A 144,179-nucleotide genomic window follows, 5' to 3' on the forward strand; every position below is an offset into this window, starting at 1 on the left:
GACCGCTATCCAGCATGCATCTAGAGTATTTAGTTCATAAGAACATAGTAACGCATTAGGCAAGATGACATGATGTAGAGGGATAAACTCAAGCAATATGATATAAACCCCATCTTTTTATCCTCGATGGCAACAATACAATACCTGTCGTTTCCCCTACTGTCACTGGGATCCAGCAATGCAAGATTGAACCCAAAGCTAAGCACTTCTCCCATTGCAAGAAAGATCAATCTAGTAGGCCAAACCAAACTGGTAATTCGAAGAGACTTGCAAAGATAACCAATCATACATAAAAGAATTCATAGAAGATTCAAATATTGTTCATAGATAAACTTGATCATAAACCCACAATTCATCGAATCTCGACAAACACACCGCAAAAAGAGTTACATCGAATAGATCTCCAAGAAGATCGAGGAGAACTTTGTATTGAGATCCAAAGAGAGAGAAGAAGCCATCTAGCTAATAAACTATGGACCCGAAGGTCTGTGGTAAACTACTCACACATCATTGGAGAGGCTATGGAGTTGATGTAGAAGCCCTCCGTGATCGATTCCCCCTCCGACGGAGCACCGGAAAAGGCCCGAAGATGGGATCTCACGGGTACAGAAGGTTGCGGCGGTGGAAATAGGGTTTCGTGGTGCTCCTCGATGGTTTCGGGGTACATGGGTATATACAGGAGGAAGAAGTAGGTCGATGGAGCCATGAGGGGCCCACGAGGGTGGGGGCGCGCCCAGGGGGCAGGCGCGCCTCCCTGCGTCGTGGCCTCCTCGTTGATTTCTTGACGTCCACTCCAAGTCCTCTGGATCACGTTTGTTCCAAAAATCACGCTCCCGAAGGTTTCATTCCGTTTGGACTCTGTTTGATATTCCTTTTCTGCGAAACACTGAAATAGGCAAAAAAACAGCAATTTGCACTGGGCCTTGGGTTAGTAGGTTAGTCCCAAAAATAATATAAAAGTGTATAATAAAGCCCATTAAACATCCAAAACAGAATATATAATAGCATGGAACAATAAAAAATTATAGATACGTTGGAGATGTATCATCCTACATGACACTTGATACTCGCGTGTGCCGCTTTCTGTGGGCCCGCGAGGTCGTCGTCCATCACTTTGACGAACAACCGGCAGTGAGGTTAATTTGATCAGCAAGGTAGAATCTTTTTTGTTTGTGTTATGGTGGTATATAGTACGCGTCGAAGAGGTGGGAGGGGACTAGCATATATACTATACGTACGCGTCCGTGAACAAGTACACCTCACTCAGTGTCGGGACTTTTTGGTTACCGAGGCACATGCCACATCAAACTTGTGAAATTGGTTATTCAAACATCACACAACACCTTTTGGTCCACATGCATATCCTAGCTAGGACACTCACGTGTGACGCTTCCATCTGTGGGCCCACGAGGCCATCGTCGATGCATGCATGCATCACTTTGACCTACATCGGGAGAGGTTAATTAATTTCACCATCGATGAGGATTCTTTTGGGTTGTACATATATTACGGCAGGAGCATATAGTATGCGGTGAAGAGGGGGGAAGGGGACCATCATATGTAGTACGCTTGATATGAACCTCGTTCTGTGTGGGTGCATGGTTTACGGTTTTTGAGGCATGTGGCACATCAAAGTTGTGCATTTTGGGTATTCAACATATATATGTTTGGCCCACATGCAAAGCGGTGGTGGTTGTCCTCTCGCACCCATTTAAGCAGTTGTCAGCGATATTGATGCTCTCCCTCTGTGGGCCCGCTTGGTCCATCACTACTTTTTGCCTGACAACAAGAGAGATTAATTTGACTTAGGAGGGGATTATTATTTTTGCTCTGGGATGACATGCATGATACAGTTTGAGCACACACACATGCATGTGTACGCATGAATCCCTCCCATCGAGTCGAAGTGGCTAGTACAACGACACATGATGAACCGATCTCGCTCTGTGTGGGGAGCTAGTGTACGATTTTTGACACACGCGCCACATCAATGTTGTGTATTCAAACATGCATGCACGCATCACCTCCATACATATGCATGTAGTGCCTTCGAACGGTACACTCCCTCGCGTGGTTATCGGCGACAAGCCTATATATTCGTGGGCCCGCGTGGACATCCATGATCACCTTGACCAACAACAAGATAGGTTACCATGGCGGATTCTTCATTTGGTTTGTGTTATCGTAGTATAGGTCATGGTGAGATTCAGACCTAATTAAGTTTGAGCGCATATACTATGCACGCATGCATGCATGAATCCCCGTTGTTGGCTTGAAGTGTGGTGTAACATACATATGCATCGTCAACCTAAACCTCACTCAGTGTGGGGATTTCTAGTTCGAAATCATGGTGCCACATCAAAGTTGTTCCATTGTTACTCAAAAACACACCTCTCCATACATATGTTTGGGCCACACGCATGCAGTGGTTGTCTTCGGGGACTAGCTACTTGCGTGATTATTGGTGAGCTAGCCCATCTCCGGGGTCGCATGGACGGCCATCACTTTGACCAACAACAAGAGAGAGGTTGTACGACCAAGGTGGATTATTCTTGGTCCGTTTTACGATCCATCTTGGTGAGATATATGCCTCTCTGGCCCGTCGACTGAAAGTGTGTGGGGGGGTTGCTACTTCGCACTTTGCTAGGTGAACCTCGGTTGGGGGGCATGCATTCATAGCTTAATTAGGATTCCCTTTGTGGCGACACGAGGTGGGTGGGGGCTGCTAGCTACTTCACACTTTGCTAGGTGAACCTCGGTTGGGGGGAGGGGGCATGCATTCATATCTTAGGATTCCCTTCGTGCCGACACGAGGGGGGCTGCTAGCTACTTCGCACTTTGCTAGGTGAACCTCGGTTGGGGGGGCATGCATTCATAGCTTAGGATTCCCTTCATGCCGACACGAGGGAGGGGTGGCTGCTAGATACTTTGCACTTTGCTAGGGTGAACCTCGGTTGGGGGGGAGGCCATGCATTCATAGCTTAGGATTCCCTTCTACCGACACGAGGGAGGGGGGCTGCTAGCTACTTCACACTTTGCTAGGCGAACCTCGGTTGGGGGGCATGCATTCATAGCTTAGGAATCCCTTCGTGCTGACACGAAGGAGGGGGTGCTGCTAGCTACTTCGCACTTTGCTAGGTGAACCTCGGTTAGGGGGCATGCATTCATAGCTTAGGATTCCCTTCGTGCCGACATGAGGGCGGGGGCTGCTAGCTACTTCGCACTTTGCTAGGTGAATGAACCTCGGTTGGGGGGCATGCATTCATAGCTTAGGATTCCCTTCGTGCCGACACGAGGGAGGGGGGCTGCTAGCTACTTCGCACTTTGCTAGGTGAACCTCGGTTGGGGGGAGGGGGCATGCATTCATAGCTTAGGATTCCCTTCGTGCCGACACGAGGGGGGTGGGGGCAAGCAATACCGTGCGCTTTGTGAGAGAGGTGCCACATTGAAGTTGCATTTGGTATTTGAAAATCAAACCACCCTTTTGATACATAAATTTGGTCCACAACAAGTGTGTTTGTGTTCTGACCCTCTCCCGCGTCATTTTTTGCCAAATTTATGAACACTAGACAAGTCGGATGACGCAACAGACACGGTTCACTCAAACTAACCGTGTGCCACGCTGGTGCACCTGTCACACACACATCCGCACAGTACATTGGGCTCCACGAGGCTCCCCCTCTCAAAAATATCTGCCCGCCTCGAGGGTTTTTCTGTTTCATAACACACGGTTGTTGTCTCCAGACCGTGTGCGATGTTTCTTGTTCCCAATCCCGCCTGCATCCCTAGAAAATATCTACCCGCCTTGAGGGTTTTTCTATTTCATAACACACGGTTGTTATCTCCGGACTGTGTGCGATGTTTCTTGTTCCCAATCCCGCCTGCATCCCTAGAAAATATCTGCCCGCCTCGAGGGTTTTTCTGTTTCATAACACACGGTTGTTATCTCCGGACCGTGTGCAATGCACTATCATCAAAATTTTCGATAGCCCGGCATTTCACTCCCGCGTTTGACTCCCGCGTAGTAAAATTTTCAGTACCCGCGTCATTTCCTCAAACACCGCCCCCCCCCTCCACACACACACACACCAAAACCTCCTCGGGCGTGCGCACACACACACACCCTCCCTCGCTCGAAACCCTAGCAAGGTCCCTGCCGCCAGCGCTGCCGCCGCAAGGCCTCCATTGTCAACATCTACCGGTTTGCCCGTGCAGCTTACCCACCGATCTCCATACCCAGGCCGCCCTGAGTTTCTTAGATGACGCCTGCCAAACGCCCCCTTTCCCACAGATCCCCATCCCCCACTCCAGAGCGTCGCAGCCTAAGCCCGGCTACGCTTCCCATGGAGCTCGAGGAGCGACTGGCCCAAAAGAGGTGTATAGCGGTCTCTTCGCCCGACGTCGCCGAGGAAGCTGACGACCATTACTGGCGGCAGGCACTCAAGCAGCGGGCTAGAGTATGCGGGCATGTCTCGGCCGCCGGCTATGACATCGAGGTCATCGACAGCGACGGCCTGAGGCGGGCTGTGTCACAGGTTAAGTGGCCCACCCCCAACCCCTCGGATTCAACCGCCGTCAATATCATCCATGGCCCCGCCGCTGATCGCCTCTGGCTCACTGTCAACAATTTGCCATTCTACATCGCCATCGAGCCCCTTTTGTCATTTCTAAAGGACACATTCTGCGACGCTGGCTTGGGATCCACAGCTTCCAAGTCAGACCTCATCGACGGCGACCACGATGAGGGCACCCTCTACGGCTCTTCCAACGGGAAAGATCCCATCTGCTCTTCCAAGGGGAAAGCGCCCGTCTGCGACATCAGGGAGGGCACCCTACAGTCGTGCTCTTCCAAGGGGAAGGAGCCCATCTGCGACAACATGGAGCGCATCCAGGGTCCGTGCTCTTCCCACGGGAATGAGCCCATCTGTGACAAGTGAGGAAACCCATGATTTGTTTTGTCGTGCCTCTTCACAGGGGGAAACCCATGACTTGTTTTGTCGAGTCCTTTTTGTAGTGTAGTGAGAATATGTCCAGTTTTAATTGCTATATCTGGTTGTTTGCAGTATGCCTTGTTTATTTCAGTTGTTCACAATGTGATGCTCTATATATGCAATTATTTACTGTGTAGTACATTTCATCAATCCAGTTTTAAACATACCGATAGGAATGCATATATTTGCTTGCTGTTAAGCCTGTTATAGCTAGCATATGCCTCTTTTAAAGTTTTTTTGATTGTTCGGTTGTTTGTAGTTAGCATATGTTCAGTTTCAAATGCTATCTTTGGTTGTTCGTAGTATGCCTTGTTTATTCCAGTTATTCACAACGTGATGTTCTATATGTGCAAGTATGAACTGTGCAGTTCAATTTCATCAGTACCAGTTTCAACAATACCACTATGAATGACTACATTTGGTTGCTGCATCTTGTAGTTAACACGCCTTTCCATTTTTATTTAACCATAACCAGTGTACTTAGACCGGCACAATACCAGTTTGAATGACTATGTTTGCTTGTTGTTAAATGTTAGGCCTGTTGCAGTTAGCACACCTTTCCACTTGTTTTGCTTTACTAGCGTGCTTAAACCTGCACACTGAAGCTATCTTTTGGAGATTATTTTGTCTGCCATGTATAATTTTGGTTGATGTTTAGCCTGTTGTGCTTAACATGCTTCTCGATGTACCTACACAGGACAATTTTGGGAACGACTGTTGTTTTCCATCGAGGTTAGTTTCATCCCATGGCTTATATCTGCTCACTGTTCAGGATATCGGTAGCTGGTACCATATAGGCCGGCGGCTGATAAGGGACTAATCGGTGAATCGGACTTTTAACTGAATATATCTGCAACCCATTTTTCGTTAGGTTAACTAGGGCCATATGTAATATATCTGAGGCTACATAGCAACATGCACTGTACTTAATGTCTAAATATGCAATCCTAGGCTACATAGCAACAAGGAAGAGTGTTACATTAATGTTCTAATGATGTCTAGATATACGTAGAAGAGCAGCAGCAACAACAACAACAACACAGCCCTGTTTGGATACTCAACTTAGCTAGAGGTTAGAGTTAGTTTCTAGCTCATTACTAACCCTGAACTAACTCCATCCAAAGAGTTGTTTGGATGGCAGGGTTAGATTGACAATAAATGCACTAGGAGAACTAGCTCCAATTAGCACCTCTTGGGTTGGATAGTTTTTTTGGGTGGGTTATAGATGCAACTAGCTCAAACTAGCCCTCATGTTTAGATATACTTTAGGGCTATTTGAGCCCGAACTAGCTCAAACTAACTGTAACCCATGGATACAACAGCAGTTAATTAGCCGATAATTTGTAAGAATGAACTAAACTCCTTCCGGCCCATAATATAAGATGTTAATTCATCTAATATGTGAGTATATTGGATGTTATAAGATACTCCCTCCGTTCCTAAATATTTGTCTTTTTAGAGATTTCAAATGGACTACCACATACGGATGTATATAGACATATTATAAAAGAGTGTTGTACTACATCATTGTGCAATTGTTGTTTAGCTTCTAATATTAACTTGGTGCTTTTAGGTACATATGTCATTGGTAAAGATCCGCGTTTCGACCCTTTCTGCGTATGGGGCAATGAGATATCGATGAACCAGCATCAAGTGAGGAAGCTGATAAAGATTGTTAGTAAAATGGGTCCAAAGATGGCAATTAAACTATTTGTTTACACTTTATCCAAGACAACAGCGAACTGCGGGATGGTAAGTAAGAACTCTTCAGCCTTCTTTTTACTGCCCATAATGAGTTGTGTTAGATGACAATGTCTGAATCTTTTTCCTTTGCAGTGGTTGCCAAAGCAGTTTACTCAAGATTACCTCTCAAACTACATGATTGGTGGGCATGCAAAGGTTAAAGTATTTCTACCAGAACACGATGATTATCTAGATGTTTTCATGAAGACCGTGAAGGATGGGCGGTCGGCCATCACAAAGGGTTGGACTAGAGTCGTGCGTGCCTTCTACATGGAGGAGGCCACAATATGGGCATTCCGCTTCACCTTGTTCAGCAACCAGAATATATTTTGCCTCTTTCTTTACCGTCTTTAATAGTACAAGTATACAACTGTGGTTCATCATTCTTTATTTGGTTCTTATGTAATTCTTGAACATATGTACCTATGAATCGAATAATGCATTGGTTGTTTGAACCTGATGGATATGAATAAAGTTGTAGCATACATTCAAACTCAAATTCAAATCCAAATCCGGTACAATTTGGAAAAGCAGCAATTAAATTACGGTGAAATTACGCTCTCTAGGTTGTTACGGCACACACGGTTAGTAAAACACAAAGGTTTGTGATATGCACCATAATCGTAGACGGTTCACACAGAGGAAACATGTGCAAGCATGCACAAATTGCCGTTTGCAAAGCGTGTGCGATGTCAGACAATATCACAAATGGTGCGGGCAAACTAAACGTCCGTGTTAGTTGCCTTATCGTACACAGTTCGCAACCATGAACTGTTTCTGATGAAGTATGCATCATAAATGTTGCACCACAGAATAGCGTGTGCGATAGTTGTCGTGTACGGCGATGTTACGACGGTCCGACGTTTCGTAATCCTGTCCGACACTCGTACGACGATTAGCTAATCTTCTCAACGGTGAATCGTTTGTGATGGGCCGCGCATCATACACGTTCTATAATAGTGAACCGTTTGTGATGGGTCGCACATCGTAAACGTAGCACCACAGAATACCGACTGCGATGGCAATGCGAGCAGAAACGAGTAGGAGTACTGTAGAGGCCCTATCCCCGACGGTGTCTGGGTCGTGTGGGAAGGACCCCCCTATCGCCCACACTCACTTGGCGGCGGTTCCAAATGCCGTCGCGGAAAGGGGTTAAAAACTGTTTCTTTAGGACCGACGCGTACCAGTGACCACAAAACATAAATGGTGACCGTAATGAGTGGATTCTGAAGTCCAATGTACGTATCGTGCTTTCGCTTCAAATACAATGATCGTCACTGTATATATCGCGAGAAAAAGATGAAACATGCGTGAATGTGTTGGGGCTTACTTTTAGAGGACCTGGAGATAGTTTGTGTGCGTACGTGAAAGGGGCGTAGAGGGGGTGTATGCGATGGAGAAAGGGATGCTCTTCGTTTCTCTTTATTATGACTAACTTTATACATAGTATAAAAATATAAAAATTCACAGTGCGGAATAAATATCATTGTGGGCACCATGCAATGCAAATTAACGTTCATACTCCTCCATATAACTTTGTAATGTGGTATATATTTAGAAATTCTAAAAAAATGGCCACACTTTATTCAAAAGGAATGTTGTATGCGAAATAAACATGAAGAGAGGGCTTTTTAGATCAATGGGGTACGTGATGTAACATGTGTGAATGTGTAGTTGATGTATTTGGCAGGGCCTAGAGAGGTATGTGTGTGTATTACGTATTCGAGAGATGCATGGATAGAGGGGCCGGTGGGGGGAGGGGGTGTGGGAGAGACAACACGAGAAATGAGAGAGGTCTAGAGAGAGAGAAAGACAAATATGATGTCACGGCGAAAGATTCCCTTGAGTGTGTATATGCAAGGAGGGAGGGGATAGAGGCACGAGGAGAATTTTTTTTGTGTGGTGTTTGTGTTGGTATGTGTGGGTGTGAGAAGATAACGAGACCTGGGGGCAGAGGGTGTGTCACCGCGTGAGGTCAGGTGGGTCGAGGTGAGGCTCTTGGTTCGGTTCCGCCCTGCGCCACATTGGTCGCCCCGTGACGCATTTAGGGAGACCCATGGACGACTAGTCGTACAAGACAAAGATAGCAGAATTGTGAAGGACTCTGTGTCCACTGACAAAGCCGGCTAGGATTTGTTACCCTAGGTTCTCGGACTAAGGTGCCCCTTATCTCTGATATTACTATTCATCCAACCTAACTTTAAGGGGCATCCTACAGAATGCTCTGCTAGAATCATACTCGTCGATTAGGAAGAGAGGTGTGAGACAATGCGTGAGAGACAGGCCTAAAGATAATGTGCGTACATGAGACACGTAGGCAGGTATATGTATATAGAAAGGGTCGATGGGGATTGTGCGTGTGTATGCTTGTGAGAGGAAGAGTGCTTGTGATAAAGGTTAGTGAAAATAGTTGTAAATGGTTACGAGAGGGAGGGAGGGTTATATCAAGAGCATGCCTGTGAGAAAGACACCTCGGGAGAGAGTGTGTGAGCATGTGTGAGAGACCACCGATGGAGACTGAAACTACACGTAAAAGACTGATGTACACATTGATTAAAGATATAAATTGTATCCAAATATTAGGATGGAATCATGATATTTGCAATTCGCGTAAGGAACGGTCATTGATCCATCAGACATCTAGATTCTATCGAATTTGAGCATGTCTATGTTATTAATCGACATAATTGATCCACATAGTTAGTATTTTGAACTCCAGACAATGCATCGCTTTAGCAATCGAATATAAACGTGAGTATAGTTCATGTTGTGTGTGTAAAGCACATTATACATACGAAAGTTACACAATGAACATTATAAATAGCTAGCTATGAACTAGCATACATTTGAATTCAACTTAAGGTGATTAAAAAATCGAATTCAACATGAAGTCCATTCAATTATTTGAATTCGATATCATGGCATTTGTAAATCATACCTAAATTATGGGGGCACCAATCGATTTTGTACATACTAGCATATATAGTCGTGTACAAAATAGATTCAAATTTAGCTCCTCCATTCCAAAATAATTGTAGTTATAGGATTTTCAAGTGTCAAAATTTCAAAAAGAAGCGGATAATTTAATGAGGTTGTCAAACATACAAGGTCAAATTTAACGTTGTCTATTTAGGTCAATCCTCAAAGTTCAAGAGTACTCTAAACGTGAATGCTTCTGTTTCAAAATTTCGAACGAAGCGCCAAAAGAGCCTCTACTCGCCCGAAACCGCATGAGACCAATGTTTGGTAGTAGAAGGAAATTACTTTTCTAACTCCGACCCGTGAAACCTACCGGCCCGACGTCCAAAGATCCAAACCGGGGTAGGTTTGTAGCTTCATCTAGACGCCACGCAACCGCCTCCGAAAAACATTCATACACAATGGCCGCCTAAGCACACATGCGCGCGGCCGAAATCGCTCCCGCCCACTATTTGGGACGTCTGGGATTACCATCCTACCCCCGACCCGCAGTAGGTCCGAAATTTAAGAGGGGGCAAAGTTTGTACTTTCCCCAAATTTCAAACAAGCGCGTCCCATCTGTTCAAAAAATCCAAAAACAAGCGTGTCCCAGACCGAAACAGGGTTCTCCCTTAGCTCCCCCCCCCCTCGTACGATTCCCCATTCATACTCCATGGGCACCAAAACTACCTCTCCACTAGCCGCAAAACCCTGGCGTCCTCCGTCCGCCACCCCATCCCACCCATCAACCGCCGCCCTCCTCCATCACGCCGGAGCCGATACCCCGACGTCGTCCTCCACCGCAACCTCAACCGCAACGCCCTCCATGGCTAGTAGTTGAAGCCGAGCCCGAGCCGTCCGTACCCGAGCTAGTTCAACCACGCCGTCCTGCGCCTCACTGCTGTCGGTCCAACTTCGCCACCGTCCACCGCACCAAAGTTGTTCCTGCTACGCCGTCCTTCGCCGCCTCGGATATGCTTCCCCTCCGCTGACATACGGCCACGGCAACACAGACAACAATTTGGTCATGGGTTCGCCCAAGCCTGCACCCTTCTCCAAAACATCGGTTTCCCCGGCAAAAAGAAGAACATCGGCGCGACATATGGAGGCGACCTCACTGGCAAACGGAAATGGTACTCCTCTTCCCTTATTCGTGCAAATCTTACGTGTCTGCTTGCACGGTATTCATCCCACAGAAGACACTAGTTGACCGCTTCTTCTTGATACTAGATGTTCCTAGTAACTCGCGATGCACAAGGTTTCCCCTCATATACTATTTCACCTTAGCTAGAGGTCTGTCGCCCCCTGGATTTCAATTCCTGGTCAGTTAATTCCCAATTAACGGAAGCATTCCCCGGTGTAACAGGCGCTAGTCTGCCTCTTACACCAGGGAAGCAACGCCTCGGTGTTTATCTTAGGGGCGTGTGGGGCCTAGAGTTGCTGGCGCCCGATCTGGAGGTCGTCCGGGATTAAAGGGATGGCCTGGGGGCGCTGCCAAGCACGGCGGTGGTTGATACGTCTCCAACGTATCAATAATTTATGAAGTATTCATGCCATGTTTACAATAGTTTTATATGATTTTGGTATGATTTGATTAGAACTAACCTAGACTGACGCTGTTTTCAGCAGAACTACCGTGGTGTTGTTTTTGTGCAGAAATAAAAGTTCTCGGAATGCGATGAAAATCAATGGAGAATTTTTCTAGAAAATATGAAAAATACTGGAGCAAAAATCTACCGGAGGGGAGTCCCGGGGGGCCCACGAGGGTGGGGGCGCGTCCACCCCCCTGGGCGCGCCCCTGTTCCTCGTGGACTCCTCGAAGGCCCCCCTGACGTGAAATCAACGCCAACTTCTCCTATAAATATAGAAACCTTCGGGAATTAACCTAGATCGGAAGTTCCACCGCTGCAAGCCTCTGTAGCCACGAGAAATCAATCTAGGCCCTCTCTGGCACCCTGCCGGAGGGGGCCATCATCACCAGAGGGCATGGAGGAGGATCCCGGAGGGGCCATCATCGTCATGAAGGCCAAGGACCAGAGGGAGAACCTCTCCCCATCCAGGGGGGGAGGCCATGGAGGAGGAAGCACAAGGGGGAGAACCTCTCCTCCTCTCTCTCGGTGGCACCGGAGAGCCATCGGGAGGGGAATCATCACCGCGGTGATCGTCTTCATCAACATCACCATCATCATCACCATCCTCATCTCTTTTACGCGGTCCACTCTCCCGCACCCCGCTGTAATCCCTACTTGAACATGGTGCTTTATGCCACATATTATGATCCAATGGTGTGTTGCCATCCTATGATGTTTTGAGTAGATATCCTTTGTCTTTGGGTTGATTGATGATCTAGATTGGTACGAGTTGTATGTTTTATTTTGGTGCTGTCCTATGGTGCCCTCTGTGTCGCGCAAGCGTGAGGGACTCCCGCTGTAGGGTGTTGCAATACGTTCATGATTCGCTTATAGTGGGTTGGTGAGTGACTGAAACACAAACCCGAGTAAGGGGGTTGTTGCGTATGGGAATAAAGAGGACTTGATGCTTTAATGCTATGGTTGGGTTTTACCTTAATGATCTTTAGTAGTTGCGGATGCTTGCTAGAGTTCCAATCATAAGTGCATATGATCCAAGAAGAGAAAGTATGTTAGCTTATGCCTCTCCCTCATATGAAATTGCAATGACGACTATCGGTCTTGTTAACAATTGCCTAGGACAATTCCGCACACCGACCCATCATTATTCCACACTCGCTATTTATAATATTTAGTAATATATTCTAACTTCACGATAACAACACCTACTTTTATATTTTAGCTCTCCGATACCATGCAAAGTTATCCTCTTCATATGCACAACGTAGTTTTATTTCTCGTTTCTAGTTGGAAGCAAACGTTCGATGCACATAGAGTCGTATCAGTGGCAGATAGGGCTTGAGAGAATATTGATCTTACCATTAGCTCCTTGTGGGTTCGACACTCCATACTTATCACTTCCACCTTTGGAAATTGCTACGATGATTCCCTGCACTTGGGGATTATCAAGCTCTTTTCTGGCGCCGTTGCCGGGGAGCAATAGCATGGGGTTGATATTCTCGTGTGTGCTTGTTTGCTTTCTCCACTAAGTAGATTTTGTTTTTCCTTTTTGTTTCTGTTTAGTTGTGGGTGAAACATGCAAAAAAAATAAAAGAATGAAAATACAAAAAAAATTACTTGCCTCTCATGCCTAAAAAGTTTTTCAAAAAAGAGAAGTGATTGGAAAGTTATGCATTGAAGAAGTGAGGGTCGACCTTGAGCACTTGTGTTCAAGCTCACGAAAAAATTTCATGGAAGTTTCTCTGTAAATAATTATCCCCTTGTGTATATCCATTGTATTATAAAAATAATGTGCCAAGCTTCTGTTTTAGGATGATTAGATTGCTTGTTTACTATGTGCAGAACAAAAACAGAAACTTTGGCTGTAGCGCGTGATTTTACATTTTTTACTGGAAAGTCAAATGGGTCTGAAACTTTTTGTACTTTACTTCTGTACAAATTGTTCAAATTTTTCAAATTTATTTCATAATTTTTGGAGTTACAGAAGTTTACTAAACTTCCAGATTACTACAGACCGTCCTGTTTTTGACAGATTCTGTTTTCTATGTGTTGATCGCTTATTTTGATGAATCTATGGGTAGTATCGGGGGGTATGAACCATGGTGAAGTTGGAATATAGTAGATAAAGTGTTAATATGAAATTGGAATGAGTTTGCAACAGTACCTAAAGGTAGTGATTTGCTTTAGTATACTAACGGATCTCGCAAAGTTTTTGTTAAGTTTTTATGGATGAAGTGTTCGAAGAACGAGGAGTTACTGATGTGAGAAGAATAAAGAGAGGCAAGAGTTCAAGCTTGGGGATGCCCAAGGCACCCCAAGTAAATATTCCAAGGATACTCCAGCATCTAAGCTTGGGGATGCCCCGGTTGGCATCCCATCTTTCTTCTTCAACAATTATCAGTATACCTCGGTTTTTGTTTTGTCCACATGATTTGTGTCCTTTGTGTTTTTCTTTTTCTTTAAGAACCACGCTAGTATGAGATAGCCTTCATTGATTTATAGAATGCTTCATGTGCTTCACTTATATCTTTTAAGTATGATCTTGTAGAATTGATCTTTGTGCTTCACTTAAATCTTTTGAGTATGGTTTTATAGAATGCTTCGTGTGCTTCACTTATATATTTTGAGCTTGGATGTTGGTTAGTCTATATTAATCCTAGAATACTCCATGAACTTCACTTATATATTTTGGAGTATGAATAATACTATCATCTAAAGTGGATTTAAAAGAAGTTTGCTCCCACTATTCTGAATGAGGAGAATTTTGCTTATGTGGAGAGTAGTAAAATTTCTATGCTTGTAGATCATGAAAAGAATGCTTTATGTGATGGTTATATTGTTGAACTAATTCATGATGCTACTGAAAATTATTATGAGGGAGGAATACATGCTTGTAGGAGTTGCAATATTATCAAGTTTCCTCTCTATGTGCTTCAAGTTTTGAAGTTATACTTGTTTTGCCTTCCTATGCTAGTTGATTCTTGTTCCTATAAATTGGGTGCTCACAAAATCCCTAGGCATATGAAGTGGGTTAGATTTAAATGTGCTAGTCATATTCTTCATGATGCTCTCTTTATGTTTCTTTCTTATCTTTTATGAGAGCATCATTGAAATCATCATGCCTAGCTAAAAGGCGTTAAAGAAAAGCGCTTGTTGGGAGACAACCCAATATTTACCCTTACTGTTTTTGTGTGATTACATGATTAAGCTACTTTAGTAATCATGTTTTATAGCTTTTGTTTCAATAAAGTGCCAAGTAAGACCTTTGGGAAGACTTGGGTGAAAGTTAATGTGATCTTGCTGTAAAAACAGAAACTTTGTGCTCACGAGATTAGCTGTCATGTTTTAAAGAAGAGTTATTTTGAGTTGATTCTTTTTGAAGAAGATTAATAGACAAATTCCTCACGTCCACCAATTTATTTCATAATTTTTGGAGTAGCAGAAGTATGGTTGCTGTTCAGATCATTACAGACTGTTCTGTTTCTGACAGATTCTGTTTTCATTGCATAGTTTGCATGTTTTTTAGTTTCTATGGCTTATATTTCTCAACATAAATTGTAGAAATGATATAGTACAGTAGGAATTGTGTGAGAACAATTATGAACTTTATCTTTTACAGTACCAAAGTGAATGGTTTACTCTTTATCATACTAACCTATCTCACGAAGTTCTGTTAAGTTTTGTGTGATTGAAGTTTTCAAGCTTTGGGTGAGATATTGCTATGAGGAGAATAAGGAGTGGAAAGACCCTAAGATTGGGGATACCCAAGGCACCCCAAGGTAATATTCAAGGAAGACTCAAGTGCCTAAGCTTGGGGATGCCCCGGAAGGCATCCCCTCTTTCGTCTTCAAAACTATCGGTATACCTTACTCGAAGCTATATTTTTATTCGTCACATGATATGTGTTTTGCTTGGAGCATGTTTTAAATTTTACTTTCTGTTTGGATAAAATCATTGGATCTGAAATATTGAATGAAAAATAATCCTCCCATGGCTAGTTAATTATTTGACTACTCAGTGTTCTTCACTTATATCTTTTGGAGTAGTTTGTCATTTACTCATGTGCTTCACATATATCCTATGAGTAAATGGTTGAATGAATTGAATGTCATAAATCTGAATTTATATATGTTTGATATGCTTATAACATGGGGAGTAATGACTTCACACATAATAAGTATAGGTAGTAAACTTATTGAAAGTTAGCAAACGTAGAATTGTCACTTGAACAATTCATGAAAGAATATTGAAGGAAGAGAGATTTCACATATGAATATACTATCCTGGACATCTTTTGCAATTGTGAGCACTCATTAAAATATGACATGCTAAAAGTTTGATGTTGGCCAAGGAAGACAACGTAATGGGTTATGTTTTCTTATATCTGAAATAAAATATATTGTCATGGATTATCCAACATGCTGAGCTTGCCTTTCCCCCTCATGCTAGACAAATTCTTTGCACCAAGTAGAGATACTACTTGTGCTTCCGAATATCCCTTAAAATGAGTTTTTCCATGAGAGTCCATTATACCTACCTATGGATTGAGTAAGATCCTTCAAGTAAGTTGTCATCGGTACTTGCAATAAAAATTGCTCTCTAAATACGTATGATCTATTAGTGTGGAGAAAATAAGCTTTATACGATCTTGTGATATGGGAGCAATAAAAGCGATAGACTGCATAATAAAGGTCCCTATCACATGTGGTAATATAAAGTGATGTTCTTTTGCATTAAGATTTTGTGCATCCAACCTTAAAATCGCATGACAACCTCTGCTTCCCTCTGCGAAGGGCCTATATTTTACTTTTATCTTCTACCTTATGCAAGAGTCACGGTGGTCTTCACCTTTCCTTTTTACATTTTATCCTTTGGCAAGCACATTGTGTTGGAAAGATCCTGATATATATATATCCAATTGGATGTAAGTTATCATGAACTATTATTGTTGACATTACCCTTGAGGTAAAAGGTTGGGAGGCGAATCTATAAGCCCCTATCTTTCTCTGTGTCCGATTAAAACTTTGAACCCATAAATATCACATGAGTGTTAGCAATTTTGAAAGATTAAATGATAGTTGAGTATGTGGAGTTTGCTAAATCAAAGCTCTGACATAGACCCTTCCTGAAAATAAGATGAACTGTAATTGTTTGGTGACTAAAAATATAGTTTGTTAGTTTCAGGAAAGTTTATGATCTATACTTTAACATCTGAATAGTTTGTTACTTGATCATGAAAAGTTTTATGAGATGAGATACTGTTATGACATATAATGATGCTAGAAAAGGTGATTGAAATTATCATTGGTCAAACTTGTGCACTTGCTAGCATTCACACTTCAAAAATTATTTCTTTTATCATTTACCTACTCGAGGACGAGCAGGAATTAAGCTTGGGGATGCTGATACGTCTCAAACGTATCTATAATTTATGAAGTATTCATGCCATGTTTACAATAGTTTTATATGATTTTGGTATGATTTGATTAGAACTAACCCGGACTGACGTTGTTTTCAGCAGAACTACCATGGTGTTGTTTTTGTGCAGAAATAAAAGTTCTAGGAATGCGATGAAAATCAATGGAGAATTTTTCTGGAAAATATGAAAAATACTGGAGCAAAAATCTACCGGAGGGGAGTCCCGGGAGGCCCACGAGGGTGGGGGCGCGCCCACCCCCCTGGGCGCGCCCCTGTGCCTCATGGACTCCTCGAAGGCCCCCCTGACGTGAAATCAACGCCAACTTCTCCTATAAATATAGAAACCTTCGGGAATTAACCTAGATCGGAAGTTCCACCGCCGCAAGCCTCTGTAGCCACGAGAAATCAATCTAGGCCCTCTCTGGCACCCTGCCGGAGGGGGCCATCGTCACCAGAGGGCATGGAGGAGGATCCCGGAGGGGCCATCATCGTCATGAAGGCCAAGGACCAGAGGGAGAACCTCTCCCCATCCAGGGGGGAGGCCATGGAGGAGGAAGCACAAGGGGGAGAACCTCTCCTCCTCTCTCTCGGTGGCACCGGAGAGCCATCGGGAGGGGAATCATCACCGCGGTGATCGTCTTCATCAACATCACCATCATCATCACCATCCTCATCTCTTTTACGCTGTCCACTCTCCCGCACCCCGCTGTAATCCCTACTTGAACATGGTGCTTTATGCCACATATTATGATCCAATGGTGTGTTGCCATCCTATGATGTTTTGAGTAGATATCCTTTGTCTTTGGGTTGATTGATGATCTAGATTGGTACGAGTTGTATGTTTTATTTTGGTGCTGTCCTATGGTGCCCTCTGTGTCGCGCAAGCGTGAGGGACTCCCGCTGTAGGGTGTTGCAATACGTTCATGATTCGCTTATAGTGGGTTGGTGAGTGACTGAAACACAAACCCGAGTAAGGGGGTTGTTGCGTATGGGAATAAAGAGGACTTGATGCTTTAATGCTATGGTTGGGTTTTACCTTAATGATCTTTAGTAGTTGCGGATGCTTGCTAGAGTTCCAATCATAAGTGCATATGATCCAAGAAGAGAAAGTATGTTAGCTTATGCCTCTCCCTCATATGAAATTGCAATGACGACTATCGGTCTTGTTAACAATTGCCTAGGACAATTCCGCACACCGATCCATCATTATTCCACACTCGCTATTTATAATATTTAGTAATATATTCTAACTTCACGATAACAACACCTACTTTTATATTTTAGCTCTCCGATACCATGCAAAGTTATCCTCTTCATACGCACAACGTAGTTTTATTTCTCGTTTCTAGTTGGAAGCAAACGTTCGGTGCACGTAGAGTCGTATCAGTGGCAGATAGGGCTTGAGAGAATATTGATCTTACCATTAGCTCCTTGTGGGTTCGACACTCCATACTTATCACTTCCACCTTTGGAAATTGCTACGATGATTCCCTGCACTTGGGGATTATCAATGGTGTGAGGTCGAGGGGAGGGCGGGGCGGCGGAGGCAGGGGTCTGGGCCGGTGGTCGCTGGCGGTTCGAGAAAGATCGTCAATAGTGACTGGCGGGAGGTAGACGAAGGCCATCTGCCCATTCCTTATAGATCGGACGGTTCATAAAAAAATCGGCTGACCTATTTATTTTCAGTCGACTGTTATCTTGATAGGACCACATGTGGTGGTGTGCTGGAGGAGTACCTGCATTTCCTGTGCTCATATATTACAAAATCATATGGAGTAGAATCTAATTTTGTTTGCCATGCAATGTTGTAGAGCTATCATGTCTCCTGTCATTTATTTTCAGCCACCTGCTATCTGCTACTTTTACAGTGCACTAGTTCTGCACACACTTCACCCATACTCTCACTATTGTGTTTTTATGCAAGGGTATTTCAGACTCTGCTGCTATGAGAGAAGTAGAAAAGAAAAGAGAGAAGTCACTCCAGCGTCGTACGCGGATAGGCCAGACACGTCTCAGCCTTATAAAGGATGCAGTGTCAGCAGATCAAGACGGTAAACGTAGCTCTGGAGTTGATGACCTCGCTCGCAATGAACGACCATCCCAGGTGCTTGCTTTAACTTCGCGGTGCCATATGTGGTTGCATGTTGCATATGGTGTCTAGCTTGTATTCGAAAGGCCGAAGTCGGTCTTTATTAAGATAAGGAAAGATATTTTTTGCATGAACCACCATCCCGTGAGCACTAGAAGACACATAGCTAGTCAGGGCACTGGCCGAGCCAGTGACAAGCACAGCACAGACAGGCATCACCTGGAAGCCAACTAAAAAGCCACGATGGTGGCGAAGCAGCCCGCCTCCCACCAGGCTCTTGAAGGAAATATGCCCTAGAGGCAATAATAAGTTATTATTTATTTCCTTATTTCATGATAAATGTTTATTATTCATGCTAGAATTGTATTAACCGAAAACTTAGTACATGTGTGAATACATAGACAAAACAGAGTGTCACTAGTATGCCTCTACTTGACTAGCTCATTGATAAAAGATGGTTAAGTTTCCTAACCATAGACATGAGTTGTCATTTGATAAACGGGATCACATCATTAGGAGAATGATGTGATTGACTTGACCCATTCCGTTAGCTTAGCACTTGATCGTTTAGTATGTTGCTATTGCTTTCTTCATGACTTATACATGTTCCTATGACTATGAGATTATGCAACTCCCGTTTACCGGAGGAACACTTTGTGTACTACCAAACGTCACAACGTAACTGGGTGATTATAAAGGTGCTCTACAGGTGTCTCCAAAGGTACTTGTTGGGTTGGCGTATTTCGAGATTATGATTTGTCACTCCGATTGTCGGAGAGGTACCTCTGGGCCCACTCGGTAATGCACATCACTATAAGCCTTGCAAGCATTGTAACTAATGAGTTAGTTGCGGGATGATGCATTACGGAACGAGTAAAGAGACTTGCGGTAACGAGATTGAACTAGGTATTGAGATACCGACGATCGAATCTCGGGCAAGTAACATACCGATGACAAAGGGAACAACGTATGTTGTTATGCGGTTTGACCGATAAAGATCTTTGTAGAATATGTAGGAGCCAATATGAGCATCCAGGTTCCGCTATTGGTTATTGACCGAAGACGTGTCTCGGTCATGTCTACATAGTTCTCGAGCCCGTAGGGTCCGCACGCTTAACGTTCGGTGACGATTTGTATTATGAGTTTATGTGTTTGATGTACCGAAGGTAGTTTGGAGTCCGGGATGAGATCGGGGACATGACGAGGAGTCTCGAAATGGTCGAGACGTAAAGATCGATATATTGGACGACTATATTCGGACATCGGAAAGGTTCCGAGTGATTCGGGTATTTTTCGGAGTATCGGCGAGTTACGGGAATTCGCCGGGGAGTATATGGGCCTTATTGGGCTTTAGGGGAAAGAGAGAGGGGAGGCTGCCCCCCCCCCCAATGCTTAGTCCGAATTGGACTAGGGGGAGGGGCAGCGCCCCCTCCTTCCTTCTCTTCTCTTTTCCCTTTCCTTCTCTCCTACTCCTACTACTTGGAAGGGCTCCTAGTACTACTAGGAAAGGGGGAATCCTACTCCCGGTGGGAGTAGGACTCCCCTAGGGCGCGCCATAGAGAGGGTCGGCCCTCCCCCTCCTCCACTCCTTTATATACGGGGAGGGGGCACCCCTTGCAGACACAACAATTGATCATTGATCTTTTAGCCGTCTGCGGTGCCCCCCTCCACCATAATCCACCTCGGTCATATCGTAGCGGTGCTTAGGCGAAGCCCTGCGTCGGTAGCATCATCATCACCGTCATCACGCCGTCGTGCTGACGTAACTCTCCTGCAAAGCTCTGCTGGATCGGAGTTCGTGGGACGTCGCCGAGCTGAACGTGTGCTGAACTCGGAGGTGTCGTGCGTTCGGTACTTGGATCGGTCGGATCGTGAAGATGTACGACTACATCAACCGCGTTGTCATAACGCTTCCGCTTTCGGTCTACGAGGGTACGTGGACACACTCTCCCCTTTCGTTGCTATGCATCACCATGATCCTGCGTGTGCGTAGGAATTTTTTTGAAATTACTACGTTCCCCAACAGTGGCATCCGAGTCAGGTTTTATGCGTAGATGTTATATGCACGAGTAGAACACAAGTGAGTTGTGGGCGATACAAGTCATACTGCTTACCAGCATGTCATACTTTGGTTCGGTGGTATTGTTGGATGAAGCGGCCCGGACCGACATTACGCGTACGCTTACGCGAGACTGGTTCTACCGACGTGCTTTGCACACAGGTGGCTGGCGGGTGTTAGTTTCTCCAACTTTAGTTCAACCGAGTGTGGCTACGCCCGGTCCTTGAGAAGGTTAAAACAGCACTAACTTGACGAACTATCATTGTGGTTTTGATGCGTAGGTAAGAACGGTTCTTGCTCAGCCCGTAGCAGCCACGTAAAACTTGCAACAACAAAGTAGAGGACGTCTAACTTGTTTTTGCAGGGCATGTTGTGATATGATATGGTCAAGGCATGATGCTATATTTTATTGTATGAGATGATCATGTTTTGTAACCGAGTTATCGGCAACTGGCAGGAGCCATATGGTTGTCGCTTTATTGTATGCAATGCAATCGCCCTGTAATTGCTTTACTTTATCACTAAGCGGTAGCGATAGTCGTAGAAGCAATAGTTGGCGAGATGACAACGATGCTACGATGAAGATCAAGGTGTCGCGCCGGTGACGATGGTTATCATGACGGTGCTTCGGAGATGGAGATCACAAGCACAAGATGATGATGGCCATATCATATCACTTATATTGATTGCATGTGATGTTTATCTTTTATGCATCTTATTTTGCTTAGATCGACGGTAGCATTCTAAGATAATCTCTCACTAAATTTCAAGGTATAAGTGTTCTCCCTGAGTATGCACCGTTGCGGAAGTTCTTTGTGCTGAGACACCACGTGATGATCGGGTATGATAGGCTCTACGTTCAAATACAACGGGTGCAAAATAGTTGCACACGCGGAATACTCAGGTTAAACTTGACGAGCCTAGCATATGCAGATATGGCCTCGGAACACTGAGACCGAAAGGTCGAGCGTGAATCATATAGTAGATATGATCAACATAGTGATGTTCACCATTGAAAACTACTCCATCTCACGTGATGATTGGACATGGTTTAGTTGATTTGGATCACGTGATCACTTAGATGATTAGAGAGATGTCTATCTAAGTAGGAGTTCTTAAGTAATATGATTAAATTGAACTTAAATTTATCATGAACTTAGTCCTGGTAGTTTTAGCATATCTATGTTGTAGATCAATAGCTCGCGTTTAGCTCCCCTGTTTTATTTTTGATATGTTCCTAGAGAAAACTAAGTTGAAAGATGTTAGTAGCAATGATGTGGATTGGATCCGTGATCTGAGGATTATCCTCATTGCTGCACAGAAGAATTATGTCCTTGATGCACCGCTAGGTGACAGACCTATTGCAGGAGTAGATGCAGATGTTATGAACGTTTTGACAAAAGCTCGGTATGATGACTACTTGATAGTTAAGTGCACCATGCTTTACGGCTTAGAACCGGGACTTCAAAAATGTTTTGAACGCCACGGAGCATATCAGATGTTCCAAGAGTTGAAATTGGTATTTCATACTCATGCCCGTGTCGAGAGGTATGAGACCTCTGACAGTACTTTCCCTAAAAGATGGAGGAGAATAGCTCAACCAGTGAGCATGTGCTCAGATTGTCTGGGTACTACAATTGCTTGAATCAAGTGAGAGTTAATCTTCCAGATAAGATAGTAATTGACAAAGTTCTCTAGTCACTATCACCAAGTTATTAGAACTTCGTGATGAACTATAATATGCAAGGGATGACGAAAACAATTCCCAAGCTCTTCGCGATGCTAAAATCGGCGAAGGTAGAAATCAAGAAAAACATCAAGTGTTGATGGTTTACAAGACCGCTAGTTTCAAGAAAAAGGGCAAAGGGAAGAAGGGGAACTTCAAGAAGAACAGCAAGCAAGTTGCTGCTCAAGTGAAGAAACCCAAGTCTGGACCTAAGCCTGAGACTAATTGCTTCTACTGCAAAGGGACTGGTCACTAGAAGCGGAACTACCCCAAGTATTTGGTGGATAAGAAGGATGGCAAAGTGAACAAAGCTATATTTGATATACATGTTATTGATATGTACTTTACTAGTGTTTATAGAAACCCCTCAGTATTTGATACTGGTTCAGTTGCTAAGAGTAGTAACTCGAAACGGGAGTTGCAGAATGAACAGAAACTAATTAAGGGCGAGGTGACGATGTGTGTTGGAAATAGTTCCAAGATTGATATGATCATCATCGCACACTCCCTATACTTTCGGGATTAGTGTTGAACCTAAATAAATGTTATTTGGTGTTAGCGTTGAGCATGAATATGATTTGATCATGTTTATTGCAATATGGTTATTCATTTAAGTTAGAGAATAATTGTTGTTATGTTTACATGAATAAAACCTTCTATGGTCATACACCCAATGAAAATGGTTTGTTGGATCTCGATCGTAGTGATACACATATTTAAGCCAAAAGATGCAAAGTTAATAATGATAGTGCAACTTATTTGTGGCACTGCCGTTTAGGTCATATTGGTGTAAAGCGCATGAAGAAACTCCATGCTGATGGACTTTTGGAATCACTTGATGCTTGCGAACCATGCCTCATGGGCAAGATGACTAAGACTCCGTTCTCCGAAACAATGGAGCGAGCAACTGACTTACTAGAAATAATACATACTGATGTATACGGTCCGATGAGTCTTGAGGCTCGCAGCAGGTATCGTTATTTTCTGACCTTCACAGATGATTTGAGCAGATATGGGTATATCTACTTGAGGAAACATAAGTCTGAAACATTTGAAAAGTTTAAAGAATTTCAGAGTGAAGTGAAGAATCATCGTAACAAGAAAATAAAAGTTTCTACGATATGATCACAGAGGTAAAATATTTGAGTTACGAGTTTGGCCTTCAGTTAAAACAATGTGAAATAGTTTCACTACTCACGCCACCTGGAACACCACAGTGTAATGGTGTGTCCGAACGTCATAGTTGTACTTTATTAGATATGGTGCGATCTATGATGTCTCTTACCGATTTACCACTATCATTTTGGGATTATGCATTAGAGACAGTTGCATTCACGTTAAATAGGGCACCATCTAAATCCGTTGAGACGACACCGTATGAACTGTGGTTTAGCAATAAACCTAAGCTGTCGTTTTTTGAAGTTTGGAGTTGCGATGCTTATGTGAAAAAGTTTCAACCTGATAAGCTCGAACCCAAATTGGAGAAATGCGTCTTCATAGGATACCCAAAGGAGACTGTTGGGTACACCTTCTAATCACAGATCCGAAGGCAAAATATTCGTTGCTAAGAATGGATCCTTTCTAGAGAAGGAGTTTCTCTCGAAAGAAGTGAGTGGGAGGAAAGTAGAACTTGGTGAGGTAATTGCACCTTCTCTCGAATTGGAAAGTAGCTCATCATTGAAATCAGTTCCAGTGATGCCTACACGAATTAGTGAGGAAGTTAATGATGATGATCATGAAACTTCAGATCAAGTTACTACCGAACCTCGTAGGTCAACCAGAGTAAGATCCGCACCAGAGTGGTACGGTAATCCTGTTCCTGAGGTCATGTTACTTGACCATCACGAACCTACGAACTATGAGGAAGCGATGATGAGCCCAGATTCCGCAAAATGGTTTAAGGCCATGAAATCTGAGATGGGATCCATGTATGAAAACAAAGTATGGACTTTGGTTGACTTGCCCGATGATCGGCAAGCCATTAAGAATAATTGGATCTTCAAGAGGAAGATGGACGCTGATAGTAGTGTTACTATCTACAAAGCTCGGATTGACGCAAAAAGGTTTTCAACAAGTTCAAGGTGTTGACTACGATGAGATTTTCTCACTCGTAGCGATGCTTAAGTCTGTCCGAATCATGTTAGCAATTGCCACATTTGATGAAATCCGGCAAATGGATGTCAAAATTGCATTCCTTAATGGAGTTCTTAAAGAAGAGTTGTATATGATACAACAAAAAGGCTTTGTCAATCCTAAAGGTGCTAACAAAGTGTGCAAGCTCCAGCGATCCATCTATGGACTAGTGCAAGCATCTCGGAGTTGGAATATACGCTTTGATGAGTTGATCAAAGCATATAGTTTTATACAAAATTGTGGTGAAGCCTATATTTACAAGAAAGTGAGTGGGAGCACTACAGCCTTTCTAATAAGTATATGTGAATGACATATTGTTGATCGGAAATAATGTAGAATTTTCTGGATAGCATAAAGGAGTATTTGAAAGGAGTTTTTCAAAGAAAGACCTCGGTGAAGCTGCTTACATATTGAGCATCAAGATCTATAGAGATAGATCAAGACGCTTGATAAGTTTTTCAATGAGTACATACCTTGACAAGATTTTGAAATAGTTCAAAATGGAACAGTCAAAGAAAAGTTCTTGCCTGTGTTACAAGGTGTGAAATTGAGTAAGACTCAAAGCCCGACCACGGCAGAAGATAGAAAGAGAATGAAAGTCATTCCATATGCCTCAGCCATAGGTTCTATAAAGTATGCCATGCTGTGTACCACATCTATTGTATACCCTACACTGAGTTTGGCAAGGGAGTACAATAGTGATCTAGGAGTAGATCACTGGACATTGGTCAAAATTATCCTTAGAGGACTAAGGAAATATTTCTCGGTTATGGAGGTGATAAAGAGTTCGTTGTAAAGAGTTACGTCGATGCAAACTTTGACACCGATCTGGATGACTCTGAGTCTCGATCTGGATACATATTGAAAGTGAGAGCATTTAGCTAGAGTAGCTCCGTGCAGAGCATTGTAGACATAGAATATTTGCAAAATACATACGGCTCTGAATGTGGCAGACCCGTTGACTAAACTTCTCTCACAAGCAAAACATGATCACACCTTAGTACTCTATGGGTGTCAATCACATAGCAATGTGAACTAGATTATTGACTCTAGTAAACCCTTTGGGTATTGGTCGCATGACGATGTGAACTATGGGTGTTAATCACATGGTGATGTGAACTATTGGTGTTAAATCACATGGCGATGTGAACTAGATTATTGACTCTATTGCAAGTGGGAGACTAAAGGAAATATGCCCTAGAGGCAATAATAAAGTTATTATTTATATCTTTATTTCATGATAAATGTTTATTATTCATGCTAGAATTGTATTAACCGGAAACTTAGTACATGTGTGAATACATAGACAAAACAGAGTGTCACTAGTATGCCTCTACTTGACTAGCTCATTGATAAAAGATGGTTAAGTTTCCTAACCATAGACATGAGTTGTCATTTGATAAACGGGATCACATCATTAGGAGAATGATGTGATTGACTTGACCCATTCCGTTAGCTTAGCACTTGATCGTTTAGTATGTTGCTATTGCTTTCTTCATGACTTATACATGTTCCTATGACTATGAGATTATGCAACTCCCGTTTACCGGAGGAACACTTTGTGTACTACCAAACGTCACAACGTAACTGGGTGATTATAAAGGTGCTCTATAGGTGTCTCCAAAGGTACTTGTTGGGTTGGCGTATTTCGAGATTATGATTTGTCACTCCGATTGTCGGAGAGGTACCTCTGGGCCCACTCGGTAATGCACATCACTATAAGCCTTGCAAGCATTGTAACTAATGAGTTAGTTGCGGGATGATGAATTACGGAACGAGTAAAGAGACTTGCTGGTAATGAGATTGAACTAGGTATTGAGATACCGACGATCGAATCTCGGGCAAGTAACATACCGATGACAAAGGGAACAACGTATGTTGTTATGCGGTTTGACCGATAAAGATCTTCGTAGAATATGTAGGAGCCAATATGAGCATCCAGGTTCCGCTATTGGTTATTGACCGAAGACGTGTCTCGGTCATGTCTACATAGTTCTCGAGCCCGTAGGGTCCGCACGCTTAACGTTCGGTGACGATTTGTATTATGAGTTTATGTGTTTGATGTACCGAAGGTAGTTCAGAGTCCCGGATGAGATCGGGGACATGACGAGGAGTCTCGCAATGGTCGAGATGTAAAGATCGATATATTGGACGACTATATTCGGACATCGGAAAGGTTCCGAGTGATTCGGGTATTTTTCGGAGTACTGGAGAGTTACGGGAATTCGCCGGGGAGTATATGGGCCTTATTGGGCTTTAGGGGAAAGAGAGAGGGGAGGCTGCGCGCCCCCCTGATACGTCCATTTTGCATCATGCTTTTATATCGATATTTATTGCATTATGGGTTATTATTACACATTATGTCACAATACTTATGCCTACTCTCTCTTATTTTACAAGGTTTACATAAGGAGGGAGAATGCCGGCAGCTGGAATTCTGGGCTGGAAAAGGAGCAAATATTAGAGACCTATTCTGCACAATTCCAAAAGTCCTGAAACTCCACGAAAGTTATTTTTGGAAATAATAAAAAATACTGGAAGAAGAATCCACGTCAGGGGGGCCTCCACCTGTCCACGAGGGTGGGGGGCGCCCTACCCCCTGGGCGCGCCCCCCTGCCTCATGGGCCCCCTGTTGGTCCTCCGGTGCCCATCTTCTGCTATATGAAGTCTTTCGTTCGAAGAAAAATCATAAGCAAGCTTTCGGGACGAGACTCCGCCGCCACGAGGCGGAACCTTGGCGGAACCAATCTAGGGCTCCGGCAGAGCTGTTCTGCCGAGGACACTTCCCTCCGGGAGGGGGAAATCATCGCCATCGTCATCACCAACGCTCCTCTCATCGGGAGAGGGAAATCTCCATCAACATCTTCACCAGCACCATCTCCTCTCAAACCCTAGTTCATCTCTTGTATCCAATTCTTGTCTCATAGTCTGGGATTGGTACCTGTAGGTTGCTAGTAGTGTTGATTACTCCTTGTAGTTGATGCTAGTTGGTTTATTTGGTGGAAGATCATATGTTCAGATCCTATATGCATATTAATACTCCTCTGATTATGAACATGAATATGCTTTGTGAGTAGTTACGTTTGTTCCTGAGGACATGGGAGAAGTCTTGCTATTAGTAGTCATGTGAATTTGGTATTCGTTCGATATTTTGATGAGATGTATGTTGTCTATCCTCTAGTGGTGTTATGTGAACGTCGACTACATAACACTTCACCATTATTTGGGCCTAGAGGAAGGCATTGGGAAGTAATAAGTAGATGATGGGTTGCTAGAGTGACAGAAGCTTAAACCCTAGTTTATGCGTTGCTTCGTAAGGGGCTGATTTGGATCCATATGTTTCATGCTATGGTTAGGTTTACCTTAATACTTTTGTTGTAGTTGCGGATGCTTGCAATAGAGGTTAATCATAAGTGGGATGCTTGTCCAAGTAAGGACAGCACCCAAGCACCGGTCCACCCACATATCAAATTATCAAAGTACCGAACGCGAATCATATGAACGTGATGAAAACTAGCTTGACGATAATTCCCATGTGTCCTCGGGAGCGCTTTTCTCTATATAAGAGTTTGTCCAGGCTTGTCCTTTGCTACAAAAAGGATTGGGCCACCTTGCTGCACTTTATTTACTTTTGTTACTTGTTGCTCGTTACCAATTATCTTATCACAAAACTATCTGTTACCTATTATTTCAGTGCTTGCAGAGAATACCTTGCTGAAAACCGCTTATCATTTCCTTCTGCTCCTCGTTGGGTTCGACACTCTTACTTATCGAAAGGACTACGATAGATCCCCTATACTTGTGGGTCATCAAGACTCTTTTCTGGCGCCGTTGCCGGGGAGGTGAAGCGCCTTTGGTAGGTGGAATTTGGTAAGGAAAAATTTATATAGTGTGCTGAAATTTACTGTCACTTGTTACTATGGAAAGTAATCCTCTGAGGGGCTTGTTCGGGGTATCTTCACCCCGACCAGTAGAGCAAAGAGTTGCTCCTCAACCTACTGAACCTACTGAAAATGAAAATGTCTACTTTGAAATTCCTTCGGGTATGTTAGAAAAACTGCTAGCTAATCCTTTTGCAGGAGACGGAACAAAGCATCCTGATGAGCACCTAATCTATGTGGATGAAGTTTGTGGATTATTTAAGCTTGCAGGTGTGCCCGGTGATGTTATTAAGAAGAAGGTCTTCCCTTTATCTTTGAAGGGAGATGCATTGACATGGTATAGGCTATGTGATGATACGGGTCATGGAACTACAAACGATTGAAATTGGAATTTCATCAGAAATTTTATCCTATGCATCTTGTTCATCGTGATCGCAATTATATATATAATTTTTGGCCTCGCGAAGGAGAAAGCATCGCTCAAGCTTGGGGGAGGCTTAAATCAATGTTATATTCATGCCCCAATCATGAGCTCCCAAGAGAAATAATTATTCAAAGTTTTATGCTCGGCTTTCTGATAACAATCGCACCATGCTCGATACTTCTTGTGCTGGCTCTTTTATGATGAAGACTATTGAATTCAAATGGGATTTATTGGAAAGAATTAAACGCAACTCTGAAGATTGGGATCTCGACGAAGGTAAGGAGTCAGGTATGACACCTAAGTTTGATTGTGTTAAATCTTTTATGGGTACCGATGTTTTCCGTAAATTTAGCACTAAATATGGACTTGACTCTGAGATAGTAGCTTCTTTCTGTGAATCTTTTGCTGCTTATGTTGATCTCCCTAAGGAGAAGTGGTTTAAATATCATCCTCCCATAGAAGTAAAAGTAGCTGCACCTATTAAAGTTGAAGAAAAGACTATCACTTATAATGATCCTATTGTTCCTACTTCTTATGTTGAGAAACCACCTTTCCCTGTTAGGATAAAGGATCATGCTAAAGCTTCAACTGTGGTCTGTAAAAGCAATATTAGAAGTTATACACCTCCTGAGCAAATTAAAGTTGAACCTAATATTGCTATTGTTAAAGATCTCTTGTCTGATAATATTGATGGGCATGTTATTTATTTCTGTGATGAAACTGCTAGAATTGCCAAACCTTGTGCTAAAGATAAACATAGACCTGTGGTAGGCATGCCTGTTATTTCTGTTAAAATAGGAGATCATTGTTATCATGGCTTATGTGATATGGGTGCTAGTGCTAGTGCAATACCTATTGACTTATACAAAGAAATTAAGCATGATATTGCACCTATTGAGTTAGAAGATATTGATGTCACAATTAAACTTGCCAATAGAGATACTATTTCACCAATGGGAATTGTTAGAGATGTTGAAGTCTTGTGTGGGAAAACTAAATATCCTGCTGATTTTCTTGTTCTTGGTTCCCCACAAGATAGCTTTTGTCCCATTATATTTGGTAGACCCTTCTTGAACACTGTTAATGCTAGGATAGACTGCGAAAAGGATGTCGTTACTATTGGCTTGGGTGATATGTCTCATGAGTTTAATTTCTCTAAATTTTGTAGACAACACCGTGAAGAAGAATTGCCTAGTAAGGATGAAATTATTGGTCTTGCTTCTATTGTCGTACCTCCTAGTGATCCTTTAGAACAATATTTGCTAGACCATGAAAATGATATGTTTATGAATGAAAGAAGGGAAATAGATGAAGTATTCTTTAAACAGGAACCTAACCTGAAACACAATTTGCCTGTTGAAATCCTAGGGGATCCTCCTCCACCCAAGGGTGATCCCGTGTTTGAGCTTAAACCGTTACATGATACTCTTAAATATGCTTATCTTTATGAGAAAAAGATATATCCTGTTATTATTAGTGTTACCCTTTCAGAGCATGAAGAAGAGAGATTATTGAAAACTCTGAAGAAGCACCGCGCTGCTATTGGATATACTCTTGATGATCTTAAGGGCATTAGTCCCACTCTATGTCAACATAAAATAAATTTGGAGAAAGATGCCAAACCAGTTCGTGATCATCAACGACGGCTGAATCCTAAGATGAAAGAAGTGGTAAGAAAGGAAATACTAAAGCTCCTTGAGGCAGGTATAATTTATCCCGTTGCTGATAGTCAGTGGGTAAGTCCTGTCCATTGTGTCCCTAAGAAGGGAGGTATTACTGTCGTTCCTAATGATAAAGATGAATTGATCCCGCAAAGAATTATTACAGGTTATAGGATGGTAATTGATTTCCGCAAATTAAATAAAGCTACTAAAAAGGATCATTACCCCTTACCTTTTATCGATCAAATGCTAGAAAGATTATCCAAACATACACATTTTTGCTTTCTAGATGGTTATTCTGGTTTCTCTCAAATACCTGTGTCAGCCGATGATCAATCAAAGACCACTTTTACTTGCCCTTTCGGTACTTTTGCTTATAGACGTATGCCTTTTGGTTTATGTAATGCACCTGCTACCTTTCAAAGATGCATGATGGCTATATTCTCTGACTTTTGTGAAAAGATTTGTGAGGTTTTCATGGACGATTTCTCCGTCTATGGATCCTCTTTTGATGATTGCTTGAGCAACCTTGATCGAGTTTTGCAGAGATGTGAAGAAACTAACCTTGTCTTGAATTGGGAAAAGTGCCACTTTATGGTTAATGAAGGTATTGTCTTGGGGCATAAAGTTTCTGAAAGAGGTATTGAAGTTGATAAAGCCAAGGTTGATGCTATTGAAAAGATGCCATGTCCCAAGGACATCAAAGGTATAAGAAGTTTCCTTGGTCACGCCGGTTTTTATAGGAGGTTCATTAAGGACTTCTCAAAAATTTCTCGGCCTCTGACTAATTTATTACAAAAAGATATACCATTTGTCTTTGATGATGATTGTGTAGAAGCATTTGAAATACTTAAGAAAGCATTGATCTCTGCACCTATTGTTCAGCCACCTGATTGGAATTTACCCTTTGAAATTATGTGTGATGCTAGTGATTATGCTGTAGGTGCTGTTCTAGGGCAAAGAGTTGATAAGAAATTAAATGTTATTCAATATGCTAGTAAAACTCTAGACAATGCTCAGAGAAATTATGCTACTACTGAAAAAGAATTCTTAGCAGTTGTATTTGCTTGTGATAAGTTCAGACCTTATATTGTTGATTCTAAAGTAACTATTCACACTGATCATGCTGCTATTAAATATCTTATGGAAAAGAAAGATGCTAAACCTAGACTTATTAGATGGGTTCTCTTGCTACAAGAATTTGATTTGCATATTATTGATAGAAAGGGAGCTGAGAACCCCGTTGCAGACAACTTGTCTAGGTTAGAAAATGTTCTTGATGACCCACTACCTATTGATGATAGCTTTCCTGATGAGCAATTAAATGTCATAAATGCTTCTCGTACTACTCCATGGTATGCTGATTATGCTAATTACATCATTGCTAAATTCATACCACCTAGTTTCACATACCAGCAAAAGAAAAAGTTTTTCTATGATTTGAGACATTACTTTTGGGATGACCCACATCTTTATAAAGAAGGAGTAGATGGTGTTATTAGACGTTGTGTACCTGAGCATGAACAGGAACAGATCCTACGCAAGTGTCACTCCGAGGCTTATGGAGGACACCACGCTGGAGACAGAACTGCACATAAGGTATTGCAATCCGGTTTTATTGGCCTACTCTCTTCAAGGATGCCCGTAAGTTTGTCTTGTCTTGTGATGAATGTCAAAGAATTGGTAATATTAGTAGACGTCAAGAAATGCCTATGAATTATTCACTCATTATTGAACCATTTGATGTTTGGGGCTTTGATTATATGGGACCTTTTCCTGCCTCTAATGGATACACACATATTCTAGTTGCTGTTGATTACGTTACTAAGTGGGTAGAAGCTATTCCAACTAGTAGTGCTGATCATAACACTTCTATTAAAATGCTTAAAGAAGTTATTTTTCCGAGGTTTGGAGTCCCTAGATATTTAATGACTGATGGTGGTTCACATTTTATTCATGGTGCTTTTCGTAAAATGCTTGCTAAATATGATGTTAATCATAGAATTGCATCTCCTTATCACCCACAGTCTAGTGGTCAAGTAGAATTGAGCAACAGAGAACTCAAGTTAATTTTGCAAAAGACTGTTAATAGATCTAGAAAGAATTGGTCCAAGAAACTTGATGATGCATTGTGGGCCTATAGAACTACATATAAAATTCCTATGGGTATGTCTCCGTATAAAATGGTTTATGGAAAAGCATGTCACTACCCCTCGAACTAGAACATAAGGCATATTGGGCTATTAAAGAACTCAATTATGATTTCAAACTTGCCGGTGAGAAGAGGTTATTTGACATTAGCTCACTTGATGAATGGAGAACCCAAGCTTATGAGAATGCCAAATTGTTTAAAGAAAAAGTTAAAAGATGGCATGACAAAAGGATACAAAAGCGTGAGTTTAATGTAGGTGATTATGTATTGCTATACAACTCTCGTTTAAGATTTTTCGCAGGAAAACTTCTCTCTAAATGGGAAGGCCCTTACGTTATCGAGGAGGTCTATCGTTCCTGTGCCATAAAAATCAACAACTTCGAAGGCACAAACCTGAAGGTGGTGAACGGTCAAAGAATCAAACATTATATCTCAGGTAATCCCATAAATGTGGAAACCAATGTTATTGAAACCGTAACCCCGGAGGAATACATAAGGGACACTTTCCGGAATGTTTCAGACTCCGAAAAGGAATAGGTATGTGGTACGGTAAGTAAACCGACTCCAAAACAGTTTTTAGGGCAATATTTCTCCGTTTTGGAATATTTAGAAAAATAGAAAAATAAGAAGCGGTCCGGAAAGGACATGAGGGCTCCACGAGGGTGGAGGGCGCGCCCTACCCCCCTAGGCGCGCCCCCTACCTCGTGGGCACCTCGTGTGCTCTCCGGACTCCGTTTTCTTGCACGATACGTATTTTGGTCGGTAAAAATTCATTATATAATCTCCCGAAGGTTTTGACTCCTGTATCACGCAATTGTCCTCTGTTCTTGTTTCGAGTTGTTTTCTGTCAGGGTTGTCAAGGCCAGGCATCATGTCGTCCCCCTCCTCCAACAATGGTGACAATGATGCTTGGCTAATGAAGATAGAGCTCAAGAGGGAAGAACCCGTGGAGATCAACAAGGATGAAGGGATCAAGAAGGCCACGGAGGACCAAGTTCCGGCAGCAGGAGACACCCTTCAACTTGATCACAATCTTCTTACCCCAACTGAGATCGAAGCTTTCAAGATGATTGAGTTAGCTCGTATACAAAACAAGTATCTCACACGTGAAAATATTTTATTGAAGGAGCATATCGTCGCACTCAAGGGCATTATCCGCAAGTTGGAGGATCTCTTATGCTCGATGTGCGATTACCCATCATCAACAACTCCACCTTCTTCACCAGCAAAGGAGACATAATCACATGGGTATGGGCACTCCCCTTGGCAACTGCCAAGCTTGGGGGAGGTGCCCCGATATCGTATCACAACCACACTCCTATCTTTACCATTTTTCTTAGTTCGATCCTATTAGTAGTATCTTGATCTAGTAGAATAAAAGTTTTGGTATGATCTAGTTTTGAGTTTTGCTTTATGATCCCTCTATGTAATCGAGTCCGTGAGCTATATATAATAAAGATTAGTGTTGAGTCAAGGGCTTGATTATCTTGCTATGATCTTGAGGGAAAGAAAGAAAAAGAAAAGAATAAAAAGAAATAAAGAGATCATATTGATCTTATTGAGAGTAATGACTTCACATAGAAAGAGTATGATGATTAAAAATTGTTGAGAGTTGACAAACATAGCTTTGGTCATCGTTGCAATTAATAGGAGGTAATAAAGAAAGAGAAGTTTCACATATAAATATGCTATCTTGGATATCTTTTATGATTGGGAGCACTCATTAAAATATGACATGCTAAAGAGTTGATGTTGGACAAGGAAGACAACGTAATGGGCTATGTTTTCTTATATCTGAGATAAAGTATATTGTCATGGATCATCCAACATGTTGAGCTTGCCTTTCCCCCTCATGCTAGCCAAATTCTTGCACCAAGTAGAGATACTAGTGCTTCCAAAAACCCTTAAACCGGTTTTGCCATGAGAGTCCACCATATCTACCTATGGATTGAGTAAGATCCTTCAAGTAAGTTGTCATCGGTGCAAGCAATAAAAATTGCTCTCTAAATATGTGTGATTGATTGGTGTGGAGGAAATAAGATTTATACGATCTTGTGATGTGGAAGAAATAAAAGCAACGGACTGCATAATAAAGGTTCATATCACAAGTGGCAATATAAAGTGATGTTCTTTCGCATTAAGATTTTGTGCATCCAACCCTGAAAGCGCATGGCAAACTCTGCTTCCCTCTGCGAAGGGCCTATCCTTTATCATTATCTTCTACCTTATGCAAGAGTCATGGTGATCTTCACCTTTCCTTTTTACATTTTATCCTTTGGCAAGCACAGTGTGTTGGAAAGATCCTGATAGATATATCTAATTGGGTGTAAGTCGGCATGAACTATTATTGTTGACATTACCCTTGAGGTAAAAGGTTGGGAGGCGAAACTATAAGCCCCTATCTTTCTCTGTGTCCGATTAAAACTCCGTAACCACAAGTATTGCATGAGTGTTAGCAATTATGAAAGACTAAATGATAGTTGAGTATGTGGACTTGCTAGAAAGCTCTGACATAGACTCTTTCTGATGTTATGATAAATTGCAATTGCTTCAATGACTGAGATTATAGTTTATTGGTTCTCAATAAAGTTTTTGATTCATACTTTGCATTGTGAATAGATTATTACTTGAGCATAAGAAATCATATGAAAATATCTATATATGTTGTTGTTATGAGAATAATCATGATGCCCTCATGTCCGTATTTTATTTTATCGACACCTCTACCTCTAAACATGTGGACATATTTATCGTTATCGGCTTTCGCTTGAGGACAAGCGAGGTCTAAGCTTGGGGGAGTTGATACGTCCATTTTGCATCATGCTTTTATATCGATATTTATTGCATTATGGGCCGTTATTACACATTATGTCACAATACTTATGCCTATTCTCTCTTATTTTACAAGGTTTACATAAGGAGGGAGAATGCCGGCAGCTGGAATTCTGGGCTAGAAAAGGAGCAAATATTAGAGACCTATTCTGCACAACTCGAAAAGTCCTGAAACTCCACGAAAGTTATTTTTGGAAATAATAAAAAATACTGGAAGAAGAATCCACGTCAGGGGGGCCTCCACCTGTCCACGAGGGTGGGGGCGCGCCCTACCCCCTGGGCGCGCCACCCTGCCTCGTGGGCCCCCTGTTGGCCCTCCGGTGCCCATCTTATGCTATATGAAGTCTTTCGTCCGAAGAAAAATCATAAGCAAGCTTTCGGGACGAGACTCCGCCGCCACGAGGCGGAACCAATCTAGGGCTCCGGCAGAGCTGTTCTGCTGGGGACACTTCCCTCCGGGAGGGGGAAATCATCGCCATCGTCATCACCAACGCTCCTCTCATCGGGAGAGGGCAATCTCCATCAACATCTTCACCAGCACCATCTCCTCTCAAAACCTAGTTCATCTCTTGTATCCAATTCTTGTCTCATAGTCTGGGATTGGTACCTGTAGGTTGCTAGTAGTGTTGATTACTCCTTGTAGTTGATGCTAGTTGGTTTATTTGGTGGAAGATCATATGTTCAGATCCTATATGCATATTAATACTCCTCTGATTATGAACATGAATATGCTTTGTGAGTAGTTACGTTTGTTCCTGAGGACATGGGAGAAGTCTTGCTATTAGTAGTCATGTGAATTTGGTATTCGTTCGATATTTTGATGAGATGTATGTTGTCTATCCTCTAGTGGTGTTATGTGAACGTCGACTACATAACACTTCACCATTATTTGGGCCTAGAGGAAGGCATTGGGAAGTAATAAGTAGATGATGGGTTGCTAGAGTGACAGAAGCTTAAACCCTAGTTTATGCGTTGCTTCGTAAGGGGCTGATTTGGATCCATATGTTTCATGCTATGGTTAGGTTTACCTTAATACTTTTGTTGTAGTTGTGGATGCTTGCAATAGAGGTTAATCATAAGTGGGATGCTTGTTCAAGTAAGGACAGCACCCAAGCACCGGTCCACCCACATATCAAATTATCAAAGTAGCGAACGTGAATCATATGAATGTGATGAAAACTAGCTTGACGATAATTCCCATGTGTCCTTGGGAGCGCTTTTCTCTATATAAGAGTTTGTCCAGGCTTGTCCTTTGCTACAAAAAGGATTGGGCCACCTTGCTGCACTTTATTTACTTTTGTTATTTGTTGCTTGTTACCAATTATCTTATCACAAAACTATCTATTACCTATTATTTCAGTGCTTGCAGAGAATACCTTGCTGAAAACCGCTTATCATTTCCTTCTGCTCCTCGTTAGGTTCGACACTCTTACTTATCAAAAGGACTACAATAGATCCCCTATACTTGTGGGTCATCACCCCCCAATGCTTAGTCTGAATTGGACTAGGGGGAGGGGCAGCGGCCCCTCCTTCCTTCTCTTCTCTTTTCCCTTTCCTTCTCTCCTACTCCTACTACTTGGAAGGGCTCCTAGTTCTACTAGGAAAGGGGGAATCCTACTCAAGGTGGGAGTAGGACTCCCCTAGGGCGCGTCATAGAGAGGGCCGGCCCTCCCCCTCCTCCACTCCTTTATATACGGGGAGGGGGCACCCCTTGGAGACACAACAATTGATCATTGATCTTTTAGCCGTGTGCGGTGCCCCCTCCACCATAATCCACCTCGGTCATATCGTAGCGGTGCTTAGGCGAAGCCCTGCGTCGGTAGCATCATCATCCCGTCATCACGTCGTCGTGCTGACGTAACTCTCCTGCAAAGCTCTGCTGGATCGGAGTTCGTGGGACGTCACTGAGCAGAACGTGTGCTGAACTCGGAGGTGCCGTGCGTTCGGTACTTGGATCGGTCGGATCGTGAAGACGTATGACTACATCAACCGCGTTGTCATAACGCTTCCGCTTTCGGTCTACGAGGGTACGTGGACACACTCTCCCCTTTCGTTGCTATGCATCACCATGATCCTGCGTGTGCGTAGGAATTTTTTTGAAATTACTACGTTCCCCAATAGCTCTCAGGTCCTAGATGATCATGCTCACCACTCCAGCCGGATGTCTAGCTTGTATTGCTTCCAATTTGGTTAAATTGCATCTGCTTAGCTTACACACTATACCTTTGAATATGACACGCCTTCCTGTTTTTGGTGCATACTAGTACATCTGTCTATTAACCATGTTCTTACATCAAACTAATGTTCTTGTGTATCCCTCATCAATCACTTATGATGAGGCAGTCAGGCCAGTGGACTACTATGAGAAAAGATCCTCATTTAAAGAATGCAGCGTCAGCCTCCCCACATGATTCTCAAGAAAGAACAAGGCTAGATGAAGATAGTGAACGTAGCTCTATAGTTGATTACCGCATTTCCCCTACACTAGCATCGCATGTGCTTGCTCTAACTTGGCACTGTGATATGTGGTTGCATGTTGCATATGGTGTCTAGATTGTAATTCTTCCTATCTGGTTAAATTGCATGTGCTATTCTGCTTACTTTATACATTATACCCGTTAATGTGACATGCCTTCCTGTTTTTAGTACATAGTACATCTGTCTATTAAGCATGTCCTTACATAAAACTATTGTTTTTTGTATCCCGCATCAATCAATATGACGAGACACCTTTAGTATATGCGGTGTGATATTAGTTGCATCTTTCATATGATTTATAGCATGCGCTGCTTAAAATTTGTTGAAATGCCATTTATGATGGGACGCTTTTAACTTGGCAGAGTCATATTGGTTGCATCTTTCATGTGGTGTCTAGCTTGCATTGCTTCTTATTTGTTGAAATGGTTTTTGCTTAGTTTACACAAACAGTTGAAGTCCTATTTACGCATGTGCCACACAAATCTATCTTCTTGTAGGTGAACTGTTCAAAGAACCAGGCCAACCGTACGAAAGTGAAATTCCAACAGACGACAGAATCTCGTAGCTATATTGCACACAGCGAGGCTCTTGTAATTAGCTGATGTTTCACTCTTTTTGTTGTACCATATTATCAGAACTATATTGACTTGTTCCAAATACAGAGGAAAGCCCGAGAGGACCAAAAAGTACCGGGACCAAATGTTGTGGAAATCTTCAAGGACTGTCACACCAGCAAGACGAAGGGCATGACTACACCAGTCAAAGCTGTTGTTGTAAGTCCTTAATCCTCATGCCTTTTAACTACTACTTACTCTGACTCGTGCCTTGAACTGCATGGTTTGCAGCCAATGTCTATTACTCTTTTCAATTTTATACACAGTTGTCTTAGCGTATCATTGCACCTTATAAGGTTTAAAAGAGAGGAGTGATGTTCCTTTGATCTTGACCTGTAATCTAGTTCCGTGCTGGACTTGCCCACACAATGTTACAATTGCATGTTTGTCTATTCTCAGTTGTTTTGTGATATGAATGATGTCATACTATGCTTACCGTATTATAAACTTTGTCTCTTTATCCTTAGCTGTCAATACAATGTGAAGAAATAGACAATACATTAGCCATGGTACATGGTCATATGTTTGGAACCTGGTTTTATTATGTACTTTGCAGTAAAATACAACTAATATTTTACATGGGTTTACCAGAATAAGTTCTGTATATAGACCAAAGCTATTTTGTTTGGTTTTGCTTCCTCCTTAATATCTTCAGTTCTGGTACTACTAATGTAAAAACTCAACTTTTCAGCAAGCTATGAAAAAAATGGTGGAACCGCCAACTTCTGAAGGTGGCGAGGCAACTATAAGCGCAATGTCAGCTCTTGCTGGAGTGGGTCAGTACCTGTCCACTAACAGTGCCAAAAGCACATTCCTGCGTAATACTGGGTTGGTTGTTAAGGAAATCTCGTCCAAACTGCCTCATGATCAAGATATGCAAGCTCAAAACAATGTTATATCTACGCTCCAGACACAAGTCCATTCCCTAACAGAGACCCTTTGTGAAACAAGGACAGGCATTGTTCGATGTCATCAAGATATGCATGGTTTTGAAACCATACTATCAGACATTTGCTATGTTGTTCAGGAGCCTAGGAGAAATGAAGGCGAAGGTTATGGTGCTCCATCGGACAATACATCATGAAAACGTAACAGCCAGGTCAAATGAACTGAGCTTCTAAACTTCTGGTGGTGCATTTATCTGCCAGACTGTTAACTTTTATGCCAACCTTCCTTTTGTTTTATAGTTGTAATTTGTTTTGTTGCGATACAAAATTTGTTCTTAACGTGCAGCCGCCGGCTGAAGAAAACAGCAAGCCATTTTTGTATAGTGTAGGGTGTTCCCTATATTTGCACTGGTGGCAATCTTTGATGCCCAGTGGATGTAATCTATGCAATCGCCTTAATAGCCTAGCATTAGTTTCGAGCTTATTTATTTCCTAGTCTTCTTTTTCCCTGGTTTTCTAGTGGCCGCAACAACCATGGGCCATATATGGACCGTGGTAACCTTGACCCTGCTACGGGCCGTAGGATCCATGGGCCTCCTACGGGCCGTCGATAAATGGGCCTCCAACAGGGACTTAGAATCGGTGGGCCTCGGGCCGTCGGATAAATGGGTCTACATGGGTCGTAAACGGGCATAATTGGTATCGGCCTAGCACGGCAACGGGCCGTTAACAGGCTGGAGGATAGCAAAGGCTTAATTTTGTCACAGGCATAACGGGTCGTTAATGGGCCAGAATATAGGATGGGCTGGAAACGGCGCAACGGTTAACAGGCCAGAAACGGGCCGACTCTTGCCACGGGCCGAATTTGGCCCATTAGGGGAACAAGCCAGTAACAGGCCGGAAGTAATCGAGGGCCGGAAAGGAGCCCAAGAACATATGGGCCGTCAGTAGGCCGAAAGCTAACACGGGCTGGAAACGGCCCATGTGAATCATGGGCCGTTAACGGGTACAAAGAAATTTACTGTTCATTATGGGCTAGAGTCACCGTGGGCCTCTAAAGGGCCTAAAGATACGAAGGCCTCATATGGCCTGAAAGACGTCGTGGGCCATACATGGGCCGAAAGTGAAACGGGCTGGTGTTATATTCGACGGCCCACATGACATTGTTGGGTCGATTTCGGGTAGGCCCTAACGGGCCGTGAGTTACCGGGCCGTAAAATGGGCTATTTGCGAAGAGACCGTTAATAGGCTTTTCATGGGCCAGCCCACTAACTTTTGACCAAGTCAAACGGGCCGGCCTTTGTAAGATAAATGGGCCAGTGGTGGGCCATCGCACGTGTCGACATAGCATAGGCGCCTATCTGACCCACTAACGAGCTGACACGTGTTTCCTCCGGCCAATCAGAATTTTACATGTGGAATTTCCCATTGGTCCGGGCTGTTAACGGGTTATTGGATCCAAAACCGGACCCGATAGCTTAACGGCGACCCGTTACGGTGGATGCCACGTGTTGTCACCCTTGACGAAAGCACTTTTATGATACGCGATTTATCATCATGGAAGTGGACACTTCCATGATGATAATTTTGGTAATGTCATGGAACACTTCTACGACAGCACAGGTATGACTATCTTGATTCTGTCATAAAATCGTCATGGATGTACATGCATGACAGAAAACATGACCTACTGTGACAAACACGTATCATCACGGAAGTGTATTTTTTTGTAGTGGGAGGGGGCGCGCGCGACCCCTTGCGGGCTCCCCTCTCTCTCCACTAAGGCCCATTCCGAAACCATTCCGATGTCCGAATATCATCGTTCAATACATCAATCTTTACCTCTCGACCATTTCGAGACTCCTCGTCATGTCCGTGATCTCATCCGGGACTCCGAACAATCTTCGGTCACCAAAACACATAACTCATAATACAAATCATCATCGAACGTTAAGCGTGCTGACCTTACGGGTTTGAGAACTATGTAGACATGACCGAGACATATCTCCCATCAATAACCAACAACGTAATTTGGATGCTCATATTGGTTCCTACATATTCTACGAAGATCTTTATCGGTCAAACCGCAATAACAACATACGTTATTCCCATTGTCATCGGTATGTTACTTGCCCGAGATTCGATCATCGGTATCATCATACCTAGTTCAATCTCGTTACCGGCAAGTCTCTTTACTCGTTCCGTAATGCATCATCCCATAACTAACTCATTAGTCACATTGCTTGCAAGGCTTATAGTGATGTGCATTACCGAGAGGGCCCAGAGATACCTCTCCGATACTCGGAGTGACAAATCCTAATCTCGATCTATGCCAACCCAACAAACACCTTCGGAGACACCTGTAGAGCATCTTTATAATCACCCAATTACGTTGTGACATTTGATAGCACACAAGGTGTTCCTCTGGTATTTGGGAGTTGCATAATCTCATAGTGAGAGGAATATGTATAAGTCATGAAGAAAGCAATACCAATAAAACTAAACGATCATTATGTTAAGCTAACGGATGGGTCTTGTCCATCACATCATTCTCTAATGATGTGATCTCGTTCATCAAATGACAACACATGTCTATGGTTAGGAAACTTAACCATCTTTGATTAACGAGCTAGTCAAGTAGAGGCATACCAGGGACACTCTGTTTTGTCTATGTATTCACACATGTACTAAGTTTCCGGTTAATACAATTCTAGCATGAATAATAAACATTTATCATGATATAAGGAAATATAAATAACAACTTTATTATTGCCTCTAGGGCATATTTCCTTTAGCTAGAACACACATAAACAGTTGTTAGCCGTGTGCGGCGCCCCCTCCACAGTTTACGCCTCTGGTCATATTCACGTAGTGCTTAGGCGAAGCCCTACGCAGATCACTTCACCATCACCGTCACCACGCTGCCGTGCTGACGAAATTCTCCCTCGATACTTTGCTGGATCAAGAGTTTGAGGGACGTCATCAAGATGAACGTGTGCAGAACTCGGAGGTGTCGTACGTTCGGTGCTTGATCGGTCGGAACGAGAAGAAGTTCGACTACATCAACCGCATTGTCAAACGCTTCCTTTTTCGGTCTACGAGGGTACGTGGACACACTCTCCCCCTCTCGTTGCTATGCATCTCCTAGATAGATCTTGCGTGAGAGTAGGATTTTTTTTTGAAATTGCATGCTACGTTTCCCAACAAAAAGAACGTACAAATATTTGCATGTAGTGACTTAGACACCATAAGAGTAAATGCACATCAGCTTAGTAGCTCAATGATCCTCACTTATGAATCCCACTATAAACAATCGAGATTTATAATTCTTTGCAAGCCACATTATGAGAAGAAGGTGGACCAAGATGGTAAGAGCCTTCAGACTTTAGAATATTATACCTCTTGAAGCTAACTAAACATGCTTAGAATTTCAAAACCAACCAAGTAGAGAAAATCCTTATAAACTTCTCAACGGTTAACCATCCACGCTGGAAATCTGGAAGGGAAATATAGAAGCATATTCAGGATACACATGATTCGCCAATTTCTAAAGTGCTACAGGGAAGTTCAGATGTGCTATAAATCATCTGTCATGGATTTCAGCAAATGATGGTAAGATAGCTAAGGCAATATAAAATATGCTTATTTATTCTAATGGGAAGAAGGAAACGGAAAAGAAATATTGTATTCAAATGTCAGATACCAACTGTCCTGACACAATTTATAGACAAATACACTATGTGGTACATGAACACTGTAATGATCCCATAAAAACTGGAAGGAAAATTTACAAACACGCACAGCATGAACCTTGTTGATCAAAATCTGTAGTAAATCACTATATGTCATCATGAAAGTAAATATTTTTACTAAAATGTAACTATGCACATCATGAATCAAACTACGATGGCATGATGTGTAGATTAATTAATATGTATTAGTGCTTTCGCCATAACAGTATCAGGAATAGAACATTACCTGATACTGTACCAAATCCTTGCTTATAAGGAAAAAAATCATCGTTGTTGTTTACTTTCAACATCCTATAAAAACAACAATGACAAAGGGATAAGACAATACAACCATGCTAATCCAATGATCAATTGTGTTGATCATGGGCATGATGAACCAAGAATTAAGCAAACACAATTACTTGCTTGTTTCTAACTATGTTGCAACAATGGGACGGTATCCAAAATCCCTTGACTAAAATTCTGAAGACAATCTCTTAACAAAAAATAATTACGGGATCTGTTACATGATCAAGATTCCACAACACTCACAAAATTTTGGATCAAATCTTCCATGGACTTAACAGAAAATAAAAATATCATATGTTTTCTCACCTTTCCTTTGGGCTGCACCTGCATCTAGGCAAAATTTTGAAGAAGACCGGGAAGGGGGCAAGGCCAACGACAGTTGCAAAAGGGGTTGGCTTAGCTCCTCACTTTCGAATCTAATGCTGGCAAGGGTCGTTGCAGCTCCTTTCCGTCAATTCCAGAGATCAAAAGCACCAGCGAGGTCAGATGCACAGTCATGGCCATCGGGGGTACCGAAGATTTGAAGGCATCCGCTCCACCGATCTGTATAAGAGGGGAGAGGTGAACTGCAGACCAAGAACATCGATTATGCAAGCAGAAGGGATCACAGACTCCTCAACAGATGTGGGAGTCAGCTCAGATGAGGTAGACGATGTGGGCTACGTTGTGAGGAGGCGCTGATCTTGTGGGAGTAGGGTGGTGAGACCAACCTTCATGTGGGGTTGGTTGCAGCCTCGATGCTCAAAGGCGGCGGCCTTTGTCGAAGGAGATCAAATATGACGGGGAGAATAGGAAGGGAGTTTGGTTTTTCAGGGAGTAGAAAGGATGGGGATACAGAAGACGTGGAGGTAGCTTACGTTTCAGGAAGTGGAAAGGATTCGAGAGATGGCTCGTTTATCTTCTAGAACGCTCATATGTGTGGCAACAACAAAAATGTTGATATGTCCAGTCTGTACGCCCCTGTAGTGGGTCCTGCTTGTAAGCCGGTCACGAAACGCTGATGTGGCTGGATGCTGATGTGGATAGCCTGCATGTTAATATAAAATAGGTTATAGTGGGGATGAATCTCTTAGGTATATATGATAAGTTAGTCCCAAAAAATGATATAAAATAGCATAATAATGCATATAAAACATCCAAGTTTGATAATATAATAGCATGGAATAATAAAAAAATTATAGATACGTTGGAGACGTATCAGGACTATATATTGTATGATGACTGTCCTAAAAGGTCCCTGGTCGAAAGGGCTATGTGGACGCGCTGCCGACTAGACTAGCATATAACACTATGGATGGGTTGGTCTCACTAGCCATGGAGCATTGGATTCTAACCAGATAATATGGACTCGGAAGGATCTGGTCGGATCTGACATAGTCGAATCTGAGTCGAGATAAGGTCCAAGTCGGACAGGCCCAACTATGAGACGCAACGATGTGTCATCTGTGAGTCTCTAGTACAACATAGTTCTATGTCCTAAGACCTGAGCTGGCGCATGTACTCGGGATGGTGACAGACTTGCTTTGGGCCAACCAAACGCTACTCCGTGACTGGGTAGTTACAAAGGTAGGTTTTGGGCTTGTCCGGACCCATGCTGCGACACATGGTCGAGCAAGATGGGATTTGCCCCTCCAATCAGGAGAGATATACTCTGCCCCCCCCCCCCTCGTGTGATCCGACCAATATAAGCATGGCCATGCAACAAGGATTATGCGATAATTCGGTTTGTGGTCGGCATCACTAGAACAAGAAAGAGGTCGGGCTAGCACAAGGATGACAGACTCGCCTTGAGCCCGACAACATATATCGTGTGGCAAAGGGAATAGAAGTGTGACATGTTGTACAGGTTCGCCAACTGGCTTCATTGTCTACTTGGTGGTCGGCACACCTTGCTAGAGGCCGTTACCAGCCGAGCAGGTCGGAGGTGATCCGACCTGCGACCAAGCCGACTTGAACCTAAGGGGTCGCGCACTTAAGGGAAGGAACCTATGAGGCCTGATCCGACTCCACGAGTTAGATGTGATCCTACTCGGACTCGGATCCCGGCCGAACAGTTTTTGGGCTTTAGGGTCCATGCGAGGACCAAGTGTTGAGCCCACGACGGACGCCTATATATAGTGGAGGTGCGGCACACTCATTTGGTTGATCGCTTCCGCGTTGTCACTAGGTTTTGCATGTGTTGTGAATGGCCACCTCCACTCACCGCCGACTATGTGATCGGACCTAGCTGGCACTCCGCCGCACGATGTTCCTCCTGCACTCGCGAATGCCGTTAGAGGCGGTGCACTTACACCGCTTCGGTGAACCAGTACGCGGGATCCGACGACTGGCTGTTCGAGGGAGATCGGGCGAGGAGGAGATGAACCACGCGGACGCGCTGCCCCAACTCTTCTTCTGCTGCACGGCGCTGCACGTCTAGTGGTAACGATCTGTGATCTATCTCCCGTAGCATGTTCTTGGTTGATATGCGCGTAGGAAAATTTTAATTTGCAGTCGACGCACCCTATCGTAAATCCCAACACCACCGTCGTTCCATTACTGCTGCTGCCACCGGTGATCCCATCCCGACCGTCGCGTACACGGTCGACGCGAGAGCAGGCCTCCGAAACCCCGCCTCTCCGGATCCTGTATAGGAGAGGGGCAATTAGGTTTTTGGGAAACGTCTCTACGCGACTGCTCACCGACGTTCGTCACCTTCCTCTACTTCGTCCACGTCCGCTGCATCATCACCACGTCTTCCTCCGCCGAGAAGGTTGTCGCTGACCAGAAGGCGGGCGAGGAGGCCGCCGCCACTGCTGCTGCTACGGCCAACTGGCCAACCGGAGGCTATAACTCGTTTATCCCTCACATGTTCATTACTTTTTTAGCCGTACTAGTGATCTGCGTAGATGTTTCTACTATCTGTCTAGTACGCGTTAATATGGTCAAATATCAGTATGTGTTTAGTACTGTTTATGTCATGCTTGTGATTTATTCTTGGATTAATTTAGTCAAAAAATTGCCTATTTACTCAGCACTCGGCAGCGGCTTTCCTCTCCGCCTGAATGAACATCCGGGCCCTCATCTTGGCTAATTCTCGGTCAAGTCGCTCGAGCTCTACCGTCGTGAGCTCTGACCTCGGCTTCTTCTTCTTCTTCGTCGCGGGACGGGCGGAGGTGGCGGCTGGGACGACAGCTGCGGGTTGCTTCGGGGCACCGGCCATGGAGCGGGCACTAGCGGAGGAGATGGGGGGTTTTGGGAAAGAAGGGGGAAATGTGAGCGTTGTGTGTGCTGCCCGCCCGCGCGCTGTCCGTTTTGACGCAAACATGACTCAGAATTGAGCCGAAAATAGGGACAAAAAAGGACACCGGTCTGTTTGCGACTGCATGTAGGCTGAGATTTTTGTCTGTTTCAATCAAATTTGATGCGGCCGGGCAAAATGGGGTCGCGAGTTGGAGTTGGCCTAACTAAGGTTAGTTTGCAGTTTGAACATGGTAGTTACTGGCTTCCCTCTCATAAATGATCTACCCAGTGGCGGACCCAGAAGTAAAATAGAGGGTGTGCACACTTCAAAAAACTTGAGGTCTATTTCCCTTGGTTTGAATGGGCCTTAAAAATCAGTTAATTATTACATGGTAAAAAAACATTTTTCAAAATTCTGGGTGTGCCATGGCACACCTGGCACACCCCTAGTTACGCCACTGGATCTACCCCGGTTGGGTCAAGCTCAGATGTTTCAGACAAAAACGCCACTAGTAGTTACAATAAAAACATCTCTCAGTTTCCAAGTGAAAAAGCGTCGTCACGCACAGCCCAAGGTTTAGCACATGCTATGGATCTTATGAAAACGCGTCATCACGTGGAGCCTGAAATCACATGCCATGGATCCACATGTCATATTGTATTAATTTGGCCCATAATCACTACAAAGTGCCACATCTGTCTGTTTTTGTTTGTAAAAAGACGTGAGCTGGTTTTTAGGCCTCAACTTTGTACAGTAGTAACCTGTAAAAAAACTTTGTATACTGGTAAAAGGTTTTGTCTAGAACACATCTAGATGTGACATAATTATGTCACATCTAACCTTGTGTCCACTATGTTTGTGGTCTATTTTTTTTTGTCTCAGTTTTTTTTGTTTCTTGTTGTCATGTTATTTGGAGGAACTTAGATGTGACATTCTTAAAAAACATCTAGATATGAATTAGACAAGCTGCTGGTAAAATACATGTTGTATCTGTGATGATTACTTTTCCAGTAAAGATATTAGTAAACTTTCGGCAAATTAGCATAGGGAGGGTGCACACCACGGGAGGGAAAATCCCCTAAAAATTCAGTGGAAAATGGGAAACCTTTTTTCCTCTCGTCCCTGGCGGCTGGAACCCTAGCCGCAGTCGGGAGAGGCCAATCTTTCAGCGTCGTCCTCCGCGGACGATCTCGGATTATCGGTGGTGAGGGGGTCACTGGATCCACGGTGTGGATCGTTAGTCCCTCGTAGTCTAGGTTTTTTTTGTTGTTCATCGTTTTGGTTTTGGCGGCAATGATGGCGGCGCGGAATAAAGATTCTTCGGATCCTTCCCTGATGAGGCCATCGGTTCTATGGTTGGGATGCATTTGAAAACCAGTCTGTTCAAGTAAGGATGACGTGGCGGCGACGGCATCCTCATGCTGGACTTGTGTCCTCATGCTCCGCTGTTGAGACGATGTTTGCTCCAGCGTCGGCGCGGAGCTTGGGAGGTAGCCCAGGAGCAGATATGAAAGATGGTGGATCGTGTAAGGTTCGTGGCTCATGGATGACACGTATGGTTTTCTCCTCCGACGTCTTAGTCGTATGGGGGTGTCAAATATGGAGTTCGATGACATGTCAGAGTGTTGCCCTGGTCTGATTCGGTCGACGATAATGGTTTCACCTTTGGGAGCCACATTAGAGTTTCACAAAGCTGCATATCAGTGATGGAGCCACGTCGAGTTCGGGTGAGGAGGTGATCCGTCATTTTTTTAATTTGATGGCTGCTATGATGGCACCAGAGCCAGGTGACGAGCATTGGTGTCAAATTCAGAAGATTCTTCGGTCTTGATTGTATTTTTTTTGCTGGTGTTCCTTTGTGCAAAGGTTAGAGTTTTACAGGGCCGGTCCTAAGAATTCAGGGGCCCGGGGCGAAACAATAATCCGGGGCCCTTAGTATAAATGTTTAAGTAGTAATTAATATATGCAGATATAAAGTTGTATCGAAGAAAAACAGTCAAGTCCATAAAAAATCAGTGTGCATATCGAATAAAATATTACATAATACCTTGAAAAATCGTTTTATCGTTCCGAGATACAAAATCGCTAATGGTAGTATCAATATCAATTTCATCAAGCAATTCTTTCTGGATACTTTCTGCCGAAGTCTGACATGATGTGCTGAAATTAAAAGGAACCATTAGCTTTTAAAATTAGTGCAAAGCTATGTTAGATAGAAGATCAATTACAGAAAATCTAGGGCATAGTATAGTACCTTCTCTCTAATTTAGTGTGGCTATAATTTTATTCTTTGCGATGTGCGCAATAATTCAAGGGCGAGCGCCGGCTATGCGAGTATGCGACAATTCCTTTCCAGTTCGATCAATCGAGATTTGATAATTTAGGATTAGAAAAGTAAATGGAAAAATAACAACAGTACAGGCGAAGGCATAGGGAATTGGGTGCTACTGCGCAAGGAGACGTGCTCGTACTTGTCGCAGCCGCGTAGCGCCGCGCGCCGTCGTCGCCGCCGTTCGTCAGGACGAGAAGACCAGGAGAGTCGAACCAGGGGGTCGAGCCGTGGAAGACGACAAACGCTCTAGGTAAACGAAAAGACGGAAGGGACAGAAGTCAAGGAATCAGAATCAAGGTCTGGGTCTGATCGATCGCCTTTTTTTTTTGAGGTGAACAAACAGGGAAACGAGCGATTTGGTTTACACGTTCGTCTCTGCCTACATGTGAACATGGGCCAGGCCTTTTTCCATTTTGCTTCTATGTATGGGAGGGGGGCCTAATACTACGTATGCATATCTGGGAGGGGCCCCCTGGCTTTTGGGGGCCCGGGGCGGCCGCCCTGTTTGCCCTGCCCCAGGGCCGACCCTGGAGTTTTACTGTCTTTTCAGTCTTGTCAGATCGTCGTGTACGTGACTTGTACTATAATTCTTATGATATAAATGAGACACATATTACCATGAAAAAACATTACGAGGCATCAAATTGGCAGTCTGCGCAACGATTTTCAGTTAAAAATTTAATCGATATACTGACCGATCGTACCACCTCAAATTTTAATGGCGAGTACTCTGCGCCGGCGCACTGGCCCAAAACTTTCAGCCGGTCGCACCAGCAGCGTAGGATCTGTTCGTTTGCAGCCGCACGATTTCCTTCCTCCTCTCCAGCGTCTTCTTCTATGAGAAAATAGCCCCATTGCGTCGCCATGGATGCGAGGCCTTGAAGCACTGCCCAACACTGCTTCCTCCTCTCCTGCGTCTTCTCCTCCTCTACTGCTGCCCCCGCTGCCGGTCGTCGCCCTCGCCGCCGGTCGCCGCAGTTCGCCGCCGCCGTCTACTGTATTTCTCACCGGCTCCACGCATGCCGTAGCCTGTCCCCATGGTTGCAGCTCCACCTGACGGCGGTCGCAGCTCCACATGACGGTGGGCGCAGCTCCAGTCGTGGCGGCCACGGCTCCGACGGCCATGGCCAGCGGCCGCAGCACCTCTGACAACGAGCTCGCAAAAAAACTGTACTCCCCCTCTGGTTGCTGGTTGCAGGAAAAAAGTCAGCCGATTGTAGCAAAAAAACATTACAGTTCGAGCAAAGTCACCGGTGCCGCCACTCGGTCGCCATCGTAGCAAAAACTTTGAGCGATTGTAGCTTTCTGGTTGCCGGTTGCAGCAAAACAGAATGACGCAGTTGTAGCAAAAAATAAAAAAATGGTGCTAATCACATCTGCGTATGGTGGTAACAAAAATTGTTGCCGGTGGTAGCAAAAAGTTGTGTCGTTTGTAGCATAAATAAACATTGTCGCTCGCCGTCGGGTTGCATAATCTTTCATGAATGATTTAGCGAAGAAAAAAGCCGTCGCCGGTAGTAGCAAATGAAGTCGTAGGTAGTAGCAAAATCAAGCGACGGTTCCAGCAAAAACAAAAAACAACAACGAAGTTTCAATAGTTGGTTCCAGCAAAAAATTTGGTTGGTTGTAGCAAAATGCGACACCGGTTGTAGCAAAAATACGGTGCCGGTCCCAGCAAAAGGGCAGTACTTCTTCGGCTCACGGTTGCAACTCTGCGGGTGTGCGGTTCCAGCTCCGCTGCGTATCGGTTGCAGCATCTCGCCATGCGGTAGAGACCGCCGTTTAGTAGCAATGGTCGTCTCCCATGCTTGTCTGTAGGAAAGAGAAGAAGGAAGGAGCGAGAGGAAGAAGATAACCAGAGAAAAAAAGAAATAGGAAGGGCTGTGGCAGGCCTAGGCACACGTAGGCTGAGGAGGTTGAGTGGGTGATTGATCAAACTTGCATGTGATTGACGCGGGCTGCTGGATTGCATGTGATGGACGAGCGCGATGCGACCGGCCGAAGTTTGGACCGGCGCGCTGGCTTAAAATGTTTCCCAATTTTAATGCCTTTCCCTGCCCCCCTCGCTCGCAATCTCGGTTTAAATAAATAAATAAATAATCCCCGCCCGGCCCCCTTGATACCCGCGGCCAACCGCCCCGTACCTATCCGGCTCACTCAAGCGAAGGTGTGCGTGGCGGGGCACGACCACGACCCCTCGGCCGACCCCATCCACCAGTCTAACGGGGTAAACCAGCAGTCCAAAATAAGTATCGGCCGTCGCCGCAACCCTCTTCCATCCACCCCCTCCCCTCCCCTCCCCTCCCCACCCGCCGCCGCGCCTAGAGCATGACATGCGGGACCCGCGGATGACGTGCCCCACATGCAAATGGGCGTAGTATATTCCGCCGCGCCTCCGTCCACCGCGTGACTCGACTCGCCGGCTCCCCGCCCCGCCTTCTTCCTCCTCCTCCCCTCGCTCTCTCCCTCTCTGCCAGGCGGAAACGATCAGGAAAAAGTCAAAACCCCCTCGAAAAAACACCCCGAAGGAGGAGGAAAATAGGGGAGGGGAAAAGGCGGCCACCGCCCGAAATGAAGCCCAGCACCAAGAAGAAATCCAAGAAGAAGAAGCGGCCCTCGCCGGCGGCCGCCGAGGTGCCGGCGCCGCCGACCCCTCCGGCGCCGGGGTCCTCCCCGCGCTCGCCGCTCGCCGAAACCCTAACCCTAGCCGCCGCGGCCTCGGAGACGGAGTCGAGCGGCAGCGGCAGCGGGAGCGGCGGGGACGCCTCGGGGTACACCCGCGCCTTCACCTCCAGCTCGTCGGGGCCCGCGTCCACCTCCTCGTTCTACGCCCCCTCCTCGACCGACTCCGCCGCGTCCTCCTCGGCCACGGGCGACGAGCGGCGCGACCTCGCCTGGCTGCTCGAGGCCTTCGGCAGCGCCACCATCGACCAGGTCGACTCGGCCTACCGCGAGGCCGGCGGCGACCCCTTCCTCGCGGCCGGCATCCTCGGCTCCACGCAGGACATGCAGCCGCCGCCGCCGCCGCCGCCAGATCTCTCCCCGCGCGCCGGATCTGCTGGGAGGAGGCCGGCTCGCAGGCCCAGGAAGCTTCCCGTTGCCGTGTCTGGCATCGTTGCGGACGTGATCGGCAAGGGCTACTCGCGGCCTGCCACTCCGCCTGTCAGCGCGACCGAGAGAAGTGGGTGGAAGGGGAAGGGGAAGGACATGGATGGAGAAAGCGTCAGCAATGGCTGGAATGATGAGAGAAATGGGGAGAGAGAAAGCGGAGGTGGCGATCCCACGCTTAATGTTGAGGAGGCCGAGCAGTTTCTCTGCTCCATGCTCGGAGATCATTCTCAGCTCAGCATGGGTGTGGTCAAAGACGTGCTGGGTGAGTCGTTTAGCACTAGCTGCTCTGCTTTTCGTATCCAAGTGCTTTACCTGGGATCGTTTGTTTCTGCTGACAGAAGTCATAACCAAGCCGAATTGCAAATTTGCTAGTATATATAGGATAAATGCGTGTTTAGATAAAAGGTTATTTTTGGGAAGTGTTGGTATTTAGGGAGTTAAACGGCATTTCTTTGGAAAGCTTTAATTTTTTGAACTATATACTAAACCTTCCCAACGAATTAAATGTCATCCAACCAGGACCTGAAGGTTTGAAGCACTGTCCTCAGTTCACAATACACCATTTAGTGAGCGGGGGCATGTTTTGGCACTTTGACTTCTCTTAGAAATTTGATGTGCCAAAATGTGGAAGAGAACACATGAGGCATGCATAAGCCAATCTATTAAAAAGAGTGACCTCTTGTTTGATTGTCCTCGTATGTTTTTAGTCCTAGTTTCCTTCCTGTAGCCGCAGATGTCGAAGTAGTTCTGTGTGCTATTTCCTTGCTACTCCAGTTTCCTATCTGTACCTGCAGATATCGAAGTAATTTTGCGGTGCTATTTCCACGCTGGCATCTGATCTGTTGATATTATCGGCATTGCATTCTCTTTAAGCAACTGGCAGGAAATAAAACAGTGTTACTGTTAGGATGTCAAATTGCGACCTTCAAAATGCTGTGTGATTGATTTGGAGTGCTTCGGGAGTGGATGGTTGTAATTAGCAAGGCAGTGTTGATTGATTGGGCTAAAATCTCTGAAAAGTCGACTCAATTCAGAGAATTGATTATTGAGTTTATCACGTGCAAGGTTATAGATGCCCGGAGCAAAGCAAGATTCATGCGATCAGTCAAGTGGATGTCTGTTAAGGCATTTCACAATGCTCCCTTGTTCTCCCTGCGTAAATATTAAGTGTTAAGGAGATTGCTGCCTACAGTTTTTGTTTTGTGATATGAGCTACCTTCCACAACTACAAATTGCACAATATCACATTCAAGCGGTAGATTCACTTTGCTTGTTTTGGTGCAAAGAACACGTGGGTGGGAAGTTGGCTTACAGATTGCACAATTCTTCTAGTGTTGTACAGTTGAAGCCAATCCATGGTTTTAGTTGCACACTAGTACCTGGTGTTTGTATGCAGAACTGCTGCATGGTTGACCATACAATTGGCGAAAAATACATGTTATGCAACACGTCTAATTATTAAATGCAATTTGCTGTTTCAACAACTGGATAAAAATTCATTCATGTTTATTCTAATTCTGTAAGAAGTTGCTTAATGTAAAATTAGATTTCTGTGCTTGCTCGAATATGAGTGTGTTTAGTAACAATTGTATTTCATTTGGCCAACCAGTTGGACATCTTTGAAAGTGTTCCTTATGCTATATTTATTTCTTGCAGGTCAGTCTGGATATGATGTTGAGCAGGTAAACAAGTAGCTTATTCGGTGCATTTCTTAGTGTCTCGAGGCCCTCGACCAGTGTTTAAGTTCATGGATTTTACAAAATACTGTTGATTGGCTGGGGCTATAATCTTGCCTGTTGTGGGCAATATCAACGGTCTTTTGTCTTGCTTTATTTATACCTTTAAACTTTGACAAACAAAAAAAAGCGCATGTGTATGTTTGCCAGTTCACACATGGTTCAGGGAGTTTCCTCTAGTTCCTTGAGCCCATCATAAAAAAATCCGGTTAATGGTGTTGCCTACCTCCTCTTCTGTTCTGTCGTGGTTATCAGATCTGTCAAGGCACCGAAAATCATCCAGGTGCTTGTGAGGTTAAAATTGTTAGATGTTCCTATCAACCAACTATTCCAAAAGACCGATCTGATAGGAAGAGGAGATATAATATACTTAAACACCCCCCTTCACGTCTGATGCGGATATGGAATGATAAACACCTCCCCCCACGCCAGACGTGGGCGTGGATAAATCATTGGGGAAAACGCGGGGACTGAGACTTGAACCCAAGACCTCAGGTCTGATACCATATTAGATATTCCTATCAAGGAACTATCCCAAAAGACCGATCTGATAGGAAGAGGAAATATAATATGCTCCTCCGTCCCATAATTTATGATCTTATTACATCCAATTTGCTCATAAATTGGATGTAATAAGATCTTATATTATGGGACGGAGGGAGTTCTTAACAAAAATCACCAGCATTTACAATTTGCAACTAAATAGTTGAGGGGTGAGGGTGTGGGACGACATCGGCACTCGCCTGTAAGATATTAGGACATCAAAAAGGGGGGAATGGAAACTTAAAGTAGTAGAGAAGAAAAAACAAGGAAAATGAGAGGACGGTAAGAAAATTTAGAGTGACCCATGTACTAGGGAGGGTATGACAGGTAGGTTTGGCTCTTTACATGTGATTTCTGTTGGTCGATGCCATGATGGAACAGAATATGCTTAGGACTTGTTACTGTACAATTTATACTACAGATATATTTTGTATCGCCTAATTGTCACCTTGTCATGTGCCTTGGCGGCTGTGCATCCAGGCGGCCCTAAGACTAGGAAATTAATTTAATTGTTCAAAACCAAGTAACAAACTAAGCTTTCTGGTGTGAAACCTAAAAAGCTTGTTCTCTTTTTCATCGAATGGCATACTTTTAAGTCAGTGACAATTTGTTGAGAGATATTACTAATCAGGTGTTTTCAGGCTCTGGATGCATTGCTTGATATCTCTGGTATGGGATGGTGCATTCCTAATGAAGAAACAAATGGCTCATCCTCTCCAAATCTCTTCCCAGGAAATGGATTGTTTGAAGAAGAATGTACTGCAAGTATTCAACAGAGTCCACGCCAGGTATTAACTTTGCACAGTCATATATGCTCCTATTTTTCAGTGCAAATCACCCGTTTCTTGCAGAAATTTCAGTTAATCTTAGATTCATTAAAGCTACTAAGTTTAGTACTAAATATTTTGTTCTACAAATAGCTTGGGATCATAGAAATTTCAGTTAATCTTAGTTCACTACTGCATACATTAAAGCTACTAAGTTCAGTAATAAATATTTTGTTCTACAAATAGCCTGGGATCATAGTTCTTTATTATTTATAATTAGTGCAGTTAGTATAACCCCTTCTTACTGGAGAACATGTTATATCCGTACGACAGGGGATAGTTTAGATTGCATCTTTCAAAGCACCAACTATTGCCAGTTTACCATTGCTGTGTTTTACGACCTGTTTTATAGTCGCAGAAGTTGCCAAAAAAGTCTTATCAGGAAGTAAAATAGAACCTGTAGCTTTGTTGTTCATTTTGACGTCCTAGTGCAACGTAAGATAGCAGGCAATGTTGAATGTCATTGCTATTTACTTCTGGTTGTCATGTCTGTGCTAGTCCACTAATCACATCTCCAGTTTCCTATTATTTCTTTGACACAATAGAATGCATGTAGCACTTTGTAAGCGCTTCCTTGTGAAATTATCATATTCTAACATTTTGTTCTACTCAGTTCCCAGAAGAAATACCTGGTATGTCATACAATCACTCTGAAAGGCAACATGAATTCTTCTGGGGGGAACAACAGAGCAGGTGAATCTTATCTGAGCACATATGCTTTCCTTAGATTCTTAGTAACATTATATAGCTGTCTAATGTGTTGCTTGGTGAACTTGATACTTCATGTTATGTGTTTGACATGCACATACTTAATGCACAAAGATGCCATGTATGCATGTCATGTTTTTGTTTGTAGCTGAGTATGGACAGACATAGTGGGTAATTGTTGAATGGAGAGTATTCAGTGCTTTCTTGTGCCCCTTTCGCACATTTGGCAGCTCAGAAGTTGCATAGCACATGAGATTAGATAAGTACTACCTCTGTACACTAATATAAGACGTTTTTGCAGTTCAATTTGAACTGCAAAAATGTCTTACATTAGTGTACAGAGGGAGTACATGTTAACAATTTCATATCCTTGACTGCCTTGACAAATGAAGCATCCTTGATCGTCTAGACAAACACAGTTTAATGAAAGCTGATTTTATGCGCACATGGCGTGTGTCACACGCTAGCAAAGTATTCCTCTAAGATAGCTTATAGTATTTTTCTTAGCTAACCTAAGTGAGTTTTGGGTTATAAAATGAGTGACTCAGTTTAAATGCCTTAGTCATCCGTCGACTTCAGTAGTACTGGCTGTACAGGTTGTTATCTCCTAGGCATAATGGTATCAGTAGTCAAGCAGACCTTGACAGTACAGCCAGTACAGCTATACCAATAATCACATAGACTTTGACAGTATGTGGCTGTGCAGCTAGTTATCTCTTAGGCATCAATGGTATTAGTATTCGCATAGACTTTGACGGTGCTGGCTGTACAGCTAGTTATCTCCTAGGCATCATTGATATTAGTTATCTCGCCATGTGCTTGCACTTTCATGCCGGTGGTTGTTGGTTTATGATATGCCTGGTCTTTTGGTTCAGTAGCTACATGAAGGCTGTTTGTGAGGTGCAACACTCGGCAACACCGTCTCCAAGATCAGCGGTGGTGGATTCCAAGATGCCACAACAAGTCTTGGAGTCGCTGTTCAAAATACCTGAAAGACGCACATACGAGCCAAGTAAAATGGACTGGAAGAAGGTAGTGAAGAAGCTGCAGTCATACAATCATCCCATCACACCAAGCAATCAAGAAAGACCAAAAAATGGTATATCCTGTTTTTGACTGCTCTGCTTGTTGACATGTTCCTTGTGCTCAAAGAATTCACTTCTTTTCCATCATGGCAATTTACATACTTTCTGTTTCCTAACTCTATATGTTTCTGTTGTTAGTGTATTTCTTACCATGAGGTCGATAACTCCCTTGTCTAAGCAATATATATTTATCCTATAAGTAAAACTGCTACTTCTCATTTCTTGATTTAATTAGTCTTCATTTGACACGCAGACATTCACATTAGATATGTTCTTACAATGGAACTTCTTTTGATGGATTTGCTTAAACTTACACATATAACTGTCTTTGTTTCACTTATGGTGCTTTGTAATTGTTGTATTTGGCACTGCTGCAAATGACACAACTGTAATTTCTCAATGTTAAGGGGATGGGTATCGAGAGTTCCGTGGTGTTTCTGCTAGGCATTATGATACGATGAAAGGGTACTATCAGAAAGTAAGACGCTATTTTTGTTGCAGTTTTTCTTAAGCCAGTTCTTCTTTTGTATTTCATATATTTATCTCTATATTTATTTATTCCATACAGGCTGCTGTGGCATATTCCAAAGGAGATAAATCTTATGCCTCGTACCTTGCAGAGGAGGTCAGACTTCTAATTTTAAGATGTTAAGGCTGACAAAAGTACGACAAAAAAGAGGGCAGGATCTCTTTATCTTTCACCCTTAAAGGTTGAATGATGGAGAGCTCCAAGTGATGTGCTGATGTTGTTTCTTATCTTACAATACATAAAATTAGTAAATGATATTAGCCCTGTTATAAGATGCTAAGATGTATTCGTTTTTCAGAATATTTTCTGGAATGCTTATAGCTACTTTGTGTAGCCTTAGTATCTCAAATAGCCCAATATTTATTTGCTTTAGGGAAAACATTATCGGGAATTGGGTCACAAGGAAGATGAGAAGGCCAGCAGGGAGATATTTGAAGCCAGGTAAACCACTGTATAACTTCTGATAGTCAGGGAGATATTTTCCGATCTCAGACTCTGGTATCTTTGGTTGGCAGAAACAAGCATATAACAAACACGGTGACTATTGACTTGCATGGTCAACATGTCAAGCAAGCTATGAAGCTCCTCAAAGTTCACATGCTGGTTTGTGTATGCATGCCATGTGAGTGTTCACATACAGTTTGATGCTGTAATTATTTAGGTCCATTGGTCTTGACTAATGCGTTATTGTCATGTCTTCCTTTCTCTTCCTTAAACAGCTACCCTTCTTAGAGTAATTACTGGTTGTGGTGTTGAAGGTACAGGGAAAGGAAAGATAAAACGATCGGTAAGAATGTTCTTGTTTGATTAGTCATTCTTGTCACTTCTATATGCTGCTTATAAGTATAGTGATTGTAGTAGTTTTAAAGCATCGTCTTCATACCCTAAATGAACTCTCCTCAATTGCATTTGGTTGGATGTTGCATCCTTTCATACTCTATCCACATTTAGTCTTGTGGCCATATGATCCATTATAGTAGAATATTGTTGTGCAGCTCTGGGTGGGGTTTGTAATGCTGATATTTTATTTCCCTAAAAAATGCCTTAGCCCTTTATCCAGTTAATCGTAATATGTTAATCCCCTGATTTCACATGCCACGCTTTTGAATGCAATTATATATAAATAAATGCCTGTGATAGGTTATCGAGCTTGTGGAGAAGGAAGGCATCGAGTGGTATGAGGGGAACTCCGGAACCATAGTTCTTCGACTAGGTGGGCCAAGAGAATACCGCTTCCTGGAGCATGACAGCGATTCTGACTAAGTTAAAGCCTCGCCTCGTCTGTTTTTGGTGGAGCCTGACATAGATTTAACAGCCGTTCTAATCTATTTATCTCTCCTGTATCTATCTGTACTTACATGTCCTGTATGTAATTATGGATAGGTGACCTAGGTTCCGGTGTAGTACGAGGTAGTTTCTGACACAGTTTGGGAATAGCAAAGAGAAGATGGGCGCCGTCTGATGTCACCATCATTCTAGGCTGCTAACATTGTATCGTACTCTTGAAGCTATGTGCCTGTCTAATTGTTTTATGTTAGGGTGGAAGGAACAGCAGACAGTGTAACTTTACCCATGTATCTAGTTTATGCAGTGTAAAATTATCTTCAGTACCCTGATTCTTTTTGGCATGATACTCCTGGGACTGGCGACCTGTTGGTTGTTATAGTTGATTGAAATGATCTGTAGCCATGTTATTCAGGATGCAAGTGGACACTGGACAGCTCGCTGGACGTCCTGGGACTTGTCCGCACCGACCACCACTTTTTTATGTGGGATCTTCATATACAAACACCACTGATACACAGATCAGAGAAGGTGGGAGGGGGAGGACAACAACTGTTGTAGATGGAGTCGAGTTTGGTAGCGCATGGAGATGAACGGCGGTCTGGGGTGTGTTGGCGCTCCGCAGCGCGTTTAGTTTTTTTTTTTGAAACTCACAACTTAACTGTATTTAAGGCTCCCAGCTAGGGATTTCGTCTGATACAACCTGCAAAATGCGGTCTGGTGGTTCATGTAACCAAACCTTACATAAATTATTTGTCACTCCATGCCTAGCTAACCGATGTGCAGCAACGTTAGCAGATCGGCTAACCCATGTGATCTTCCATCGTTCTCTCAAAGTCAGGAGCTCCTTAACCTCCTCAATGATCGGTCCCAGCTCAGAGAGATCCTTCTCCTTGCTCCTCAGCTTGCAAACGATCTCTCTGCAAACCATCTCAATATGAAGGTTTTGTGCATTGAGCTCTGCTGCAAGTTGTGCTGCTCTTCTACATGCGTATAGTTCTGCTCTTGCCGAATCCTTGCACCTAGGAAAAGCATGGCATGATCCTCCCAAAAACGCCCCTTCCTGGTTCCTGAACACAACTCCAGCGCCTCCCAACTCCCCCACTTTGGACAGAGCACCGTCCACGTTTGCCTTAATCCACCCATCATCCGGTGGTTGCCACTTCTCCCGTTGGCCCTGATTTACTTGCCTGCTTTTTTGTCCGTGGATGGACTGCCATTCTTCCATTAAGTGACTAACCCTTCTCGCAATTGCTTCCGCTTCTTCAATTCTCTGACCTTCTCTTGCATTATTCCGAGCTAACCACACAAGCATACACTCCTTGGACCTGGACAGCTTTTGCATCGTCGGATGCCTCAGCAAACCACGTCAAGAGCCACTTCAATAATGCAGTCTGGGGACTAACTGACTCCGGCGGGATCGCCACCGGCACCCCCATCTCCGATTGCATCATCTTCCAAAACTTCGCTGAGTGGAAACAGCCCCAAAATCTGTGGTAGTTGGTCTCATCCCTCCCACATGCTACACAGCGCGTTGAGTTGGTCGGTGCCTGTGGTGGGATGGCAGCGCTTTGAGCCCTTGTGGAGGGCGAGAACAAGAAGACGATGAGAAGCTGACGCTTAATAGAGAGGAAGGGCAGAGCTGGATTTCGTGGAGAGGAGCAGGCGCTCGATGGAGACCGTGATGCTTTAATAATCGCCTCAAGAAACATTGAAGGGGTTCATAACCCAAAAGTAGGTGTCAAGTGAGAAAAGGGAAAAGAGAAAACGCAAGAGAAAGAGGAGGCAATTAAGAATTACTTTGAAATACAAAAGAAGAAGTTCGAGACCAATGAGGCCAATACTCAATCAAGAGCCAAGGAAATGGAGGGTCAAGCAAAGAAAGGTAGAGCTCTCTGAGGAGGCCTGTATCATGGAGGCAAAAGTTCATGATGGATCGAGATGCATGATCATCTTATATTTGTTTGTTTTGCATGAACTATGAGGCCGGAGCACATGCGGGGCTTGTGCGATTTATTTGGTGCAATGTTACTTGTCATGATGGCATAAAATATTCTCTTGGTACTATGGAGAAAATGCTACATTTATTTGCTAAGTATATGTTGCTATCCTAGCCAAACGAAAAAAAAGAGTAAAATTTTCTGTCTGGTTTTTTTAGGGGAACTTTTTTGTCTGGTTGGGTCGGTCAGTTGGAGTTGCCCTACAAACTCAGAAACATCTTTTACGGCTCATTCGGTTTGGAGGCAAAACGTAGGAATTAGTAGTAGTATAGGAATTTGATAGGATGGCACTTGTCATCCTAAGAAATTGACTTGCCTTGTTCCTACGCACAAAATGAGTTTTGAGTGGATGTGTAGTTTTCTCAAAAACACAGGAAATGAGTAGTATTTTTATGAAATTTATGTACGCATTTCCTACAAACCGAATGCGTTTATGTGAAATTTTCCTCTGAAATCCTTTTATTTTTATTTTTAGAACTCCTCTAAAATCCTTGTTTCCACGATGTATGAAAATCCTCCAAACCGAACGAGGCCTCAGAGTTAGCAGGCCAAATTGGCATGGAGCCCCGCTGCGAATAACCTCGTCGCCTACCTGTTTCACACTTCCTTCGAAAAATGGGCGCCGCCGCCGTCCTCCTTTGCGCAGCCCTCCGCCGGAGCCGCCCCGCCGCGGCAGCTCTCCTCCTCCCCCGCACCCTTCCTTCCGCGCCAGTTCCTCTACCTCCCCCTCCTCTCGGTAAGATTCCTCTCCCATCCCAAACCAAACCCTTCAACCCTCCTCGTCTCACCGTCCAGCTCCCTGATGCAGCCCGTGCTTTACCTCTCCTCCCGCGCCTTCCATTCTCCGCCGGCTGCTCGTACTCCACCGTTGCAGAGATATCGGAGCCCCCCGCGAAGCCCAAGGGCAAGCCAAAGAGGAGCCCAATGAAGCAGTCCCGCATCGACTTCACCAAGGTGGACGCGGCGCTTCTCCCCACCATCATCCTCGTCGGCCGCCCCAACGTCGGCAAGTCCGCGCTCTTCAACAGGTGAGAGGCGACACACGAGCTTGGTTCCCGCGTAGCTCCATGCTCCATGGAGTAGCCATTTCCACAAGCACCTTTAAGGCACCACGTCTTCTTACAGATTCCATTCAACACGCACTCTCCGGAGTAATTGCGAAGTGCTCGTTCTGGCTTGCTGTATGACATTTGCACAAAATGGTTGCTGTCATCTTGGTTGTTGTAGCTGCATATGGCATATTTCCTCAGGCAGCTCTCTTTAAGCTTGCACATGCACCTATATGTCTCCAACATAGTGTTATTTCTTCTTTGATACTCTATTATAAGTAGCTTTTAGTTCTTCCGTGCTACATACACCTTGACACCATTTGGTTTCCCTAGTCAGCACTATGACATAGTACTCCTTTTGACAAATTTGAGATGTTATTAACATCCTACTCCCTCCGTCCCAAAATAAGTGTCTCAACTTTGTACTAAAGTTAGTACAAACTTGTATTAAGCTTGAGACACTTACTTTGAGACAGAGGGAGTATTATTTAATGGTTTTACGCGGAGGAATTGCAGCCTACATAGTTTGCCACTCTTATTCCATTTCAGTTTTTTTTTTACTTGTACTGATTTTTTTATGAATGTTTTTAGATTAATACGGAGGAGGGAGGCATTGGTGTATAATACACCTGGAGACCATGTCACCCGCGACATCCGAGAAGGAGTTGCCAAGCTTGGAGATCTTCGTTTTCGCGTGCTTGACTCAGCTGGACTTGAGACTGCAGCAACATCTGGGAGCATTCTTGCTCGGACGGTTGACATGACAGGGAATGTGTTAGTCAGATCTCAATTTGCCATTTTCTTGATTGATGTGAGGTGAGTGTGCTTTGGTTTGCTATCAACCTATTATCATTGGAGTCAGGTTGATAAGTTGGTACTTGTTGCATATTAAAAGTGTAATGGCTTTCTCAGGGATGGCCTACAACCGTTGGATCTTGAGGTCGGGCAATGGCTGCGAAAACATGCATCTGGCATACATACCATTGTCGCAATGAATAAGTCTGAGTCACTTGATGAGCATGGAGTTTTGACCTCGGCTGCTGGAGAAGCCCACAGGTTGGGTTTTGGTGACCCAGTTGCAATATCTGCAGAGACAGGCCTCGGGATGGCAGAGCTTTATGAGACACTCAGGCCATTGTTTGAGGAATACATGTTTCAACTTCCAAATAGTAAGTTTGTAGCTGTATCTTGAATGACTTTGGTTCTGTTAGTATAAGATATTTGTTTTGATATGTAGTGACTTACTTGTAGTTCCTCTTATCTTTGCTTTCTTCCAGTACTGTACTGATTGATAAAACTGATACACTATTCATAAGTGTGACGAATTTGCATAAATAGAAGATTTTCAGCTAGGTATCAGAATTGCTTAAAAAATTGCCATATCTCCATCCACTAATCCTCTCCCCATAATGATTCTGTTCAAGTAGAAATGGAGGGGTTTGGGCATTATAGTTTATAAATCAGTGGCAACAAACCACCACCTATTGAACTTCGAAAACAGTATATTCCGTTTTCTCAAGCAATAAGAGAAATTTGTGATCCTGTACCGTTAATTTCTGGAGGGAAAACCATGATCATTGTATGTAAATATCATTCTTGGTTTTCTGTCACATGATAGATGGACTAAATCAAGATGACCCTACCTCCGAGGCTGAGGCCAGTGAAGGTGATGAAAGCAAGTTACCTCTGCAGTTAGCAATTGTGGGACGTCCTAATGTTGGGAAGTCGACCCTACTTAATGCCTTATTGCAAGAACAAAGAGTTCTGGTTGGTCCAGAGTCAGGCTTAACAAGGGACTCCATCCGGGCTAAGTTTCAATTTGACAACAGAACTGTATATTTGGTAAGTGAACTTGCTATATGAGAGTTTAATAGTATCTTTTGGATGCCTTTTCCTATATGGCTATAGCTGCTGTGTTAGAGCTTATGACATAATGTTCATTCAGGCTGTCTCCATTTTCATGAATTGACCTTTTCTTTCTTGTTGGCGATGCAGGTGGATACTGCTGGTTGGATGGAAAGAGCGGGAAAGGAGAAGGGGCCATCATCACTAAGTGTAGTACAATCAAGAAAGAACCTGATGAGAGCTCATATTGTAGCTCTTGTGCTCGATGCAGAGAAGGTACTTGCACTCATTCAGATGTACACTAGTCTGTGACCTAAAGTTCTGGCTAGTATGCTTCCTTTTATCTGGTTAAGGGGAAACATTTTCAGTGCTATTCTTTTTGGTTCTTCGGAGGTCTTGTCAATTACAACGAGTTGATTCTACTGATTATGCCTGCATTATTGCCAGTAACTAAGTATTCTGTAGGGGGGGGGGGGGGGGGGGGGTTCAACCACCGTTGATCTTCTGAATTTTCTATAATACAGAAGTCCTAACCATGATGCTGTACTACGGGGTTTCTTGAAGTGGCACTTACATGATTGGAAGTAGCTTGTCGAACTCTTCCTCTTTATCATATGCTTTTAGCTCGACTTCACATAATTTGTCTGCTCTCTGAACTTGGTTTAGACAATTGCACTGATTTTTCTTGCAATTTTGTTTGCATTAATTTTACTCTTAAGTCTAAAGAGTACAAAGCACATTGCACTGCATTTGCCATTAAGCATTTTACACTTATGCTCTACTATGGATTTCACAAATCTTGAGTCAGCACTGATATTAGCAGAGTAATGGTTGCTTTAAATCAGATAATCTGTGTGCTTTACAGTTTGGTTTTTCCACTTTTAGCGAGATTACAGAATTATCTCTTGATTTAACTATGTGTAAATTTGATCATCTAGTACTAGTCCCCATATTATATACTCCCTCTGACCATAACAAGTGTCGCAGTTTTGAACTAAGGTTGAACTGACCTTAGTTCAAAACTGCGACACTTATTTTGGATCAGAGGGAGTATACTCCCTCTGTCCTAAAATAAGTGACTCAACTTTGTACTAACTTTGTAAAGTTCAAAGTTAGTACAAAGTTGAGTCACTTATACAAAGTTAGTACAAAGTCGAGTCACTTATTTTGGGATTGACTATTCGTCACCCTGGGTGAGGAATAGTTATTCTTATGACCTATATTTTTATTTTCTTATGCCAAATTTTACGTAGTGAATCAATATGAATGTGATTATTTGTATTCCAAATGTAATTTATTTATGAAGCGACCGTAAGATTACCTCAGATGAAGAATATGTTGATATAATATATATAGGGGACGATGGCTCGCTCTCGCTCTCGCTCCGCTCCACCCTCTCCGCCTAGCACCGCGTAGCCTCGCTGCAACCCTGCCGCCGTCGAATCCCCGCCGGTAGGCCACCTCCTCCACTCTCCTCCTGCCCTACAGCCCCTCCGCCGTCGCTTCCCGCCGATGGCCCTCCCTCCCCGCTCCCCCTCCACCCTCCTCTGTCTCCGGACTCGCCATGGCGTCTTCCAGTGCCGACCCCGCCGACTGTGGAGTGACCCTCTCCGACGAGCGCGTGTCCTCAGGTGACCGCTGGCTCGACTCGGGGAGCGAGTCCTCCGCGCGCTCCTACTGCGAGGTCGCGCGCCGCCCCGCGGCCCCTCCCGCATCTCCGACGCCGGCGCCCCCTGCCCCTGCCTCTGCAGCGGCGCCTTCCAGGCTGCCTGCGAGACACCGCCTCGGCCCCCGCTCTGAGTTGCACCGCGTCTCCAACGCCAGGGCGGTCGACGCGGACGGGTTCTAGCAGCCACGACGCCGGTTTCGCCGCCGCCGCCCGCGCCAGGTCGCCGCGCCCAGTTCTCCTCCGCGCCGCCCGCGCAGTCCCTCACCTGAAGAGGTGGCTGGGCTCTGCTTCCGGTGCTTGGACCCTGGCCACCGCGTGCGAGACTGCACCAACGACATCAGATGTCGCCGCTGTCTGACCTCCGGCCACGACTCCCGCTCCTGCGACGCCCACATCCAAGAGGAGGAACGCCGCCCCCGGCCCCCGCGCCCCACCGAGCCAACCCAGGCCGGCGGCCGTGGCTCCTCCCCGTCCTCAAGGCCCTCTCCTGCCCTCGCCTTCCCAAGCCGCGCCGGCCGCGCTGCCGCCTGCGGCCCGCCCGCTCGAGCCGGAGCGCGTTATCGTCTCGCACACCGTGGAGATGGAGGAAGCGGAGCGGGTCCTAGCCCGCGCGCTGGTGGCCTCATCACCGGCAACCGACCGCTCGTCTCCGCCGACGAGGTCGCCGCGACGCTCTACGACTCCTTCGGGCTTGTCGACGGGGACTTCACCGTGCATGCGCATCATCCGGAGGATTTCCTGATCCTCTTCGGCTCACAGGCCGCCATGGATCGCCTCACCGGAGAGCACTTCATCCGCTCCCCCCGTTTCTCCCTCTCGATGCGCCCGTGGAGCAAGCTTGCTCATGCCGGCTCGGGCGAGTTCGAATACCGCGTCGAGCTAGAACTCCGCGGCATTCCTGCCCAAGCCTGGCACCTCTCCACCGCCGACACATTCTACGGAGGAGTTGTTGGATCGAGCGCCTCCACCCCCACACTCGTTCCCGCGACGACCTCGCCACGTTCCGCCTCTCCGACCGCACACATGACCCCGCGGGCATCCGCCGCGATGCCGTTCTGGAGATTGTCGAGCAGATTCCCGCCCGCTCTAGCTCTGATGCGCCTTCCATCAGAACGCTCACCTTCCCTATCTCCATCGCCATCGTCCGCGCCGAGATGCTCCGTGCTGCCCCCCTAGCGCGCCGGCGGGACCGGGCCCGGACCGCGACCGGGGCAACGACAACGACCACGACAACGGGCCTGGTCATGGCCCTGGACGCGCGCGCCGCCGAGGCCGCAAGCGCAGACGCTCGGAGCCGCAACCCTCCGGCCGCGCTGATGGCATGGCGGTTGACTGCCTCGGCTGGCGCACCGGCGGCCTTTCCTCCCGCGCAGACGGCGTGGCCATGGCGGCGTGCTGGCCTGCCCCGCCAGGCGCGGCGACGCGTACGGCCCCCCAGCCTCGGAAAGGCATGCTTCCGTGGCCCGGTCAGCATGGAGCCCACTGCCGCCGTCATCGTGACAGAAAAGGAAAGGGTAAAAGGAGAGATAAGCCTGCTTTGCCTGTGGGCCAGGCTCCCAGGGCTGATGGTGCCCCTGCGGACGGGCAGTTTGGCCAGTCTAGGACAGCTGGCAACACGCCAGTGGCCCTGGCCGAATCAGACACGACCGGAATTTTGAATCCGGCGGCCTCCCCAGCACCCGAGGACGATCTCGCGGGGCCACCAACTGCCTCGCCGCGCCTTCAGCCTGTCGGGATCTGGCCGTGCTTAGCGAAGTCCCTGATTCGCAGCAGGCAGCGCAGCCAATGACGCCGATCATGTCGGGCCAAAGTGGCGCTTCTCCCACACCGGATCCCGAGGTGGTGCCTCCCCAGGACGCTGACCTGGTCGTGTCCCCGGCCCCGCGCGTTGGGATGGACCGTGCTGTGCCTGAGCCCCACGCCGCTGCCCCCGCCCGTGAATCGGAGGGCACACACATAGACAGATCCCTGTCGCCCTCCCCAGAACCGAGGGACCTGCGGGACCCGCAGACGCCCATGCAACACCACGCGGCCCCTGTCTCCCCCGGGCCCGCAGTGAACCCCATTGCCAACTCTGGGCCGCCACGTCCGGCCATGCATGGATCTGGACCCGGCCGCTTCGCCTCCCCGCCAATCATCATGCGCCGATCGCGTGGAGCGGCTCCCACAGCCCGGCCCTGGACGCTGGGGGATTTCCTCGCCGCGGCCACCAAGGAGCTTAACGCCACCCTGCCGGCGCCTGGGAAGAGACCCCGCCGCCCTCTCGACTTCACCCCCCGACGTGGTCGCTCTGCTTCCACCACGTCCACGACCGCCGCCCCTCCCACAGCCGCAAGACGCGTGCAAGTTCAGGTCCTCCGCACACTCGGCATCGTTGGGACAAACCAGAAGATCTCGGCCGCGGAGATGAAGGCATACGACGATCTATTTGCTGCTCCCATCCCGCTGTCCGTGCTATCTGCCATCGCCGCGCTGGTAGATCGCGAAATCCCAGCTTGCTTGACGAGGCAGTCGCCTGTTCCAGCGCACGTCGACCCGGTGTGTGCGACTTAGTTCCTCCTAGATGCTGCCCTCCCCGTCGATCCACTCTTTATGTATCACGGCCTCAAGATCGTTGTTTGGAATGTGCGCGGTCTCAACGCACGAGCGCGGCGCCATGCCATTCGCACGCTGCTCGACACCACCGGCGCCTCCATTGTATGCTTGCAAGAAACGAAGATAGAGTTGCTCTGCTCGTCCATTGTCCTTGACACGCTTGGCTCAGAGTTCGACGACTACACCTACCTCCCGGCGCAGGGCACGCGTGGCGGCATCCTTCTCGCTTGGAAGAGCAGGGTTGTTTCCATCTCGGACCCCCTGTTCACCAACAACGCGATCTCGGCCCGCGTTGCTATGGCCGGCGGTACGCCGTGGTGGATCGCGGTCGTCTACGGGCCACAGGATGACGTGGCCAAGGTTGCCTTCTTGGAGGAGCTCCGCGAGATTAGAGCGGACTGCCATGGACCGTGGATGCTATGCGGTGACTTCAACCTCATCCTCCGTCCCGAGGACAAGAACACGGACAACCTCAATAGGCGCATGATGGTAAATTCCGCCGCCTCGTCAACAACCTCGCTCTCAAGGAGGTTTATCTCAACGGGCGGCGCTATACGTGGTCGAATGAGCAGTCACCCCCGACCCTGGTACATCTTGATCGCGTGCTCTGCACGTCAGACTGGGAGGACGGACACGGCGAGTGCCACCTGACGCGCCTGGCGTCCGTCGTGTCAGACCACTCCCCCTTGCTGCTGGACTGCGCCCCTGCACCAGTGCTGCACCACATGTTCCACTTCGAGGAACATTGGCTGCGCCTGGACGGATTCCATGAGACAGTAGCCGCGGCGTGGGGTTCTGTTCACGAGCCTGATCCCTTCCGTCGCCTGATGTTGTGCCTCCAGGCCACGGCACGATGCTTGACGAGCTGGAGCGCCAAAGCTGTCGGCAACGTCAAGACCAAGCTGGCCATTGCTAGAGAACTCATTGCGCGCTTTGACAAGGCCCAGGAAGACCGTATCCTCACGCCTCCGGAGGACTGGCTACACAAACAGCTGAAGGTCTCGTACCTAGGACTCGCATCCTTGGAACGGACGATCGCAAGACAGCGAGCCCGCATCACCACTCTCAAAGATGGAGACGCCAGCACGGCCTTCTTCCACCGGCAATGCTCGTTTCGACGTCAGAAGAACCGCATCTTCCGCCTCTCCGCGAACGGCACGCTGCTCACCAACCATGACGAGATGGCCGAGGCTGCCTTCCGGCACTTTGACGCCCTGCTTGGTACGGCGGTCGAGCGCGACCACTCGCTGGATCTGTCGCAGCTCATCGAGGGGAGCGACCTCTCCGACCTTGACGCGGCCTTCTGTCCGGAGGAGATTTGGGAGGCAGTGAAACGCCTGCCCGCGCACAAGGCGCCAGGCCCGATGGCTTCAACGCTGAATTTCTCCGTGCATGCTGGAGCATTGTGAAGCAGGATTTTATGGATGTGTTCCAGCAGCTCTTTCAGATGCGTGGCCGCGGCTTCTGCAAGCTCAACCAAGCTCTTCTCACGCTGTTGCCGAAGCGCGCCGATGCCCAGGAGTTGCGCGACTACCGCCCGATATGCCTCATTCACATCGTGGCCAAGGTTTTCGCCAAGGCCCTCTCGCTCAGGCTGGCCCCAAAACTTGACCGCCTTGACAGCCGCAATCAAAATGCATTCATCCTCGGACGGAGCCTACACGACAACTTCGTGCTAGTCCGGCAATCGCTCAAGCTATTGAGCCAGCTTGGGGCCCCAAGGGTGATGCTCAAGCTCGACCTCACGCGCGCCTTCGACTCCATCTCCTGGCCGTTCCTCTTTGAGGTCCTACGCCAATTTGGGTTCGGCCATCGCTTCCTCGAATGGATTGCCATCCTCCTGTCCTCTGCGAGCACTCGGGTCGTGCTGAACGGCATGCCAGGCCCACCGATATGGCACAAGGAAGGGCTGCGGCAGGGCGACTCTCTGTCCCCGCAACTATTCGTGCTCGCGGTCGACACACTCGGCCGGCTGATTCGACGCGCGCACGACACGGGCATCCTCCAGCCGCTGCATCCGCGGAGACCGATACCGGCTATATCCTTGTATGCCGACGACGTCATGCTCTTCTGCCATGCCACGACGAGCGACATTGCGGCTGTCAAGGAAATCCTCGACCTGTTTGGCAGAGCGTCCGGCCTCAAAGTGAACTACGCCAAGAGCTCGGCCATGATCCTGCATGGGGAACAGGGCACCCCCGAGATGATCACCAGCTTGGGATGTTCGACTGCCGCGCTCCCAGTCACATACCTCGGCATCCCCCTGACGACGTGTCGCCCTTCCGCTGGCCAGCTGCAGCCCCTCGTCGACAAAGTCGCCGGTCGCTTACCCACCTGGAAAACCTGGCTCATGAAGAGAGCCGGCAGGCTTAATCTCGTCAAGTCTGCTCTCAACGCTATTCCGGTGCACCAGCTGCTCGCTTTTGCTCCTCCGAAGAAAACCTTGCGGCAGCTCGAGAAGATTCAACGAGGATTCCTATGGGCCGGGCGTGCCATCGCCAACGGCAGGCACTGCCATGTCAATTGGCGCCTTGTCTCCCGCCCCCTCGCGCTTGGTGGCCTCGGGGTTCGCGACCTCGAACGAACCGGGCTTGCACTGAGACTACGGTGGCTCTGGCTCTCACGCACAGAAGACGGTTGCGCCTGGCAGGGGCTGGATCTTCAATTCTCCTGCCACGAGTGCACCCTGTTCTTTGCCTCCACCTACATGGTCATTGGGAACGGCATGAAAGCCCTATTCTGGGAGGATCGATGGCTCAACGGCCGCTCGGCTGGCGAGCTCATGCCCATGCTCTACAACTGCATCCCCAAACGGCGGCGCAAGACTAGAACGGTGGCCGACGGACTCAACGGCAATGCCTGGGCCTGAGATATACAGGGTATTCTCGGCCTACACGAGATTGGCCAGTATCTGCAACTTTGGCAACTCGCGCAGCAGGCCACGCTCACCGATGCCCCTGACCAGCTGATTTGGAAGTGGACAACGAGCGGCATCTATTCGGCGCAGTCTTGCTACTTGGCTACCTTCCAAGGCTCATCCCAATCCTACTCCTGGAAGCTGATTTGGAAGGCTTGGGCTCCACCTCGGGTCAAGTTTTTCCATTGGCTTGCTAACCTGGATCGCTGCTGGACGGCCGACCGTCTGGCTCGCCACGGTCTGCAGCATCATCCACGCTGCCTCATGTGCGATCAGGCGCCGGAAACGATCAGGCACCTCATGCTTGACTGCCCCTTCTCCAGGCAGGCATGGCACGAGACCCTGGCCTGGCTACGCATACCAGCGCCGATCCCCAACCAGGAGCCCACCCTCATGGACTGGTGGCGACACGCCAAGGACGACACGCCGCAAGCACAACGCAAGGCCCTGCAATCTGTAGCGCTTCTAGTTCCATGGCTACTATGGAAACATAGAAACAGCTGCGTCTTCGACAACGCGACGCCCTCCCTCGACACGCTTGTCAACCGTATCAAGGAGGAAGCCGGCTCCTGGGCTAAGGCCGGAGCTCCAGGCCTTAGAGTAGTCCTCCCCCCTTCATGGGATGTGCACTGAGCTTTGTAACTGTTCCCCGTTTATTCGTCCTAGGACGACTGTAACTGACACCCTACCTTTTCAATGAAAAGAAACGCAAGGTCCCTTTGCGTTTTCCCGAAAATAATAATATATATAGGTAAAATGCATCCTACTACCGAGTGTAGTTACACCCATTTTTCATATACTACCATGTGGCAGTATATACTCTACTTTATTATTTTTAGTATGCTCATATACTATATCTAAGATACTCCCAAGTGAGTTATATGAAAAAATTGCAAGTGAACTCATAGTTTTATTGTATTTGTCAAATACGTACATATTTGTACGTGAAATGGAGTATGCACAAAATATGGTCATATTACCAAAAAAGTAGTATATATACTACCTAAACATTCTTATATACTACATACTACTCGTACATACTCTCTGATATGATAGATACTACATAGAACATACGAAACAAAAGTGGGAGTAACTACACCCGGTAGTAGGAAAAATTTGTTTATCATTCGGTGGTAGTTACCCCATATGTCTCACATACTATCATGTGGTAGTATATATACTAGTTTATCATTCTAAATATGTTGATATAATATAAAGTTAGTTACATGAAAAACTTGCATGTTGGCCCATGGTTTTTATTATATTTGTGAAATATATATATATTTGTACGTAAAAAGTAGCATACTCAAAATACGATACATACTACCTAAAAAGTAGTATATATACTACCTAAACATTCTTATATACTACATACCACGTGTACATACTCTCCGATTTGATATATACTACATACAACATACAAAACTCAAGTGGTGGTAACTACCACTGGTGGTAGCGAACATTTGTCATATACTCCCTCTGTCCCATAATATAAGAGCGTTTTTGACGGAGGGATTAGTACTTAACCAATTCCTTGCTATGGTTAACAAGGTCAGTGCTCTATTGTCAGTCCCATGCACAAATTAGTTTGCACTAGAGGCAACATTCTCTGTGTCCACCTCAAATCTCGTATGTCGTCATGCATGTTAAATGCAATTTTAATTGTAATGTGTGTACAACACCATGATAAAGCTGTATGGATATGTAGATTGCAAAGTCAAAGAATAGCGTGGATCATCAGGAAGTTATGATAGCACGGCAAGCAATCGAAGAAGGCCGTGGACTTGTTGTGGTTGTCAACAAAATGGATCTCCTTAGAGAAAACCAACGATTATTAGAAAAAGTGATGGATGCTGTTCCTAAAGAAATCCAGACAGTTATTCCTCAGGTTTGTTTCTAATCGTTTTGTTATTAGTTTGTAATATACTTATCTTCGACATTAAAGAAATACTTATGATCATCCATCACTATGGCTATACTATTATTTCTATATAACAGAATATGATACTCGTAACATGAATACCGGTAGTAAATGGTAACTAGTCTATAGGAGGTGTTCCTTGATAAAAAGAAGTCTACAGAAGATTCCCTTCAAAGATTTAGTAATTGGTAACTATAGTCTATAGGCGGCGCTCCTCGTTGATCCAGAAAAAAAACAAATTATTTGGAGCCTTCCATTTCTGATTAACTTAACCTTCCTTTTCTCAATTCTTGTTATTTGAACACATCACAGTTGTTCTGGATAGCTTTCTAACTCTTTATTCATTAACTCAGTCACAAAATTTATGATGAGCTGCTTTCTTTCTGATGAAATTGATATTTGGTTGGTTATCACACATGTAGATACCTTACTTTGTTTGTTAATGGGAGTGTAGAGACTGAGGTCATAGTCACAAAACTGCTTATCTTTTGACAGTGCTCCACTACTGCAAATGCAGAGTTTAAATTCCACCCCTTACCTTTTGTGTTTCAATAATGTGTGGAATATCAGTAATATCTGCTGTCAAGGCTTATTGGGGCCAGCAGTTGGTACCCAAGTCCAGTTGGACTTGTATGCGGAGACTCAAGAGCCTGTTCCGGCAGGAATTCACGCTGGCAAGTCCTAGTAGGGTTACAGCAGTCTGAGTCTAGAGTTGGTGGCAGAGACCAGGAGGGATTCAGAGTATGTCGAAAAACCGAGCCCTAGTCAGACTGTTTTACGTCCATGTTCAGTAGCACTAAGAGTTTTGTATGTAATCTTTTAGTTCAAGCAGTAATAAAATTCTTATCTGCATATGCTTTCCCGACCTAATCTACCCGTACAAGTGTACAACCTCTGAATCAAAGGACACATCAATAGCAAGAATGTTTACTTTTCTAACGCCTCTGTATAAGTTGAAAATTTAAAACCCTCTCACCAAAAAGAGGGATCAACCACATTGTGGAACTTTTAATTTGCTTCACATTTTCTGACGGCAACAGCACATCTGAAAATCTTTTAATCTTCTTTGTGTTGACAGGTTACAGGAATACCAGTTGTGTTCGTGTCAGCAATGGAGGGCAGGGGGCGGGTTGCTGTTATGCACCATGTTATAGAAACTTATGAGAAATGGTGTTTTAGATTGTCAACTTCGCGCCTGAACCGTTGGTTGCGTAAGGTAAATATCCTGCTTACATTACTGTTACTTAATTTGCATGTTAGGGTGTGTGCCAAGTGAACTATCATTAACGTAGAACAGTAAGAACATAAATCCTGAACATTGTATTCAATCTAGAATGACACAGGGTCACAGATCACTAGGTGCAATTGCACGAGTGCAGAGTAGAGTGATTTGGGGGTGTTTTGGCAAATATCAGGGACTTTTAGTGGTTGATCTAAGCCGTCTATAATGGGCCATCTATGATCACTACGTCTCAGTTTAGTGTTTTAGGAATAGTTTTTGTTTTAAATGTTTGGTTATCTATCATTCATCTGCTTTGAGCCTGTAACTATATCATGTTTATATTTGTGACTGCTGAGTTCATTCATTTCACACACTTACATTACTTCGACTGTTACCTCCAATTCCCTCTGACAGGTTATGAGTAGACATTCATGGAAAGATTCAGCCACACAGCCAAAAGTGAAGTATTTCACTCAGGTGAAAGCGCGGCCACCAACATTTGTCACCTTTATGAGTGGGAAGACTGAGCTATCTGATACAGATATCAGGTTCTTGACAAGATCTCTCAAGGAAGATTTCGACATCGGGGGAATACCAATCCGGATCCTACAGCGTTCTATTCCAAGAAAAGTGTCGTCTTTCAAGAGCAATATCAAGAAAAGAGGATCTAGTATAAAAAGGATGAAAACAGACAAAAGAACAGAAGTGTCTGATCCTACCCAGTCATGATTTTACAATGTCACCAAAGCACCTCCCGATTCTCACAGAGGACCTGGTATGTGTGTACCACTCACAAGGGAAGTCATTAGTCATGACCTACATACTTCCGTTGGAGTTAAAGATGCAGAGGAAATCCCTGTCATTATACAGACTAGCAGAGGAAACAGAAAACCGCCGCCTTTCAAGCACAGCATATGGACAGAAGAAAGGGGTGCTGAAGTGATCAGCATTTAGAAGTGAGGATGACTGTAAGAAGCAAGCTCAGTGTTTTCAGTTTGCAAAGGGGCATTTTCTCGGAGCATTGGGAAGAACTGAGCTCCAGACACGAGTGGTTAATGGTTGAAAGCAAAACTTTTCGATATTATGCTAGAGAAACAGGTGGTTGGTATCTTGGAGCGTCCAAGTTCTTGTAGATTTATCGGACAGAAACATATTTCCCTTCTTGTATTCTCCTATGTAAATAAGAGAATGCTCCGACAAGTATGTCGATCATGGCCAAACTATGAGTTGGATGTGTTTAATAACGGTTGATGTACTCTTGCCGTAGAAGTTCCCAACGTGACCCGACAAGGTTGTTTTTGAGATGGACAAATCTTTGTAAAGCTTGTCTGTTAGTATTTCCTTTGTGTTTCTGGAACTCGATTCTGTGAAGTAACGGCATTTCTTTTTCTTTTTGGAATTAACTCAAGTATCAGTTCCAAAATTCAGGTGTTTCGAGTGGAGCTTTCACAGCACGGTTTTACGGCTATTTTTATTCACCTGCATTCTGTTTCTCTGTGATCAATGGTTATTGTGGTTTGATATTTGTGATGCTATCAATCTGTCATCAATGCTATGGAATTCCACTGCCGAGTTCTTTACGAGATTGCTTTGCTGCAAGACGGTTGGCCGAGGAGAATAACGTGACACCACGAGGTTAGGGCATCTCCAATGGGAGATGCTAGAAGAGGGCGCTAGGAATTTAATCCCGATAGATCGGCAGTTATCACGTTAATTCCCAGCGTCGGGTCCAGCATCGATGTCAACCTGGGCACCGAGCGCTCCGCTCTTTTCTCCCTGTACGAGATGGCCGGGCCTTTGTTTCTAATATGTGGAAAGCCCGTTATTAGCGCTCGTTATTAGCGCCTGCCATTGAAAGGGTTAGCGCTAGAGCCTTTTTAACTTCTTTTATATTTATTTTTTTCATTGTAAGCACGCGGTGCCGAACGCAACCCGGCACGCCGCACGCCGTGCGCGCGGAGGCGAAGGCGAGACGCAACGCATATCCATCCCATCCCTGCCGGATTCCAAGCCCAAGTTGAACGACACGCTGCACCTCCCCCACCCAGCCCCCCTCGAAAAAAAACTAACCGCGCCACCACCATCAGTCCATCTCCATCATATGCCAAGCTCCTCCTCCTCCTCCAACCCCTTCCACTGCTCCCTCACCTCCAACCCCCTTCCCACCTCCTCTCCATCTTCCTCGTCTCCGGCTCCGCACCTCCTCCCCGTATCCTCGGCCTTCACCGCCCCCTCCTCTTCCCCTTCCTCGTCGGCGCCCAATCTCAGGCGGCAGCCGCAGCGGCTGATGGCCGGCCCGGCCGCGGCTGGCGGCGGGAAGGGGGCAGCAGGAGGAGGGATTAAGGTTGGCGGGAGCGGGGGGCCCGCGTTCGTGGGGCAGGTGTTCACCATGCTCGACCCCTCCGGGAACGGCCTCATGGCCGTCACCAAACGCTTCGACCTCCCGCACTTCATCGCCGACAGGTACCCTTCCCTTCTCACCTGCTGCTTCCCATGTACTTAGCTCTGGCCCTCAAAGTTAGCCATGCGGCTGGGACTTCCGGTAGCAAAGACGAGATTTCGCTTTTGCTGAGTGGGGATTGAGGGGGAATGTGTCAGGCTTTAGCTTCCTTTTCGGTTGTGTGCTGGACATTACACGTTTAGGCTTAGTTTGGCCACACAGTTTTCAAAGAACCGTGGTAATTGAAAACCACAGTATTTTGATCTGTGGGCATGGAATACTGCAGTTTCTTAAAACCGTGTTTTTTCTCAGTTTTACCAAAACTGCCCATGTGTTTGGCGGATGTATTTTTTTACTATAGTTTTGACGACAGTTACGCTGGATTAAAGCTGAAACTAACTCACCTACACGGCACACGGCACGACTAATTAGCGTCTATCAATCCTCACCTAAATGCTATGATTTGTAGCAGACTGACTTATCATTTGCCTGTCTATCCTGCCTCCTGGACTTCTGGGAAGTATATGAACGTCACCTAAACCATCAACAGAGCGATCAGCCGGCCATAGGCTCGATTAATTTAACCAGAAGGCACACATTGATCAAGATCGTGTCACAACTTATGTTCATTAAATCAACCACATGCATCTAATCCTAGCTGACGTAGACAGCAACATCGACTGCGTCTCTTGGATGCTCTCTCTCTGTTCTGTTTAGAAAAAAGAGGTCCAGACCTCTTTTTCAGAAACAGTGAAAAAACCATAGTTTTTGGAATACTGCAGTTTACAAAACCTCTATTTTTTCTTCATCCAAACATCTCAAAGTTTTTAATACCAAAGTTCTTTCAGAAACCATGGTATTTCCAAAAAACCGCAAAAATACTTTGCAAACAAACACACCCTTAGTGTAGCTTTACTTCAGGTTTCAGCATATTTGTCACATAGGATGTCATGCTGCTCCCCACCAGTGGAGCTTTGTACAACAAGCCAGAGCCAGTGCCCCTCCGGTGCTCTGCTCTAGACTCAGAAACCTATATAATCTGTGTGAAAAAGGCGATACAATATGCCCTATCTGTTTCTGCAATCCTTCTTAATACAGCCTCCTCTGCAAATTGCTAATCGCATGAAACTCGTCATTAATATAGGGCACTGAAAAATCATGGTGTCTTTGAAACACATGGCAAGTCAACATTCTACTAGACCATCTAGTGTTCCCTGTCAGGCCACAAGATTGAACCATAGGTGCTACCCTACATCATAACCCGATACTGTTCCCTAATATTGTAACCATAAATGTCTATGTGAATCTTTTGATTCCCCTCTACGATGTTTTTTATCTTGCGTCGGTAATCATTGATCAAAGAGGTTTGCTTCAGTACTCCCCCTTAGAAAAGTACACATTTCGATGCAAATCGATGGTGGGGATTAAAACTAGTCACTTAAATTATAAGTGTAATATGGTCAATGTGGTGTGATGTGGAGCAGTAGGGCCCATGGAATCCACAGCTTCTTCTTCCTCCTCTAGCGTGAGGCCAGGCCATCCATATATCGCGAGTTAAATAGCGATGAACATGAGAAACCGACTTCACCGAGGATGATGTCCGAAGAAAGTGTGCTGCCATGCAAGTAAGGAGAGGAGGCTGTGTGCCAGTTGGGACAATCACTGGCCCTCGACCAAGTGGCCCATGCACACCCACTCTAGTGATCACGCATGCACGACCGGATTGACACAAGCTTGTCGTACTGTACTTCACCGCTGCTGGCAATGGCTCCTGACTGATAGCACACGTGATCTGTGATCACCCTCCGTTCTAATTGAACCAATCATGCAGCTTCATTTTATTGCTGACCAATAAATCAAACCCACTGTCATGCATGGACTGATTTGTATGTGTGGTAGCAATGTTCCAGTAGTTATATGGATTAATTTGGTCCATCTCCCATTCAAATAATTGTGCGCCCACTGCTTGGATCATTCCGGCATTATCGCTGGAGCAGTCACCAGATTGGAAGATGCCGGTGGCTCAGATTGAAGCCTTGGACGGTGGTTCTTCAATCGCCGGCCGCTGCCAGAGAGGAGAAAGCCCTTTCTCCGCGAGCGTTTGGTGTGGACTGGTCTGCTTCTCTTTCTCCCCCCTCCTTCGCAACTTGTGCGCGCGATTTCACCTTTGTTTCCTCCCCCCCCCCCCCCCCCCCCCCCCCTAGTTTCCCACGCGAGCTCCATGTTCCCGCTGCCTACTCTGACTATGGCATCTAATTTCGCCCAAGGTGGCACCTTGCGCGCCTAAGCGACGTTCCAGACGCCTGAAGCTCCAAATCGGACGCCTTTCGTGGCTGTCAAAGGCAAGCTCGACACCTTGAGGTTGGAGGGCGCCCTGACGCCTAAGCGTCGCCTTAGGGACGCCTTGAAAAACAATGGCCCAAACCATCTCAGACGATGTTGGACAAGCTTCTCTTCAATCGGTGCCACCCCAACACTATCACGTATATCATCATTCCGGACCCGCCCTTTCTTGTGTGGCCATATATCCATCTCACCATGCGCATCTCTGCTACACCTAGTTGTTGGACATGTCGCCTTTTATTTGGCCAACATTCAGCACCATACAACATCTCAGGTCGAATCGCCGTCCTATAGAACCTGCCTTTTAGCTTTTGTGGAACTCTTTTATCACAGAGAATGCTAGAAGCTTGGCATCACTTCATCCATACAACTTTGGTTCGATGGATCACATCTTCATTGATATCACCATCCTTCTGCAGCATTGACCCCAAATATTGACAGGTGGCCTGAGGTAGCACCCGCCCATCAAGGCTAACTTCCTCCTCGTGCCTAGTAGTACTGAAACTGCACTTCATATACTCGGTCTTAGTTCTACTAAGCCTAAAACCTTTCGATTCTAAAGGCTGTCTCCACAGCTCTAGCTTTTTATTAATCCCCATCCGACTATCGTCGACTAGCACCACATCATCCGGAAAGAGCATACACCAATCCTCGCCCTTGTATATCCCTTGTGACCTCATCCATCACCAAAGCAAAAAGATAAGGGCTCAAAGCTGACCCTTGGTGCAGTCATATTTTAATTGGAAAGTCATCGGTGTTGCCATCACTTGTTCGAACACTTTTCACAACATTATCATACATGTCCTTGATGAGGGTAATGCACTTTATTGGGACTTTGTATTTCTCCAAAGCCCACAACATTATCATACGTGTTCCCACATAGAAGTACTAAATTGCCATAGTAAAGAAAGTACTAAATTGCCCTTTTTAAATTGAGGAGAGAGGGTGTAGCAAAGCACACCTCTTGATCAAATCTATCAAAGCTGTCACCCGATCTCGTGTAGTCTTTCTCTAGGGATCATATCCACGGCTCTTTTGCTTTACAAGTTGGTTGATGTACATGACATATTCTGTTGTGCATTCATATAAAACAAAATGATTCGTGCAGTGTAGTAATTGTTCTAAGTACATAAAGCACCACTGTTGGCTGCACATAACTTCTTAATGCGTGCTTGAGGAAGTATATCCATTTTTGTGTAAGTGGTGTCTATTAATCATAATAGATTTTAAAGGAGTTCGTCTGTACTCAGGGGACTAAAGAAGTGTACTGTATTTGAAGCTTTTGTAATTTAAATACTTTGATGAGTTAGATTGCTCATTTGCTACTTCAAAGGGCATAATTTGCACTGTTGTCTGCAGCATATACTTATGTAATACTCCCTCCGTCCCATAATATAAGAGCGTTAGGATGGAGGGAGTTTTAACGCTCTTATATTATGGGACGGAGGGAGTAGTTGTGATAATATTTTGGTTGCTCATTTTCTATTCTTTTTGCTTGAAATAATATGTTTCAGGACTCCTACATGGTTTAAAAGGATATTGTCACCATTGAAGAAGAGTGACAATGATCCAGTGTTTAGGTTTTTTATGGATCTGAATGATTCAGGTATTCTCTTTATGAAATGTTTTGTTTTCTTTATCTGCTGATGCATTGCGAATTTAATAATTATTTAAGTGGTGCACCAAGTTCTTTTTGTTTTCTTTGTATATTATTAATTCTTTTTGGCTACATTACAGCCACAGAGCATTTTTCTGTACAAAACCTCAGGATATTTTGGCAACCTGCCATTTAGATGAGAGTGACAATGTCACAAGGAGTCACAGTCCTCCCCGTCTTGCCAGCTTCCTTAAGTCAGGCCCAAGAAAACTAGGAAAAGTACGCTGAGCTGATGAGCAGCCCTGTGTTTCTAGTATTTCCTGATGCATTTCTAGTTTTTCCTGAACCCAAACCTGAGCATCACCCCCCAGCCCTACTCACCCCCACATAGAGACACCGGAACTCGTACACCGGATGCTGAAGTGGACAATTGCTGGCTCACAAAATAGAAGGTGTAGGATTGCCTGTTGGGCAGGGTAAAAGCATTTCTCGGAGTCTTAATATCATGCATTTCTTTGAGTCTTATTATCAATATCATGTATTGAGTTCTATGCTCATTGCAAGTTTACATTTCTTATGTCTGCAAAATACAAATAACACTGTTGCTAAGCAAATATTTCCTTGCATTAATGATACATATTATGCCTGATTAGTGAATTCTGGGTTTTACACAATTTTGTTCTTCAAATATTCAGTTACTTGAGAGAAATATGTTAAGCTAACCCGCTTCAACCTCTTCAGTGTCGTATGTTAAGCGGCTAAATGTCCCAAGTGGTATGGTGGGGGCTTGTCGCCTTGATGTAGCTTATGAACATTTCAAGGTATATATGGCAACAAGAAAATTTTCTTGTGATATTTTTGCAATTAGATGTCACACTGATATTTTATTATGCATGAATTTGTTTTCTTTGTATGATTTTGTTTTGTTGCTGAGCACTTCAAATACAGTTTTTCTTCATAGTAGTATGCTAACACACAACACTTGAACGCTTCTCTATCTGGATAGCATAACCCAGTAGGGTTAAATTTTCATTTGCTAAATGATATTAAGATGTGTTTGATCAGTAATAAAATATCCAGTTATTACCTCGTGTCTTGGAAAAACACTTCAAAATTAGCTTCCATGGATCTTTGAAGTGATTCTTAGTTAGCTGCTTATGTGCATATAAATTTGAACTCCGAACTCCTAAGTTTTGACACCAGATTCTTTCCTTCTCAACATGGACGCATACACTACGGCGTATATTTTTTAAGAGTATTGACACCAGCTGGCTGTGGTTTGAAATATACCACATTGACACTATCCAGACTGCAGATCACCATTTGAAAAAGTGTTTTTGTATTTCCAGATGCTATTTGGCTATTTAATTCCAGTTTGCTCTTTGAGAATGTCTATTCATTTGTTGTGCAACATAACAATATTTGTACTCTACAGTTAAATGTTTCAATAGTTCATGTCAAACTTAACTTTTTTCTTTATTGAACATTAAGTTTATAGCCTGCTTTTATAGGACTGGCATTGAAAACCCCCATTATCTGCATGCGTCTTGGTTGCAGTGGCCGTGCGGCAAGCTGGTAGCAGTAATAGGCTTGTACGTGCATATTCGGAAAGGTGTAGGGTAGAGTAGAAAGAGCTTAAATGCCCATGTTGGATATGAATTCTCCTCTAAAAGTTAAAACTAAGCAGAGTCTAATTAAATTAGGATTTAGGAATCCTATCCTACATACCTAAGAGAGTCATTCCCACTAACTTATTCATCTCAACATGCAAGCATGCCACCTCACCATAAATATGAATGGGATAAGGCCCACCTCAGCATGCAATCATGCATGAGAAAAGATCCACCACAACATTCAACCATGTATGGCAAAATGTTTTCCATTTAATTATGCTACCTATATTCAATAAATATTTGTTACAACTATACAATCAAATATAATAAGTCATTCATTTTAAATTTGTATTCTCATGTTATCAACCCAAATTTTCATCCACCAATTCCCGCAGCAACGCGCGAGTTTCTGTTGTGATCCGAGTTGTGGAGCAAGTTAGCTGTTCTATATAAAGGACAAGCGCGCACTCGTCTTTAGGGTCAGTGAATTAACAAAGATCCAATAAGCCTCAGAGCCTCTCTTCTTTACTGGGTGCGAGGCCAGGCACCAGACAGTAGTGGGCAAGTGCCCTATCCCCGATCTTCGGACCATCATCCTATCCAAACTACTCGTTAGACCAAGATCCATAACAGTTGCGCTCTTCTATTTTTCTGCATCATATTCATAAATGTGATGCACTATGCTTGGTGTATTGTTATGGCCCAATATATATACACACAATACAAGGTGTGAAGGTTAAAGAGAACCTCCCTTCGATATATCTTCTTTTTTACTTTTAAGCATTACACATATGGCATGTTGCGTTCAATGTATTCAGGAAAATTGTTGTTTTGCAGGAAAAGCCTCACATGTTCCAGTTTGTTCCAAACGAGAAGCAGGTTTGTGCTTACATATTTTAGTTTTTGCAGATAACTTAACATGTGAACAGAAACTAATTTTCTTCTCCTTTTAGGTCAAAGCTGCTAATAAGCTCTTAAAGTCAATCCCACAAAGGGGAAAAAGGAAAAAACTTGCCGGTGTTCCTGTTTTTAGTGCTCAAAATTTGAATATTGCAGTGGCAACGAATGATGGAATTAGATGGTATGGATTAAATTCTTGATTCTTTATTGATCATTTCCCCACTATTATGCCAGGTTATACTCTGCCAGCATGCTACCACTGTGTTCAGTTTGTGTTATGTTTGACATGCATCTTTTCATGTGAGCAGACATTATTGACAACCCAACAATGTTGCCCTTTTAATTTATTTCTCTCCAGAAATGTCACTCTGGAGATCCACCTTTAAGATTTACATTTGTTTCCCTTTTCTAGCTAATTCGTTTTTTTGTCAAGTATGCTTCTGTTTAACAATTTCCCTTTTCTTCATGATATCCTTGGTTCCTGTCAAATGTCAATTAGATTAGGTTATCTGCATATGGTCCATTTACGTGTGCTTATAGACTGCCATGATTTTTCATGTGCTATTTATGTTGATTCTTGTGCATACTAGACACTTCTGCCTATGCCAGGAGAAAATAGAAAATTGTTATGTCTTAAATATTTCATGGAAGCATAACATGAATTTCGCTGCTCATGATTTCAGGTATTCACCATACTTTTTTGATAAAAACTTGCTGGACAATATTCTCGAAGGTTCAATGGATCAGCATTTTCATTCAATGATTCAAAACCGCCATATACAACGTAGAAGAGATATTGTTGATGATAGTTTAACATCAGAAATACTTGAAGAAAGTGCAGACGGCTTGCTTGAGCCCCCAGAGGTGCTATGATCATTCAATGCATAGAAAATGTTTAAATTCCTATTTGCAGACTGTTGGCCTCATACTTTGAGTAACTGTTATGCAGATGCAAGAATTGATGAATGAGATTGGTCCAGCTGGAATACCATTAAGTGTTGTAACAAAAGCTGCTGAGATCCAGTGTCTTGATGTTGTTGATAAATTACTTTTAGGAAATAAGTGGCTCAGAAGAGCTACTGGCATACAACCACATTTTCCTTATGTTGTTGACTCATTTGAAGAAAGGTACAGATGCAGCGCCACACTTATATTAGCCTATTTCTTCTATTTTTGTAGAACTGTTCCTTCTGTAGTGACTTATGGAGGGAGACTGACTACCCAAGTTGTTAAAATGTAGTATTGTATCATAACTTGATAGCTTGATGGCCATACATAGTATATAAATTTTTAAAATGCCAAGCCTCTAGGTTCATTTGGAGGCGGTTATTGTATTATAGATATTCAATTATCTGGACTCAAGGGAGGAAGCCGAACTTATCTTTAGGAGAGCTACAAATAGGAACTTTTGAAACTATTGAACAAGCAAAACCCATCTCCTTGTTGTATCAGTAATAGAATAATCTAGTACTCCCTCCATCCCAAAATAAGTCTCAACTTTGTATTAGCTTTAGTACAAAGTTGTACTAAGGTTAAGACACTTAGTTTGGGACGGAGGGAGTATTTGATTAGTGTCTCTTCATTATAGCCTTTGCATCGCCTTCATTTTGAACTACTAACATCTATATTTTGTTCAAACCTTCCAGGACTGCAGTTTCAGTTGACAGGATTGCTACCTCCAGTAATACTTCGACTGCCTCTAAGGATGCTGACTGCTGTCCAGTTGATCAGCAATCTCAAACTTTGGAGCCAAACATTGATAGCGGCAACCATAGAAAACAAAATAGCCGAGATCATGGCCAGTCTCATTTCCCATTTAGCAATCTACTTTCTAATATTTGGCCAGGGCATGATAGAATGTTCAAAAGGCAAGAAAATGACTCCAGATCCAGAAGGTTTGTTCTTCAATGGCACCCTCTTTCCCCTTTCTCGTTCATTGTCATTCACAAAAGCATGCGTTGTGTGGCGCACACATTTCTGGTGAAATAATGATCTCACATGAAGTCACTTAATACTGGACCACACATGGCTTAAACTATTAGAGCAAAAAATGTTTTATAACCATATTTATCCTACTATTGTTTGGTTACGATTTATTTGGAGTGTCTGTCAACCTGTTTTTGAGTCCTCTTGGTTTGATACACAGATATGATTCAAGCATGAACAATGATTTCCAAGAAAACCCTCTTCTCCCCCAAATCACCATGGTTGGCATCTCAATGAGCGAAGGGGGACAAATGAGCAAAGCCAACCTAAAGAAAACAATGGATGACTTGACAAAAGAATTGGAGCAAGCAGGCGAAAAAACGGTCTTTGGCGGTGAGAAAGATCCGCTGTTTGTTGCCAATGTTGGTGATTACTCCAGGATTACAAAGTTTAGCTCGACATGAGGTTCATTTTTGGTACAAGAGATTCATTCTCACAAAGCACAAGTATGAGCACTGTCGCGCGTTCCTCATGGAGAGTTTCTTATTCATCTACTCATCCAGTTGACTCGGCGCATTGTGCATACTTGATGTCTTAAAAAAATCAGCTGAACATGCCAATATTCTAACTAAAGAATGTCATACAGCGCTGCAAACGGCGAGAGGTCTCGCATGTATGTTTGTAAAAAAAATAGGTAATGCGCACATTCGATTCGATTGCCCATGGTTTGACAGTGCATGAGGATTTAGGAGGCACACGGGCATGCGGGGGTTCTGCAAGATGTTCCTGTTTCCTTTCTCAGAATTTGACTTTAGACAGTGCCCCGAAGAATGCTTGTCGGCGTACATGTATACTGAGCATTTGCTGCCAATGTATGTACAACAAACTACTGTAAGAAAGTTTGTTGGTCTGAGTTGATCATGAATTAGACGGTGTACTTGTATTTTATTTGAAAATGGTCAATGAATCGGATAACTGGAAGAACATATATAGATTGAAACAGCTCGTATCTATTTTTTTGGTTCTTATTACTTGACCAGACAATTGCCCACAGCCAATTTATTTTGTTGACAGAGTTCACTCTTTGTGTAGGGCCAGAGCTCACAACATCAGTCCCTTTCACCATCAAATTAAAGCTCAAGTCTCATTTTTAAGTAGCAGCTGCCAAATTGAAAAACATTGAGTTTTCTCTACGTACAACAGCAGCTGTTTATATATTTATTCAAAGGCAGACGATACGTGCAATCACCTGACATCAGCCAACATTGCCAAAGGCTTTCAGTTTGATAGATTTAACTGAAATCAACTGTTTTCGCTCGGTTTTCCATCATTTTCCGAGTTCTCAGCAGCGGCAGCCGCAGCGTCCGCAGCCTCACCCAAACCCATCTTCTGTAGCGCATTGGCAAAGCCATCAACATCTGTTGCGGTGATTTTATACGGGGTGTGACTCGGGCCAGGGAAAGACCGTGTCTCCACCTCTTGCTTGTAGTCTGAGAGCGCCTTGTTAATGACACTGCCGACGTTGCCGAATTGCTTGCAGAATTTCGGTGTCACCTGCAGGCAGAGCAAATTGTAGACTTGAGCTCGGCACAAATGGCATAACATGGTAAAATTTCTGGGCAACGCTGAAATGGACGGCCTCGTTTACCTTGGCATGGTGTGGATGCTGCATCATCCCTAACAAGTCATGGTACACCAAGACCTGCATGACAAATGTGTTGACACGAGAGTTTCTGAATAAACATAGACGCCAATTTTCTGGTTTTGGAATACATGGAAACACGTATCTTTTTCTTTTTGCATGGTGATAACAAAATATGTAAGACCAAGACGATGCGTAGCACTCAAGTGGCAGATTTGACTAGGCTTCTTTTGGCACAATTGTTTTAAGTTGTCAGGGAAAAGGTGCTTACTGTGCTAAAGTCAAGCATACACTGCTACTTTATCGCAAAGGAAAAAATGAAGCATAGATTGCGCATGCGGTGAGGAAATGCTTACATAAATAGAAAAAATACAACTAACAAAATTATGATTCCTTGAAAATCAAGATCAGATTCAATGTATGGATAGAGCAGGACGAATAATCGTACCTGCCCACTGCAGAATGGCCCAGCACCGATGCCGATGGTTGGGATTTTCAATGCTGATGTTGCAGCTGCTGCCACCGGAGCTGGCACACACTCCAACACAACCGAGAAGCAACCAGCCTCTTGCAACGCGAGTGCTGTCTCTACAACCTGTACACAGAAGCAGAATAACATGGAGCAAAATGTATGTCAAGACACAGGTCATGATACATGCTAACAGCCAAATTGCCAGCAAAAACAAACTAGGCACCTTTATAGCACTATCAACTGTCTTTCCCTGTGGTCGAAACCCACCAAGTACACTAATAGCCTGCGGCGTAAGCCCAACGTGCCCCATGACAGCAATTCCAGCCTCCACAATAGCCTTAGCTGCACTGATCCTAGATGGAGCTCCTCCTTCCAGTTTGATTGCATCCATTCCACCTTCTTTTAACACCCTCACCGCAGAGTCAACAGCCTGTAAGAAAAGGTATATTACATGAAAGCTCAAGCCCAAAATGCCTAGCTCTTATACACTGAAGTTGTAGATACCATTTGACACATCTAGATACCGTATTACCAATACACTATGATATGCCTCATATGTTCATGTCTATCGTATTCAGCATGCTCATGAGTTGGGTTATCATTTTATATATTTTGAGATGTAGTGATGTAGCTGCATTTGCAACTAAGAAATAAAACCGAGTCTGAACCTCCTTTTTAGCTTAAAAACTACAATTACAGATAGATCATTGTGACAACAATATCAACGATCAATTGAACTTTATTAGCACATCAAGGTTGCACCATCAGTTTTCTGAACTCAAGGGTAAAGGCTTTGTGAGTTGTGACAAACCAGAAGGGAATCAATCAAGGAAAATGGTAATCTCCTTAGAGCAGGGAACAGCTAACGCTATTCTACGGGACTTGGCAAAATTAGTGCCGTCACACGAGCAAGCATAGCAATTCCTTACTGACGATAGCAAATGGCAACTGGAGAGGTAAATAGGGGGAGTGCAAACCATGGCACACCTACCACACCAGCAGTGGCAAAGAAGCAATTGCTAACGGGCGGCATTACGGCAATTTAATTTCAATCTCCATCGGATCGAATCGGAGAGGACGAGAATGGGAGGGACGCCAGCGGGGAACTACTACCTGCGTGGAAGAGGACTCGTAGCAACCGAAGGAGAGGTCGCCGACGAGGAGCGGCCGCGACGCGCCTCGCGCCACGGCGCGGCAGTGCTCGAGCATGACGTCGAGGGAGATGGGGAGGGTGGTATCGTGGCCGTGGACGACCATGGCGGCGGAGTCGCCGACGAGGCAGACGTCGATCCCCGCGGAGTCGACGTGGACAGCGGAGGGGTAGTCGTAGGCGGTGACGACGGTGATGGGCTCCCCCCGGCGGTGCTTCCCGCGGAGGGTCGTCACCGTCACGCGCCGCGCCGCCGCCGCCTCCTGCGGCCGCGGGCCCCCATAGACGGTCGACTCCGGCACGTTGCTCAGCATCCGCCGCGCCAGGCGCCGGAAGGCGTGCCCCGTCGCCATCGTGCGAAGCGGCGGCGTTCGAGTGTGGTTGGTTGGTGCGACACGAGAGCGACGGGAGTCTTTGGATACTGAGAATGAGAATTTTGGGGGGCGGGGTTGGTAGGTTGTGAGTGCGTGTGCAAGGGTTTGCGTTCTACCACGTGAATAAGTCATTCGCGTAGTTTTAGAACGACAATTTAACTATCTAAATATACGTGACAAAAAATATATATTTAGAAACTATATTCATATAGTACTGTGTTTTGCCAGGGGAAATTACTACTGTAAAAATAAAAGGGCAGTGATACGCGCCGGAAGTTTGGCCCGGTCAGCCTGCAGCCGTGCGATCTAGCAGGCAGGAGCCGAGCCGTCCGATCCCCCCTCCTCCCACGTCATATCATCTTCTTCCTCCCTCTCCACGCTTCAGATTCATTCGGCGCGATGTGTCCCTGCCCCAGCCACCGCGTGCGTGTGCTCCGGCGAGAATAGGAAGCATCCACGCCCTTTCCCTCGCCGTCGCAGCACCCCCGTCCTCTCCCTCTCCGTCGCCGCTCGTCGCTGTCGCCGCTCGTGCGCCCACGGACTCGTCCCCGGTTGAAGCTTTTTTAACCTCTGGTTGAAGCATTTCCTATGCCGGTTGAATCATTTCCTACGCCGGTTGAAGCATTCTTCCACGGGTGAAGCTTTTTCATGGGGGTTGAAGCTTTTTCCACTATGCCTGTTGAAGCTTTTTCGGCCACCGGTTGTAACTTCTCCTAGGTGAGTTGAAGCTTTTCTCCATATCAGGTTGAAGCATCCGTGCCCGTCGTCTGCCACGCATGTAGCAAAAAAGTCGCCGGTGGTAGCAAAAACAGGATGTGGTTGTAGCAAAAAAGGATGTGGTTGTAACATTCCCCGTGGTCACCATGGTCACCATTGAGGGAGGAAAGCCGGTTCCAGCAAATCACCAAGCTGGTCGTAGCATTTCATCGATTTTGTGATGGGGGTGCTTCCAGCAACCGCGGTCTCTGGTTCCAGCAAAATACGACGCCGGTTCTAGCAAATCGTGATGATGGTTGCAATATTGTCATGGTGTCCCCACCGCGCTCCACCACTGCACCATTAATCGGGCTCATCGTCCGTCGTTCAGCTCCACTGACGCGCCGCTCGTCTCGCCACCATAACACGGCCATGCACGAAGCTCTCGGTGGTTGCGGCTTGGCCAGATGTTTGCATCTGTGCGGGGAGCATCTCGCCGGCGCGGATTCCGTCTCTTACTCCGGCCATGTGTGGTAGCAGCTCGCCGGCGTGCACTCTGGCTCATCCTCCGCCCACGTGTGGTAGCAGCTTGCCGGCGGCCAGCGCGCGCCGGGGGGGGGGGGGGGGGTAGCAGCGGGGGAAGAGGAAGTCAACGTAGAAAGAAGCAAAGGCATAAGATGGGCACGCGCTAGCTTCTGGCCACATAATGCAGCCGATTGAACGTCCTGTGCGTGTTCGGCGGAAAGTTCGGCCGACGCGCCGGGTGTAAACGTTTAGCAAAATAAAGGGGCCAATGAACTGATTTCAGTTGGAAGTGGGTTATTTCTAACCTTTTTTTGCAGGATTTTTTTGGGCGCTGCTACGCGCGGCCGGTGGAGATCCTCCACCTCGTGAGACATCAGATCTGGCAGACCGAGCGACCAAGTGTCATCCTCTACCATTGCAATAAAGGTCGGTAATTTTCTGCAACATGGATCATGTCGCAGAATTGTTATAAAATATAGATCAAGTTACAGATTTCTTTTACAATAGTGGTCTTGTTATATATTTTTTGCAACGGATGTCTTTTTCTTGCAATAGAGGGCTTGTTACCTTTTTTTGCAACAGAGCCCTTGTTGCAATCTACTCCCTCCATCGAATAATATAAAAGCGTTTTTGTCCACCACGTCTACTAGTGTAAAAATTGCTCTTATATTGTAAGAGAAAGGGATTAATTATTTTTGTAACAGAGGTCTTCTTGCTGCTTCTTTTTGCAATAGAAGTCTCATTGCAGAAAGGAGAGATCGTGGGAGCCAGGTCTACCACGTCACGTGGGACGCGTGGTGTGCAACCAAGGCGGCAGATGCGAGCGTGATAATCCGCCGACTATTGTATATGTCGCGATCAATACATCCCAAAGAGAGGAGAGAACAACGTGTTGTTCTTTTTCGAAAATACATAATATATTGTAGAATGTTTTTATTATGCAAAAAATAAAAGTAAACATGCAAATAAAAATAAAAATACATATTAATGCAAGGATAAAAGGGTGACTGGGTCTACTCCTCAAACTTAGACTTTTGGCCTAGCTGGGTCTACTCCTCGTCGTTACCACCGTGATGTGGCTGCTGAAGGAAATATGTCCTAGAGGCAATAATAAAGTTGTTATTTATATTTCTTTATATCATGATAAATGTTTATTATTCATGCTAGAATTGTATTAACTGGAAACTTGATACATGTGTGGATACATAGACAAAACACAGTGTCCCTAGTAAGCCTCTACTAGACTAGCTCGTTAATTAAAGATGGTCAAATTTCCTAGCCATAGACATGTGTCGTCATTTGATGAACGGGATCACATTATTGGGAGAATGATGTGATGGACAAGACCCATCCGTTAGCTTAGCATAATGATCGTTAAGTTTTATTGCTATTGCTTTCTTCATGACTTATACATATTCCTTTGACTATGAGATTATGCAACTCCCAAATACCGGAGGAATACCTTGTGTGCTATCAAACGTCACAACGTAACTGGGTGGTTATTGTTGAGGAACGTAGTATTTCAAAAAAAAAATCCTACGATCACGCAAGATCTATCTAGGAGAAGCATAGCAACGAGCGGGGAAAGTGTGTCCACGTACCCTCGTAGACCGAAGCGAAAGCGTTTAGTAACACGGTTGATGTAGTCGAACGTCTTCACGATCCAACCGATCCAAGTACCGAACGTACGGCACCTCCGTGTTCAGCACACGTTCAGCACGATGACGTCCCTCGAGCTCTTGATCCAGTTGAGGATGAGGGAGAGTTCCGTCAGCACGACGGCGTGGCGACGGTGATGATGAAGTTACCGGCGCAGGGCTTTGCCTAAGCACTACGACGATATGACCGAGGTGTTAACTATGGAGGGGGGCGCCGCACACGGCTAGGAACAATTGATGTGTGTTCTAGGGGTGCCCTCCCCACGTATATAAAGGAGGGAGAGGGAGGGAGGCAGCCTAGGGCGCGCCCAAGTAGGAGGAATCTGACTTGGGCCCCTAGTCCAATTCGGCCCCCCTACCATAGTTGGACAAGGGGGATAGGAAGGAGGGGGAGGGGAAGGAAGTAGGAGTCCTACTTCATACTTTCCGTTTCCTCCTCTCCTTTTCCTTTCTCCCCATGTGGCTGGCCCTATAGGGGGCGCACCAGCCCCTTGTGGGCTGGTGTGTTCCCTTACTTGGCCCATTAAGCCCATATCTTTGCCGGGGGTGCCCGGAACCCCTTCCGGTGACCCGGTATCACCCGGAACACTTCCGGTGTCCAAATACCATCGTCCTATATATGAATCTTTACCTCTCGACCATTTTAAGACTCCTCGTCATGTCCGTGATCTCATCCGGGACTCCGAACAAACTTCGGTCATCAAATCACATAACTCATAATAAACATCGTCATCGAACGTTAAGCGTGCGGACCCTACGGGTTCGAGAACTATGTAGACATGACCGAGACACATCTCCGGTCAATAACCAATAGCGGAACCTGGATGCTCATATTGGCTCCTACATATTCTAAGAAGATCTTTATCAGTCAAACCGCATAACAACATACGTCATTCCCTTTGTCATCGGTATGTTACTTACCCGACATTCGATCGTCGGTATCATCATACCTAGTTCAATCTCGTTACCGGCAAGTCTCTTTACTCGTTCCGTAATACATCATCCCGCAACTAACTCATTAGTCACATTGCTTGCAAGGCTTATAGTGATGTGCATTACCGAGAGGGCCCAGAGATACCTCTTCGATACACGGAGTGACAAATCCTAATCTCGATCTATGCCAACTCAATAAACACCATCGGAGACACCTGTAGAGCATCTTTATAATCACCCAGTTACGTTGTGACGTTTGATAGCACACAAAGTGTTCCTCCGGTATTCGGGAGTTGCATAATCTCATAGTCAGAGGAACATGTATAAGTCATGAAGAAAGCAATAGCAATAAAAGTAAAAAATCATTAATGCTAAGCTAACGGATGGGTCTTGTCCATCACATCATTCTCTAATGATGTGATCCCGTTCATCAAATGACAACACATGTCTATGGTTAGGAAACTTAACCATCTTTGATTAACGAGCTAGTCAAGTAGAGGCATACTAGGGACACTCCGTTTTGTCTATGTATTCACACATGTACTAAGTTTCCAGTTAATACAATTCTAGCATGAATAATAAACATTTATCATGATATAAGGAAATATAAATAACAACTTTATTATTGCCTCTAGGGCATATTTCCTTTAGTCTCCCACTTGCACTAGAGTCAATAATCTAGTTCACATCGCCATGTGATTTAACACCAATAGTTCACATCTTTACCCATAGTTCACATCGCCATGTGACCAATACTCAAAAGGGTTCTACTAGAGTCAATAATCTTGTTCACATCGCTATGTGATTAACACCCAAGAGTAATAAGGTGTGATCATGTTTTGCTTGTGAGAGAAGTTTTAGTCTACGGGTCTGCCACATTCAGATCCGTATGTATTTTGCAAATTTCTATGTCTACAATGCTCTGCACGGAGCTAATCTAGCTAATTGCTCCTATTTTCAATATGTATCCAGATCGAGACTCAGAGTCATCCAGATTGGTGTCAAAGCTTGCATCGACGTAACTCTTTACGACGAACTCTTTTATCACCTCCATAACTGAGAAATATTTCCTCAGTCTTCTAAGGATAACTTTGACCGCTGTCCAGTGATCCACTCCTGGATCAATATTGTACCCCCTTGCCAAACTCATGGCAAGGTACACAGTAGGTATGGTACACAGCATAGCATACTTTATAGAACCTATGACTGAGGCATAGGGAATGACTTTTCATTCTCTTTCTATTTTCTGCCGTGGTCGGGTTTTGAGTCTTTACTCAACTTCACACCTTGCATGTAACACCCCGCATGTAACTTGCCATATTTGTAACTCCGACTCTTGCCATTTTCGGCTATGTGTTATGATATTCCCTCCGTGGTCGGGTTTTGTCTTTCGTTTTGCTTTTGTTCATGTCATGCATATCATATCATGTCATCATGTGCATTGCATTTGCATACGTGTTCGTCTCATGCATCCGAGCATTTTCCCCGTTGTCCGTTTTCCAATCCGGCGCTCCCATCTCCTCCGGCGCACCCCTCTTGTTTTCTTTCGTGAGCGGGTGTCAAACATTCTCGGAATGGACCGAGACTTGTCAAGTGGCCTTAGTATACCACCGGTAGACCACCGGTCAAGTTTCGTTCCATTTGAAGGTCGTTTGGTACTCCAACGGTTAACCGGGCATCCGCAAAGTCCATTTGAGTGTCCAGCAAAACCCCCCTCAAAAACCAGCCCAAAACCCACCAAACTCTTTTCCATGCTCTAGGTCGTTCGATCATGATCGTGTGGGCGAAAACCGCACCTCATTTGAAGCCTCCTAGCTCCCTCTACCTATTTATATGCATCCCTCCCGTAAACAAATCGGAGACGAACCCTAGACCCGCTCCCTCTCCGCCGCCGGACACGTCCGGGCGAAGCCGGACGCGTCCACCGCCGCCCACTGTCCAGTCCGGAGACGCCACGTGTCGCCGCCGCCATCTCCACCGCGCCGGCCCGCGAGCCCGCCGGGGGCCCGCCGGCCCGTTCACCGCCCCCCGCGCCCCGCCGGCTCGGCCGCCGCCGCCTCGCCCGCGCGCTGCCGCCGGTTCCCGTCGCCGCCGCCGCCCGCCGGTGCTGCCGCCTCCTTCCTCCCTCCGGCCTCCTCTCCTTCCCCCCCTCCCCGTCGCCGGCCGCCATCGCTGGCCACGGGAGCTCGAGCTCTCGAGCAGGCCTCGATCCAGATCTGTGGTGAGCGTTGACTTCTCGAACCCCTAAAAATTCCGAAGTCCTCAAGATTTTACAGCATTTGCCCATGTTCATAGTTGCATAACTCCTTGCATGTAGCTCTGATTCACGCGTGTAATATGTCAAATTGTTCGTCTCGTGATACTCTACATTTTGTTCAATTGCACCATGTTAATTAGAGGCCATCTTGATGCCCAAATCTCTGTTGGAAGAGGGCTAGTTGCTGTTATCTGCTGGTTCTTATCAGAACTTGGAGATTTGTCATTTTTGTATCTTTAAATCTGTGCATCTTATGAGCATGAGCTCTACATGTGTTTTGTTGTATGCCATGCCATCTTTCCAAGGGTGTATGCCATGTATTTTTGTGAGCTTTGTGGTGACTAGCACAAGCATGCAAAGTAGGCTCCATAATGTTTCTGATTTCAGGGACTTAGTGATTTCTCTAAGTCCTTGTCTGCTGTTATTTTGTTGCCATGTAAACTTGATGCTACAGAGAGATCCATGCATATTTTGGAGATGTTCAGTAAGGATGTTTTGTTGCTATAGTTGTAATTGATCCATTCCTGCCACTGTTTGCAATTATGGAGTGCCATAGTATGACTCAATCTTGCTCTATTTTTGCTATAAAATATTTCTGGCAGATTTTTCACATGATATTCATTTTTGCCAAGCTTATTGTAGTTGATCCATACATGCTATGCTTGTATTATTGCCAGGGTTAGCTTCATAAACATGCCATCTTTCTGTATATATGCTTGGTTTGTCATGCATTGCTCTGTAGTGAGTGCATCAAGCTCACAAACATGCCTACATATTATAATTTCTGCCATGCTCTGTTTTCTGCTAAGTCTGAAACCTGATAACGAAACTTGCTATGTTTATATGCTTGCCATCATATCTTCTAGTCCTTTTTGGCTTATGGTCAGTAAGGGACTTTTGTCATATGCTTTTAGTGGAATACTTCCATGCCTTTTTTTGCCATGTTAAGTTCCTATAGCATGTTGATTTCATGCTCTGAACATTGCTACCTGATGCTGTTTTCTGCCACGTCCAGTTTTTCACCAAGTCTGTGAACCTGTTATCTTTTGCACTTTTGCCATGCTTGTTTGAGCTTGATATGTTGTGAACTAGCCATAGCTCAGTGTTCATCTTTTGTCAAGCGTCTCCTGTAGATTACTTTCATATGCTTTGTTGCTATGTTGGAGTGCTGTAGCATTGTTGTTTGTTGCATTTTAAGTGCTATCATGCTGTTAATCGCAGATTCGTGTCATTCTTGTTTTGCTTGCCATTTGCAAATCGTGCATCCGTTTCCGGTGATCTTTATATCGATTTCGACTGAAATCATCTCATCTTTCCAGTGGCATGCTTGGTTTGCCAAGTTACTTCCTTGTTCATCATTTTCCTTCCGGAGCACGCATATGCATCGCATATCATATCTTGCATATCATACATGTTTTGCATCATGTTGCTTGTGCATTTCTCGTGGTTGATTGTGGTTCTGTTTGTTTGTGTTCTTGTCTTGGGTAGAGCCGGGAGACGAGTTCGTGAACGAGGAACCTGTTGAGTACGCTTACGAGGATCAAGCTTTCGACAACTCTGAGAACCTTGCAGGCAAGATGACCACCCCTCGAAATCACTTCTATCTTTGCTATGCTAGTTGTTCGCTCTATTGCCATGCTGCGCTACCTATCACTTGCTATATCATGTCTCCCATTTTGCCATGTCAGCCTCTAACCATCCTTTCCTAGCAAACCGTTGTTTGGCTATGTTACCGCTTTTGCTCAGCCCCTCTTATAGCGTTGCTAGTTGCAGGTGAAGTTGAAGTTTGTTCCATGTCGGAACATGGATATGTTGGGATATCACAATATCTCTTATTTAATTAATGCATCTATATATTTGGTAAAGGGTGGAAGGCTCGGCCTTATGCCTGGTGTTTTGTTCCACTCTTGCCGCCCTAGTATCTGTTATACCGGTATTATGTTCCTTGAGTTTGCGTTCCTTACGCGGTCGGGTGATTTATGGGACCCCCTTGACAGTTCGCCTTGAATAAAACTCCTCCAGCAAGGCCCAACTTTGGTTTTACCATTTGCCGCCTAAGCCTTTTTCCCCCGGGTTTTCGCGAGCCCGAGGGTCATCTTTATTTAAACCCCCGGGCCAGTGTTCCTCTGAGTGCTGGTCCAAACTAGAGCCACTTGCAGCGCCACCTTGGGGAAACTCGAGGATTGGTTTTAGCTGTACGTAGTGTTCATCCGGTGTGCCCTGAGAACGAGATATGTGCAGCTCCTATCGGGATTTGTCGGCACATTCGGGCGGCTTTGCTGGTCTTGTTTTACCATTGTCGAGATGTCTTGTAAACCGGGATTCCGAGACTGATCGGGTCTTTCCGGGAGAAGGTTTATCCTTCGTTGACCGTGAGAGCTTATGATGGGCTAAGTTGGGACACCCCTGCAGGGTATTATCTTTCGAAAGCCGTGCCCGCGGTTATGAGGCAGATGGGAATTTGTTATTGTCCGGTTGTAGAGAACTTGTCACTTGACCCAATTAAAATACATCAACTGCGTGTGTAGCCGTGATGGTCTCTTCTCAGCGGAGTCCGGGAAGTGAACACGGTCTGTGTTATGTATGTCGTAAGTAGGAGTTCAGGATCACTTCTTGGTCATTGCTAGATGACGACCGTTCCGTTGCTTCTCTTCTCGCTCTCATTTGCGCAAGTTAGCCACCATATATGCTTTTGCCGCAGCAGCTCCACCCCACTACACCTTCCTTTCCTATAAGCTTAAATAGTCTTGATCTCGCGGGTGTGAGATTGCTGAGTCCTCGTGACTAACAGATTCTACCAAAACAGTTGCAGGTGCCGACGATGCCAGTGCAGATGATGGGGTAGATCTCAAGTGGGAGTTCGACGAGGAACGTGGTCGTTACTATGTGTCTTTTCCGGATGATCGGTAGTGGAGCCCAATTGGGACGATCGGGGATCTAGCATTTGGGGCTGTCTTATTTTCATCTGGATCTTGACCGTAGTCGGTCTATATGTTTGTATTTTGGATGATGTATGAATTATATTTATGTATTGTGTGAAGTGGCGATTGTAAGCCAACTCTTTATCCCATTCTTGTTCATTACATGGGATTGTGTGAAGCTGACCCTTCTTGCGACAAAACCACTATGCGGTTATGCCTCTAAGTCATGCCTCGACACGTGGGAGATATAGCCGCATCGTGGGCGTTACATTGCAATACAGGCAAGAACTCTTTCTTGACTGTTCCATTTTGAACTACTTCATAATCTGTACTCATTAAAAAAACTTATCAAGCGTCTTGATCTATCTGTATAGATCTTGATGCTCAATATGTAAGCAGCTTCACCGAGGTCTTTCTTCAAAAAACTCCTTTCAAACACTCCTGTATGCTTTCCAAAAAATTCTACATCATTTCCGATCAATAATATGTCATTCACATATACTTATCAGAAAGGCTGTAGTGCTCCCACTCACTTTCTTGTAAATACAGGCTTCTCCAAAAGTCTGTATAAAACTATATGCTTTGATCACCTTATCAAAGCGTATATTCTAACTCCGAGATGCTTGCACCAGTCCATAGATGGATTGCTGGAGCTTGCACACTTTGTTAGCACCTTTAGGATTGACAAAACCTTGTTGCATCATATACAACTCTTCTTTAAGAAATCCATTAAGGAATGTAGTTTTGACATCCATTTGCCAGATTTCATAAAATGTGGCAATTGCTAACATGATTCGGACAGACTTAAGCATCGCTACGAGTGAGAAAATCTTATCGCAGTCAACACCTTGAACTTGTCGAAAACTTTTTGCGACAATTCGAGCTTTGTAGAGAGTAACACTACTATCAGCATCTGTCTTCCTCTTGAAGATCCATCTATTCTCAATGGCTCGCCGATCATCGGGCAAGTCAATCAAAGTCCATACTTTGTTCTCATACATGGATCCCACCTCAGATTTCATGGCCTCAAGCCATTTTCGCGGAATCTGGGCTCATCATCGCTTCCTCATAGTTTGTACGTTCGTCATGGTCAAGTAACATGACTTCCAGAACAGGATTACCGTACCACTCTGGTGCGGAGCTTACTCTGGTTGACCTACGAGGTCCGGTAGTAACTTGATCTGAAGTTTCATGATCATCATCATTAGCTTCTTCACTAATTGGTGTAGGAATCATTGGAACTATTTTCCGTGATGAACTACTTTCCAGTTTGGGAGAAGGTACAATTACCTCATCAAGTTCTACATTCCTCCCACTCACTTCTTTCGGGAGAAACTTCTTCTCTAGAAAGGATCCATTCTTAGCAACGAATATCTTGCCTTCGGATCTGTGATAGAAGGTGTACCCAACAGTTTCCTTTGGGTATCCTATGAAGACACATTTCTCCGATTTGGGTTCGAGCTTATCAGGTTGAAGCTTTTTCACATAAGCATCGCAGCCCCAAACTTTAAGAACGACAAATTAGGTTTCTTGCCAAACCACAGTTCATACGGTGTCGTCTCAACGGATTTAGATGGTGCCCTATTTAATGTGAATGCAGCTGTCTTTAATGCATAACCCCAAAACGAAATCGGTAAGAGACATCATAGATCGCACCATATCTAATAAAGTACGGTTACGACGTTCGGACACACCATTATGCTGTGGTGTTCCAGGTGGCGTGAGTTGTGAAACTATTCCACATTGTTTTAAATGAAGGCCAAACTCGTAACTCAAATATTCGCCTCTGCGATCAGATCATAGAAACTTTATTTTCTTGTTACGATGATTCTCCACTTCATTATGAAATTCTTCGAACTTTTCAAATGTTTCAGACTTGTGTTTCATTAAGTAGATATACTCATATCTGCTCAAATCATCTGTGAAGGTCAGAAAATAACGATACCCGCCACGAGCCTCACCACTCATCGGACCGCATACACCAGTATGTATTATTTCCAATAAGTCAGTTGCTCGCTCCATTGTTCCGGAGAACGGAGTCTTAGCCATCTTGCCCATGAGGCATGGTTCGCAAGCATCAATTGATTCATAATCAAGTGATTCCAAAAGCCCATCAGCATGGAGTTTCTTCACGCGGTTTACACCAATATGACCTAAACGACAGTGCCTCAAATAAGTTGCACTATCATTTTAACTTTGCATCTTTTGGCTTCAATATTATGAATATGTGTAAGACTACGATCGAGATCCCGTAAACCATTTACATTGGATGTAAGACCATAGAAGGTTTTATTCATGTAAACAGAACAACAATTATTCTCTGACTTAAATGAACAACCGTATCGCAATAAACATGATCCAATCATTTTCATGCTCAACGCAAACACCAAACAACATTTATTTTAGGTTCAACACTAATCCCGAAGGTAAAGGGATTGTGCGATGTGATCTTATCAACCTCGGAATCACTTCCAACACACATCGTCACCTCGCCCTCAACTAGTCTCTGTTCATTTTGTAACTCCTGTTTCAAGTTACTAATCATAGCAACTGAACCAGTATCAAATACCCAGGGGCTACTATGAACACAAGTAAAGTACACATCAATAACATGTATATCATATATACTTTTGTTCACTTTGCCATCCTTCTTATCCGCCAAGTATTTGGGGAAGTTCCGCTTCCAGTGACCATTTCCTTTGCAGTAGAAGCACTCAGTTTCAGGCTTGGGTCTAGCTTTGGGCTTCTTCACTTGAGTGGCAACTTGCTTGCCATTCTCCTTGGAGTTCCCTTTCTTTCCCTTGCCCTTTTACTTGAAACTAGTGGTCTTGTCAACCATCAAAACTTGATGCTTTTTCTTGAGTTCTACCTTCATTGATTTCAGCATCGCGAAGAGCTCGGGGAATCGTTTTCGTCATCCCTTGCATATTATAGTTCATCACGAAGTTCTAGTAACTTGGTGATAGTGACTAGAGAACTTTGTCAATCACTATCCTATCTGGAAGACTAACCCCCACTTGATTCAAGCGATTGTAGTACTCAGACATTCTGAGCACATGCTCACTGGTTGAGCTATTCTCCTCCATCTTGTAGGCAAAGTACTTGTCAGAGGTCTCATACCTCTCGACTCAGGCATGAGTCTGAAATACCAATTCTAGATCTTGGAACATCTCATATGCTCCGTGACATTTCAAAACAGTTTTTAAGTCCCGGTTCTAAGCCGTAAAGCATGGTGCACGAAACTATCAAGTAGTCATCATACCAAGCTTGTCAAACATTCATAACGTCTGCATCTGCTCCTGCAATAGTTCTGTGACCTAGCGGTGCATCAAGGACATAATTCTTCTGTACAACAATGAGGGTAATCCTCAGATCACGGACCTAGTCCGCATCATTGCTACTATCAACTTTCAACTTAGTTTTCTCTAGGAACATACAATAAATAAAACGGGAAGCTATACACGAGCAATTGATCTACAACATAGATATGCAAATTGAAGGAAATATGCCCTAGAGGCAATAATAAAGTTGTTATTTATATTTCCTTATATCATGATAAATGTTTATTATTCATGCTAGAATTGTATTAACCAGAAACTTAGTACATGTGTGAATACATAGACAAAACAGAGTGTCATTAGTATGCCTCTACTTGACTAGCTCGTTAATCAAAGATGGTTAAGTTTCCTAACCATAGACATGAGTTGTCATTTGATGAACGAGATCACATCATTAGAGAATGATGTGATTGACTTGACCCACCCGTTAGCTTAGCACTATGATCGTTTAGTTTATTGCTATTGCTTTCTTCATAACTTATACATGTTCCTATGACTATGAGATTATGCAACTCCCGAATACCGGAGGAACACTTAGTGTGCTATCCAATGTCACAACGTAACTGGGTGATTATAAAGATGCTTTACAGGTGTCTCTGATGGTGTTTGTTGAGTTGGCATAGATCGAGATTAGGATTTGTCACTCCGATTGTCGGAGAGGTATCTCTGGGCCCTCTCGGTAATGCACATCATTATAAGCCTTGCAAGCAATGTGACTAATGAGTTAGTTACGAGATGATGCATTACGGAACGAGTAAAGGGACTTGCCAGTAACGAGATTGAACTAGGTATTGAGATACCGACGATCGAATCTCGGGCAAGTAACATACCGATGACAAAGGGAACAACGTATGTTGTTATGCGGTTTGATCGATAAAGATCTTCGTAGAATATGTAGGAACCAATATGAGCATCCAGGTTCCGCTATTGGTTATTGACCGGAGATGAGTCTCGGTCATGTCTACATAGTTCTCGAACCCATAGGGTTCGCACGCTTAATGTTCGATGACGATCGGTATTATGAGTTTATGTGTTTTGATGTACCGAAGGTTGTTCGGAGTCCCGGATATGATCACGGACATGACGAGGAGTCTCGAAATGGTCGAGATATAAAGATCGATATATTGGAAGGCTATGTTTGGACACCGGAATGGTTCCGGATGAGTTCGGGCATTTTCCGGAGTACCGGGAGGTTACCGGAACCCCCGGGGAGTCAATGGGCCATATTGGGGCTTAGTGCAAGAGAGGAGGAGGCGGCCAAGGTGGGGCGCGCCCCCCAAGCCCAATCCGAATTGGGAGGGGGCCGGCCCCCCTTTCCTTCTCTCCCTCTCCCTCTTCCTTCTTCTCCTACTCCAACTAGGGAAGGGGGGAAACCTACTCCTACTGGGAGTAGGACTCCCCCCCTTGGGCGTGCCATAGAGGGATGGCCCTCCCCTCCTCCACTCCTTTATATACGGGGGAGGGGCCACCCCATAGACACACAAGTTGATTGTTTAGCCGTGTGCGGTGCCCCCTCCACAGATTTCCACCTCGGTCATATCGTTGTAGTGCTTAGGCGAAGCCCTGCGTCGGTAACTTCATCAAAACCGTCATCACGCTGTCGTGCTGACGAAACTCTCCCTCGACCTCAGCTGGATCTAGAGTTCATGGGACATTGACGGTGTCCTGGACTAGGGGGTACTCACCACGTCGTCTCCCGATCAGTTGGATTGGGCCGAGGACCCCCATGGCCGTTTGCTCATGGGCCAGTTCGGACAACCGATGTATACGCGAGGAAGATTCCACAAGACTTGGTGATCAAGATAAGGACTCCTCTCCACCGGCGTATTCGACTAGGACTCTTGTTATCCTAGGCCTTTGGTACATTATATAAGCCGGGGCCAGGCTAGTCAATAGATGATCATGACATTACTCATCATACCTCTAGGGTTTAGACCATAACATATGATCTCGAGGTAGATCAACTCTGTAATCATACACATTGAATACAATCAAAAGTAGCATGTAGGGTATTATCTCTTCAAGAGAGCCCGAAGCTGGGTAAAATCCCGTGTCCATGTTACCATCGATCCTAAGACATGCAGCTTGGGACCCCCTACCCGAGATCTGCCCGTTTTGACACCGATAATGGTGCTTTCATTGAGAGTTCCGCTGTGTGGTCGGCAAAAGGGTCAATGGCTCGCCTGCAGATCAACTGCGACGTCGGCGTCTTCGTCGCCGCCTCGACTGGTCAGCTTGACTTGACCGAGGACTGTGCCCTACCTCCAATTATCATGTTCGAACGAGGGCCTTCATCACCATCAACTCCGATCTCTATCAAGATCATGGAGGAATCATCCATGGAGCTCGAGGGCTCAACGTCAACATTGCGCTCGGGCGACCTTGCTGTTTTTCCGAACAGCGAACTTGTATCCGCTACCACCACCTCTTCGAGCATCGCTTTGACAATTCCTTCGGTGGAATTGTGCGGAATTGAGTCTACAATAACATTGTAAAATTTCATCACGTTCCGATGGAGCAATCTCCGTCGGCCTCCGATATACTGGAGCCCCATCGAATCTGGACGGGAATCTGGACGAGTTTGGAGTGTGGTGTCTAGCATCTAGCTCGGATGTCCTTTGGAAGATCCAACCGTTGATCGGCCGCGGAATTCCTATATCTACCACCCCTCAAAATTTCAGCTCGATTCGACCGTCCAAACTCCGGGAACCTTCCGATTAGTGCATCACTTTTCAGATCTGTATTCTGCGCGAGAACGAATCCGACCCGAGTTCATCCTTTTTATGAACGGGATTTTGGTCATCCTTTTTGAAGGAAGTTTTGTATGGGTTATTGTGTTTTGTTCCCAAACACATCCCACTAATTTTAAAGTCTTTTCCAATATGATCTTCACCATCGCGCCGGTGTCAAACCAGCCCGACAACGTTGCTCCACGGCTGCCGACCTACGCTAGACACGTCGTTGCTTTGTTGAGCTGAGCTCAGCTTCTTCGGATCATTGTCTCGGCAAGCCGAACAAGAGTTCGGCATCGCGAAGGATAAATCATCACCAATATCGCTGCCCCACGGATTACACGGAGCGGGTACACCGGCATTGCCGCACGGTCACTTCATCAAGCCGGCATTGACCACGTCACGAGTTACGGCCTGCATCGGAATGGCTGCACCATTGCTTCTTCAAGCCGATGTCCATCACGCCGAACTACTTCAACACCTCGGCTGACATGGCAGCTGCAACATCTCCTTACCGACCTACTCCGTCACCTCGTCTGGACTGGGGGCTTCGCCATCCCTTCATCAACCTACTCCGGAGGCTTCGGCATCATCTGTCGACCAGCTTCGTCACGTTAGCTGGACCGGGGGCTTTGCCTCAGCGAGCCAACCTTTACCAGGATTGCCATGCCGTCACTTCACCACCCATCAGGCAATGGGTGTGCGGATAGAGTCCCAATTTTGGGAGTCACTTTTCTTCGGACTGCTACAACAAATAAACCAGGTGCTATTAATCCTAGATGTTTGCTTGTTTGGGTTTATTTTTCCCAAGGAATTATTACTCTGGTTTGTTCCATCATTTGTACACAGGTCCATCAAATGGTGGCCGCATTAACAACGGTCGCGTGGTGGTTCGGTCAGTTTCCGTACATAGTTCGGCGAATGCTGCATCTGAAACTCGGACCGACCTGTAAATTCAGGTTTTGCCACGCCTTTACCGCATCACGCCGACGCCCTGCATCAACATTGACTTCGGCGCCAGGCCACATATGTTTAAATAAATTATTTTGTGTAAATTAATTACGCGAGGATTTTTATATATTTATATTATTATTGTTGGCGTGAACTATTTTACATGTGCAGGTAATGGACTTCAACTGCGTCACGTGGTCTCTTCGGCAAGCCAACGCCGTCGTCCTAATTGGCGTAAATCGGCTCGCATGATCACCTTGTTGGTCGAGTTGCCATACCGACGTGTTCGGTTGCCTCGGGGACTTCGGCATCGCCGAGGGAGCTCTACCTCATCGAGTGGTCGGCGCACAGGCCATATTTATTTTATTACTCACTTTGCATAAATTATTTATTATGCAACATTTTTTTAATTTATTATTATTACTATTATCTCCGGTTTGCACTATTTTTTGTGCACACGAAAATGATTCGGGTCGGGCAGTGTTGTCACCTCGGCGTACTGACATACCACGTCACCTCGGCTGGACGGGGGGCTTCGTCAACACTTCATTAACCCACGCCAGGGACTTCGACGTCACTCTGCCGGCCTGCATTGGCCGTGCTATGTCACCACTTCGGAGTGCCGAGCTCTTCGCTCCGCCACCTTGGGACCGGCTTGGGGGATGGAACCTTGTCCCGCATCAAGCTCGGACTGCGTCATCAATACTGAACACATTAACCAGCTAAGTCGCTTTCATGCTCAAAGTTTTAAAATTTTAACTTGTATTCAGTTCGACCATGCTCACATACCTTGTTCGTTAAAAGAAACTCCCCTTACCCATGTTAACTGGGGGCTCTTAAAATTTACATGAGCCGTTCTATAATAATGTGTTTTCTTCTTGGTCGTTGCAAAGTCTTTTTTCTACCGCTCCTTTTTCGACTCGAGTGTATGGTCAATAGCTAGATAGCCTAGCTTCTCTCTAAAGCCGCTCGAGTTTAGTTCACTATACTGGCCTCGGAGAAGCACTCCGCCTTCGGGATAAGGAGCTTGAAGCCGTAGGCTGACCCGCTTGAAGTCTTGAGATCGGATGTGTCATGTTAAAGCTCGACAGAAGCACAATTCTTTTAAAAAAGACCAATTTCCGGATTGGCACCAAAATCTCGGTTTAGTCCGGACGTCAAGCTTTTACATAAGTTTTTGGCTTTTCGAGCCTATGGCACTTTTAAACTATTTGTGTGTTTCTAGCATAAGTCTCGTAGTGCAACGCCAGACACCTTTAGAGATTGTGCAAAAACATTCTCGGATATTGCTATATATGCATCGATTTCGAATTGTGTCTTTGGTCAATAGTTGGGTTGCCCGGCTCCTGTGCTTGCCTCCTACGTTCCGCTTTGTTCGGCTAGGTGTGCAAAGGGAGAACCACTGCGATTGTGCTTCCAGCTCGCATGGTTAAGCACCTCAGTGGAGAAAGCTGAAAACTGACTGTCACAATAAGCGTAAACTGGTCAGCGATCCGATGACTGTGTTAAATGACGGGCTGTTCATAACATTGGCCGAAGTGTTTACGGCTTGACCTCGGCTGTCGCCAAACACTAACCAGGGGCTAGTAGCTGGCCTCCCAACTTTAAGCTCCTATGACTAAGTGAAAGTTATAAAGCCCGCATATCTGATTGCCTCGTTTCCGCTAACACAACCGCCTCAAGGCACCAAGACGTCGGCTAAGGGTTGTCTTGTTATTGCGGAAACACCCTGCATAGTATCTACAAAGGGGTATAAGCTGACGATGGGCCACTTTCAACTGATAAACGATCGCAACGGAGTCAAAATAAACATATCATCAGCATTTGTATTTAATATACGAGGGCTGCCTTCCATAATCATCGTTATAAAGCCATAAATATGCATCAATTTGACTTAAGATTTTGGCCAAGCTGGGTTGCTTGGCTCCTGTGCTTACCCCTACGTTCCCGATTGTTCGGCTAGGCGGTAAAGGAGCACCTCTGTGATTGTTACTACGGGGTCATCCGAGTTAGCACCTCAGACTGGGTGAAGCCTAAAGCTAGCGATCTTAAAGGATATAATTGGTCGGCAACGACGGAAGTGAAAATTTAGGTTCGCTATAGACCACATAGTTCGGGAACTTTCCCCAAACTAAATCCTCAATATTTTCCTCCCACATTGATCGGAGGTGAGATTTCATGATCATGATCAGCATGACAACCCAAAGAAAGGAACCGATAGCGGGACTATTTTCTTTGGAAGATGTTTTTTTTACATTTAATAGCAATATAGCATATCTCTCTGCACACCTTTGTTTATAAAACCATATGGCCGGATTGCCTTGTTTGTCGTAAAACTTTGCCCTTGTAAAGGCTTTATAAAGTAGAACAAACACTCCCCAGCTACTGGCCGAGGAGGTTGAAGCCGATGATCGGTCAACAAAGTTTTGTACAATGCGGATCCGAGCATTAATGATCTAAATTACTTGGATACATAGAATCATTACACATAAAAATTGCGAGTAAAGTCCATTTACTGCAAACCCATCTTTTAAACCCCTTGGGGCCTACCTTGGCAAGCTCGAATTTCGACCAGCTCTAAGCTCCTTTAAGAGATCTTATTCTCTTTTTGAGAAGTTTGTGCTAAACACAACAAATTTTTTCTATCAAACGGATATCGATCCTTAATTCGGCCACCCGTGCCCACATTAAGACTCGGGAGCTACTGGGCTTCGCGCTCATTATTTATAAATATTAAAGGGGCACATCGATCCCCTGATCTGGTGTTGCCACCCGACCAGTGGCTCGGGGGCTACTACATGGCCTATTCAGTGCAGAGAATTCAAAGTGCTCAGTGTTCGGCATGACCGAACTATGGGCAAGCGTGTCTTCGGACAACAATAATTACCGTCTGGGACTTATCCGGCATCAAGCTAGTATATCACGGCGACTTCGCATAACCCTCTCTCAGGGGCCTATCCGCCGATCATTATTTCTAATATATTACACTGCGTTTCTATTCCTACGTATGCTGCCGAGCTAGGAGTTGATCCTCAGGCCGATTTTGCAAATCGACCTGAGTCTCAGGGGCTACTAGGATCAGCAGTTTTATGTTTTCCTTCAGGTGCATCTCGGGTTTTAGACCGACACACACCTTGAGGGCTACTAGATATACATATACTGGCTATATATCTCGGTAGAGAATAAATTGCACCAATCAAAAATATTCACAAAAGTCAGCCCGCGGTCGGGGTGGTGCACCACCTCGGAAGCAGTCCGGCATAAAGCTCGGGCACCAGTGGCTGGCCCCATAGAGGGCATTTCCGGCATTAAGCTCAAATGAATTCGTTCAATCTTTTAAAAGACCGAGGTAGTTTACGATACCTCGGACGCTGACCATCGTTGGAGCTCGGAAGTGGTCCGGCATAAAGCTCGGATTCGAATGGCTCGTTCCATAGAGAACTTTTCAGCGTTAAACTCGGATAACCTCCTTCAAACTTTTTCAAGCCAAGGTGATCTATGACACCTCAGATATAGTCTGGCGTTGGAGCTCGGATATAGTCCGGCGTTGGTGCTCGGCTGGAAAAGATATCTCGAATGCAGTCCGGCGTCGGAGCTCGGATGCAAGAGAACACTGCCACACGGGAACAACTTCAAACCTGAGGTGTGGCGTAAAAAATAACAAGGCATTGATAAAGGCCGAGAACTTAAAGGGGCTCCTCGAATACCCGACGTGTAAACTCTTCGGATTCACTTCGCGATCCTCAGATCGAATATGAGATGATTTGTTGAACCAGTTTTCAAGACCGATGACTGAAGATGAAGAACAGTTCGAAAGAATCGAGGGGCGTCTCCAACTTGAAGACCGGTTCAGGGGGCTACTGACGGTGTCCTGGACTAGGGGGTACTCACCATGTCGTCTCCCGATCAGTTGGATTGGGCCGAGGACCCCCATGGCCGTTTCCTGGACTAGGGGGTACTCACCACGTCTTCTCCCGATCAGTTGGATTGGGCCGAGGACCCCCATGGCCGTTTGCTCATGGGCCAGTTCGGACAACCGATGTATATGCGAGGAAGATTCCACAAGACTTGGTGATCAAGACAAGGACTCCTCTCCACCAGCATATTCGACTAGGACTCTTGTTATCCTAGGCCTCTGGTACATTATATAAGCCGGGGCCAGGCTAGTCAATAGATGATCATGACATTACTCATCATACCTCTAGGGTCTAGACCACAACATATGATCTCGAGGTATATCAACTCTGTAATCATACACATTGAATACAATCAAAAGCAGCATGTAGGGTATTATCTCTTCGAGAGAGCCCGAAGCTAGGTAAAATCCCATGTCCATGTTACCATCGATCCTAAGACACGCAGCTTGGGACCCCCTACCCGAGATCTACCGGTTTTGACACCGACAGACGTCACCGAGCTGAACTTGTGCAGATCGCGGAGGTGCCGTACCTTCGGTGCTAGGATCGGTCGGATCGTGAAGACGTATGGCTACATTAACCACGTTGTCATAACGATTCCGCTTTCGGTCTACGAGGGTACGTGGACAAGACTCTCCCCTCTCGTTGCTATGCATCACCTAGATAGATCTTGCGTGATCGTAGGATTTTTTTTGAAATTACTGCGTTCCCCAACAGTGGCATCCAAGCCAGGTTTATGCGTAGATGTTATATGCACGAGTAGAACACAAAGAGTTGTGGGCGATAATAGTTATACTACTTACCAGCATGTCATACTTTGATTCGGCGGTATTGTTGGATGAAGCGGCTCAGACCGACATTACGCGTACGCTTACGCGAGACTGGTTCTACCGACGTGCTTCGCACATAGGTGGCTAGTGGGTGTCTGTTTCTCCAACTTTAGTTGAATCGAGTGTGACTACGCCCGGTCCTTGTTGAAGGTTAAAACAACAAACTTGATGAAAAATCGTTGTGGTTTTGATGCGTACGTAAGAACGGCTCTTGCTAAGCCCGTAGCAGCCACGTAAAACTTGCAACAACAAAGTAGAGGACGTCTAACTTGTTTTTGCAGGGCATGTTGTGATGTGATATGGTCAAGACGTGATTATATAAATTGTTGTATGAGATGATCATGTTTTGTAACACAGTTATCGGCAACTGGCAAGAGCCATATGGTTGTCGCTTTATTGTATGAAACCCAATCGCCATGTAATTGCTTTACTTTATGACTAAGCGGTAGCGATAGTCGTAGAAGCAATAGTTGGCGAGACGACAACGATACTTCGATGGAGATCAAGGTGTCAAGCCGGTGACGATGGTGATCATGACGGTGCTTTGGAGATGGAGATCAAAGGCACAAGATGATGATGGCCATATCATATCACTTATATTGATTGCATGTGACATTTATCCTTTATGCATCTTATTTTTCTTAGTTCGGCGGTAGCATTATAAGATGATCTCTCACTAAATTTCAAGGTATAAGTGTTCTCCCTGAGTATGCAGCGTTGCGACAGTTTGTCATGCCGAGACACCACGTGATGATCGGGTGTGATAAGCTCTATGTTCACATACAATGGGCGCAAGCCATTTTTGCACATGCAGAATACTCGGGTTAAACTTGACAAGCCTAGCATATGCAGATATGGCCTCGGAACACTGAGACCGAAAGGTCGAGTGTGAATCATATAGTAGATATGATCAACATAGTGATGCTCACCATTGAAAACTACTCCATCTCACGTGATGATCGGACATGGTTTAGTTGATATGGATCACGTGACCACTTAGATGATTAGAGGGATGTCTATCTAAGTGGGAGTTCTTAAGTAATATGATTAATTGAACTTTAATTTATCATGAACTTAGTACCTCATAGTATTTCGCATGTCTATGTTGTTGTAGATAAATGGCCCGTGTTGTTGTTCCGTTGAATTTTAATGCGTTCCTAGAGAAAGCTAAGTTGAAAGATGATAGTAGCAATTACACGGACTGGGTCCGTAACTTGAGGATTATCTTCATTGCTGCACAGAAGAATTACGTCCTGGAAGCACTGCTAAGTGCCAAACCCGCTGCAGGAGCAATGCCAGATGTTATGAACGTCTGGCAGGGCAAAGCTGATGACTACTCGATAGTTCAGTGTGCCATGCTTTACGGCTTAGAACCGGGACTTCAACAACGTTTTGAACGTCATGGAGCATATGAGATGTTCCAGGAGTTGAAGTTAATATTTCAAGCAAATGCCCGGATTGAGAGATATGAAGTCTCCAATAAGTTCTATAGCTACAAAATGGAGGAGAATAGTTCTGTTAGTGAACATATACTCAGAATGTCTGGGTACCACAACCACTTGACTCAACTGGGAGTTAATCTCCTGATGATAGTGTCATTGACAGAGTTCTTCAATCACTACCACCAAGCTACAAAAGCTTCATGATGAACTATAATATGCAAGGGATGGATAAGACAACTCCTGAGCTCTTCGCAATGCTAAAGGTTGCGGAGGTAGAAATCAAGAAGGAGCATCAAGTGTTGATGGTTAACAAGACCACCAGTTTCAAGGAAAAGGGCAAAGGGAAGAAGGGGAACTTCAAGAAGAATGGCAAACAAGTTGCTGCTCAAGTGAAGAAGCCCAAGTCTGGACCTAAGCCTGAGACTGAGTGCTTCTACTGCAAAGGGACTGGTCACTGGAAGCGGAACTGCCCCAAGTATTTGGCGGAGAAGAAGGATGGCAAAGTGAAAGGTATATTTGATATACATGTTATTGATGTGTACTTAACTAATGCTCGCAGTAGCGCCTGGGTATTTGATACCGGTTCTGTTGCTAATATTTGCAACTCGAAACAGGGGCTACGGATTAAGCAAAGATTGGCTAAGGATGAGGTGATGATGCGCGTGGGAAATGGTTCCAAAGTTGATGTGATCGCCATCGGCACGCTACCTCTACATCTACCTTCGGGATTAGTTTTAGACCTAAATAATTGTTATTTGGTGCCAGCGTTGAGCATGAACATTATATCTGGATCTTGTTTGATGCAAGACGATTATTCATTTAAATCAGAGAATAATGGTTGTTCTATTTATATGAGTAATATCTTTTATGGTCATGCACCCTTGATGAGTGGTCTATTTTTACTAAATCTTGATAGTAGTGATACACATGTTCATAGTATCGAAGCCAAAAGATACAAGTTTAACAATGATAGTGCAACTTATTTGTGGCACTGCCGTTTAGGTCATATTGGTGTAAAGCGCATGAAGAAACTCCATGCTGATGGGCTTTTGGAATCACTTGATGCTTGCGAACCATGCCTCATGGGCAAGATGACTAAGACTCCGTTCTCTGGAACAATGGAGCAAGCAATAGACTTGTTGGAAATAATACATACTGATGTATGCGGTCCGATGAGTGTTGATTCTCACGGCAGGTATTGTTATTTTCTGACCTTCACAGATGATTTGAGCAGATATGGGTATATCTACTTGATGAAACATAAGTCTAAAACATTTGAAACGTTCAAAGAATTTCAGAGTGAAGTGGAAAATCATCGTAACAAGAGAATAAAGTTTCTACGATATGATCGTGGAGGAGAATATTTGAGTTACGAGTTTGGTCTTCATTTGAAACAATGCGAAATAGTTTCGCAACTCATGCCACCCGGAACACCACAGCGTAATGGTGTGTCCGAACGTCGTAATCGTACTTTATTAGATATGGTGCGATCTATGATGTCTCTTACTAATTTACCGCTATCATTTTGGGGTTATGCTTTAGAGACGACTGCATTCACGTTAAATAGGGCACCATCTAAATCCGTTGAGACGACACCTTATGAACTGTGGTTTGGCAAGAAACCCAAGTTGTCGTTTCTTAAAGTTTGGGGCAGCGATGCTTATGTGAAAAAGCTTCAACCTGATAAGCTTGAACCCAAATCGGAGAAATGTGTCTTCATAGGATACCCAAAGGAGACTGTTGGGTACACCTTCTATCACAGATCCGAAGGCAAGATATTCGTTACTAAGAATGGATCCTTTCTAGAGGAGTTTCTCTCGAAAGAAGTGAGTGGGAGGAAAGTAGAACTTGATGAGGTAATTGTACCTTCTCCCCAGCTGGAAAGTAGTACGTCACAGAAGTCAGTTCCAGTGATTCCTACACCAACTAGTGAGGAAGCTAATGATGATGATCATGAAACTTCTGATCAAGTTACTACCGAACCTCGTAGGTCAACTAGAGTAAGATCCGCACCAGAGTGGTACAGTAATCCTGTTCTGGAGGTCATGTTACTTGACCATGACGAACCTATGAACTATGAGGAAGCGATGATGAGCCCAGATTCCGCAAAATGGCTTGAGGCCATTGAGGGAGTCCTGGACTAAGGGGTCCTCGGGCGTCCGGCCTGTTATCCATTGGGCCGGACTGATGGGCTGTGAAGACATGAAGGCCGAAGACTATACCCGTGTCCGGATTGGACTCTACTTGGCGTGGAAGGCAAGCTTGGCAACCGACTATGTAGATTCCCTCTGATGTAACCGACTCCTTGTAACCCTACATCTCTCCGGTGTCTATATAAACCTGAGAGCGTAGTCCGGATAGAGACACACATGACCATAGTCATACAGGCTAGACTTCTAGGGTTTAGCCATTACGATCTCGTGGTAGATCAACTCTTGTAACACTCATATTCATCAAGATCAATCAAGCAGGAAGTAGGGTATTACCTCCATAGAGAGGGCCCGAACCTGGGTAAACATCGTGTCCCCCGTCTCCTGTTACCATCGATCCTAGACGCATAGTTCGGGACCCCCTACCCGAGATCCGCCGGTTTTGACACCGACATTGGTGCTTTCATTGAGAGTTCCACTGTGCCGTCGCCAAGAGGGTTGATGGCTCGCCTTGTTGTCAAGGATAATATCATCTCCGGAGGAGCCCTGGCCCCAGGCCAAACCCTCCGGCTGGGCGGCTTCGTCATGTCCGCCAGTTCGGCCCTTAAGCCGACGATGACCTCTCAAGTCGTCGAAAATCGCCTCCGCGTTGATCCCGAATACTCCGCTCGGATGGATCCGACAGAGTTATCGTCGTTGAACGAACTCCTGGATCGCATGACCGCCTTGGGGGTCGCTACAGACTACGATCGGGTTGGGCTTAAACCCGACCAGAGAGAAATTAAAACTCCGTCGATCACCCACTAGATAGCGGTAGTCGAGGAGCGGAACAACTCTTCTGCTATATTGAAGACAAACTATGTTCGGATCTCTGATCTTGAAGGGCCGGATATTCTCCGGCAGAAAGGCATGTCTCGTCCTCCAAATATAGAGTCGGACGATGAGCCTCAAAATCAGCCAATATCCCGGAGCCCGAACTGTCAGGTCCGGTTGATCTTCTAACTCTGGATCCAAAATCGGGTCAGGGTTCGGATTTAATTCCACCCACCCACCCAGACATAGACGCTCTCATGAGCATCAAACAACAGTCTTAGGAAACGGTCCACCACTTCTGGGCTAGATTCCTCCTTGTCAAAGATAAGGTAAAGGATTGCCACGACGAAGACGCGATAGTAGCATTTTGCAACAACTGCGCGGACGATGGTATCCTCAACGCCATCAATCGCCGCCGCATACTAAAGTTTGCTGACTTACCAACTATTGTACACAAGTACAGTGCGATGGAAAGTGCCTGAAAAACTCAGGCAGCTTGCTGGGAACCGTCGATCCCAACTCAACTCCTCATAAAAGCAAAGAGGACGCACCCCCGTGGCACGCCTAGCCCAACAGTCAAAAAACATAAACCCATTACGCTGCACGGCACCGTTCTGGAGGGATGGATCAATGGCCCATGCAAAATACATACAACGCCAGACACCGTAGCAACCCACAGCCTTAGAGCATGTTGGATACTTCGGCAGGTAGCCAAGAGCGGCGAGGACATCCTTATCAAGGACACCCCAGAACAGCACCCTCCAGAAAATGACGACACAAGGGTATTGACGGTCTTCGAGACATTCGCTTCAAACAATAAGCGTAAAAGGGCACTACGCGATCTCGCCGAAGTCTGCCAGGTCGCCGTAATTGACCCCTGGAATGACACGGCCATAACCTTTAACGCTAGTGACGAACCTACATACAGAACAGTCCGAGCGCCAGCCGCATTAGTCCTCAGTCCCATCGTGGACGGTTTTCGACTTACAAAAGTCCTCATGGACGACGACAGCGGACTAAACCTCATTTACGAGGACACGCTCCATAAGATGGAAATAGACAGGAGCCGCATCGAGAAAAGCAGCACAACCTTTCGAGGTATCATTCCCAGTCGGGAAGCGCAGTGTGCGGGAAAAATTACACTTGATGTGGTATTCGGCACGCCGGAGAATTATCGGTCCGAAGAAATAACTTCCCAGGTGGCCCCTTTCAACAGTGGATATCACGCCCTGTTAGGGCGAGAGGCCTTCATGCGCTTTCAAGCTGTACCTCATTATGGGTATATGAAGCTAAAAATGCCCGGCCTAATGGAATAATCACCCTCGTCAGCGATCCGGATATAACACTCCACCCAGAGAACAAAACCGCATCCCTGGCCCTCGAGGCATTATCAGAGGCCCTTACGGCCGAAGAACCGCGCTACGCTCCACTGTGGATAGGGACGATATGATCCTGGACAAATGACCCAAATCCACTTCCTTCAAGCCAACAGAAGAAATAGTCAAATTTCAGGTCCATCCAACAGACCCGAAGAAGACAGCATCTATCGGAGCGCAACTCAGCCCCACAGTCGACGCCTCACTACGAGAATTCTTGCGCGAAAACTGGGATATATTTGCCTGGCACCCCTTAGATATGCCAGGAATCCCGCGCGAGTTGGCCGAACACAGCCTCAACATACTGAAGGGATACAAGCCGGTCAAACAAACACTACGGCGCTTTTCCGAACCGGAACGACAAGCTATGGGGGAAGAGCTGGCCAAACTCATCGAGGCCGGATTCATTAGAGATATTAAACATCCGGACTGGCTGGCAAACCTGGTAATGGTACCAAAGAAGGATAAATCCTGGCGCCTGTGCGTCGATTTCAAAGAGCTTAACAAGGCTTGCCCTAAGGATCCCTTCCCCCTCCCTCGCATTGATCAAATCACTGACGCTACCATAGGACATGACTCGCTGTGCTTCCTTGATGCATATTCCGGATACCATCAAATCAAAATGAAGGAGTCCGATCAAGCCACAACATCATTCATTACGCCATACGGGCCGTTTTGCTTCAATACCATGCCTTTTGGGCTCAAGAACGCCGGCGCCACCTACCAGCGCATGATCCAAACATGCCTCGAGAAACAGATCGACAAGACAGTGGAGGCTTACGTGGATGACATCGTCATCAAAACCAGACACGTCGAAACACTAATAGATGATTTGCGTCTCACATTCGACAACCTCCGCACATACGACATCAAGCTTAACCTCGAAAAGTGCGTCTTCAATGTCCCCGCCAAAAAACTGCTGGGTTTCATCGTTTCCAACAGAGGGATTGAGGCAAATCCAGCCAAAATCTGAGCTCTGTCACAATTGGCTACGCCAACCGAACATACACAAGCCCAAAAACTCGCTGGGTGCGTGGCAGCTTTGAGCCGCTTTATCTCCAGGTTGGGGGAAAATGCGCTGCCACTTTATCGACTTCTACGGCACTCCGATAACTTCAAGTGGACAGATGCGGCGACAGCCGGACTGGAAGAAATAAAAGCCCTTCTGGCAAGTAACCCAATCCTGGCCGCGCCAAACGTCGGCGAACCAATGCTCCTATATATATATCGGCAACACACCAGGTGGTGAGCGCCGTACTCTTCATCGAGCGAGAACAGGACAGAGACAAATTTCCGCTCCAAAAGCCGGTATACTACGTATCGACCGTCCTCACACCATGCAAATCCCGGTACCCTCACTATCAAAAGATAGCATATGCAGTCTTCATGGCATCTCGAAAGTTACGACACTACTTTCAGGAGTTTTCGATCACGGTGGCTTCTGAAGTGCCCCTCAATGATATAATAAACAACCAGGACGCCACGGGCCGGATTGCCAAATGGGCCATTGAGCTCCTTCCATTCGACATCACATACAAACCACGTCGAGCCATCAAATCCCAAGTACTGGCTGACTTCGTCGCCGAATGGACAGAGGCCGAACTCCCTAAAGAGTATGACGCGTATTCCAACTGGGTTATGCATTTTGATGGCTCCAAAATGTTAGCGGGGCTAGGAGCGGGCGTCGTATTAACGTCCCCCACGGGAGATATCGTCCAGTACGTACTCCAAATATTATTCACAGACTCCAACAACGCAGCCGAATATGAGGCCTTGCTACATGGCCTTCGGATGGCCGTATCAATGGGCATACAACGCCTAGAGGTGCGCAGGGACTCAAACCTCGCAATATCCCAAATTAATGGAGACTTTGATGCCAAAGATCCAAAGATGGCAGCTTATCGCAATGCTGTCTTAAAAATGTCGGCTCGGTTCGAGGGGCTCGAATTTCATCACGTCGCCCGCGAAAGTAATCAGGCGGTAGACGTCCTTGCTCGCATTGGCGCTAAGCGCGACCCCGTCCCACCTAACATCTTCCTCGAAAGGCTCTTTAAGCCATGCGTGGTGTGGCAAGGGGGAGACAGCAACGACAGTCCCGTTCCGAACACAAACATAGATAGCGAACATGCCGATATCATCGGAGGCTCAGCCACCGAAATAGCACCATCGGCCCACCTCATTATGGCAGTCATTGCCCCGTGGACCGAACCATTCTTGGCCTACCTTAATAGGAAGGAGCTCCCAGAAGATCAGAACGAGGCTCGCCGCATTGTCCGGCGTTCGAAGGCCTATAACGTTCACGAAGGAGATCTCTACAAGAAAAGCACTACCGAAGTACTTCAAAGGTGTATCTCCGAGGAGGAGGGGCGGCAACTCTTGGCAGAAATTCACGCCGGTCTCGGTGGGCACCACGCCGTAGCTAGGGCACTTGTCAGCAAGGCCTTGCGGACAGGATTTTATTGGCCTACAGCCCAAGCAGACGCGCAGGACCTCGTCCAGCGCTGCGTGGGATGCCAACTCTTCGCCAACCAAAGTCATATGCCCCCAACCGCCCTACGAACAATCCCCATTACATGGCCCTTTGCGGTCTGGGGCTTGGACATGGTTGGACCCCTTAAAGGGGGAAGCCATAAGAAAAAATATCTGCTGGTCATGGTGGATAAATTCACCAAGTGGATAGAGGCTAGACCAGTTAAAATGGCCGAGTCCGGACCGGTGATTGCATTTATATCCGATGTGGTGCACCGTTATGGTATCCAGCACAGCATCATCACCGACAACGGGTCCAATTTCACAGCCGATGAGGTAAAAACCTGGTGTGCTAATCTGGGCATTAAGCTCGATTACGCCTCTGTCTACCACCCGCAAACAAACGGTCAAGTCGAACGAGCCAATGGTCTTATTATGAGCGGCATCAAACCCAGGCTAGTGCGGTCTTTGAAAGAATCAGACAAGCACTGGGTTGAGGAGCTCGACTCCGTACTCTGGGGGCTGCGGACCACGCCCAACCGTGCTACCGGATACACACCTTTCTTCATGGTGTATGGGGCAGAGGCTGTATTGCCCTGCGATATTATACATGACTCACCTCGAGTGCGCATGTATGAAGAGAAAGAGGCCGAGTTGGATCGGCAGGACAGCCTAGATGCCCTGGAAGAGGAGCGCGACGTCGCCAAAGCCCGTTCAGCATTTTATCAATAACAGGCTCGAAGATATCAAAGCAGAGAAGTACGGGCCAAGACTTACAACATTGGCGAACTCGTTCTACGCTTGCCGGAGAAGAAAAATGACAAACTCAAGCCCAAATGGGAGGGTCCCTTCATAATTGACGAAGTTCTTACCGGAGGAGCGTACCGTCTTCGTGATGCATCAGACAATCGCCTAGAGCCGAACCCCTGGAACGCGGCCAGACTCTGAAGGTTTTATGCCTAGCGCCGAATTCTTTGTTAGTCTCCTTCTCCCCTTGTTTCCATTATTTTTAATCTCTTTTACACCTTTTTTCGCTTTAAATCTCTCATACGGCTTGACCGAACACTGCCGACGTACACATCTTTACATATGTACGCCCATTATGCCTGGGGGCTTCTTGTACAGAAGCTTTTCGTTATTCACTGAGCAGCAAGCTCCTCACATATGAGTTTTTCCATATGTACCTTTTCTTCGCCATTATATGCATCGATATGACTTAATTTTTTGCCAAGCTGGGTTGCCTAGCTCCTGTGCTTATGCCCTACGTTCCCGTTAGTTCGGCTAGGGCATAAAGGGAGCACCTCTGCGATTGTTACTGCCGGGTCATCCGGATGTGTACCTCAGACTGGGTGAAGCCGAAAGCTAGCGTTCTTAAGGGAATATTTGGTCGGCGAATTAAAGATGTTTTCTGTACTCACTCCATTACGAACCCCCAGAAGCTGTACACGCTGTGATCTTCACATCACAATTCAGACATGTATCCTAATGCATGCAAACCCAGGGAAAGGAACCCTTAACGGAACTATTCTCTCTGGAAGATGTTTCTTACTATTTCAATGTAATATAACATAACTAGCAGAATACAACTTGTCTGTTCTAGCAACTATGACCCCTACGCCTAGTTTTCCAGGCATACCCCGGTCTATTCGGCCGCGAGGGTATTCGGAAACACTCCGCACCATCGAGTCTGGAGGTTGAAGCGAAAAGGTCTGCCATGACAAATGCTATACAATTCAGCTAGAATTACATAGGGTAAGGAAAGTACATAGTCACTTGGACTCAAACACTTCCTCTCTATACCGTCCAACAGGCGGTCTAACTTACAATCCTGTTGGGAATATTTGGCGGCCACCTCTACTTGGTCATACACTAAACTAACAGGAATTTCTTCCCCATTCGACCCTAGCGGTCCGACCCGAGCCATGTGATTAGGATCAAGCTTGGTATACCGAGTTTTCACCATGGCCCAAGCCTCTCGCGCACCCTCTCGACAGGCCGATATCTTCCATAGTCGGATACGCCGCCACGCTCCTTTGAACAGCTCTACAAGCTCCTCCATACTTCCTGGAGGGGAGGCGGATGGCCACAGGGCCTTGGCAACACTCCGCATTGCCAGCCGCGCTTGTTCGTGCACTTGCGACAGCCTTTGCAGCAGATCACTCGATGATCCGGACACCTCCGCTTCAGGACGGCCCGTCAATATACCTGCAATCATGATTATATTAGTTCCATCCATCTCCGAACTACTTTAACAATAGTTCGGACACATACTGAATATGCCGCCCCGCAGCTTCTTGTTCTCCTTCACGGAATCGTCTAGCCGGGACCGCACATCCTTCAGCTCTTCGCCTAGCTGAGTTTTGCAATCCTGGAGCTGGTTTTTCTCAACAATGGCCTGCTTCAGCACACGTTCGCCCACAGCATGTAGCCTCTTGGCTTCTTGTTCATTCGCTTGCGCGACTTCCAGCGCCTCTTTGAGTTCCTCTGACAATCATGTCATGATGTAGGCAGGACTGTTAGCATTAATGGCATATGATTATATTTTCTCGATGGAGGGGAACATTACCAGGCAACGCCTTTTTGGACTTTTCCAGTTCGGCGGTAGCAGCATCTAGCTGCGCTCGACATTGTTCCAGCTCTTGGGTTAGCAGGTTGTTCTTCTCTGTAAGAACCTGGTCATACAATGGTCCTTAAATCAGTTGTACCAACTGCTTTCAGTCCCGGGGGCTACTGGCATATGGCTATCCTATTCGGACAAAGGAAACTTACCCGCACATCTGTTAAATGCTGCTTTGTGGCTCTACTAAGCCCGTTTCGAGCAGCTCGGATGTATGCATCAGCCGAACTGAAGGCATTAAATGCCTCTTCCGAGAACTCAGGGTCTCGTAAAATAGCTCTGCACTTCCGAGTTGGTAACGGACATATTCTCCGAACCCTCGGCCGAAGGACAGTCCGACATTGTTCCCATATCAGCTCCCGTCTCGCCGACGGGGTCTAAATCCCGGGCGCTGGAAGTACGGCCGGCCGGACCCTCGGACATGGTCCGGTGAACCTTTTTCCTCGCACCAGACAAGCGTATAAGTTGAAGTTGGATGTGACTACTAAAGTATACCTTCAAATCCTTACCTCTTTGACGAGGGACCGGTCGTGTCTTCACCGACCTTCCTTTTAGAGGCCTTGCTCGGCGCTGGAGCCGCCCTCTTTGGAGCCACCCCCGGAGTAGCGTGACGCGCCGAACGCCTCCCCTGTGGAGCACGATGCAGTGTGATGGGTGAGGCGGGGTGAGGAAGCTCTTTTGAGCGAGACTTTTTCTTGATAACTTACGTGGGAAGCAGGAAGAAGACCAGGGTAATCGGCGATAATGGCCACTTCAGTGCCATCGTAGCTCGCCTGGTAAAACACCCCTTCCGCGAGTACCAAAAATATATCCGGGTCTTCTTCAAACCCAGGATCCAGCTCCCGGTTGTGGTTCTCAGGCTGTGGGGCGGGGCTGTAAAACCCCTCGGTGATTTTTTGCCAATGCTGTTATAAGCGGATTAGAAATTTATCAAAGGTAATCCGGGAAGCAGAATGAGTAAAGCAGAAGGATTGGGGCTTACCCAACTGGGAGGATCATACATAGAATATCCATCTCTGCGATTGATGCAAAGAAATTCCTCTTCCTCCCCTTTGAACAGCTCGGCCAGTATCTTGGCTAGAGCGACATGGGTGTTCGGACCTTTCCGACCACAACGGGAGGCGTCGTCCTCCCCGTTGTAGTGCCACATTGGGAGCCCTCTATATTGAAGCGGCTGAACCCCTCGCACTACGGAGATCGCCATCACCTCAACCATTGTTAATCCGGACTGGGCGAGCGTCCTTATCTTGCCCAGGAGCTGACGAACCTCCGCACTGTCATCCTCTTCAAGGCTCCGGGGATGCCAACTATGGCGTTTCTTTAGCGAAACACTTACAAATTCAGGGAGACCCTTTCGAACTTGGTCGGGAAGTGCAACGTCCTCGATGTAGAACTATTCGGAAGGCCATTCCTTTGGTGCCCTCCTTGGTGTGCCGGACAGGTATCCGGTATCGGCGATGCGCCACACTTCGGCTCCGCCCAGTTCAAATATTGGGCCCTCGTGGTTGCGCGGGACAAGACAGAACAATTTTCTCCACAGTTCGAAATGGGCTTCAACACCCAGAAATAACTCGCATAGAGCGACGTAACCTGCGATGTGCAGGATAGAGGCGGGAGTGAAGTTGTGCAGCTGGAGGCCATAATATTCCAGAAGCCCTAGGAGGAACGGATGGACGGGAAATTCGACGCCTCTTAGCAGGTAGGGGACGAAGCACACTCGCTCCCCCCGGATGGATTGGGGAAGTCCTCCGCCTGAGTCACGCCATTGAAGAAGGCCGACCCTGCTCGGACAGGGACCAGATCCGCGGGAGGAAGAAATCCCAGCGTTTGCAACTTTGCTAGTTGACTATGAGACACAGAGCACTTCTCCCACTCGCTTCTCTTTGGGCTGGAACGGGAGGAGGAGCTGGGAATGCTAGCCATGATGGAATGGTTTCTCCTAGTAGTCTTCGGGGATTTTCTCAGCGTAGTGTCGCCTGGATCTAAGATCCAGTATCTTTAAATAGGCTCTCTACCTTGAGTGGACGGGGGTGTTATTTGCAAAAATACCCCGACTTTCCGCATTCGCTCGACACGTGGAAGACGAAGTTATTAGTGCACAGAAGCCGAGGGGAGTGATATTGGATCAACGGCCAGATATATTACTTGGAGAAGGAACCCGCCTTGCAACACCGAAGACAATCTGCGCGCCGAACACCTCGTCGTTGAAGCCTGGTTCGGGGGCTACTGAGGGAGTCCTGGACTAAGGGGTCCTCGGGCGTCCGGCCTGTTATCCATTGGGCCGGACTGATGGGCTGTGAAGACATGAAGGCCGAAGACTATACCCGTGTCCGGATTGGACTCTACTTGGCGTGGAAGGCAAGCTTGGCAACCGACTATGTAGATTCCCTCTGATGTAACCGACTCCATGTAACCCTAGATCTCTCCGGTGTCTATATAAACCTGAGAGCGTAGTCCGGATAGAGACACACATGACCATAGTCATACAGGCTAGACTTCTAGGGTTTAGCCATTACGATCTTGTGGTAGATCAACTCTTGTAATACTCATATTCATCAAGATCAATAAAGCACGAAGTAGGGTATTACCTCCATAGAGAGGGCCCAAACCTGGGTAAAGATCGTGTCCCCCGTCTCCTGTTACCACCGATAGACGCACAGTTCGGGACCCCCTACCCGAGATCCACCGGTTTTGACACCAACAGCCATGAAATCTGAGATGGGATCCATGTATGGGAACAAAGTGTGGACTTTGGTTGACTTGCCCGATGATCGGCAAGCCATAGAGAATAAATGGATCTTCAAGAAGAAGACTGACGCTGACGGTAATGTTACTGTCTACAAAGCTCGACTTGTTGCGAAAGGTTTTCGACAAGTTCAAGGAGTTGACTATGACGAGACCTTCTCACCCGTAGCGATGCTTAAGTTCGTCCGAATTATGTTAGCAATTGCCGCATTTTATGATTATGAAATTTGGCAATGGATGTCAAAACTGCATTCCTTAATGGATATCTTAAAGAAGAGTTGTATATGATGCAACCAAAAGGTTTTGTCGATCCAAAAGGTGCTAACAAAGTGTGTAAGCTCCAGCGATCAATTTATGGACTGGTGCAAGCATCTCAGAGTTGGAATATATGCTTTGATAGTGTGATCAAAGCATATGGTTTTATACAGACTTTTGGAGAAGCCTGTATTTACAAGAAAGTGAGTGGGAGCTCTATAGCATTTCTGATATTATGTGGATGACATATTGTTGATCGGAAATGATACCGAATTTCTGAATAGCATAAAAGGATACTTGAATAAGCATTTTTCAATGAAAGACCTCAGTGAAGATGCTTATATATTAGGCATCAAGATCTATAGAGATAGATCAAGACGCTTAATTGGACTTTCACAAAGCACATACCTTGATAAAGTTTTGAAGAAGTTCAAAATGGATCAAGCGAAGAAAGGGTTCTTGCCTGTGTTACAAGGTGTGAGGTTGAGTCAGACTCAATGCCCGACCACTGCAGAAGATAGAGAGAAAATGAAAGTCATTCCCTATGCTTCAGCCATAGGTTCTATCATGTATGCAATGCTGTGTACCAAACCTGATGCGTGCCTTGCTATTAGTGTAGCAGCGAGGTACCAAAGTAATCCAGGAGTGGATCACTGGACAGCGGTCAAGAACATCCTGAAATACCTGAAAAGGACTAAGGATATGTTTCTCATTTATGGAGGTGATAAAGAGCTCGTCGTAAACAGTTACGTCGATGCAAGCTTTGACACTGATCCGGATGACTCTAAGTCACAAACCGGATACATATTTTTATTAAATGGTGGAGCTGTCAGTTGGTGCAGTTCCAAGCAGAGCGCCGTGGTGGGATCTACGTGTGGAGCGGAGTACATAGCTGCTTCGGAAGCAGCAAATGAAGGAGTCTGGATGAAGGAGTTCATATCCGATCTAGGTGTCATACCTAGTGCATCGGGTCCTGTCGGGGATATACCCCGCAGTATGACCCAGCCGGAGATACGACCCGGTTGGGACTTGGTGTTTCATTGGTGACCCGGTAAATTATAAGCCGGTAGATAGTGGTAAGCCGGCAAACAGTGGTAAGCCGACAGACAATGGTAAGCTGGCAGATGGTTACGACCTGAAAGATAGTTATAACCCGGCAGACAGAGTCGCCTGGGGTTAATAAGCCCGAGACGTTAAGAAGCCCAAGTGTCGGTGTACAAAAGTAGGGGCTCTCCTTTGTACCCCTTTACTTGTGCAAGGGCAGTCAGAGCCATGCCTGCGACCACACTTAGCAGGGCAGAGGAGGGAAGCAGAAGTGCAAGGCTACCAGAGCAGCGCTCCAACCAAGGGCGCAGAAGACAGAGCAACTAGATGGGCTTTCCCCCGGCGAGACCCTTGCCGGGGCGGCCTACACATCCCCGGCAAGAGCCTTGCCAGGGCAGCTCGCCCAACGCCAACATCGCAGCCACCCTTGAGCCTGAGAGTTCCGACACCATCGACAGCGTTGGAACCAAGGCTCGGGAAGTGCCTGCATGGTGGCATGCAGATCCTTGTAAAGACAGAGAGCCTACAAATCCTAGATGAGGACTAGAAGACAAGACAACCGCAAGGCTCCTTGCCGAGGATGCCCATGAGGCCCCGGCAAGGCACCTTGCCGAAGACACCCGCAATTCCCTGGCAAGACTCTTGCCGAGGGCGTTCACAAGGCTCCGGCAAGACCGCGGCAAGGCCTTGCCGCCCCATCGCCGCCCTAGCTCGGTGGCCAACCCACCAACTAAAGCAAGTACCCACATGGCAGTACGTGGATACTAATCCAACTAGTCAAGCACCTGCGTGGTGGCATGCACATCTTCGTGAAGACCCTACCACCACGCCAACTCAGCAGCCTGCCAGCCTACATGGCGCTGCATGCCTCATTGGCCTAGACGCGTGTCGAAGCAAGACGGAGCGGCGACGGACGGGACGGGCCTCGTTACTGTCCCCGATAAAGCAAGGGGACACCTAAGGAGCGCATTTAATGCATTTTGTCCCGTAATGACAGGCGATAAGCTTGTACACTGTACATACCTTTCCACCTCCTGTGTGCCACTGGGCGACCCCTTTGACTATAAAAGGAGGCCCGAGGCATACCGAGGGAGGATTCGGATCTTTTGGATGACGCACACACCGTAGAGGGTATTACGCATCCTCGCGGCCCGAACTTGGGTAAACGATCCTCGTGCTGGCTTCTAGACCCGCTCTTTGCCCAACCCCGCGCCCGCCAACCGTAGAAGGGATCCCAGTGATCCCATAGGTGTCGTTTCCACCGACATCTTCGGCGCACTAGGTAGGGGGCGCAGTTGTGAAAATCTGGTCTAGCAGTTAGTTTAGCAGTTCTTCATCGCCATGGCTCCCAAGAAGAAGACGATTACGGCGATCGGTTCATCCGGAGCTGAATGGGCCATACCAGTGCGGGCGGGCGACGGGGTGGTCGCGGATGGAAGCCGAGGCGCGGCCTGCGAACACCCACATTGCTCTGGCAGCCAAAGCTTGGCGACCGACGTTGTTCGTGCACGAGACAACGAGCCGCACGCCACCAAGTCCAAAGACAGAGCCGTGCCCCCCGCAGGCGGCGCGGGGCCCTCCAAGGGCGGCGTCGTGCCACCTACGCCTACGCCGGCGCCCGCAACGCGCTCCTCTCAGGTTGAGCGCGACGAGCAGAGCCACCACGCTAGTGACCCCGGGCGCCGCCGCGGGAAGAGCCCTATGCATCATTCACGGGACGTAGAAGACCAACATACACGCCGAGGCGCTAGTGAAAATGGCGCGCAGCCGCAAGGCCGTGATAGAGATCCTTCTAACATGGTTAGAAGTCGGAGCGCGTCACGGTCCACGCAACTTTCGCCGCTGCCCACGCCAGCTGAGGCCTTAGCGCGCACGCAGTTGCTCCTCGACTTCCCTCCTGCTGTGGAAAAGCTCGACGAGTGGAGAGCCACCATCCGGAGGCTCGTCAGCATCGCCAACAAAGATGAGTCGTGACCAACGGGGCCCTCAGGCCGACGCTCTGTCGAAACACCGCACGCCAGTGGTGGAAGGACCGGAGGCGCTGCGGCCACGGTGCATTCTCCTCCTCCACGCCAGTTACCGCAGGTGCCGATCCGTCGGGACGACGCTTGTGATAACATTTCCATAGCATCGTCCGACCCACGGACCCACCGCGATCAACGCCAAGTTCTTCAGGAGTGAGCCCATGAAGACGCTCGAACCACTATCAAGTGGCGGCGCGAAGCGCGCCATCAGTCGGATAGGCGAGCAGGGACCACTATGGACCACCCAGCTCTGGGGGGCTCTGGTGGCCTACCTTATGAGGTGGGTTGCCTAGCCTTTACCCGTGAGCTGCGGCAGTTCCAGTGGCCCACTCACCGCACGTTCAAGCCTGACATCAGCGAGAAGTACAACGACATGACTCACCCGTCAGAGTTCCTCAGCATCTACACCATCGCGATGCAAGCGGCCGGAGCTCGCGATGACAAGGTGCTTGCCAATTACTTCCTGTTGGCACTTAAACCCAACGTCATGTCATGGTTGATGCACTTGCCAGTAGATTCTATTTCTTCCTGATCGGATTTGTGCCATGAGTTTGTTGGTGCCTTTACGGGAGGCCACCAAGCTCATGGCCAGGCAAGCGACTTGCATGTCATCCCCCAGAAAGAAGGTGAAAACCTGCGCAAGTACATACAGAGGTTCAGCCGGGTGCAGTACAACATCCCGGATGTTCATCCCGCCGCTATCATCAGCGCATTCCGTCAGAATGTGCGCAATCGCAAGATGCGTGAAGAGCTGGCGATAAACAAGGTGAAGGACGTGGCAGAACTCTACGTTCTAGCCGATAGGTGTGCTCGGGCTGAAGAGGGAAGGAAGTACCCCGGCGAAGACACCAGTGTGGAAACCGATTCCTCAGATGAAGACGCTGCCGCCCCGGCAAAGAAGGGCCGATGCCGCAATAGGAAGCGCTAGGGCAAGGCCGTACTTGCCGTCGAGGGATCCGACGACGCCGGCGCTGCCAAGAAGACCAAGGCAGACGGCCCCGGCAAGGAAGTTGCCAGGTGCGCCGCTTGTCGGGCCTTGGCGGTTGCCGACAGGCCAGGAGGCTCCGACAAGCAGTACTGCAAGATCCATCGCACCAAGGGCCACGACCTCCAGAACTGCCGACAAGTCGAGCAGCTCGCAGAGAAGCAGAAAGCCGAATATGAGAGGCGAGACAAGGAGAAAGGCCAGAATGGTGCTGAGGGATCCGGCAAGAAGCGTGGCGGCCAAACTGGCCGTCGCGGCAAAGATAATCAACAAGAAAGGCCCGCTCGAGGCCGCGAAAAGAAGCAAGAAGATGATGATCATGATGAGGACGACGAGTCCAGCGAGCATGAGTTCCAGAAAGCTACAGAGGCCATGTGCGTCGACGGTGGCGCCTCGCTGCACACCTCTCATCGCCAGCTCAAGCGGTGGGCGCGTGAGATCACAACAGCGGAACCATCGTTCGATGCTCAAAAGCCACTGAAGTGGTCCAGCATGCCTATCATTTTTGACACCGAGGACCACCTTGATCGCACAACTGCGATCGGGTGCTTGCCGTTGTTGGTTTCACCAACAATACGCAACCTCAAGGTGACAAAGATGCTAGTTGACGGCGGAGCCGGTCTGAACTTGATCTCGCCCGTTGTGATCAAAAGGCTGCAGATTCCCGATGGAGACCTCGAAGAGACGGGCACGTTTCAAGGAGTCAACCCGGGAAGAAATCAGCCGAAGGGTAAGGTCACGCTGCCCGTGACATTTGGAGGCGAGCTGAACTATAGGACAGAGAGGATTGTTTTTGATGTCACCGAGATCCCCTTGCCCTACAACGGGATCCTCGGCCACCCAGCACTAGCCAAGTTCATGGCGGCGTCGCATTACGCCTACAACACGCTGAAGATGCCTGGGCCGATGACCATCATCACCGTCCCCTCCGACAAGAAGGATGCGCTGATTTGCGCTGACCAACTCTACGGGGAGGCAGTTGCAGCAACTGCCGCCAAGGCACTTGCTCCTGCCACTGAAGCCCCGGGAGGGAAGAAGACCAGTAAGACCTCTCGCACCCACTCCGGCGAGCGCACCTCTTCGGAGTGCTGTGCTCCCGTCGAGGACGTGCCAGAGAGCTCCACCGGCAAGATCAAGAAATCCAGAGCTGCACCACCAGAGACCAAGAAGGTGTCCATCAAGGAGGATGGCACAGGAGGGGCTTTCACTATAAGCTCCACCCTCGACATCAAATAGGAAGGCATGCTCGACACCTTCCTGCGGGCGAATGTTGATGTGTTTGCATGGCAAGCATCCGACATCCCCGGCGTTCCCAGGGAGGTGATTGAACACCATCTTGCTGTCTGTCCTCATGCGCGACCCGTCAAGCAGAAGGTCAGGAAGCAAGCTTTGGAGTGGCAAGTGTTCATCACAGAGGAGATCTGGAAGTTGGAAGCGGCAGGCTTGGTCAGGGGAGTGCTCCACCCAACGTGGTTGGCCAATCCGGTAGTGGTGCGCAAGGCAAATGGGAAATGGAGGATGTGTATTGATTACACGGACATCAATAAGGCTTGTCCAAAAGATCCTTTCCCTTTCTCGCGCATTGACCAAATTGTGGACTCCACTGCCGGGTGTGACCTTCTGTCATTCCTTGACGCCTACTCAGGATACCATAAGATCTTCATGACAAGAGAAGACGAAGAGAAGACCGCGTTCATCACCCCATGTGGTACATATTGTTTTATACGAATGCCTTTCTGGTTGAAGAGCGCTGGTTCAACATTTGCAAGAGCAGTCCAAATTGGTTTTGAGCCTCAGCTACATAGAAATATGGAAGCTTATATGGATGACATAGTGGTCAAAACCAAGGACAAGGCAACGCTCATACAAGACTTAGAAGAGACGTTTGCGAATTTGCGCAAGATCAACCTCAAGCTGAACCCTGAGAAGTGTGTCTTCGGCGTTCCGTCCGGCAAACTTCTCGGGTTCTTTGTGTCACAGCGTGGGATCGAGGCAAATCCAGACAAGATCAAGGCCATTGAGCAGATTGAGGCGCCCAGGCGGATCAAGGATGTACGTCGGCTTGCTGGCTGTGTTGCCGCCATGAGCAGATTCATCTCCAAGTCTGCTAAGCGCGCCCTTACCTTTTTCAAAATCTTGAAAAAGGCGGGCCCAATGGAATGGACCCCGGAGGCCGAAGCAGCGCTACAGGATTTGAAGAAATACCTCTCCTCTACACCAATATTGGTTGCGCCTAAACCACAAGAGCCGTTGCTGCTGTATCTAGCGGCAACAAATCAAGTGGTCAGTGCCACGCTAGTGGCACAGAGGGAGGTCAATGCAGAAGCGACGCAATCGAATGAAGTAGTGAAGAAGAAGAAGATGATGCAGCACCCGGTCTACTTTGTCAGCTACCTCTTGCAGGGGGCTAGATCAAGGTACTCCGGTGTGCAGAAATTGCTCTTCAGTCTCCTTATGGCCTCGAGGAAGCTGTGTCATTACTTCCAAGCACTCGAGATCACTGTCGTCACCCGCCTCCCGTTGCAACGGATATTGCATAACCCAGACGCAACCGGGAGGATTGTGGAATGGGCCTTGGAACTGTCGAGCTTCAGTTTGAAGTTTGAAAGCACTTCGACAATCCAGAGTAGACTCTTGGCAGAGTTCATTGCAGAATGGACCTCAACGCCCGACGAAGAGATCCAGGAGACCACTCTCCCCGGCAAGGAAACAAGTCGCGACTGGATTATGTACTTTGACGAGGCTTTCTCGCTGCAAGGCACCGGTGCTGGTGTGCTGCTCGTCGCACCCACCGGAGAGCACCTCAAGTATGTAGTCCAGATGCATTTTCCCAAGGAGATGTCAACAAACAACACTGTCGAATACGAGGGGTTGCTTGCCGGTCTCAGGATCGCGGCAGACCTCGGAATCAAGAAGCTCATCGTCAGGGGTGATTCACAGCTTGTCACCAAGCAAGTTAACAAGGATTACCAGAGCCCGTAGATGGAGGCCTACGTAGATGAAGTGAGGAAGCTGGAGGAGCGTTTTGACGGTATACAAGCGCAGCATGTTCCCCGAGTGGAGAACGGCATCGCTGACTACTTGTCGAAACGCGCTGCCCTCAAACTACCTATGGAACCAGGTACCTTTGTGCTTCGACTAACTCAACCACCCGTTGAACCATCAACGGAGCAGAACAAGCGGAGGAAATCAGGTCCCGACAAGTACTTTCCCGCCGAGCTCCCAGGAGCCGCCGACAGAAATGTTGCCGGGGACGCTGAGCCTGCCATGGGGCAACAGACTCCGGCAGGGCGTCAAGCCCTGGCCGTGAAGACAGCTGCCCCCATGGCAGAGGAGATGCCTTTAGTCCTTGCCGTCGAGCCTCAGGCTCTGGCATGGGCACAGCATACCGTTCGTTTTCTCCAAACAGGGGAACTCCCCGAGGAGTAGGAAGAAGCGGAGAAAGTAGCCCGTTGGTCTGCCATGTATCAGTTCGTCGATGACGTTATGTACAGAAAAAGACCAAACGGTGTGAATTGAAGTGCGTTCCCCGGGAGGAAGGACTAGAGCTGTTGGCAGAGATACACGGAGGCATATGTGGCTCCCACATAGGGTTGAGGGCCCTTGCCGGCAAGGCATTCCGGCAAGGTTTCTTCTGGCCCACTACCCTCCAGGATGCAACAGCACTAGTAACCAAGTGTGAAGCGTGTCAGTTCCATTCAAAGAAGCTTCATCAACCAGCTCAAGCTCTCCAAACAATCCCTCTTTCCTGGCCATTCTTGGTCCGGGGGCCCGACATACTGGGCCCCTTCCCCCGTGCTGTTGGGGGCTTTGAGTACTTGTACGTTGCGATCGAAAAGTTCACAAAGTGGCCAGAGGTGGAAGCAGTGAGAAAGGTGACAACACAATCAGCCGTCAAGTTCTTCAAGGGGCTAGTCTGCCGTTTTGGTGTACCAAACAGAGTCATCACCGACAACGGAACGCAGTTCACAAGCCGCACCTTCATGCAATACATTCAAGACCTCGGCAGCAAGGTCTGTTTTGCTTCTGTTGCGCATCCTCGGAGCAACGGCCAGGCGGAGAGGGCAAATGCTGAAGTACTGCGAGGCCTCCGGACAAGGACTTTTGACAGGCTACATAAGCGCGGAAGGCGCTGGATTGATGAATTGCCGGCAGTTCTTTGGTCCATCAGAACGGCACCAAATCGAGCCACCGGCCAGACACCCTTCTCCCTTGTTTACGAGGCAGAAGTAGTTCTCCCCATGGAACTCACATACGGGTCACCCCGAGTGCTCGCTTATGATGAGCTTGAGCAAGAGCAATTGCGGCAAGATGACGCAACGCTCCTTGAGGAAGATCGTCTTCGGGTGGTTGTGCGAGCAGCACGCTACCAGCAAGCCTTGCGCTGCTACCATAGCCGCAAGGTTCATGCCCGAAGCTTTGAGGAAGGCGACCTTGTTCTTCGGCGTGTTTAGTCGGCCAAGAATTCCAAAAAGTTGACGCCGAAGTGGGAAGGCCCTTTTCGGGTAATATGAGTCACCAGGCCCGGCGCAGTCCGCCTGGAGACCGAAGATGGTATTCCAGTAAGCAATTCTTGGAACATCGAACATCTTCGCAAGTTTTACCCGTAAGGCGCAGTTGCCGGGCCCCCCCAGCAAACCACCTTTTTGTACAAGCCTTGCCGGCAAGGCATGTAACCCTTTGTACAAAGCCAGGCGCAGACCCTGAGCATAAATAAATGAAGCGCTGGCACCCTAAGTTTTAGCATGCATGCTAGGTTGAGTCTCTCTCTCTCGGTTAGGGTTGATAGTGCTTAGCAGCGACTAACCCCTAGCATAGAGGTCGAGTGTGCGTCTCTCTGTTCCTTCTCGTCCTTTTTGGTTCGCAGGGTGCATGGACATTTCTGCCGAGCTGTTTGGAGGAAAGAAAACAGGCCGGCGCCCCGACCCCGGCAAGCCAAGGTTGCCGGGGGCTGCAAAATCAGATAAGTCTTTCATCCCCCACTCCCTACTTCCGTATGAAACTTGAACATACGAGACTTCGCTCACTCTTATACTATCATGCTCCCTCTTTCCCGTGTCCAAAAACCTTACTTTGGGCCGGAACTTGGTCGTAGCGCGGTGGGAAGGGAGCGTGCGAAGGGCCCAATCCTACTTTGCCCCTACTTCCGCCAAGGGCATGAGTGTAGTCGAGCTATAGAGCAGGAGGACGACAAGGTCTGTTGCCGGGCGCAAAAGAAACCCGACAAACACCCTTCTCTTCATTAATATGTTGTTAACGAGTACAATTCATACGGAATGCATACGTGAGCAAGGGGGTTACAAGGTTTAAATTTTACAAAAGCCTGTAGGCTTAAAAACTGAAAAGAGATAAGGTGACCGTAATCCCTTTCTTGTCCCTCTCCTCAGGAAATAGAACAAGAAGGCGAAAGGGCAAAAGGAGTGCCTAGGCGAGGTACGAGCGACAGAAGACACCAAGAGAACATCCCGGTGGCCGTCATGAAGAGGGCTGGTGATGATGGTGCCGGGAGAAGAGCCGAAAGATGAGGCAGCGGGCCGGTAATACGCGATGAAGGCGTCGGTGCCTGCGTACTCTGACTTGACGGCCCACCACCCGCCTTCTTTGTCTTCTCTGGCCTTCCCACGCCAGCCGCCCAAGGAGGCGACCCTGAGAAGTTCAAGGAGCTAGCGAAGCAGATGATGGTGCTACCGCGTCGCCCAGGGACGGTGTGTCCGACGCCTAGTCGGACCCGTCATCCTCCCGCACGCTACCCTCGTCGCCGCTGTCGCTGTCCTCCCCATCACCGTCGCTCGAGGAGGAGCTTTCGTCATTGGTCGAGCTCTCCGCGCACCTGTGTCCCGAGTGCCCGAAGACTTTGACGGAGAGCAGGTCGCTCTCCGATAACTTGAAGCAGAGAACGTGCCCCTCCATCAAGCAGTGGGCACGCGCGAAGGTTTTCCAGCCCCGACGGAGGAGCATTACATGAGGGGTGGGGAACCTTGTGTTCGCCCACATGGTGCCATGGCAACACCCCTTCATGCGAAGCCTCAACCTCGGTGGCTGGTCGACCTCCAGCACCCTCGCAAACGCTTCAGGAAGACATAGGCGGCTGCGCGGCGGCTCGTGCAGTTGCAGAATGAACTCCAGCGCCATATCCCCGACGTGGCCGCTTGATGAAGCAGGAGGAGATGGCATAGGAGATGGAGACGGAGATGATGACGACGCGGGTGTCCCCCGTCCACGCCCGCCTCTGCCTCGACCACCTCGCCGACCGCGGCCCCGGCCGGCGCCTCTGCCTCTAGCGTGGCCTTCATCTTGGGCATTCGACTCTTCTTTGACCACCGCCGCCCTCTGGCGGGAGGAAGACCTGGTCGCCTCTGCAGGGGCACGGCCCCGACCACGCCCTCTCGCCATGACGAAGGGAAGAAAAGGGATCAGACTGAGAGAAGATGGGTGCGAGAAGGCGCTGTCCCTCTCCCCTTATATAGAGGGACGAGGCCAAACGAGCCTGAACGCGACCGCCCCAATCGACCAATCCAGTCGCCGGAGGCACAAGGGGACGGGGCTGACCCGCTGCCCCAATCAGCGGCGCCTGGACCCCCGCCCCGGCATTAAAGCCCACGCCTTCTGTGTCCATCGCGTGCCCTTCCCGACGCATGGAGGACATGTGGCGGGCGAGCCAGGACCCAGATGGCAAGAGAAGCGGTCGTTTCGCGCCCCGTGATCGTGGGGCGCGGGTGCCATAATTGCCACGACCCAAGTCTACTTAGTAAATGAGCCGCGCCCCTGCGACTTCCTCTATTCTTCCATGAGGAAGGCGCGGGCCGCCTCTTTACCACTTACTACGATGTGACGCATGAGGGCAGCAACCACCCCACGCATGACCCCCACGTCACACACGACCCCCACGTCGCGCATTCAACGCGGGTCATGGGGAAGCGCAACAGGCAAAGAAGTTACTGCAGTAAAAACTTCGCCCCGTGTGCCCGCGCACCATTTTGGGCCTAGCCCAACAACGCGTTGCGCTTATGTGTGGCCTAGACCCTGGGGCTCCTGTCGGTGTACAAAAGTAGGGGCTCTCCTTTGTACCCCTTTACTTGTGCACGGGCAGTCAGAGCCACGCCTGCGACCACACTTAGCAGGGCAGAGGAGGGAAGCAGAAGTGCAAGGCTACCAGAGCAGCGCTCCAACTAAGGGCGTAGAAGACAGAGCAACTAGATGGGCTTTCCCCCAGCAAGACCCTTGCCGGGGCGGCCTACACAGCCCCGGCAAGCGCCTTGCCGGGGCAGCTCGCCCAACGCCAACATCGCAGCCACCCTTGAGCCTGAGAGTTCCGACACCATCGACAGCGTTGGAACCAAGGCTCGGCAAGTGCCTGCATGGTGGCATGCAGATCTTTGTGAAGACAGAGAGCCTAAAATCCTAGATGAGGACCAGAAGACAAGACAACCGCAAGGCTCCTTGCCGAGGATGCCCACGAGGCCCCGGCAAGGCACCTTGCCGAAGACACCCGCAAGGCCCCGGCAAGACTCTTGCCGAGGGCGTTCACAAGGCCCCGGCAAGACCCTTGCCGGGAATATATGCGAGACCACGGCAAGGCCTTGCCGCCCCATCGCCGCCCCAGCTCAGCGGCCAACCCACCAACTAAAGCAAGTACCCATGTGGCAGTACGTGGATACTAATCCAACAAGTCAAGAACCTGCGTGGTGGCATGCAGATCTTCGTGAAGACCCTACCACCACGCCAACTCAGCAGCCTGCCAGCCTACATGGCGCTGCACGCCTCGTTGGCCTAGACGCGTGTCGAAGCACGACGGAGCGGCGACGGACGGGACGGGCCTCGTTACCGTCCCCGATAAAGCAAGGGGACACCTAAGGAGCGCATTTAATGCGTTTTCTCCCGTAATGACACGCGATAAGCTTGTACACTGTACATACCTTTCCACCTCCTGTTTGCCACTGTGGCGACCCCTTTGACTATAAAAGGAGGCCCGAGGCATACTGAGGGAGGATTCGGATCTTTTGGACGACGCACACACCATAGCTAGTTCAAGAGCTCAAGAACAGTCAAATATACACCAAAGCAGGACTAGGGTATTACGCATCCTCGCGGCCCGAACCTGGGTAAACGATCCTCGTGCTGGCTTCTAGACCCGCTCTTTGCACAACCCCGCGCCCGCCAACCGTAGAAGGGATCCCAGTGATCCCATAGGTGTCGTTTCCACCGACACCAAGACGTTAAGAAGCCCATGGAGAGAAACCCGTGAAGAGAAGTCAGAATAGTTTAAGTCTTAGTCCGAGTAGGACTCTACATGTAACCTGCCCCTTCAACTTATATAAGGAGGGGCAGGGCACCCCAAGAGGGGGGAGAATAATCTCTAAGGCTAGACACAACAAAGGGGAGCCGACTTATGCGGCGACTTCCTCATGAGCATAATGAGAACTAGCCACAAACAACATGTAGGGCTATTACCGGATGATGTTTCCGGGGCCCAAAGCGGTCTAAATCCTTGTCTTGTGTGTTGATCCGCCTTGCGTCTTGATAATCCCCAAGTGCAGGGAATCATCATAGCAATTCCCAATGGTGGAAGTGATAAGTATGGAGTGTTGAACCCACAAGGAGCTAAAGGTAAGATCAATATACTCCCAAGTCCTATCTGCCACTGGTACGACTCTACGTACACCGAACGTTTGCTTCCAACTAGAAACGAGAAATAAAACTATGTTGTGGGTATGAAGAGGATAACTTTGCATGATATCGGAGAGCTAAAAAATAAAAGTAGGTGCTGTTATCATAAAGTTAGAATATATTACTAAATATTATAAATAGCGAGTGTGGAATAATGATGGGTCGGTGTGCGGAATTATCCTAGGCAATTGTTAACAAGACCGGTAGTCGTCATTGCAATTTCATATGAGGGAGAGGCATAAGCTAACATACTTTCTCTTCTTGGATCATATGCACTTATGATTGGAACTCTAGCAAGCATCCGCAACTACTAAAGATCATTAAGGTAAAACCCAACCATAGCATTAACATATCAAGTCCCCTTTATCCCATGTGCAACAACCCCCTTACTCGGGTTTATGCTTCTGTCACTCAAGCAACCCACTATAAGCGAATCATGAACGTATTGCAACACCCTACAGCGGGAATCCCTCACGCTTGCACGACACAGAGGGCACAATAGGACAGCACCAAAATGAAACATACAACTCATACCAATCTAGATCATCAATCAACCCAAAGACAAAGGATATCTACTCAAAACATCATAGGATGGCAACACATCATTGGATCATAATATGTGGCATAAAGCACCATGTTCAAGTAGGGATTACAGCGGGGTGCGGGAGAGTGGACCACGTAAAAAGATGAGGATGGTGATGATGATGGTGATGTTGATGAAGGCGATCACCACGGCGATGATTCCCCTCCCGATGGCACTCCGGCGCCACCGAGAGAGAGGAGGAGAGGTTCTCCCCCTTGTGCTTCCTCCTCCATGGCCTCCCCCTGGATGGGGAGAGGTTCTCCCTCTGGATCTTGTCCTTCATGGCGATGATGGCCCCTCCGGGATCCTCGTCCATGGCCTCCGGTGATGATGGACCACTCCGGCAGGGTGCCAGAGAGGGCCTAGATTGATTTCTCGTGGCTACACAGGCTTGCAGCGGCGGAACTTCCGATCTAGGTTATTTTCTGGAGGTTTGGGTATTTATAGGAGTGGTTGGCGTTGAGAACAAGTCAGGGGGCCCCACAGGAAGTCCACGAGGCACAGGGGCGCGCCCTAGGGGGATGGGCGCGCCCTCCGGTAACTCTTCGTTCCAGTATTTTTTATATTTTCTAGAAAAATTCTCCGTTGATTTTCATCACATTCCGAGAACTTTTATTTTTGCACAAAAGAAACACCGCAGTAGTTCTGCTGAAAACAGCGTCAGTGCGGGTTAGTTCTAATCAAATCATACCAAAATCATATAAAACTATTGTAAACATGGCATGAATACTTCAGAAATTATAGATACGTTGGAGACGTATCAGCATCCCCAAGCTTAATTCCTGCTCGTCCTCGAGTAGGTAAATGATAAAAGAAATAATTTATGAAGTGTGAATGCTAGCAAGTGCATAAGTTTGATCAATGATAGTTCCAATCACTTTTTCTAGCATCATTATATGTCATAACAGTATCTCAACTCATAAAACTTCTCATGATCAAGTAACAAGCTATTCACATGTTAAAGTATAGATCATAAACTTTCTTGAAAACTAACAAACTGTGCTCTTAGTCATCAAACAATTGCAATTCATCTTATTTTCGGGAAGGGTCTATGTAAGAGCTTTGATTCAGCAAACTCCACATACTCAACTATCATTTAATCTTTCACAATTACTAACACTCATGTGATATTTATGGGTTCAAAGTTTTAATCGGACACAGAGAAAGATAGGGGCTTATAGTTTTGCCTCCCAACCTTTTACCTCAAGGGTAATGTCAACAATAATAATTTATGAAAACCTACATCCAAGTGGATATATATATCCGGATCGCTCCAACACAAAGTGCTTGCCAAAGGAAAAAGTGTAAAAAGGAAAGGTGATGATCACCATGACTCTTGTATAAGGGTAGAAGATAAAAGTAAAAGATAGGCCCTTCGCAGAGGGAAGCAGAGGTTGTCATGCGCTTTTATGGTTGGATGCACAAAATCTTAATGCAAAAGAACGTCACTTTATATTGCCGCTTGTGATAAAGACCTTTATTATGCAGTCCGTCGCTTTTATTTCTTCCCTATCACAAGTTCGTATAAAGCTTATTTTCTTCGCACTAATAGATCATACATATTTAGAGAGCAATTTTTATTGCATGCACCGATGACAACTTACTTGAAGGATCTTACTCAATCCATAGGTAGGTATGGTGGACTCTCATGGCAAAACTGGTTTAAGGGATGTTTGGAAGCACAAGTAGTATTTCTACTTGGTGCAAAGAATTTGGCTAGCATGAGAGGGAAAGGCAAGCTCAACATGTTGGATGATCCAAGACAATATAATGTTTCGGATATAGGAAAACATATCCCATTAAATTGTCTTCCTTGTCCAACATCAACCTTTTAGCATGTCATATTTTAATGAGTGCTCACAATTACAAAAGATGTCCAAGATAGTATATTTATATGTGAAATCTCTCTTCCTTCAATATTCTTTCATGAATTGTTCAAGTGACCAATTCTGTGTTTGCTAACTTTCAATAAGTTTACTACCTATACTTATTATGTGTGAAGTCATTACTCCCCATGGTATAAGCATATGAAACATATATAAATTCAGATTTATGATATTCAATTCATTCAACCATTTACTCATAGGATATACGTGAAGCACGTGAGTAAATGACAAACTACTCCAAAAAGATATAAGTGAAGAACACTGAGTAGTCAAATAATTAACTAGCCATGGGAGGATTCTTTTTTTATTAAATATTTCAGATCAATGATTTTATTCAAACAACAAGTAAAAATTGAAAATACGCTCCAAGCAAAACACATATCATGTGACGATAAAAATATAGCTCCGAGTAAAGTATACCGATAGTTTTGAAGACGAAAGAGGGGATGCCTTCCGGGGCATCCCCAAGCTTAGGCGCTTGAGTCTTCCTTGAATATTACCTTGGGGTGCCTTGGGCATCCCCAAGCTTAGGGTCTTTCCACTCCTTATTCTCCTCATATCGATATCTCACCCAAAGCTTGAAAACTTCAATCACACAAAACTTAACGGAACTTCGTGAGATGGGTTAGTATGATAAAGAGTAAACCATTCACTTTGGTACTGTCAAAGACAAGATTCATAATTGTTCTCACACAATGCCTACTGTACCATATCATTTCTACAATTTATATTGAGAAATATAAGCCATAGAAACTAGAAAACAAGCAAACTATGCAATGAAAACAGAATCTGTCAGAAACAGAACAGTCTGTAATGATCTGAACAGCAACCATACTTATGCTACTCCAAAAATTATGAAATAAATTGGTGGACGTGAGGAATTTGTCTATTAATCTTCTGCAAAAAGAATCAACTCAAAATCACTCTTCTGTAAAAAATGACAGCTAATCTCGTGAGCGCAAAGTTTCTGTTTTTTACAGCAAGATCACATTAACTTTCACCCAAGTCTTCCCAAAGGTCTTACTTGGCACTTTATTGAAACAAAAGCTATAAAACATGATTACTACAGTAGCTTAATCATGTAAACACACAAAAACAGTAAGGGTAAATATTGGGTTGTCTCCCAACAAGCGCTTTTCTTTAATGCCTTTTAGCTAGGCATGATGATTTCAATGATGCTCACATAAAAGATAAGAATTGAAACATAAAGAGAGCATCATGAATAATATGACTAGCACATTTAAATCTAACCCACTTCCTATGCCTAGGGATCTTGTGAGCACATAATTTATAGGAACAAGAATCAACTAGCATAGGAAGGCAAAACAAGTATAACTTCAAAACTTTAAGCACATAGAGAGGAAACTTGATATTATTGCAACTCCTACAAGCATGTATTCCTCCCTCATAATAATTTTCTGTAGCATCATGAATGAGTTCAACAATATAACCATCACATAAAGCATTCTTTTCATGATCTACAAGCATAGAAATTTTACTACTCTCCACATAAGCAAAATTCTTCTCATTCAGAATAGTGGGAGCAAACTCAACAAAATAACTGTCATGTGAGGCATAATCCAATTGAAAATTAAAATCATGATGACAAGTTTCATGCTTAACATTATTCTTTATAGCATACATGTCATCACAATAATCATCATAGACAGCAACTTTGTTCTCATAATCAATTGGAACCTCTTCCGAAATAGTGGAATCATTACTAACTAAAGTCGACACTCTTCCAAACCCGCTTTAGATGATAGAATTATTCATACTCCAAAAGATATAAGTGAAGTTCATGGAGCATTCTACAATTAATGTAGACTAACCAATATCCAAGCTCAAAATATATAAGTGAAGCACACGAAGCATTCTATAAAACCATACTCAAAAGATTTAAGTGAAGCACAAAGAGCATTCTATAAGGTCATACTCAAAAGATATAAGTGAAGCACATGAATCATTCTATAAATCGGTGAAGGGATATCTCATACTAGCATGGTTCTTAAAGAAAAATAAAAACACAAAGGACACAAATCATGTGAACAAAACAAAAACCGAGGTATACCGATAATTGTTGAAGAAAGATGGGATGCCAACCGGGGCATCCCCAAGCTTAGATGCTTGAGTATGCTTGAAATACTTACTTGGGGTGCCTTGGGCATCCCCAAGCTTGAACTCTTGCCTCTCTTTATTCTTCTCACATCGGTAACTCCTCGTTCTTCGAACACTTCATCCACAAAAACTTAACAAAAACTTTGTGAGATCCGTTAGTATACTAGAGCAAATCACTACCTTTATGTACTGTTGCAAACTCATTCCAATTTCATATTAGCACTTTATCTACTGTATTCCAACTTCACCATGGTTCATGCCCCCCGATACTACCCATAGATTCATCGAAATAAGTGATCAACACATAGAAAACAGAATCTGTCAAAAACAGGACAGTCTGTAGTAATCTGAAAGTTTAGTAAACTTCTGCAACTCCAAAAAATTCTAAAAAATATGACAATTTAAAAAATTTGTACAGAAGCAATGTGAAAAACGTTTCAGACCCATTTGACTTTCCAGTAAAAAACGTAAATTCACGCACTATAGCCAAAGTTTCTGTTTTTGTACTGCACATAGTAAACAAGCAATCTAATCATCCTAATCATCCAATGTGAAAAACGTTTCAGACCCATTTGGCACATTATTTTTATAATACAATGAATATATACAAGGGGATAATTATTTTCAGAGAAGCTTCCATTAAATTTTTTACATTGTTTCCATGAGCATGAACACAAGTGTTCAAGGTCGACCCTCACTTCTCCAATGCATAACCTCCCAATCACTTCTCTTATTGAAAAACTTTTTAGGCAAGATAGGCTAGTAATTTTTTTTTGTATTTTTCACCCACAACTAAACAGAAACAAAAAGAAAAAACAAAATCTACTTAGTGAAGAAAGCAAACAAGCACACACGAGAATATCAACCCCACGCTATTGCTACCCGGCAACGGCGCCAGAAAAGGGCTTGATAATCCCCAAGTGCTGGGAATCATCGTAGCAACTACCAATGGTGGAAGTGATAAGTATGGAGTGTCGAACCCACAAGGAGCTAAAGGTAAGATCAATATTCTCTCAAGTCCTATTTTCCACTGATACGACTCTACGTACACCGAACATTTAATTCCAACTAGAAACGAGAAATAAAACTACGTTGTGGGTATGAAGAGGATAACTTTGCATGATATCAGAGAGCTAAAACATAAAAGTAGGTGCTCTTATCATAAATTTAGAATATATTACTAAATATTATAAATAGCGAGTGTGGAATAATGATGGGTCAGTGTGCGGAATTATCCTAGGCAATTGTTAACAAGATCGGTAATCGTCATTGCAATTTCATATGAGGGAGAGGCATAAGCTAACATACTTTCTCTTCTTGGATCATATGCACTTATGATTGGAGCTCTAGCAAGCATCCGCAACTACTAAAGATCATTAAGGTAAAACCCAACCATAGCATTAACATATCAAGTCCCCTTTATCCCATGTGCAACAACCCCCTTACTCGGGTTTATGCTTCTGTCACTCAAGCAACCCACTATAAGCGAATCATGAACGTATTGCAACACCCTACATCGGGAATCCCTCATGCTTGCGCGACACAGAGGGCACAATAGGACAGCACCAAAATAAAACATACAACTCATACCAATCTAGATCATCAATCAACCCAAAGACAAAGGATATCTACTCAAAACATCATAGGATGGCAACACATCATTGGATCATAATATGTGGCATAAAGAACCATGTTCAAGTAGGGATTACAGCGGGGTGCGGGAGAGTGGACCGCGTAAAAGAGATGAGGATGGTGATGATGATGTTGATGAAGACGATCACCGCGGCGATGATTCCCCTCCCGATGGCACTCCGGCGCCACCGAGAGAGAGGAGGAGAGGTTCTCCCCCTTGTGCTTCCTCCTCCATGGCCTCCCCCCTGGATGGGGAGAGGTTCTCCCTCTGGATCTTGTCCTTCATGGCAACGATGGCCCCTCCGGGATCCTCCTCCATGGCCTCCGGTGATGATGGCCCCCTCCGGCAAGGTGCCAGAGAGGGCCTAGATTGATTTCTCGTGGCTACAGAGGCTTGCGGCGGCGGAACTTCCGATCTAGGTTATTTTCTAGAGGTTTGGGTATTTATAGGAGAGGTTGGCGTCGAGAACAAGTCAGGGGGCCCCACGGCAAGTCCACGAGGCACAGGGGCGCGCCCTCCACCCTTGCGGGGCCCACGGGCCTCCCCTCCGGTAACTCTTCGTTCCAGTATTTTTTATATTTTCTAAAAAAATTCTCCGTTGATTTTCATCGCATTCCAAGAACTTTTATTTCTGCACAGAAACAACATCATGGTAGTTTTGCTGAAAACAACGTCAGTCCGGGTTAGTTCTAATCAAATCATACCAAAATCATATAAAACTATTGTAAACATGGCATGAATACTTCAGAAATTATAGATACATTGGAGACGTATCACGTCTCTCATCCCGATCAACCCCTCTCAAGCTGCCACATAGATGCGTTGGCCTCACGACTAAGTCCTCACACTAGGACATCTTCCGTTACAATTCCACGACAGTTGGCGCCCACCGTGGGGCTCGCACATGGTGGTGTTGAGTTCTTGAAGGGATTTTTTCCTAGGGCTCGAGAAGATCGTGATTGGTTAGATGAAGAAGAGCCGGCACAGAGCGATCTCGCAGGATAACCTGGCATGGGACAACCTTGAGTAGAACCAGCAAATTCATCATTTTGTGATTAACTCTGGAGCTGACAGCACAAGAGAAAATTAGGGTTGCGTCATTACGTGCTATGCGGCGGACGGATGTGACCTGACGATCCGTGGAATCCGAAGACCGACTAACATCTGCTACAATAGCCACCGTGATAACTGAGACGACATCTACTGGTGTGCTGATCGGATTCTTTGTTAGGCAACTCCCGAGAGGATTGAATCATTACGGCTAGCGACGTCACGTGAAGACACAAGAAGTGCTACTATTAAGGGAGATTCCAGCATAACAGTATTAAACAAGCTAGCTTAAAAGAAACTGGTCCAGACTGGACCGGGTCTCAGAAGGAATCCGGCCTGTCCCGCACGATCAGATGGCAATCAGCAAAAGAAAGAGAAGCCACGATCTGGAGGGTATAGGCGTGGACTCGGAGTCAACCGCCCCGGTTCGTCTCCATCGCGGGCAGACCGCGCCTCGCCGATTTTGCCTCTGCATCAAGTCACCTCCGAGTTGCGTGCCTGGGATTGACCTCCCCTCGCCGGCACTCCGCCATTGTCTCTGTGGCCGGTCTCCGCTGCCGCCGTCGAGCCAACCCCGGACTCCTTTGCCACCGCGACCGTCGCGCCATCGCTCCTCCGTGGCTACTTTCGCTCGGCTTCATGCTGTTGCTCTGCCATGAGCCATCTTGAGCCGCCAGGAACTCACCGGCGAGTTGCCGGCGTGCCTCGCTCGGCTGTGAGTCGCCGCCGAGCGCCATGACCCGCCTGCCTCCTTGCAGAGCCGCCTTAGCCAAATCGCTGTGAGTCGCCCTCGGCCTCACCTGTTGGGGAATGTAGTAATTTCAAAAAAATTTCTA

The 144,179-nt window shown here is 46.1% G+C and overlaps 4 protein-coding genes across 5 annotated transcripts; 3 read left to right on the top strand and 1 right to left on the bottom strand.

Moving 5' to 3' along the window:
- The first annotated feature begins 51,668 nt into the window (after positions 1 to 51,668).
- LOC123077837 (SMR domain-containing protein At5g58720) lies at positions 51,669 to 59,385 on the top strand. Of its 2 annotated transcripts, none has more exons than XM_044500170.1 (11): positions 51,669 to 52,603; positions 53,998 to 54,023; positions 55,262 to 55,408; positions 56,061 to 56,140; positions 57,031 to 57,254; positions 57,648 to 57,718; positions 57,809 to 57,865; positions 58,143 to 58,210; positions 58,285 to 58,391; positions 58,489 to 58,556; positions 58,910 to 59,385. In XM_044500170.1, the coding sequence occupies exons 1-11, from the start codon at positions 51,802 to 51,804 to the stop codon at positions 59,030 to 59,032; spliced, it is 1,773 nt and encodes a 590-aa protein (XP_044356105.1). In that variant the 5' UTR covers positions 51,669 to 51,801; the 3' UTR covers positions 59,033 to 59,385. The 2 variants fall into 2 exon arrangements, with proteins under 2 accessions (XP_044356105.1, XP_044356107.1); XM_044500172.1 differs by having other exon boundaries at positions 57,034 to 57,254.
- A 2,202-nt stretch (positions 59,386 to 61,587) lies between these two features.
- Positions 61,588 to 75,674, top strand: LOC123077838 (GTPase Der). The gene is made up of 9 exons (XM_044500173.1): positions 61,588 to 61,789; positions 61,862 to 62,081; positions 62,694 to 62,918; positions 63,015 to 63,271; positions 63,721 to 63,944; positions 64,098 to 64,223; positions 72,837 to 73,016; positions 74,128 to 74,265; positions 74,686 to 75,674. The coding sequence occupies exons 1-9, from the start codon at positions 61,669 to 61,671 to the stop codon at positions 74,998 to 75,000; spliced, it is 1,806 nt and encodes a 601-aa protein (XP_044356108.1). The 5' UTR covers positions 61,588 to 61,668; the 3' UTR covers positions 75,001 to 75,674.
- A 633-nt stretch (positions 75,675 to 76,307) lies between these two features.
- LOC123077839 (uncharacterized) lies at positions 76,308 to 86,090 on the top strand. The gene is made up of 9 exons (XM_044500174.1): positions 76,308 to 76,734; positions 80,569 to 80,660; positions 81,393 to 81,472; positions 83,102 to 83,143; positions 83,218 to 83,345; positions 83,848 to 84,028; positions 84,114 to 84,292; positions 84,811 to 85,059; positions 85,311 to 86,090. Exons 1-9 carry the CDS (start codon positions 76,373 to 76,375, stop codon positions 85,552 to 85,554), a joined length of 1,557 nt encoding a protein of 518 aa, XP_044356109.1. The 5' UTR covers positions 76,308 to 76,372; the 3' UTR covers positions 85,555 to 86,090.
- Positions 86,091 to 86,191: 101 nt separating this feature from the next.
- On the bottom strand, positions 86,192 to 88,798 carry LOC123077840 (3-methyl-2-oxobutanoate hydroxymethyltransferase 1, mitochondrial). The gene is made up of 5 exons (XM_044500175.1): positions 88,318 to 88,798; positions 87,428 to 87,634; positions 87,181 to 87,327; positions 86,739 to 86,792; positions 86,192 to 86,644 (listed from the first exon to the last, which is right to left on the bottom strand). Exons 1-5 carry the CDS (start codon positions 88,705 to 88,707, stop codon positions 86,393 to 86,395), a joined length of 1,050 nt encoding a protein of 349 aa, XP_044356110.1. The 5' UTR covers positions 88,708 to 88,798; the 3' UTR covers positions 86,192 to 86,392.
- Positions 88,799 to 144,179: the final 55,381 nt, after the last annotated feature.

Source organism: Triticum aestivum, chromosome 3D (genome assembly GCF_018294505.1).
Source record: "Triticum aestivum cultivar Chinese Spring chromosome 3D, IWGSC CS RefSeq v2.1, whole genome shotgun sequence".
NCBI classification, from domain to species: Eukaryota; Viridiplantae; Streptophyta; class Magnoliopsida; order Poales; family Poaceae; genus Triticum; species Triticum aestivum.

What these genes read in the sequence shown, in the direction of transcription:
- LOC123077838 (XM_044500173.1), top strand. Translation starts at nt 61,669, where the DNA reads ATGGGCGCCGCCGCCGTCCTCCTTTGCGCAGCCCTCCGCCGGAGCCGC. An exon ending in CATGTTTCAACTTCCAAATA is followed by an intron (nt 63,272 to 63,720) that starts GTAAGTTTGTAG and finishes GTCACATGATAG; the next exon opens with ATGGACTAAATCAAGATGAC. An exon ending in TTGTGCTCGATGCAGAGAAG is followed by an intron (nt 64,224 to 72,836) that starts GTACTTGCACTC and finishes ATGGATATGTAG; the next exon opens with ATTGCAAAGTCAAAGAATAG.
- LOC123077839 (XM_044500174.1), top strand. Translation starts at nt 76,373, where the DNA reads ATGCCAAGCTCCTCCTCCTCCTCCAACCCCTTCCACTGCTCCCTCACC. An exon ending in TATGGATCTGAATGATTCAG is followed by an intron (nt 80,661 to 81,392) that starts GTATTCTCTTTA and finishes CAACCTCTTCAG; the next exon opens with TGTCGTATGTTAAGCGGCTA. An exon ending in GCTTGCTTGAGCCCCCAGAG is followed by an intron (nt 84,029 to 84,113) that starts GTGCTATGATCA and finishes ACTGTTATGCAG; the next exon opens with ATGCAAGAATTGATGAATGA.
- LOC123077840 (XM_044500175.1), bottom strand. Translation starts at nt 88,707, where the DNA reads ATGGCGACGGGGCACGCCTTCCGGCGCCTGGCGCGGCGGATGCTGAGC. An exon ending in ACGAGTCCTCTTCCACGCAG is followed by an intron (nt 87,635 to 88,317) that starts GTAGTAGTTCCC and finishes CTTTTCTTACAG; the next exon opens with GCTGTTGACTCTGCGGTGAG. An exon ending in AGCATCCACACCATGCCAAG is followed by an intron (nt 86,645 to 86,738) that starts GTAAACGAGGCC and finishes CTCTGCCTGCAG; the next exon opens with GTGACACCGAAATTCTGCAA.
- LOC123077837 (XM_044500170.1), top strand. Translation starts at nt 51,802, where the DNA reads ATGAAGCCCAGCACCAAGAAGAAATCCAAGAAGAAGAAGCGGCCCTCG. An exon ending in TGTGGTCAAAGACGTGCTGG is followed by an intron (nt 52,604 to 53,997) that starts GTGAGTCGTTTA and finishes TATTTCTTGCAG; the next exon opens with GTCAGTCTGGATATGATGTT. An exon ending in AGGGAGATATTTGAAGCCAG is followed by an intron (nt 58,211 to 58,284) that starts GTAAACCACTGT and finishes TTTGGTTGGCAG; the next exon opens with AAACAAGCATATAACAAACA.